The sequence below is a fragment of the Argopecten irradians genome, chromosome 1 (genome assembly GCF_041381155.1).
Source record: "Argopecten irradians isolate NY chromosome 1, Ai_NY, whole genome shotgun sequence".
Lineage (NCBI taxonomy): Eukaryota > Metazoa > Mollusca > Bivalvia > Pectinida > Pectinidae > Argopecten > Argopecten irradians.
This window is the reverse complement of record NC_091134.1, coordinates 74,748,691-74,892,869: the sequence shown is the minus strand read 5'-3', so window position 1 is coordinate 74,892,869 and position 144,179 is coordinate 74,748,691. Positions and strand designations below refer to the sequence as shown.

Sequence of the window (144,179 nt, the reverse complement as noted above, 5' to 3'; positions counted from 1 at the left end):
GCTGACGGTGATATGGGGTAAGGCTGACGGTGATATGGGGTAAGGCTGACGGTGATATGGGGTAAGGCTGACGGTGATATGGGGTAAGGCTGACGGTGATATGGGGTAAGGCTGACGGTGATATGGGGTAAGGCTGACGGTGATATGGGGTAAGGCTGACGGTGATATGGGGTAAGGCTGACGGTGATATGGGGTAAGGCTGACGGTGATATGGGGTAAGGCTGACGGTGATATGGGGTAAGGCTGACGGTGATATGGGGTAAGGCTGACGGTGATATGGGGTAAGGCTGACGGTGATATGGGGTAAGGCTGACGGTGATATGGGGGTAAGGCTGACGGTGATATGGGGTAAGGCTGACGGTGATATGGGGTAAGGCTGACGGTGATATGGGGTAAGGCTGACGGTGATATGGGGTAAGGCTGACGGTGATATGGGGTAAGGCTGACGGTGATATGGGGTAAGGCTGACGGTGATATGGGGTAAGGCTGACGGTGATATGGGGTAAGGCTGACGGTGATATGGGGTAAGGCTGACGGTGATATGGGGTAAGGCTGACGGTGATATGGGGTAAGGCTGACGGTGATATGGGGTAAGGCTGACGGTGATATGGGGTAAGGCTGACGGTGATATGGGGTAAGGCTGACGGTGATATGGGGTAAGGCTGACGGTGATATGGGGTAAGGCTGACGGTGATATGGGGTAAGGCTGACGGTGATATGGGGTAAGGCTGACGGTGATATGGGGTAAGGCTGACGGTGATATGGGGTAAGGCTGACGGTGATATGGGGTAAGGTTGACGGTGATATGGGGTAAGGCTGACGGTGATATGGGGTAAGGCTGACGGTGATATGGGGTAAGGTTGACGGTGATATGGGGTAAGGCTGACGGTGATATGGGGTAAGGTTGACGGTGATATGGGGTAAGGCTGACGGTGATATGGGGTAAGGCTGACGGTGATATGGGGTAAGGCTGACGGTGATATGGGGTAAGGCTGACGGTGATATGGGGTAAGGCTGACGAGGATATGGGGTAAGGCTGACGGTGATATGGGGTAAGGCTGACGGTGATATGGGGTAAGGCTGACGGTGATATGGGGTAAGGCTGACGGTGATATGGGGTAAGGCTGACGGTGATATGGGGTAAGGCTGACGGTGATATGGGGTAAGGCTGACGGTGATATGGGGTAAGGCTGACTGTGATATGGGGTAAGGCTGACGGTGATATGGGGTAAGGCTGACGGTGATATGGGGTAAGGCTGACGGTGATATGGGGTAAGGCTGACGGTGATATGGGGTAAGGCTGACGGTGATATGGGGTAAGGCTGACGGTGATATGGGGTAAGGCTGACGGTGATATGGGGTAAGGCTGACGGTGATATGGGGTAAGGCTGACGGTGATATGGGGTAAGGCTGACGGTGATATGGGGTAAGGCTGACGGTGATATGGGGTAAGGCTGACGGTGATATGGGGTAAGGCTGACGGTGATATGGGGTAAGGCTGACGGTGATATGGGGTAAGGCTGACGGTGATATGGGGTAAGGCTGACGGTGATATGGGGTAAGGCTGACGGTGATATGGGGTAAGACTGACGGTGATATGGGGTAAGGCTGACGGTGATATGGGGTAAGGCTGACGGTGATATGGGGTAAGGCTGACGGTGATATGGGGTAAGGCTGACGGTGATATGGGGTAAGGCTGACGGTGATATGGGGTAAGGCTGACGGTGATATGGGTAAGCTGACGGGTAAGGCTGACGGTGATATGGGGTAAGGCTGACGGTGATATGGGGTAAGGCTGACGGTGATATGGGGTAAGGCTGACGGTGATATGGGGTAAGGCTGACGGTGATATGGGGTAAGGCTGACGGTGATATGGGGTAAGACTGACGGTGATATGGGGTAAGGCTGACGGTGATATGGGGTAAGGCTGACGGTGATATGGGGTAAGGCTGACGGTGATATGGGGTAAGGCTGACGGTGATATGGGGTAAGGCTGACGGTGATATGGGGTAAGGCTGACGGTGATATGGGGTAAGGCTGACGGTGATATGGGGTAAGGCTGACGGTGATAAGGGGTAAGGCTGACGGTGATATGGGGTAAGGCTGACGGTGATATGGGTAAGGCTGACGGTGATATGGGGTAAGGCTGACGGTGATATGGGGTAAGGCTGACGGTGATATGGGGTAAGGCTGACGGTGATATGGGGTAAGGCTGACGGTGATATGGGGTAAGGCTGACGGTGATATGGGGTAAGGCTGACGGTGATATGGGGTAAGGCTGACGGTGATATGGGGTAAGGCTGACGGTGATATGGGGTAAGGCTGACGGTGATATGGGGTAAGGCTGACGGTGATATGGGGTAAGGCTGACGGTGATATGGGGTAAGGCTGACGGTGATATGGGGTAAGGCTGACGGTGATATGGGGTAAGGCTGACGGTGATATGGGGTAAGGCTGACGGTGATATGGGGTAAGGCTGACGGTGATATGGGGTAAGGTTGACGGTGATATGGGGTAAGGCTGACGGTGATATGGGGTAAGGTTGACGGTGATATGGGGTAAGGCTGACGGTGATATGGGGTAAGGCTGACGGTGATATGGGGTAAGGCTGACGGTGATATGGGGTAAGGTTGACGGTGATATGGGGTAAGGCTGACGGTGATATGGGGTAAGGCTGACGGTGATATGGGGTAAGGTTGACGGTGATATGGGGTAAGGCTGACGGTGATATGGGGTAAGGTTGACGGTGATATGGGGTAAGGCTGACGGTGATATGGGGTAAGGCTGACGGTGATATGGGGTAAGGCTGACGGTGATATGGGGTAAGGCTGACGGTGATATGGGGTAAGGCTGACGGTGATATGGGGTAAGGCTGACGGTGATATGGGGTAAGGTTGACGGTGATATGGGGTAAGGCTGACGGTGATATGGGGTAAGGTTGACGGTGATATGGGGTAAGGCTGACGGTGATATGGGGTAAGGCTGACGGTGATATGGGGTAAGGTTTGACGGTGATATGGGGTAAGGCTGACTGTGATATGGGGTAAGGCTGACGGTGATATGGGGTAAGGATGACGGTGATATGGGGTAAGGCTGACGGTGATATGGGGTAAGGCTGACGGTGATATGGGTAAGGCTGACGGTGATATGGGGTAAGGCTGACGTGATATGGGGTAAGGCTGACGGTGATATGGGGTAAGGCTGACGGTGATATGGGGTAAGGCTGACGGTGATATGGGTAAGGCTGACGGTGATATGGGTAAGTGACGGTGATAGGGGTAAGGCTGACGGTGATATGGGGTAAGGCTGACGGTGATATGGGGTAAGGCTGACGGTGATATGGGTAAGGGACGTGATATGGGTAAGTGACGGTGGATGACGTATATGGGGTAAGGCTGACGGTGATATGGGGTAAGGCTGACGGTGATATGGGGTAAGGCTGACGGTGATATGGGGTAAGGCTGACGGTGATAGGGTAAGGCTGACGGTGATATGGGGTAAGGTTGACGGTGATATGGTGTAAGGCTGACGGTGATATGGGGTAAGGTTGACGGTGATATGGGGTAAGGCTGACGGTGATATGGGGTAAGGTTGACGGTGATATGGGGTAAGGCTGACGGTGATATGGGGTAAGGCTGACGGTGATATGGGGTAAGGCTGACGGTGATATGGGTAAGGCTGACGGTGATATGGGGTAAGGTTGACGGTGATATGGGGTAAGGCTGACGGTGATATGGGGTAAGGTTGACGGTGATATGGGGTAAGGCTGACGGTGATATGGGGTAAGGCTGACGGTGATATGGGGTAAGGCTGACGGTGATATGGGGTAAGGGGTATGGATGACGGTGATATGGGGTAAGGCTGACTGTGATATGGGGTAAGACTGACGGTGATATGGGGTAAGGCTGACGAGAATATGGGGTTAGGCTAACGGTGATATGGGGTAAGGTTGACGGTGATATGGGGTAAGGCTGACGGTGATATGGGGTAAGGTTGACGGTGATATGGGGTAAGGCTGACTGTGTTAAGAGGTAAGGCTGACGGTGATATGGGGTAAGGCTGACGGTATATGGGGTAAGGATGACGGTGATATGGGGTAAGACTGACGGTGATATGGGGTAAGGCTGACGGTGATATGGGGTAAGGTTGACGGTGATATGGGGTAAGGCTGACGGTGATATGGGGTAAGGTTGACGGTGATATGGGGTAAGGCTGACGGTGATATGTGGTAAGACTGACGGTGATATGGGGTAAGGTTGACGGTGATATGGGGTAAGGTTGACGGTGATATGGTGTAAGGCTGACGGTGATATGGGGTAAGGCTGACGGTGATATGGGGTAAGGTTGACGGTGATATTGTGTAAGGCTGACGGTGATATGGGGTAAGGTTGACGGTGATATGGGGTAAGGCTGACGGTGATATGGGGTAAGGTTGACGGTGATATGGGGTAAGGCTGACGGTGATATGGGGTAAGGCTGACTGTGATAAGAGGTAAGGCTGACGGTGATATGGGATAAGGCTGACGGTGATATGGGGTAAGGCTGACTGTGATATGGGGTAAGGCTGACGGTGATATGGTGTAAGGCTGACGGTGATATGGGGTAAGGATGACGGTGATATGGGGTAAGGCTGACGGTGATATGGGGTAAGGCTGACGGTGATATGGGGTAAGGCTGACTGTGATATGGGGTAAGGCTGACGGTGATATGGGGTAAGGCTGACGGTGATATGGGGTAAGGCTGACGGTGATATGGGGTAAGGCTGACTGTGATATGGGGTAAGGCTGACGGTGATATGGGGTAAGGCTGACGGTGATATGGGGTAAGGCTGACGGTGATATGGGGTAAGACTGACGGTGATAAGAGGTAAGGCTGACGGTGTAATGGGGTAAGGATGACGGTGATATAGGTAAGACTGACGGTGATATGGGGTAAGACTGACGGTGATATGGGGTAGGCTGACAGTGATATGGGGTAAGGCTGACGGTGATATGGGGTAAGACTGACGGTGATAAGAGGTAAGGCTGACTGTGATATGGGGTAAGGTTGACGGTGATATGGTGTAAGGCTGACGGTGATATGGGGTAAGGTTGACGGTGATATGGGGTAAGGCTGACGGTGATATGGGGTAAGGTTGACGGTGATATGGGGTAAGGCTGACGGTGATATGGGGTAAGGCTGACGGTGATATGGGGTAAGGCTGACGGTGATATGGGGTAAGGCTGACGGTGATATTGGGGTAAGGCTGACGGTGATATGGGGTAAGGCTGACGGTGATATGGGGTAAGGCTGACGGTGATATGGGGTAAGGCTGACTGTGATAAGAGGTAAGGCTGACGGTGATATGGGGTAAGGCTGACGGTAATATGGGGTAAGGATGACGGTGATATGAGGTAAGGTTGACGAGAATATGGGGTTAGGCTAACGGTGATATGGGGTAAGGCTGACGGTGATATGGGGTAAGGCTGACTGTGATATGGGGTAAGACTGACGGTGATATGGGGTAAGGCTGACGAGAATATGGGGTTAGGCTAACGGTGATATGGGGTAAGGCTGACGGTGATATGGGGTAAGGCTGACGAGAATATGGGGTAAGGCTGACGGTGATTAGGGGTCGGCTTTTAGTGTCACAATGGAAACGTTAATTGTGCTTTTACCGGCAAATCGGGTTTAATTGAGTATCCTGTAAAGTTATGTAAGACGTTGACTGATCTTGGTTATAAATACTTCCAGTTCGAAGAGTTGGTTTCCAAAGGATTCGGGCTTAAAGGATTTTAAACTAAATTAAATAATGTGTATTTATTTAGTCATTTATCAATATATATAAGATGGAAACATAGTCCATGTGTATCAAATGATTGGAGAAATAACAAAATACATGTGGATATTTGTAAAGGAATTCTATCAAAACTGCAGCGCCGTCAAGCTCGTGTATGGATATGTATGTCTGTTTTTGTCCCTCCTAAGTAAAGTTAATCATGAATCGGCATTTAAACGTAATGTACATCGTGACTGTGAACCTTACACAAGGGAATATACATAGAGTGTCATTTAGATATATCTCACAGGTACATATGTACATATCTATTGGGCTCCGCTGTTCAATGGGTGGCCAGCTTAATCCTAGTTTCACGTCGTCTGAAGGGAATAATTTAATGGAGTTAATCATAGCTTAACATAGATAACACAATACAGAATCAGAATCCGTTATGTCGAATCAGGATAATTCGACTAATATAACCTTGACAGTAATATTACAAGGGATATATCGATATTTCTCATTCACTTGTATATCAGGATTTCAGATACGTATCTGTACCCCCTCCCCGAGATAAATCAAGATATATAAAGACTTGTTGTAACAGATATATTCACAGTGGTAGTTTGATCACATTTGGTGCTGTATGTCAGACCCTAGGATCACATTTGGTGCTGTATGTCAGACCCTAGGAACAGCGGTAGTTCGATCACATTTGGTGCTGTATGTCAGACCCTAGGATCACATTTGGTGCTGTATGTCAGACCCTAGGAACAGCGGTAGTTTGATCACATTTGGTGCTGTATGTCAGACCCTAGGATCACATTTGGTGCTGTATGTCAGACCCTAGGAACAGCGGTACTTTGATCACATTTGGTGCTGTATGTCAGACCCTAGGATCACATTTGGTGCTGTATGTCAGACCCTAGGATCACATTTGGTGCTGTATGTCAGACCCTAGGATCACATTTGGTGCTGTATGTCAGACCCTAGGATCACATTTGGTGCTGTATGTCGGACCCTAGGATCACATTTGGTGCTGTATGTCGGACCCTAGGATCACATTTGGTGCTGTATGTCGGACCCTAGGATCACATTTGGTGCTGTATGTCGGACCCTAGGATCACATTTGGTGCTGTATGTCGGACCCTAGGATCACATTTGGTGCTGTATGTCAGACCCTAGGATCACATTTGGTGCTGTATGTCAGACCCTAGGATCACATTTGGTGCTGTATGTCAGACCCTAGGATCACATTTGGTGCTGTATGTCAGACCCTAGGATGGCATTTGGTGCTGTATGTCAGACCCTAGGATCACATTTGGTGCTGTATGTCAGACCCTAGGATCACATTTGGTGCTGTATGTCAGACCCTAGGAACACATTTGGTGTTGTATGTCAGACCCTAGGATCACATTTGGTGCTGTATGTCAGACCCTAGGATCACATTTGGTGCTGTATGTCAGACCCTAGGATCACATTTGGTGCTGTATGTCAGACCCTAGGATCACATTTGGTGCTGTATGTCAGACCCTAGGATCACATTTGGTGCTGTATGTCAGACCCTAGGATGACATTTGGTGCTGTATGTCAGACCCTAGGATGACATTTGGTGCTGTATCTCAGACCCTAGGAACACATTTGGTGCTGTATGTCAGACCCTAGGATGACATTTGGTGCTGTATGTCAGACCCTAGGATGACATTTGGTGCTGTATGTCAGACCCTAGGATCACATTTGGTGCTGTATGTCAGACCCTAGGATCACATTTGGTGCTGTATGTCAGACCCTAGGATCACATTTGGTGCTGTATGTCAGACCCTAGGATCACATTTGGTGCTGTATGTCAGACCCTAGGATCACATTTGGTGCTGTATGTCAGACCCTAGGATCACATTTGGTGCTGTATGTCAGACCCTAGGATCACATTTGGTGCTGTATGTCAGACCCTAGGATCACATTTGGTGCTGTATGTCAGACCCTAGGATCACATTTGGTGCTGTATGTCAGACCCTAGGATCACATTTGGTGCTGTATGTCAGACCCTAGGATCACATTTGGTGCTGTATGTCAGACCCTAGGAACACATTTGGTGCTGTATGTCAGACCCTAGGATCACATTTAGTGCTGTATGTCAGACCCTAGGATCACATTTAGTGCTGTATGTCAGACCCTAGGATCACATTTAGTGCTGTATGTCAGACCCTAGGATCACATTTAGTGCTGTATGTCAGACCCTAGGATCACATTTGGTGCTGTATGTCAGACCCTAGGATCACATTTGGTGCTGTATGTCAGACCCTAGGATCACATTTGGTGCTGTATGTCAGACCCTAGGATCACATTTGGTGCTGTATGTCAGACCCTAGGATCACATTTGGTGCTGTATGTCAGACCCTAGGATCACATTTGGTGCTGTATGTCAGACCCTAGGATCACATTTGGTGCTGTATGTCAGACCCTAGGAACTTCAAAATACTGTCACTTACTTTACCCTAATTCTTATGATATGACGTAAAATATATATTTAGTATGTTTATAGTTCATTTGCTGACGTCCTTAAACATTACATAATAAAAACGGACTTTCTCAAAAAGAGGTGATGGGAGTCAATATGTAGCTCCCTCTTATCATATATCTTTTCAGAAAACAGTCACTATTCTTTGAATCTAAGTATTAATAAATATGTATAAACCTATAAAGGTATATTTTTGTGTGTGCAGTATCCATTGGCTATAATCTATGAGGTTTTGAGTTCCTGATTACCGCACCACTGAAGTGTCTATTGTCTATCTATTGTCTGTTAGAAATGAATATATTCGAGCGGTAAAACAGGGTCTTAAATACAGCGGACCGAAAACAATGGTGACCAACCCCACACAACACAAAAAGGACCGACGTCACAGCGATAAAGATCTGGTATGTTTAAAAACAATGCCGGAGAGTCCTATATCCGGAGATCTCCGTACAGTTGACGGTACACTGGAATTAGAAGTGTCGTCTGTCAGCGGAAACGAAACATTTCAAATAAAGACAGCAAACACATACAGGACTGGGTCGAATTAGAGAACTAGAGAACTATTAATTAATTCAGAGGATTGGTGACAAAAATGGAGAAATTCCCTCAATGACAAACAACACAAAGGCCATTATCCTAGACAGTGGACGCGTGGTATTAAACTCATTCTAATTCGACTTATCCACTAAGTACAGAACCGAACGATTACAGAAGATGTTCGAGATAAGATGGAATTCCAGGTACTGTGTAAGGAGCATTCGTACTTTTATATATCCAGTTTGACAACACTTCTGTGACAGAATAAATGTGTAGGTATTAATGATTATATCATTATATCGATTGGATTTGTGACGCCATTTTAACCTCTGAAGATTCCGAGATTACGGAGAAGTTGTACACAGTATTTTATAGATACCAACATCTATATATCGCCGTCTATATCTCGTGGATTATACTTTGGAAGTAAACTATCAATCGATATATATAGAATATATACAAAATATATCTCCATTGAATCTAGTTGCTGTGGAAATGTACATCCAGACTAATTCATTAGTATACAAGCCTACTTATAACATTATTTTGATGTGAGAATACGGTTAGGATGGCTAGCGAGTTTTTCGCCAGGAAGCTTAATTTGGAGTTGGCCTTGAACCCGTTGTTCCATGGCCCGCACGAGGAGTTAATGGAAGAAACCCCAACAGTAAAGGAGGTCAAGGTCATTACAAGGAGAAATTCAAATTCCAGGCCCCGGAGTATCCAAAGCACAGGAGCTCAATCGAGTCTCGTCACCGGAAGTAACATTAATAGTTTTGAGTTTAAACACCGAAACCCAAAGGGTGTTTACGATTTTCTAAAAGTGAAAATGGAACGAGAACATGCCAGGACTAAAATTTCTAGAAGTAGGAAATCCAAAAATGTAGATTCATTAGAAACTGGAAATGGCGGTAAAATGGAGGCAAGTATGTCCTCTGTAATTAAAGAGACGGATTTGATGTCCAAAGACACAGAAAAAAATGGTGCTAAAAACGAAAATACAAACGATGAACAGTCAGGAGCCAATGACCTTACAGAAACCGGAAACAGACAGTCTGCTATTGTACCAGAAATACTGCATTATTCCGACGAGATGACGGAAGGTCCATTGGAAGTGTACGAGCCGATCTTTGTGAGGTTTCCCGTGTGGAAGGTAAACTTGGAATTTTGTGTTGTTTATAAAAATGACAATGACTCTGTTCATTATATTTAGTTATCATGTAATCTGGGTATGAGTAACCAAGTCACCTAATAGTGTACAAGTCTAGTCACGTGTTTTTAGTTAGAATAATACCTTGTTGTGTGGGCATTTATTATATATTATGATAAACTTATGAAAAATTACCTTTTTGCGAAGGAGGACAACCTGTCGCTTGTTAGTATGCTTAACACTGTAAAACTACCGATGCATATTGATTTCACCCGTTTTAAATAGCTCTACAGTTCTGCACTTGTCTACAAACAACAACATAGCTATGTATTTAATTTAACTTCTTTGATAGAAGTTTCATTGTTTCCAATTTCAGCCTGCCAAACTTGACCACAGCTAACAGAAAGCGCCACCAGTTCCATATGCCCTATCCGAGAGATATCCGCTAATGTCCAAGTGCATATTTCCACATGCTATATCAGACTTGACATCAAGAGACTATTAAAGGGTAGCCATGTTATACAGCCTCAGGCGACATGATTGTATTGCATTAGACACAATATGAGAGAACATGTGACTTTATACCGTGGAGTGCGGCGTCCATGCAGCCCATCCGTCAACACTCGACTGCTTCTTCCTTTAAAGATTACAGAGAGCAACGCCCAATTTCAAAGATATTGTCTTATTTTTTTTAGTTATTTTACATTATTTTCAGAAGCTATGCTACAATTCACTATAAAGAATACAAACAACGGGATATTAGTTAGAATTGGTTCTGTGGATTAACAGACGGATTTCTTTGAATACATTTCTGGCGGACTATAATAATTGTAAAATTGTAATAAAACACTGAGACAAAAACGCTTTTTCATACGTGGATATAAAGGATACGGATATTCTACCCTCGGGATCACAACATGTAAAACTCTCGGCAATTATCGGGTTAAGGTTATTGGGTCCACATACAGTACTCTCATATCTACTATAATTTAACGACCAACGATGATATCAAATTCGATCCTTTGGCCTTTGATCTCTAAAACTACCATGAACACAGAACAAGTAGGATATTCTTAAAATCATACAATATATAGCCGCCCCTAAGGTATCTTTGTAGCACATTTTTTTTAACTCGTTATATCTGTGAATGGTTTTTATTTCTACATGTACAACTCGTTATATCTGTGAATGGTTTTTATTTCTACATGTACAACTCGTTATATTTGTGAATGGTTTTCATTTCTACATGCACAACTCGTTATATTTGTGAATGGTTTTTATTTCTACATGTACAACTCGTTATATCTGTGAATGGTTATTATTTTACGACCGTGTTTTATATACACTTCGTCTAATTATGTGCTCTGTTACATTTGTATAATTGGCCATTTACTTGTTTGTTGATTACTTACCAAAAAATTGGCTGAAACATTATTATAACAAATTAAGATGTAGGTCAGACTTTGATCGACATACTATACATAGGCCAGGCTCTCGCCTTTAACATGTTTCAATAGAGCAGGTTTTGACCTTGACATTGTGAATAAAAATAAGCCATGTTATGCTTAGTGAGTTACTACCTTAACATTCATATTGACATCCATATATTTAGTTATGACCTTCACATTCGTTTCATTAGATCTTGTTCTGACCTTCACATTTGCAAAAACAGACCAGGGATTGACCTTCACATTCGTATCATTAGATCTTGTTCTGACCTTCACATTTGCAAAAAACAGACCAGGGAATTACCTTCACATTTGCATAAACAGACCAGGGATTGACCTTCACATTCGTATCATTAGATCTTGTTCTGACCTTCACATTTGCATAAACAGACCAGGGATTGACCTTCACATTTGTATAAACAGACCAGGGATTGACCTTCAGATTCGTATCATTAGATCTTGTTCTGACCTTCACATTTGCATAAGCAGACCAGGTTTTGCCCTTCACATTCATATACTGTAAGTAGACCAGCTTGTGACGATCACATTCGTGTCAATAGATCATGCTTTGACCTTCACAATCATATTAACAGAATAGGTTTTGATAATCACATTTGTAGATGTGACCTTCACATTCGTATCAATAGATCATTCTTTTAACCTTCACAATCATATTAACAGACCAGGGATTGACCTTCACATTTGTATCAATAGATCATACTTTCACCTACACATTCGTATAAACAGATCAGGACTATCACATTCGTATTTATAAACAGACCCAACTTTGACCTTCACATTCGTATATACAGACAAGGGATTGACCTTCACATTCGTATAAACAGACCAGACTTTGACCTTCACACTCGTAAAAATACAGACCAGTGATTGTCTTCATATTCGTATCAATAGATCATGCTTTGACCTTCACATTCGTATAAACAGACCAGACTTTGACCTTCACATTCGTATAAACAGACCAGACTTTGACCTTCACATTCGTATAAACAGACCAGACTTTGACCTTCACATTCGTATAAACAGACCAGTCTTTGACCTTCATATTTGTATAAACAGACCAGACTTTGACCTTCACATTCGTATAAACAGACCAGACTTTGACCTTCACATTCGTATGAACAGACCAGACTTTGACCTTCACATTCGTATATACAGACCAGACTTTGACCTTCACATTCGTATAAACAGACCAGACTTTGACCTTCACATTCGTATAAACAGACCAGACTTTGACCTTCACATTCATATAAACAGACCAGACTTTGACCTTCACATTCGTATAAACAGACCAGACTTTGACCTTCACATTCGTATAAACAGACCAGACTTTGACCTTCACATTCGTATAAACAGACCAGACTTTGACCTTCACATTCGTATAAACAGACCAGACTTTGACCTTCACATTCGTATAAACAGACCAGACTTTGACCTTCACATTCGTATAAACAGACCAGACTTTGACCTTCACATTCGTATAAACAGACCAGACTTTGACCTTCACATTCGTATAAACAGACCAGACTTTGACCTTCACATTCGTATAAACAGACCAGACTTTGACCTTCACATTATATATAAACAGACCAGACTTTGATCTTCACATTCGTATAAACAGACCAGACTTTGACCTTCACATTCGTATAAAAAAGACCAGACTGTGACCTTCACATTCGTATAAACAGACCAGACTGTGACCTTCACATTCGTATAGACAGACCAGACTTTGACCTTCACATTCGTATAAACAGACCCGACCTTGACCTTCACATTCGTATAAACAGACCAGACTTTGACCTTCACATTCGTATAAACAGACCAGACTTTGACCTTCACATTCATATAAACAGACCAGACTTTGACCTTCACATTCGTATAAACAGACCAGACTTTGACCTTCACATTATATATAAACAGACCAGACTTTGACCTTCACATTCATATAAACATACCAGACTTTGATCTTCACATTCGTATAAACAGACCAGACTTTGACCTTCACATTCGTATAAACAGACCAGACTTTGACCTTCACATTCGTATAAAAAAGACCAGACTGTAACCTTCACATTCGTATAAACAGACCAGACTGTGACCTTCACAAGCGTATAGACAGACCAGACTTTGACCTTCACATTCGTATAAACAGACCCGACCTTGACCTTCATATTTGTATAAACAGACCAGACTGTGACCTTCACAATCGTATAGACAGACCAGACTTTGACCTTCACATTCGTATAAACAGACCAGACTGTGACCTTCACATTCGTATAAACAGACCAGACTTTGACCTTCACATTCGTATAAACAGACCAGACTTTGACCTTCACATTCGTATAAACAGACCAGACTTTGACCTTCACATTCGTATAAACAAACCAGACTTTGACCTTCACATTCGTATAAACAGACCAGTCTTTGACCTTCACATTCGTATAAACAGACCCGCCTTTGACCTTCACATTCGTATGAACAGACCCGACTTTGACCTCCACATTCGTATAAAAAAGACCAGACTTTGATCTTCACATTCGTATAAACAGACCAGACTTTGACCTTCACATTCGTATAAAAAAGACCAGACTTTGATCTTCACAATCGTATAAACAGACCAGACTTTGACCTTCACATTCGTATCAACAAACCAGACTGTGACCTTCACATTCGTATAAACAGACCAGACCTTGACCTTCACATTCGTATAAAAAAGACCAGACTTTGACCTTCACATTCATATAAACAGACCAGACTTTGACCTTCACATTCGTATAAACAGACCAGACTTTGACCTTCACATTCATATAAACATACCAGACTTTGATCTTCACATTCGTATAAACAGACCAGACTTTGACCTTCACATTCATATAAACAGACCAGACTTTGACCTTCACATTCGTATCAAAAGACCAGACTTTGACCTTCACATTCGTATAAACAGACCAGACTTTGACCTTCACATTCATATAAACAGACCAGACTGTGACATTCACATTCGTATAAACAGACCAGACTTTGACCTTCACATTCGTATAAACAGACCAGACTTTGATCTTCACACTCGAATAAAAAGACCAGACTTTGACCTTCACATTCGTATAAACAAACCAGACTGTGACCTTCACATTCGTATAAACAGACCAGACTTTGACCTTCACATTCGTATAAACAGACCAGACTTTGACCTTCACATTCGTATAAACAAACCAGACTGTGACCTTCACATTCGTATAAACAGACCAGACTTTGACCTTCACATTCATATAAACAGACCAGACTTTGACCTTCACATTCGTATAAACAGACCAGACCTTGACCTTCACATTCGTATAAAAAAGACCAGACTTTGACCTTCACATTCGTATAAACAGACCAGACTTTGACCTTCACATTCGTATAAACAGACCAGACTTTGACCTTCACATTCGTATAAACAGACAAGACTTTGACCATAACATCCATAACTGAGAAAGATAGTTTGGAATATCACTGCAAGGCAAGGTAATAAATTACTACCTATCATTATAATATTTAATTTAAATAGCCTAAATAAATTGTTCGGAAGTAAATATAACTTTACATAATATTGGTATCCCCACACTCAGTTTCAGACATATTAGTAAAATTGACAATATCTATTTACTTTTTAAGATGTAAACACTGAGTATTGGGTGACATTTTAACGGATTTTAATTTAAGCAGCTAAAACTTCATGTGCAGAAACTAATGTCCTTGTATGTTTAAAGTGTTTTTATAATGTTATATGAATCACTTCTCTCTCTTTTGATTCAAAACTGTTACATGTGAGCTATAAATGTCATCCCACTCCTGTAGAAATTGATTTCATACTCCATATGAAAACAGTGGTAAATGGTAGAACCCCCATGATCAATAATTTCCTGTTCATTTTACGACATGTAGGCTCACCAATATAACGACCTGATCAATACACGGATGTTAGAAATAAAGCACTTTTTATTCTCGTTTGTCAAACCATTGTTTTGGTGAATTGGTCCGCCATAAATAACGGTAAAAGTCTGTACAAAACGTCGGGTGTAAAGTGTCACACAACGTTAACAGACAGACATTCTGTTTATCATTGTGTAATGGTGACCTTATCTATATACAGTGTATGATGTATACTTTTTTCTAAATATTCAGTTTCAATATTTTATTTATGTTTATGTTAATACGCTGTTGTGTATATTTTGTATATCGAAGTTCGCTGTTGACAATAAACAATTGTTTGTATTTATATAGTTAGATGTATATTTCAGCCAACCTACTTAATGTTATGACGTGTTATCACGAGACCAGGTAAGAGCCTATGGGCTATATTCCCCGTCCTATCAGCTCGACAACAATTTTATTATGAACCTTCTGTAACTAGCGTTCAGGTATTCCGAGGAATTTAAACGACAACACTTTATACATCCTAAGTTCGTTACCTTGTATCTGGGTGTTAGGGACTGCGATACGTTTGTATTTTGTATGCTCTATGATAGGATTGACTAAAGTCTGATTGACCCTCGGTCAGCGCTGGACAGGTCAGGCCACACATGTGTGTACGTATTCCACCTGCTATAATCACCTTATTTAGCCCAGGATTGTTCTTAATCCAACTCAATCAGACGCTCTACTTTCACTTCGAGAAACAAAATGGCTACTATAGAATGTTGGCAGCCTTATTCAGGCCTGGGCCAGTTGTTATCCTCCTCACTGGTATTAACAGACGGGGAGGAGGGGGAGCATGTACAGGGGAATGTCCCACGGTCAACAAGGAGAGCCATCAAATTTATACGGAACCAGAAACTCAGACCAAAACCGGGGCTACGACGACGGGAAACCTGGTTAGAGAACCAATTATCACTGTCTTCTGGAGTTGATATATTATATCACGACATGAAAAATAAAACAAAATTACGGAGTCAAGCGTCGTGGCCACCGAGAGTTTCGACAGAAAAGAAAAGACAATGGATTGGTTTGGATTTATTGCTGGATCCAAATGTCAATGGATCTTCTAAACGTCCGACCAAGACATCCGATGAAATCGTTTTGTATAAAAGGAAAAGTTCGGATAAATCTGTATGTTGTGTGAAACAACCATTTGAGCCGATCCCTGTGTATCTTGAATATCCACAATGCAGCACAGCCGATAAAAACAAACGTTTAGAAGACTTCGATAAAAGTGAAACTCCCCGTGAAAGTTCGAATGGAGAGTACAGATCTAGAGGGGAAGTCTCCAAACCCAAAACCTACACTGAGATACTACATTATGTAGATGGTAGCACATCTGTAGGACCAATAGACACGTTCGAACCAATCTACATCATTGGAAGGAAGTCGAAGGTGCGTACATGTAATTTAATCAGTGTGACGTTTTAAAATAAGACAATACCACCACATATAAACTGAGAAACATTTCGGATTGATTTAGAGATTTAGGCATGTTATGATATTCAAAAGATAATTCTAGTTTATTTAATCGAAATATAAGTTTTCTTTATTTCGAAATCATTTGATACCTTTTAGTAAATACATTAGTAAACATATATTTTATAGTTTTACTTTAGAGACAGCAGATGCTGTATGCTTCGTAAACTAGCCGCGCATTCATGTTTTTTTTTTTTTTTTTTTTTGAGTTTGATACAATTAGTAGATGGTATGTGACATCTTTGCGGACATTTTCATTTGCTGTTAGGACATCAACGACAGTTTCTCAGATGTAGAGTCTTTTGGACTTTATTCTAACCAAAGTGACGTCACCGGTCAAGGTTACTAAAGACGGTAAATCTCTCGTAGAGTTCTTTATTTAGATTATATATTTATATTATATACATACTCACATAAGGTAGTGTATTTCGAAGTCGGGATAATTTCTGTATTTTTTATTTACAAAAGATCAATCTCAAACAAACTATCCGTATAGTGTGTGACTGCGTTTCTCATCCTGTGCAACACAAGTTAAAAAGGAATGGGAAAATATCGAGTTATACGACTTCGAAATAACGATATATGCTAATTACAATACTCCTTTGTGTTAGTGTTATTTCGGACTGAAGAAGGCCCTATAGTGGCTGAATATATATTCCATAGAAATGATTTTGATTTTACTTTGAATTTATTTTGGCCATTTATTTCGGATTATTAATATACTAGCTTTATACCGTTTTTCCTCATTATGATACAATATTCCCTTTTCCAGCATTACTGCAATACACATTCTATTTAATCAAATTAGCCAACAAAATTATCTATATACAGGTAGATTTGACAAAAAATGTTGATTTCTGGAATAATGAACTAGATTTTGACAAAAATTGTTGATTTCTGAAATAATAAACTAGATTTTGACAAAAAAAATGATTTCTGGAATAATGAACAATTAGATTTTGACAAAAATAGTTAATTACTGGAATAATGAACAAGATTTTGACAAAAAAATATTCTGAAATAATGACCTTGGTTTTGATAAAAGTTGTTGATTTCTGGAATAATGGACTTGATTTTGACAAAAATGTGGATTTCTGGAATTATGAACTAGATTTTGAAAATAAATTATTGATTTCTGGAATAATGAACTATTAGATTTTGAATAAAAATGTTGATTTCTGGAATAATAACTAGATTTTGACAAATTATATTGTTGATTTCTGGAATAATGAACTATTAAATTTTGACAGAAATGTTGATTTCTGGAATAATGAACTTGATTTTGATAAAAGTTGTAGATTTCTGGAATAACGAAGTAGATTTTGACAAAAAATGTTGATTTCTGGAATAATGAACTATTAGATTTTGTCAAAAATTGTTGATTTCTGGAATAATGAACAATTAGATTTTGTCAAAAATTGTTGATTTCTGGAATAATGAACTTGATTTTGATAAAAATGTAGATTTCTGGAATTATGAACTAGATTTTGTCAAAAATTGTTGATTTCTGGAATAATGAACTTGATTTTGATAAAAATGTGGATTTCTGGAATTATGAACTAGATTTTGTCAAAAATTGTTTATTTCTGGAATAATGAACTTGATTTTGATAATCTTTGCCTTTTTGACAGACACAAACAAGTGAAGTTTACATTAATTCATCAATAATGAACTAAACTTGTGTTCTAAAATCCAGAGAGAATACAAAAACAGTCCTCATTTAATTATACGTGTTAATAGTTTATTTGTTATTTCCGTGATTCATTTATCAATTTAATATTTTCACTTCAATATTTATCACCTTGTTCAGTGTAGAAATAACAAATGTTATTTTTTTCATCTTTCCTTTCTTTCGATATTATACAGCCTAGTTACTATGCTAACAACAGAAGGTAGGTGTGAGCCAGTTTTATGTACCTATAGATGATATATCTGCTTCACAATGTTTGGCCTACTGCGCTTTCTTCTGGTCAGTGTAACCATTAATGCCAAGAGCCTGCTACATTAACTATAAGAATCGATTTGTCCTTTGATTCCATGTGATATAGTTCACTTTGACGTATCGTGATGTTTTGATTTACAACATAGGCTGCACTATTTAAGAAATCATCGCATGTAAAAATATAGAGCTATACAATAAATATTACCGTATTATTACGAAGATATGTAGCTTATTTACCGAAGAACAATGCTGGCCTTCGATCTTATGGATTTACTGCCAAAATTAAGTTACTAAAAAAGGACAAAGTTTATGTGATACGAAATTAAGTTATATGACGAGTTGGAACATTTTATTGTAATCTACTTGTATACAGATATATGCTAAAATATGTTTTAAAATTCAGGAGTGAGACGCATGCTTAAATTGTCATTATGGAGAGACATGGAAACTGTATCAATTATGTATTTAAAGAAACCTTGATTATTCATTCGCTTTGCATTTTTTAAATAGATGATACAATCCGAATATTTTGCACAACAATCGATATATATATATAACACCATAATCTGTAAAATGTCCAAATTAATGTGCCTAAAAATTAAAGTTTGAATATCAATATACGATCGCTCATGTCAGGATGAAGAGATGGGTCAACGGGTTAGCGTGTAAAATCATCACTCGGATTAAATTGGACGAGATATACATATAAAACCTTGAAATTAAGTGTAAATCAATATATTTAACTATGACATTAACGTATATACATAGGTGTAAAATTCTAAAGAATAAAATCAAGAAAACTATGAAAAAATAACTTAAGTATTGAGATATTGGTATCGAGATTTAAGGTTATGACAGTCACATTATATGTACACTTGACTATCTTTGAACATCCGGTTGATTCTCTTGAAGTTATACTTCCTTATTTACTGTTATGACATCTCCATTGGTAACGAGATGATATACTGATAACAGACCCTTGAGTGATAGGTAGAACATAGCTTAGCTCAGTCAATATTATAGTAATACCATCTGTATTAGAGGGTGACTCACAGTCATATAACAATGCCTATTATTATACCTCACTTTCATTTAGAATGTTCTGATTGGATTAAACTTGATCACATGACTTTGAATAAGTTAGATAATTCACCGGAATGGGAAGGCGAGTGAAATAACCCCTTAGAAGCTCCGCACACTAACCGGAAGTTGACGTCATCTGCAACGTCAACTTACAATGGCAACGCTGCTGCTAATTTTTTGCAGCCCGACGAATTTAGCATTAACGTTATTGAGAAATATTTTCATGAGTTCTTTTACCTGATATTTAGGTAGCTTGTCGATGAAACAAAATACATGTATTATGGATTTCTTTTAATTTTGTTCGGTATGATAAAATATTCTTCGTCTCCAGAAATCACTCGTTCCAGGGAGACAATTCTAGAAGTATCTAATCTATTTTAACAATTTAGACTACCTATACCAGGTACCTGGCTCGTTTTTAAAAACTATTTTCGCCTACAGACACTGAGAAACTGGTGACATTTTAAGACCAACCTTAACTCCTCCCGTTAAAATCGCTGCTAGAAGAATACGTCAGATTTCAACTCTGAGCGAGTACTTTACATTTCTTATATATTTTGTATTGCAAAATATCATTAAAAAACGAGCCAGGTACCTGTGTTTTACCAAAAGTCGAAAACTCACCGTCGGCAATAAAATAACATATCAGCTTCCATACTGATGTACTGGCAGGCGACCAGTTCTCGCCGAGTACCAATTCTCGCCATCGCATCTGTATCTGAACGATTTTCACGCAAATTTAGTCAATAAAGCCTTCTTTTGATACAAGACACTACCATGCTGATTTCTCAAAATTCGTCTGTGATCATAAAAGTACATATGCGATGGCGAGAATTGGTACTCGGCGAGAACTGGTCGCTTGCCAGTAGCGCTTATAACAATTGCAATGTAAAAAAGAATACTCACAATAAGCATTCAGAAAGAATATTTTTGTTGTCTTGTCTCATGCATTTGTTAAAATCTTAACGTTTTTGTAGATATCAAAATCTCAATGAATTTTGCTTTCGTCTAGCAACGTCACAAAGACGCTTTTAGTCGACGCATGTCTTCTGTTCACCTAATCACTGACGGGATACTAAAAAGTGACCTGTATACATGTATATATGTAAACGTCACTATATTGTACAATGTATATTACATAACGACTTATTTTTGCGTCTCCTTCCCTCTTTGACTTGATTTTTCTCCCCTTTAATGATGAAAATGATTCACATAATAATGCTTTCTGGGAAAATGTTTTAAAAGACCTACTACCTTTCAGGAGCAAAATTTAAAAGTTTCTTAAAAATATTAATAACATAAGAAAATACATATCGATGACCTAAGATGAGGTAAACATAAGACGGCTCGCGTTATGAAATTAACATTTCATTTATTTCAATTTTTTCAGAAGAGGATGATGAGTATAGTATTAACGGTAAGTTAATAACTTTCGCGACTCTACAAAATTATGGATCTCGTTTTACGTGTCGGAGAGGTAGTGGGCCTCTAACAGAATTGCAGTGTACATAATTATATACATATATTCTTTAATATCAGATACGTTTACGTATTTCAAGATTATGTTCTTTTTCGCAATTTTTACCATTCGCTTCATTTCATTTTTGTTACCATTTTTCGTATCAAATCTAGAGCCACGTATGTCTTAGCAAGTTTACATCAGTCTTTTGTCTCATTTCGAGTACTGTTCGTATATATATATATATATATTCCAGTTACATTATCTGTTTTCGTATTATCGGACCTTCTGACTAACGGGCCTTGTGCGGATCTCCCCGTCATTTTATAGTACAAAGGTGTTAACAAGTGTTCCAATACGGTAGGATTATCGTCAATTAGTCAATGAGAGTTAAATACAAATGTGTATTAGACTATTGGAATATCGTCCATCAATTAATTGATCAATATCAGGTGGTTTTAAACTGCCATTTTACAGCGTGGTGTCGGTTACACGGGTTCACACATGTGTTGGTGTGTGTACACGTGTGTAACTGATGATAAAGTGGGGGTTGTGTTACGTTTAAGTTACCCCCTCTAGGACACCACTAATAAACGGTATACCGTGCCAACTGTCCGGGTGTATAGAGTTTTCATTATTCAGATTTGTCTATGTAACATGTCGCCCCTTCCATTCCATGACACCTATTGTATTCACAGCCTTGAAGCTGTAAGTGCTCTAATTTGGCAAATTAACTATTCTATAGAAATCGCGTGAATTCGGAATTAACTTTGACACTGATTACAATATAGTATAAACCAGGTCTTCCAGCATGGATTATTTAAATGTGTTTACGGTTTCTAAGTACGGGATTACAGACGTTGGATTGTATCAGTCCGAAAGTAATGGTCAGGAGCGCGTGAGCACGGCCTACTATAATAACATTTTCTCTCTCGCGTCCTATATAAGCTTTAACAGTGGACGAGTTCAAGGACGTTGATGCTCTGGGGATGAAACTGTGTGAAGAACTTAAACAATGGGGATTGTTTTTACCCAATCAACCGTACATGTTACCAACCGTACCGAAACGGAAGTCTCGACCTCGAGTCCGCCGGAAACGGAAACCGCCGGAACCTCCACCGGAGAAAGTTACCATCACAGTGAATGATGCAGGCGCACGGTCTGTTGTTGTAAAGCGAGTTGTGTCTAAACGAGAAAAACAAGTTGCAAGAAGACTGAGTGAAGAAGGAGAAAATGATAGCGGAAATCATCGCTCTCAAAACATGTCTACCCAGACTACACTTCACGACCTTGAATTTTTGCTGACTGACCCCCGGATCCAGGAGACCGGGCCCAGAGTGTCGATGTTTCCGGAGGAGGTGACTTACACGCGCCAGGCAATCGGTCATAGGACGTACCGGGCTGGGGACACCACACTGAAAGTAGAACATAGGACTACAGACAATATTATCGTCCAAATAGATACACCTCGTGGACCGAACCATGTCCGAAATAACAGACGAAAGATAGATGGACACTCGGACACCGAATGTGGGTCAGAGGAGGAAAGTGAAATGAGAAAAGATCAAGAAAAAACACATAAAACGTGTAATAAGATAAAAAGAGCAACATTCGCAGAGGAATTGGTCAATTTAACGCCAGAACCAGATAAAGAGAAGCCGGACTCCGTGACCAAGGGTCGCGTACCGAGCAAGGTAAGGAATGACTTTATATATATAGATAGATATATCGATTTAAAGATTATCCTAGATTATATATAATGTATTAAATACCACCATTGTCAGTGACCAAATCTGATCGGTATTACTGATAACAAGCAAGCAGGTAGGCCCATTTGTGTATATAGTGTGATCGTGATCATTGGTGCTCCTAAAAATCTGGCTTAGGAAACTCCTTATCTCGGTGTCATTTAGGATAGTCATCGACCAACGTAACTCAACGGATTAATGCATTAAAATAGTTTCATGTTTTGTATGATATGAGAAATTAGGAGCACCGAAAAATATTTTACTTTCTTTCTTTATATAATGTATTGAATGTTTTAACAAGTACGCGCCAATTCCCAAACTGTCGACTAGTCCTAAAACCTTATGTAAATAAAAATATCGTTATATTCCAGATAGCCAAGGCCTGCGGACACAAGCTGCCCATGGTCCGTGTCGGAGGTGGGTGGATGGAAGTCCCGGATTACCTCAGGTTCCACGTACCAATGCATGTGCACACAGAAACAACAAAGGATGGACAGGAAGGAAACTTGATCATCAGGTCACAGCGACCTAGATCTCAGCTGTTCTCAAAGAAGGGCGAAAGTCCTAGCTGGACGGCGACATTAAGTCGTGGAACTAAAGGTAGTGCCTCGACCACCATGAGGCAAAGACTCGTCTAGGAGAAATGGGAGGCGATGATATAAAGACTTGTAAAGGAGAAATGGGAGGCGATGATATAAGACTCCTCTAGGAGAAATGAGGGGCGATGAGATAAAGACTTGTATAGGGAAAAGCCTATAAGGCGAAGCCGAGCCTGACAGAAATTTATTTTAGACCCAATATTTTCCCGTATTAGGTCACTAACAAACTGTGTAACGAATTTATCACGTCGAAGTCCCTTTCAATGAAGTAACTGCAAAAGCATTATGTACTGAGTATTGTCCAAACCTGATACGATTTCTACTAACCTTATACGACTTTATCTTGGATATCACGTGGCGTCATTTTAACCAATAGGAATACAAGTCTACAATACTTGTCTGAGGCGGGATAAGACTGCACACTTATTAGATACAGACTTTTAACGAAGATGTGATAGATATAAACAACACACGTATTGGATACAGACTTTAAACGAAGATGTGATAGATATAAACAGCACACTTATTAGATACAGACTTTAAACGAAGATGTGATAGATATAAACAGAACACTTATTGGATACAGACTTTTAACGAAGATGTGATAGATATAAACAGCACACTTATTAGATACAGACTTTAAACGAAGATGTGATAGATATAAACAGCACACTTATTAGATACAGACTTTAAACGAAGATGTGATAGATATAAACAGAACACTTATTAGATACAGACTTTAAACGAGGATGTGATAGATATAAACAGCACACTTATTAGATACAGACTTTAAACGAAGATGTAATAGATATAAACAGCACACTTATTAGATACAGACTTTAAACGAAGATGTGATAGATGTAAACAGCACACTTATTAGATACAGACTTTAAACGAAGATGTGATAGATATAAACAGCACACTTATTAGATACAGACTTTAAACGAAGATGTGATAGATATAAACAGAACACTTATTAGATACAGACTTTAAACGAGGATGTGATAGATATAAACAGCACACTTATTAGATACAGACTTTAAACGAAGATGTAATAGATATAAACAGCACACTTATTAGATACAGACTTTAAACGAAGATGTGATAGATGTAAACAGCACACTTATTGGATACAGACTTTAAACGAAGATGTGATAGATGTAAACAGCATACTTATTGGATACAGACTTTTAACGAAGATGTGATAGATGTAAACAGCACACTTATTGGATACAGACTTTAAACGAAGATGTGATAGATATAAACAGAACACTTATTAGATACAGACTTTAAACGAGGATGTGATAGATATAAACAGCACACTTATTAGATACAGACTTTAAACGAAGATGTAATCGATATAAACAGCACACTTATTAGATACAGACTTTAAACGAAGATGTGATAGATGTAAACAGCACACTTATTAGATACAGACTTTAAACGAAGATGTGATAGATATAAACAGCACACTTATTAGATACAGACTTTAAACGAAGATGTGATAGATATAAACAGAACACTTATTAGATACAGACTTTAAACGAGGATGTGATAGATATAAACAGCACACTTATTAGATACAGACTTTAAACGAAGATGTAATAGATATAAACAGCACACTTATTAGATACAGACTTTAAACGAAGATGTGATAGATGTAAACAGCACACTTATTAGATACAGACTTTAAACGAAGATGTGATAGATGTAAACAGCATACTTATTAGATACAGACTTTAAAAGAAGATGTGATAGATGTAAACAGCATACTTATTAGATACAGACTTTTAATGAAGATGTGATAGATATGAACAGCACATTTATTAGATACGGGCATTTAATGAAGATATAAACAATGTATCTTAGGCCAAAAAAATAATATGCCTGTTTAGGGTTACCCGACCGACCCTAATTTTTTACCCCGACCCTAATTTGTTTCCACTTTTCTATGAAAAAAATCAAAAGTCGAGATTTCTATCTCAGACTCCGGTTCCGGCCATTATTTTAGAGTGAAAGACACTAAAAAAATCCTCCCGACCTACCGACCCTATTTTTTGCCAATGTAACCCTAAACAGACATTTTTGTTTGACCTTAGCTATACTACCCGTTCCTTTTTTTATAAACAATAGAGGCAACTCGTCTAAATTGTCTTACTGCCAAAGATTATATCTGCATTGTCATGGGGCTTTATAAAGTCTCCCAGAGCTGATTTATTGTGACCAATATAATACTGTAGAAATAAATTTACTAATCGACGTTTGTTATAGTTGTGTGATAGAACGGGTTTCTATCATTGTTGCATTTATTTGTACAGTATGTATATTTGTTATTGCACTCTTCTAAGTCTTCACTTCAGTGATCTGTTTATGTATCTTTGACCCAAATTCAGGGGAATACCATGAGAACAGGTCTTATCTATGGTGTGTTTGCTGTTTAGCAGTCACATTCATCAACCTAGTTGTCCTCATGATCACCCCGATGATGCTGACCGCTGGCCGGACTACACGTGTGGTACACGTGGGAGGTGTGTATCAGTCAGTTGAGCCTTGTCTGTATTTAAGCGGAAGTTATATTTAGTGTGTAGGTGGGTTGTTGTAGCAACGGTTTCACCTAAATATGGTGCTCTGTCCGGACTTTGACCAATCAGTGGTCACTTTGGGGTACTGGGTTGATGTGTCGTTATAAAAGGGGCTGCTTCTAAGGAAGCTTTGGTCTTGACTAGGGAGTATGGGTTAGGGACAGAACCACGCCGTGCACTGTCAACAGTGCAACACTTGCGGGGTCTCTGAACTACCATTTGGGTTTATACTTAGAGCTACATGACTAACAAGGGTTTGTGTCGTTCTAGGGGATTGTCAGGGGCTTAGGGCTTAGACATCCATAGGAAACCTAGTTCGCACAGTGTAGTAGGGGATCGTCAGGGGCTTAGGGCTTAGACATCCATAGGGAACCTATTTACGCAGTTAGTTATGTCTCTTAGAGTTGGGAACATTTGGTAGGTCGGTTGTCTCCCGTTAGGTGTTGTTGGACTGTGTTTGGGAACACATGGTCTTGTTGTTCTGTAGCTATATAATTAGGGTTTCACTACATATACGACGACTGTATGCTTATTTCTCTTACTGTAAGTTGTCTACATCAGGCACTATTGTAAATATATTCTTTGTCAATTCTGTATTACTTGTCTTTATATAATAAATAGTTATTTGTACCTGTATTTACCTAGTTGAGTTATTGGATTAGTGTCAGTGCTTCCGCTACATCCTAGAGATCGAACCTGTTGAGATACAGGCCTGTAACCTGTGGAGGAAACGGGATCCGGAGAGGATTTGTGACGACTGTGGACTCTGTTGTATACTAAAAATACTATACGATCACGATTTGGGACTTATACATATAACGGGAGCTACAGTCGGATCGCCCCTCCGGGTCTCATGTGGAAAGCACCATTCTATTACAGAATGGTGCGTGTGACCAGGATGTAGTTGTGTAAGTACTGATTACATTATCCAATTTCTCAAAACTTGTGATAACTATATAACTTAGTTGTTTTTGTAACATTTTATTTAGCAAGCGTTTATATAGTATGATTTAAACTTTATTTGTGGTGTTGTAGGTGCTTTATCTCTAGAATATTCAAGACCTCTAGTGATAGACACTCTACTAGTGTTCAGGTTATATGTACGCTGTTTTTAGTATTATTTGGATGTTGTTGGGTGGCATATTGTTTAGGGAACTATTGTTATCATGGAGAAGGGTTTCTTGCATGATCAGGATAGTAATAATGAGGTATCGGGACTGGAAACCAGTTCATATGTACCTCTTGTACCTCCTAGTAGGGTTAGAAGAAAAGAGAGACACCCTGACACATTCGATGGTCAAAGCTGTGATTGGCAGGATTACATCGTTCATTTTGAACAGGTAGCTGCCTGGAACGGGTGGACAGACATAGAAAAGGCCCAACAGTTAAGTATTAGTTTAAAGGGAACAGCCCAGAAATTATTAAGTAACCTTACTGTTGGACAGTTGTCAGATTATCAGTCGATAAAACAATATCTCACCCAAAGGTTCAATCCTAAAGAAAGGAGTGTGGCTCATAGATTTACTTTTAGGGAGCGTAAACAGGGTAAGGACGAAACTGCGTCTGATTTCGGGTATGATTTAAGGAGAACTGCCCTCCTAGCCTACCCTGAAATCCGTACCATTACCTGGAATGTCAGGTGGTAGACCAGTTCGTTAACGGCCTACATAACTTTGAAATTCGAAAGAAAGTAATTTTCAGCCATCCTAGCACTTTGGATGAGGCTATTTCCTCTGCAGTCGAATATGAGGCTGTAACATGTAATTCCACCAAGAAACCTATAGAGTCTGAATCGGTATGTTCTATACAAACAAATAGTACTGTAGAACAAGTTCTTACAATTAACCAAATAAGTAACTTACTAGATAAGAAAATGTCCAGTATGAAGGGTAAGGATAAGATGTTAAAAACCCACGTTAAGAAGTATGGGGACAATAAAGTACAAAAAGGTACCTGTTTATTTTGCAAAGAGGAAGGACATTATGTCCGAGAATGTAAAAGGTTACAAAACCTACAGAAACTAGAAGATAGAATTAGCCAGTTAGAAAAACTAACTAGGGCTGGGATCAGGGCCGAGACGTCAGCCTGTCAAAATACTTTGAATACTATAGGTATTTCTAGGCCAGAGTTGGGAATAGTGGAGAAAGCTGAAAGGAAATTAGAAAGCGAGGGAAAAGTATCGGGCCAAGTTCCATTAGGGTTACAAAATGTACGTTCAGGCATAGTTTGTCTGTATGCAGAGGTGCAAGTACAACAGGTAACATGTGGAATGCTGATAGATACTGGGTCCCCGGTTTCTGTTCTATCCTTTGACGAGTTTATAAAGTTGAGGCTAGATGTAGAGTCGCTACAGAGATTTGATACAAATCTCACCACAGCCGACGGGAACCAACTCGAGGTAAAGGGGTGTATTCCTTTAGTATTTAAAATGGGACAATCTGTGTTCATACAGAACTTTGTAGTTTCAAAAGTTAAGAATTTGTCTGGGATACTGGGAATGGATTTCTTGTCAGCACATTGCAGTTCCATTCAATTAGAAAAGGCCATTTTAGAGACAAATAAGGGGGATATACAGCTAAGCAGACAAAATTTTGAGTGTAATAAACTAATTCTCTCTGTTATGAGTATAGAACAGCAGGTTGAATCTAACGAGAGAGAAAATAAAACAGAGCCTGTAACTACAAGGGTAGTGGGTCAACAATCTACTAGGGTAGATGACGAAATAACGTTTGAACTTCAGGTAGACAATACTGAGAACATTGCTACTGATAAACGGGACAATGAGTTACTAGAAGACTCTATGGATGTTAAAGTATTAAACAAGGATGGAAAAATAGCTAGCCTATCACACAAAGGCGTTACCTTGGTAAAGGTTATGGTTGCCATGGTAGCTTTAGGGTTTATTTTGTTAGCTTTACTTGGAATGATTAGGTCAACTAACTTAAGTCCCATTTGTCCTGAAGATTCTGCTAGTAAACACAAACCAGTCTGTTCAAGACTACTGATGTTACTAGAAAAGGATGGCTTTTGTCAGACTGCTAAAGTAGTTAGAACAAGTAAACCAAAGGTTTGGTATCCTCCGTAACTAGGGTGTATACTTGTAGGTTGTCTCGGAAATTGTACATGTTTAGGGAACGAGATAACTAAATTGTAAATAGTTATGCTGTAAACAATGCCATGCGGGAAGGGGGTACCTACAAGTGTAACAATCAGAGCGACTGCAAACAGTTGTCAGTATTGAATTTAACTTTGTCTTAATTAGATTAATTAATTGTGTGCGTATAATCCAAACTAGTGTTAGGCTAGTGGGGTGAATCAATTATATTATAACTGAACTCCCATAGTATCTCTTAGGAGGGGGTCTATAGAAAGGGGGTCAGACCACTTCAGGGGGAGTGCTGTTATCTGATCGGCCAGGGTCAGATCTAGAGGAACTGGTGTATCGGTACCACGGATATCGGATTACCTGACCGGATCTAACTGACCAGTACTGGAGTTCCCTCCTGTGAGGATGAACACTCGTTTGTCCTGAAGTGACCTCACCACATACTTCAATGTCTAGACACAATGGACCTGCACGAATATTCTGTGAAACGCACATATTTCAACAGACGTTATGGAAATCATCAAACGATGTCAGTTGTACTGACGACACGGAGACGTTACGTACCTCCGTGAGGGAGAAGAGGAACCAAAAGCCGAGTTGATGTTGGACCACATGTGAAATTAGCAATATCCAGTGTTATTGAACTGTGCTAAAAGTAAACTCTGACTGTATTTATTCTTTTTGGATAATGGATTAACTTCGAAACAGAAAAAAACATTGCGAAATTAAAGTGATAATGTGATTTTGTACATCTATTTCTATTGGATCTTACAGTGCCATAATTTTCAGCTATAAATTTTATATCACTTATTTTGCAGGTGTTTGTTTAGTAAACCAAGCTTTGATACTTGTTTAGTAAATCAAGTATTGATACTACTGGTAGGTTTTTAAGAACTTTGGTTAAATTTAGGGTCATGAAAGAGCCAAACTTGACATAGCTCTGGATTTTGTTGATATTTTCGAGCTTAGTTGGTTGTTCATGTTTCTTATACAGTTTAAGTTTATAGTGATTATATACATGTACATTGTTGCTTACATACATTGGCTACATGATGGAGGTCAGTACTGCCTGCTCTATTATGGTACCTGTAAGGATACTGATGTTGAATTAAGGAATGTACATGTAGTATACTCAGTCATTATTGGATACTCAAGCTTATTACAGATAGGTTGTTATCTCTTGTTTAGCTCACTTCTATCATAGTTACAGACTGATTATGTTTAGGTAATGTTGTTACTATGGGTTGTTTGTAGTCGACACCATCCTAATTTTGAACCAATTGGTATGGTAGTGCTATATCTTCGGGCATATGTTTCCTGTGGAATGGTCGTTACTCAGGTCTAAGATTACAGGGGTGTAAGAGTTGACCAGATATCTTGGTGAATCCTAAGTCAGAATAGATGTACGATGCAGGGATGCACATTACCTATAGGGGGTCATGTGGCATTTAAGGTTATTTTAGACAAAGCAAATTTGTTGTCAAATTGTACTTTGATCTTAGGGGGGAGGAGTGTGATAGAACGGGTTTCTATCATTGTTGCATTTATTTGTACAGTATGTATATTTGTTATTGCACTCTTCTAAGTCTTCACTTCAGTGATCTGTTTATGTATCTTTGACCCAAATTCAGGGGAATACCATGAGAACAGGTCTTATCTATGGTGTGTTTGCTGTTTAGCAGTCACATTCATCAACCTAGTTGTCCTCATGATCACCCCGATGATGCTGACCGCTGGCCGGACTACACGTGTGGTACACGTGGGAGGTGTGTATCAGTCAGTTGAGCCTTGTCTGTATTTAAGCGGAAGTTATATTTAGTGTGTAGGTGGGTTGTTGTAGCAACGGTTTCACCTAAATATGGTGCTCTGTCCGGACTTTGACCAATCAGTGGTCACTTTGGGGTACTGGGTTGATGTGTCGTTATAAAAGGGGCTGCTTCTAAGGAAGCTTTGGTCTTGACTAGGGAGTATGGGTTAGGGACAGAACCACGCCGTGCACTGTCAACAGTGCAACACTTGCGGGGTCTCTGAACTACCATTTGGGTTTATACTTAGAGCTACATGACTAACAAGGGTTTGTGTCGTTCTAGGGGATTGTCAGGGGCTTAGGGCTTAGACATCCATAGGAAACCTAGTTCGCACAGTGTAGTAGGGGATCGTCAGGGGCTTAGGGCTTAGACATCCATAGGAAACCTATTTACGCAGTTAGTTATGTCTCTTAGAGTTGGGAACATTTGGTAGGTCGGTTGTCTCCCGTTAGGTGTTGTTGGACTGTGTTTGGGAACACATGGTCTTGTTGTTCTGTAGCTATATAATTAGGGTTTCACTACATATACGACGACTGTATGCTTATTTCTCTTACTGTAAGTTGTCTACATCAGGCACTATTGTAAATATATTCTTTGTCAATTCTGTATTACTTGTCTTTATATAATAAATAGTTATTTGTACCTGTATTTACCTAGTTGAGTTATTGGATTAGTGTCAGTGCTTCCGCTACATCCTAGAGATCGAACCTGTTGAGATACAGGCCTGTAACCTGTGGAGGAAACGGGATCCGGAGAGGATTTGTGACGACTGTGGACTCTGTTGTATACTAAAAATACTATACGATCACGATTTGGGACTTATACATATAACGGGAGCTACAGTCGGATCGCCCCTCCGGGTCTCTTGTGTGGAAAACCCTCCCTATTACAGTTGCAATATGTTTTTCGCAATATATTTGGTCTAAGGGAGCTAATCCCTATAAAAATCTTGACTTGTGTAAACTATTTCAGCTCCATACGAAAGCCGATTGGGTATGTGGTTCTCTAGTGATTTAAATGACTAAATATCATATAGTTAATTACAGTTTTTTTGAAACTCTGATATGCCGCGAGGTTAAGTTTACCAAGACTTGTCTTTGGAATATTATGTGTAAATCTATAGTCTTTTTAAATAACCTTCATATATATAAGCCCTCTATAGACTTTATTTTTAAGAATATATCCCTTTCATTTATCAACTATACATGTATCAAAGTCAGAATACGCGGCATTAGAAAAAGTTGGATTCTCTTCATCATTGAATCCTTCGGTAAACAAAGTATAATCCTACAAACTCTAACGTATGTACAATGACACAGTGAGGACATTTAGCATTAGGATGCTCACACTAATTTTTACTCATTCTTCTGATTCGAGGTTAGTTGCTGACAGTGAAAAACCTATGATCTCAAATAATGACAAACTATGGATGTCAATGACATTTCCGTTATTCACGTTATTTGAACCGTGTGATAACAATATTATTCAGAAATGGATAAAGAATTAACATGACAAGATGCGCATAGGCCTTAACGGTTATCTGACTAGTATATAGTATATAATAAAGGTTAACAATTCAGGCAATACAATGGACTCCTTACTTGAACCTGTAAGTTTCTGATATATATTTTATGACTTTGATCTTAAGTCTCTTCGTTATTGAGAAGAAGTCGTTAAAATAGTTCAGCCTTTTTGACCCTCGTGACTTTGAATGAAGGTCAAGGTCATTCATTTGAACAAATTTGGTAGCACTTCAGCCATGAATGCAAATGCTACAGACTTAATACAAGTCTCTAGGCCTCTTAGTTTTTGACAAGATATTGTTTTTTTGGTTTTAGTCTTTTTGACCCCCGTGACCTTGAATGAAGGCCAAGGTAATTCATTTCAACAATCCCTGTATATTATGACAAAGAAAACTTATCTTATAAAAACCCTGATTATTATGGTATGTAAAACCTGTCTTATACAAACCCTGTCGATAGCGATATTATATCCCCTCCCACACAGTGTTGAACACCCTTTGAAAGGAAGCTGTGGACTATACAGGTAGATATATATTCCGTAAGCTTTAATTAATAATAAGATCATCATCAAATGCGAAATCATATTAAATCATATAAATAGGAAGGCAATAGGAACCGAATACCTATACACATATGTTGAACACTTTAGAATTCATCCAAGTTAAAATGATTTCTGATACCATCCTCGATACAAATATTGTATCTTTTACTTGCTAGCCTGTAATTTGTGTATTAATCTGCCGTATAGTATTACCTGTATATATAACACGCTAGGAAGCCTGTCAATATAACCTTTAGGTATACTTGTGTGTATTTACACGTCTCTCTGTATTCACTGTATAAGCACCCTGTTCTATTTACAAATATTCAATGTGAAATGTTTTATACCCGCGTAGCATATAGAGAAATCTAAACAAAACGCCTACGTATTGTAATAAGTCTTATATTTCAAATGAGTCCCAGTATTGTACTTTACTTTGTAATACCCTGGTATACAGTTCAGTATTGTACTTTACTTTGTAATGCCCTGGTATACAGTTCAGTATTGTACTTTTACTTTGTAATGCCCTGGTATACAGTTCAGTATTGTACTTTACTTTGTAATGCCCTGGTATACAGTTCAGTATTGTACTTTACTTTGTAATGCCCCCTGGTATACAGTTCAGTATTGTACTTTACTTTGTAATGCCCTGGTATACAGTTCAGTATTGTACTTTACTTTGTAATGCCCTGGTATACAGTTCAGTATTGTACTTTACTTTGTAATGCCCTGGTATACAGTTCAGTATTGTACTTTACTTTGTAATGCCCTGGTATACAGTTCAGTATTGTACTTTACTTTGTAATGCCCTGGTATACAGTTCAGTATTGTACTTTACTTTGTAATGCCCTGGTATACAGTTCAGTATTGTACTTTACTTTGTAATGCCCTGGTATACAGTTCAGTATTGTACTTTACTTTGAATGCCCTGGTATACAGTTCAGTATTGTACTTTACTTTGTAATGCCCTGGTATACAGTTCAGTATTGTACTTTACTTTGAATGCCTGGTTACAGTTCAGTATTGTACTTTACTTTGTAATGCCCTGGTATACAGTTCAGTATTGTACTTTACTTTGTAATGCCCTGGTATACAGTTCAGTATTGTACTTTACTTTGTAATGCCCTGGTATACAGTTCAGTATTGTACTTTACTTTGTAATGCCCTGGTATACAGTTCAGTATTGTACTTTACTTTGTAATGCCCCTGGTATACAGTTCAGTATTGTACTTTACTTTGAATGCCCTGGTATACAGTTCAGTATTGTACTTTACTTTGAATGCCCTGGTATACAGTTCAGTATTGTACTTTACTTTGCCCTGGTATACAGTTCAGTATTGTACTTTACTTTGTAATGCCCTGGTATACAGTTCAGTATTGTACTTTACTTTGGAATGCCCTGGTATACAGTTCAGTATTGTACTTTACTTTGGAATGCCCTGGTATACAGTTCAGTATTGTACTTTACTTTAGAATGCCCTGGTATACAGTTCAGTATTGTACTTTACTTTGTAATGCCCTGGTATACAGTTCAGTATTGTACTTTACTTTGTAATGCCCTGGTATACAGTTCAGTATTGTACTTTACTTTGTAATGCCCTGGTATACAGTTCAGTATTGTACTTTATTTTGTAATGCCCTGGTATACAGTTCAGTATTGTACTTTACTTTGTAATGCCCTGGTATACAGTTCAGTATATGTACTTATTTGTAATGCCCTGGTATACAGTTCAGTATTGTACTTTACTTTGTAATGCCCTGGTATACAGTTCAGTATTGTACTTTACTTTGTAATGCCCTGGTATACAGTTCAGTATTGTACTTTACTTTGTAATGCCCTGGTATACAGTTCAGTATTGTACTTTACTTTGTAATGCCCTGGTATACAGTTCAGTATTGTACTTTACTTTGTAATGCCCTGGTATACAGTTCAGTATTGTACTTTACTTGTACATGCCCTGGTATACAGTTCAGTATTGTACTTTACTTTGTAATGCCCTGGTATACAGTTCAGTATTGTACTTTACTTTGTAATGCCCTGGTATACAGTTCAGTATTGTACTTTACTTTGTAATGCCCTGGTATACAGTTCAGTATTGTACTTTACTTTGTAATGCCCTGGTATACAGTTCAGTATTGTACTTTACTTTGTAATGCCCTGGTATACAGTTCAGTATTGTACTTTACTTTGTAATGCCCTGGTATACAGTTCAGTATTGTACTTTACTTTGTAATGCCCTGGTATACAGTTCAGTATTGTACTTTACTTTGTAATGCCCTGGTATACAGTTCAGTATTGTACTTTACTTTGTAATGCCCTGGTATACAGTTCAGTATTGTACTTTACTTTGTAATGCCCTGGTATACAGTTCAGTATTGTACTTTACTTTGTAATGCCCTGGTATACAGTTCAGTATTGTACTTTACTTTGTAATGCCCTGGTATACAGTTCAGTATTGTACTTTACTTTGGAATGCCCTGGTATACAGTTCAGTATTGTACTTTACTTTGTAATGCCCTGGTATACAGTTCAGTATTGTACTTTACTTTGTAATGCCCTGGTATACAGTTCAGTATTGTACTTTACTTTGTAATGCCCTGGTATACAGTTCAGTATTGTACTTTACTTTGTAATGCCCTGGTATACAGTTCAGTATTGTACTTTACTTTGTAATGCCCTGGTATACAGTTCAGTATTGTACTTTACTTTGTAATGCCCTGGTATACAGTTCAGTATTGTACTTTACTTTGTAATGCCCTGGTATACAGTTCAGTATTGTACTTTACTTTGGAATGCCCTGGTATACAGTTCAGTATTGTACTTTACTTTGGAATGCCCTGGTATACAGTTCAGTATTGTACTTTACTTTGAATGCCCTGGTATACAGTTCAGTATTGTACTTTACTTTGTAATGCCCTGGTATACAGCTTCAGTATTGTACTTTACTTTGTAATGCCCTGGTATACAGTTCAGTATTGTACTTTACTTTGTAATGCCCTGTAGTTCAGTATTGTACAGTTCAGTAGTATTGTACTTTACTTTGTAATGCCCTGGTATACAGTTCAGTATTGTACTTTACTTTGTAATGCCCTGGTATACAGTTCAGTATTGTACTTGTAATGCCTGGTATACAGTTCAGTATTGTACTTTACTTTGAATGCCCTGGTATACAGTTCAGTATTGTACTTTACTTTGTAATGCCCTGGTATACAGTTCAGTATTGTACTTTACTTTGTAATGCCCTGGTATACAGTTCAGTATTGTACTTTACTTTGTAATGCCCTGGTATACAGTTCAGTATTGTACTTTACTTTGGAATGCCCTGGTATACAGTTCAGTATTGTACTTTACTTTGGAATGCCCTGGTATACAGTTCAGTATTGTACTTTACTTTGTAATGCCCTGGTATACAGTTCAGTATTGTACTTTACTTTGTAATGCCCTGGTATACAGTTCAGTATTGTACTTTACTTTGGAATGCCCTGGTATACAGTTCAGTATTGTACTTTACTTTGTAATGCCCTGGTATACAGTTCAGTATTGTACTTTACTTTGTAATGCCCTGGTATACAGTTCAGTATTGTACTTTACTTTGTAATGCCCTGGTATACAGTTCAGTATTGTACTTTACTTTGTAATGCCCTGGTATACAGTTCAGTATTGTACTTTACTTTGTAATGCCCTGGTATACAGTTCAGTATTGTACTTTACTTTGAATGCCCTGGTATACAGTTCAGTATTGTACTTTACTTTGTAATGCCCTGGTATACAGTTCAGTATTGTACTTTACTTTGTAATGCCCTGGTATACAGTTCAGTATTGTACTTTACTTTGTAATGCCCTGGTATACAGTTCAGTATTGTACTTTACTTTGTAATGCTGGTATCAGTTCAGTATTGTACTTTACTTTGTAATGCCCTGGTATACAGTTCAGTATTGTACTTTACTTTGTAATGCCCTGGTATACAGTTCAGTATTGTACTTTACTTTGTAATGCCCTGGTATACAGTTCAGTATTGTACTTTACTTTGTAATGCCCTGGTATACAGTTCAGTATTGTACTTTACTTTGGAATGCCCTGGTATACAGTTCAGTATTGTACTTTACTTTGTAATGCCCTGGTATACAGTTCAGTATTGTACTTTACTTTGTAATGCCCTGGTATACAGTTCAGTATTGTACTTTACTTTGTAATGCCCTGGTATACAGTTCAGTATTGTACTTTACTTTGTAATGCCCTGGTATACAGTTCAGTATTGTACTTTACTTTGGAATGCCCTGGTATACAGTTCAGTATTGTACTTTACTTTGTAATGCCCTGGTATACAGTTCAGTATTGTACTTTACTTTGTAATGCCCTGGTATACAGTTCAGTATTGTACTTTACTTTGTAATGCCCTGGTATACAGTTCAGTATTGTACTTTACTTTGTAATGCCCTGGTATACAGTTCAGTATTGTACTTTACTTTGTAATGCCCTGGTATACAGTTCAGTATTGTACTTTACTTTGAATGCCCTGGTATACAGTTCAGTATTGTACTTTACTTTGTAATGCCCTGGTATACAGTTCAGTATTGTACTTTACTTTGTAATGCCCTGGTATACAGTTCAGTATTGTACTTTACTTTGTAATGCCCTGGTATACAGTTCAGTATTGTACTTTACTTTGTAATGCCCTGGTATACAGTTCAGTATTGTACTTTACTTTGTAATGCCCATGGTATTTACTTTGAATGCCTTATCAGTTCAGTATTGTACTTTACTTTGTAATGCCCTGGTATACAGTTCAGTATTGTACTTTACTTTGCCCTGGTATACAGTTCAGTATTGTACTTTACTTTATGCCTGAATGCCTTGAATGCCTGGTATACAGTTCAGTATTGTACTTTACTTTGTAATGCCCTGGTATACAGTTCAGTATTGTACTTTACTTTGGAATGCCCTGGTATACAGTTCAGTATTGTACTTTACTTTGGAATGCCCTGGTATACAGTTCAGTATTGTACTTTACTTTGGAATGCCCTGGTATACAGTTCAGTATTGTACTTTACTTTGGAATGCCCTGGTATACAGTTCAGTATTGTACTTTACTTTGGAATGCCCTGGTATACAGTTCAGTATTGTACTTTACTTTGGAATGCCCTGGTATACAGTTCAGAATGCCCTGGTATACAGTTCAGTATTGTACTTTACTTTGGAATGCCCTGGTATACAGTTCAGTATTGTACTTTACTTTGGAATGCCCTGGTATACAGTTCAGTATTGTACTTTACTTTGGAATGCCCTGGTATACAGTTCAGTATTGTACTTTACTTTGGAATGCCCTGGTATACAGTTCAGTATTGTACTTTACTTTGGAATGCCCTGGTATACAGTTCATATTGTACTTTACTTTGGAATATACAGTTCAGTATTGTACTTTACTTTGGAATGCCCTGGTATACAGTTCAGTATTGTACTTTACTTTGGAATGCCCTGGTATACAGTTCAGTATTGTACTTTACTTTGTAATGCCCTGGTATACAGTTCAGTATTGTACTTTACTTTGGAATGCCCTGGTATACAGTTCAGTATTGTACTTTACTTTGGACTTTGGAATGCCCTGGTATACAGTTCAGTATTGTACTTTACTTTGGAATGCCCTGGTATACAGTTCAGTATTGTACTTTACTTTGGAATGCCCTGGTATACAGTTCAGTATTGTACTTTACTTTGGAATGCCCTGGTATACAGTTCAGTTTGTAATAGTTCAGTATGTACTGTACTTTACTTTGGAATGCCCTGGTATACAGTTCAGTATTGTACTTTACTTTGGAATGCCCTGGTATACAGTTCAGTATTGTACTTTACTTTGGAATGCCCTGGTATACAGTTCAGTATTGTACTTTACTTTGGAATGCCCTGGTATACAGTTCAGTATTGTACTTTACTTTGGAATGCCCTGGTATACAGTTCAATATTGTACTTTACTTTGGGATGCCCTGGTATACAGTTCAGTATGTACTTTACTGTCTATATATTTATCAGGAGGCCCTCGTATACTGCTCAGTATGTACTATTATGTACAGGTTGTCCTCAGAACATCAATACACATGTGAACGTACCGTGTTGATATAACATTAGTTGCGGTCGCTATGTACAGGTTGCTCTCAAACAATCAATACACGTGTGACCGTACCGTGTTGATATAACATTAGTTGCGGTCGCTATGTACAGGTTGGCATCATACAATCGATACAAGTCTGACCGTACCGTGTTGATATAACATTAGCCGTGGTCGCTATGTACAGGTTGTTCTCAAACAGTTGATACAAGTCTGACCGTACATGTTGATATAACATTATCCGTGGTCGCTATGTATAGGTTGGCATCATGAAATCGATATAAGTGTGACCGTACGTGTTGATATAACATTAGCCGTGGTCGCTATGTACAGGTTGTTCTCAAATAGTTGATACACGTGTGACCGTACAGTGTTGATATAATATTAGCCGTGGTCGCTATGTACAGGTTGTCATCATACAATCGATACAAGTCTGACCGTACTTGTTGATATAACATTAGTTTCGGTCGCTATGTACAGGTTGTCATCAAACAATCGATATAAGTGTGACCGTACGTGTTGATATAACATTAACGCCGGTCGTTATGTACAGGTTGTCCTCAAACAATCGATATACTGGTGACCGTACCGCCACATATCAGAGTATGTATTGACCATCAAGGCACGGTCAATATTGATTTAAAAACTAAACGACAGAAACGTGTCTGATCTATAAGTCGACAACAAGTGTGTACCTGTACACATACATATATATCTGGGTACGTGGCATAGGCTTGTGTGGTCGCTAAGCCGTGAGGCTTTGTAAAATCAAGTACTGTCACTAGTGAAGACGAACTAATAGTTGTGTGTCTGTAGATTGTCCAATGGATCTGTGATATCCACCATCATTGTCTCTATAGAACTATCTGAGTGTCCGATTACAAAATCTATAGTGATGTTCAATAGTACTGACACTTAATATATATGAAAGGTCACGTTGCCCGAACGAATCAGACACTGGATTATAAATAATGTCTCTCCGAGACCATCGTTCGTCCTCGCGGAGACGAGAAAAGCGGAGTGTATCAGACGATTCTGACGAAGAAGGTCGTGTTTTAGTGAGACGTCGACCGGCGTCGGCGACGGACATTCGCCTACCAGGTTATCGTCAATACTCAGGCAACGAAAAGGAACAGAAAAAGATTCACCGAAAGGAGAAAAAACTCACTCGGAATACTCGAGAGGAACGAACCCTCGAATATGTAATGAGCAGCGGACAGTATAGGGACGGCCGACCGGCGACGCGGTTAGCCTACCAAAGCGACGGAGAGGAAAACTATGATAGCGAAACCGGAAGTGAAAGTACCATGCGCCGTATGAAGGAAGAAATGCGCTACTACGCAACACAAAATAACCGAGCTGCGTCGGATATTGACCGACGCATTGTGTACTACAATGCACGTAATCATGGTCGCCCGATGTCGGACGTCGGCACACAACTTGTGCAGTACGCCAGACAGGACAGTACGCGAGACCAACGACGCGTCGGCAGGCCTGGGTCGGCATACAGTGAACAGGTGATGCGTACCCGTGATGGAGATCGCCTGGTCGAAGTCGAGACACGAGAAGACGGCAACAAAATTTACATGAATTATCGTCTAAAAGAGGAGGCTAAGCCCCCACCGGCCCCAGTTAGACACCTTCGACACGTAGGGGTACAAATGACCACCAAGTACGTCGCTGAGCAGCCGCCTCCGGTCAAAACTAGGAATTCCGGTACACAAACTCCTGCACCAGCACCACCGCCAAAACCAAAACCTTCACCTCCAATAAAGAGAGAGATTATAATACCAGTAACACCTCCCCCACCCTCACCACCTCCTCCCCTGGAAGTCATGGAGCCTGTACCCGCAGTGGTAAGTACCTCGTAGTTATTTTTATACATTCATCTGCAAAATAAATATTCACTAACATTTTTATAACTCTCTATGATAAAGAACTGTATACTTTGTTGACGGAAGTTTGTAGCCCAGTTCTAATTAGAATGGATTACTGTTAAACTTAAAACGAGGATTTGTGTTTTCCTGACATTATCCGTTTTGATAATCCGGATAAGCTGATAATCCGTGACAATGGCGATAATCACGAATGATTATTTGTGTTGTTTCAGACACCCAAGGCGAAGTCTGTGATGGTCCGTGTAGGGGGAGGCTGGATGAAGGTGGAGCATCACAGGAACCACCATATACCCCTCAAGGTCTACGAACACAAGAGGCGCACCAGCGTGGACGACAACAAATATCTCTTCATCAAGTCCCGCTTCGCTAGGAAGAAGAAACAAGTACCAATAGCTTATAAAATGTATAGAGAAAGATTGGTGCGGACGAACTAGTGCATTTATAGATTAGGCGATTGTTTTCCCAAAGTAGATCCGCAATACCGCTTGACGCCAGCATATAAAGCCCAGTAGATTTAGATATGAATACTCGAAAGTTTCCAATGTAGTCGTCCGTCATTAGTATAGACTAGTTAATGTAAAAGTCTTCACTACATATTACTTACTGACATACAACTAGATTAGAAAAAGGAGAAATATATATTGCATTCCATCTATATTTGTGACATGCTGTTATTATTCATTAAATAGTGTTATGTAATGACATTGTATATGTTATATGGACAATACTGCAGTTCGTCGTAGTATGACAGTCTATCCAATAAAGGTCCACTGATATAGTGGCGTAGTGATCAGAAACCCCCAAACCTGCTATAAAGCTATTTTGAACTGGGCTGTTTCCCATTTCCGTTTTTATCCACTTGATGATAAAAATATCCTTTCTTAGTTTATGTCTAATGAACCTAAATAGGTCCATCTTATTTCCGGATTACTAAACACCGACGTATCAACCTAACAGGTTATGTTTTATTTATTGTGTATACGTCCTCATTAGATTAAATTAGTAATAGTATTCATGTCATTAAATAATGTAAAACTAACGTGTTCGAAAGGAACGCTAGCTTTGTAAAGAGCTTTAACGAAGCGTTGTATTCTTTCTCACTTTTACAGGATGTTTTTCCCACACAAACCCGAGGAGACTCAAGTATACATTATAACGTCGGTGTAGAAAAAGACAAACGAGGTTATGTGATATTTCGTAAAGTGTTATTAGGTCAGTGTTTAATATTTGATATTATTAATTCTTATTATAATGTCTTTATTGGCAACTCATAATCAACGCTATCAAGTAAACAGTTTGAAAAAATCACTACGTTTTTTATTATCATTACTGCATTTGCCAAGCAAGTTTTACTCTTGCTTTTGTTCAATCTTACTAATAAGCCTTAATTTTCACGCCTGCTTTTGTTTTGTGTTCAATGCTAGAAATAAGCCTTAATTTTCACTCCTGCTTTTGTGCTATGTTCTGTATTACAAATAAGCCTTAATTTTCACGCTTGTTCATTATTGTGATCATATTTGTACGGTTTATTTAAACTTTCTTTATTTTGATATATGCATATATTATTCAACGAATATAAAATCAATTGGAAATAGGAACAAGTGTCACAGACACTTATGTTAACCTATCACCATGTAATTTACAGCAATTAATATATTAATATTTGTATGATTCTACAACGCTACAACATTATAGCAATATATTCGCTAGCTTAATTGATACAACACATGTATATAACATTGATTATCATTTTTAATGACATAATGAAACAGAAAGTCGGCAGTTAACAATTATATAGGCAGTTTCTTGAGATGAGAAATTTGCCAAATTCACGGAATGGCGCTGAGAAAATAACCATATCAGATCATGATTGTCATATATCCAAGCAAAATAACCAACATATATTCTATATGTTAAATTGATATTGACAATTTGTAACAAAACTTAGGTTATATGCGATATCCATGAATCCATAAGCGTTCTACAATAATAAAACCTAAGTATTCAGCCAATAGCTTTTCTTTACTTTACATGATGAAACTAAAATAACACGTGGAGTGTATTGACTGTTATGAAATAATACAACTGTTGGTCTTAACCATACCCAGCAGATTACATGTCGGGCCTGTGGGTGATATCATTTCCAGAGACCGATATTGAGTTATAACTTCTATGGGGATTAGATCTGTGGATGACGTAACACAGATATATTCCAACTTATAATTACCATATCAAAGGGTCTGAACGACATGGCTTGCGGGTGCGCACGATGGCTGTTGCCATAGCGACACATATCACTCCAACTGTCATCAAATAGCAATGTATTTGTCACATTTCTAAAAGGACATTTAAAAGGCTATGAACAAGAATAGATGGCTCGAGTAAAAATCCTGTTATACAGGTTTTTCAACGCTCGCCAAAATATTCTTAATCAACAATATGACTTTCAATGGTTGGGAATTTTGAATAAGGAAATATGTTTACAATGTTCAAATACCAATGGTGCGTTTTCCCTGAGTAATTCACCTAGCGCGATATTACAATATGGTAAAGGATATTCAGCTTAGTACACATACTACATACCGCCCATATCTTAACACCACTTTCCATATACAATATCAAGGGCATTGTCGGCTACTTATACTATATAATTAGTTGTATACATAACAATATACACTTTCGGATATCACCGGGCTGTTTCCATTGACAGTAATCCAAATTTATCCTCAACCGTTATGGCTTAAGACGAGAAAGTATTGTGTATAACCCGGGTACCAGAGCCGTACGGCACTCTGATCGATCTGGTGGCACACAAACACACCACTAGTGAAGAACGCGAAAATACTTAACCAAATATTGAACATTTCTCGGCTGAAATACACAGGTCAACAGTGGTAATAGGCCATACCTTAGTGACAGCCGACGGATATTAAAGCTGTGGATCGTACCAACAGGCAGCTAGTGGATAGGTGTGGTAACAATGTAAATCGTCAAGACACTTTCTGGAATTTGTTTGGTGATTAGTGAAAACAGACAATATGTCTCGAAGTGGACAACGACGGACTTCTAGGCAAAATAGTGTCCGGTCACAAAACCGGAACTATTACTACTCGGACGGATTTACGGACGATGAACGCCGTTACGTCATTCGTGATGACGTTCTGACCGATAAAGAGGCTTGGGTTGAGGATTACGTGTATGGACGGTCACGTGAAAGTACGCGCAGACCACAATCTGCCTTGGTCAAGTCCGGAGGGTATCATACCCAATCTCCAGGGCTTGTTGAGGTGGGACGGTATGAAAAGGACGGAAAGATTTTCTGTGATTATCGAATGTCGGACGAAAATTATTCTGAGCCAGTTATTGTGAGGCGAAAACCCGTTCCACCTCCACCTAAGAAGGTCCGACATGTTGGGGTACAGATGACGACAAATTACACAGCCCCACCCCCAAGGAAGATTCCGACTAGGGATGCGTATACACAAACCAGAGTACCCACGCGTCAAGCCTACACTCAGAGTAGACCCCAGAAGACTCCGAAACCCAAGGAACCGTCCCCTATCGTGGTGATTCCTCCTCCATCTCCACCACGGACACCAACACCCCCATCCCCAAAAATAGAGGTACGTATATACCGCGCGTCCACCAGGGGACCCAACACCCCCATCCCCAAAATAGAGGTACGTATATACCGCGCGTCCACCAGGGGACCCAACACCCCCACGCACAAAAATAGAGATATGTATACACCGCCCGTCCACCAGGGGACCCAACACCCTCACCCCCGAAAATAGAGGTACGTACACGTATACACCGCGCGTCCACCAGGGGACCCAACACCCCAACCTCCAAAAATAGAGGTACGTATATACCGCCCGTCCACCAGGGGACACCAACACCCCCACGCCAAAAATAGCGATACGTATATACTGATCGTCTACCAGGGGACCAAACACCCCCACCCCCAAAATAGAGGTACGTATATACCGCCCGTGCACTAGGGGACCAAATACCCCACCCCAAAAATCAGAGGTACGTATATACCGCCCGTCCACTAGGGGACCCAATACCCCAACCCAAAAATCAGAGGTACGTATATACCGCCCGTCCACTAGGGGACCCAATACCCCAACCCAAAAATCAGAGGTACGTATATACCGCCCGTCCACTAGGGGACCCAATACCCCAACCCAAAAATCAGAGGTACGTATATACCGACCGCCCGTCCACTAGGGGACCCAATACCCCAACCCAAAAATCAGAGGTACGTATATACCGCCCGTCCACTAGGGGACCCAATACCCCAACCCAAAAATCAGAGGTACGTATATACCGCCCGTCCACTAGGGGACCCAATACCCCAACCCAAAAATCAGAGGTACGTATACACTGCTTGTCTGCTAGGGGATCTAACATACTCATTCCCTTAAAAAGGTTTACGACGTAAATATTCCTTTACCGTAAAACCGGAACTCGTAATTCTTTCAAATCCGATCTTGCTAGAATTCAATCGACAATATTGACAATGCTTGAAACCATACTGGTTGAAAAGTTAAAAGCATTTTGTTATATTTTACTTACGTCTATATATTGGTACCGTGTATGGAGAAATACAGGTTAATGTATGGAAATGTATGAAATTCTTTGCAAGCTCTATGTAATTCGTTACAACAAATGATACAGGATCTATTTAGTTGTCAGGTAGAATTGATACCTGTAACCATGTGTAAAATCAGTGATCCATGCCGTTACGCTTGTACGCATATACTTATATCGATCCGTGTATAAACAAAGCATGACGGTTGTTGTTGGAGCGGAAAGTGTAGAAATATCTGTCAACAAGTTGTCAATCAATACAACGACCTCTGTACATACCTAACAAACGGCTAATGATGTGAACGTGTTATTATGCATGTGATCACACAAAGCATATATGATACGGAGATTGGCACCTCTGCTGCGTACACATTCAATTGTCATAGGTCATTCCATTACTACCAAATGTCCAGTTTAACATCTGACTGGCCACCAGATGTTTCCCTTAAAGTTATATGTGCCGTAACTGGACAAAATTTTTGACATGTTATTTTTTCTTCATTAATCTATTGAAAACCACAAGGTTTGATGAATTAAGCTGTGAGTGTCATTCAAATGACTTCAGATGCATTATAAATATTAGCTACAACACATACATTATATACTGTAAAGTTGTATTTTATGCGTTATGTTTAAAATAAATGTTTATGCGTTTACAATTACTAATAACTCTGTAAAAATGTGAAATGAAATTGTAGACCACAATTTGGCTTCATGGTCTGACTGTATGTACTCATTTCAATTCACTATAGATGTAAATATCATGATTTTTGGCAGTACTGCCAAAAATCATTTTCAGCTCTTATATGTGCTTGTAAAATAAAAACCTATGGATTGAAAGTAGTGTAATTCTCAAAATGATGATTATTTTCGGTAATGAATAACATATTAAAAGCTCATATTGATTCGTGAGTATGAAAAATACGGCACAAATAACTTTAACATTAATTAAACAATATACAGAGACTACATTAGTACATACGACTGGTTATTTACTTTTGTGTGTGACCCTGAAGATCACCGTCCACGAAACGTAATGTATTCTCTACGATGATACCCGCTGTGCTATAGCTTCGTCAAACATTCATTGAGCTATTTTTCACTATTTGACCTCCAAATATACTTTTTCAATGCCCGACCACTTGTAACTTAATGTGCTGTATTTTATCCCTTTTTAATGGTTGCTAGATTTCTATTTTTGCTTTTACTGACCTTATGCATATCAAGTTATGGTGAAGACATAGTATAAAGATAAAAAGTCTAACAGGTTCTCATATTTCTTCTCCTTGGATTTCCGTGACATTGTTGACTAAAGCTGGACGAAAATAGTTTTCTTTATTGAATACATGAAAAGATTCCCGTTTGGATCTATTGAATGTAACACTAAAAGATCACGTCTGTTTAAGCCACTGAAACCCGATACGTTCACCGACTGGTTAGCTTTACTTCACTATAATGATCAAACAGAAGTCATTAACGACTTTTTATAATTCCTTTATAGTCTTACACCCCACAACACTAACATTGTCTTAAACATGGTATATACAAGAAACTCGTTTTACCAATTAATTTTATAAACGAAATGCGTGTATTTATTCTTAGAGACGGTCATTACTCTATTTCAGTTTGAAAGAAGTTTAAAATTCCATCTCATAGCCTTCGTCATCATGTTTAACAAAGGGCTGAACATTGCAAACTCGCAGAAAATAATTATTCTCCGTGATTCAGCTACTTGTTCTATGTTATCATAATGAAGGCTATGGACTTTAAAACCAATATTACTTTCAACCTACTTAACTGACTATAGTCTATAAAAGTGGAATGTTCCCGCTTAGCACTCATCATATAGAGTGTGGGACGACTGGTTTGCCCGTGGTAAGTATAATGTGACGTGAACGTGTGTTTGGTAATGTTGATGGCAAAGGGAGAGTGTCCCACCAACGGGTTACTACAAAGAAACACAACACGATCATACAGCAAAATGTCATACATGCAACACATTGTAAACGTACATGGGAGGTCGTCCTTACATTACCCTACATTGTAAACGTACATGGGAGGTCGTCCTTACATTACCCTACATTGTAAACGTACATGAGAGGTCGTCCTTACATTACCCTACATTGTAAACGTACATGTGAGGTCGTCCTTACATTACCTTACATTGTAAACGTACATGGGAGGTCGTCCTTACATTACCCTACATTGTAAACGTACATGGGAGGTCGTCCTTACATTACTCTACATTGTAAACGTACATGGGAGGTCGTCCTTACATTACTCTACATTGTAAACGTACATGGGAGGTCGTCCTTACATTACCCTACATTGTAAACGTACATGGGAGGTCGTCCTTACATTACCTTACATTGTAAACGTACATGGGAGGTCGTCCTTACATTACTCTACATTGTAAACGTACATGGGAGGTCGTCCTTACATTACCCTACATTGTAAACGTACATGGGAGGTCGTCCTTACATTACCCTACATTGTAAACGTACATGGGAGGTCGTCCTTACATTACCCTACATTGTAAACGTACATGGGAGGTCGTCCTTACATTACCCTACATTGTAAACGTACATGGAGGTCGTCCTTACATTACCTACATTGTAAACGTACATGAGAGGTCGTCCTTACATTACCCTACATTGTAAACTACATGTATCCTACATTACATACCCTACATTGTAAACGTACATGAGGTCGTCTACATTCCTACATGATAAACGTACATGGGAGGTCGTCCTTACATTACCCTACATTGTAAAACGTACCTCATGTAAACGTACAGGAGGTCGTCCTTACATTACCCTACATTGTAAACGTACATGGAGGTCGTCCTTACATTACCCTACATTGTAAACGTACATGAGGGTCTCCTACATTACCTACATGTAAACGTACATGGAGGTCGTCCTTACATTACCCTACATTGTAAACGTACATGAGAGGTCGTCCTTACATTACCCTACATTGTAAACGTACATGAGAGGTCGTCCTTACATTACCCTACATTGTAAACGTACATGGGAGGTCGTCCTTACATTACCCTACATTGTAAACGTACATGAGAGGTCGTCCTTACATTACCCTACATTGTATACATGAGAGGTCGTCCTTACATTACCCTACATTGTAAACGTACATGAGAGGTCGTCCTTACATTACCCTACATTGTAAACGTACATGAGAGGTCGTCCTTACATTACCCTACATTGTAAACGTACATGAGAGGTCGTCCTTACATTACCCTACATTGTAAACGTACATGAGAGGTCGTCCTTACATTACCCTACATTGTAAACGTACATGGGAGGTCGTCCTTACATTACCCTACATTGTAAACGTACATGAGAGGTCGTCCTTACATTACCCTACATTAGATAATAGGACGGTAAGCCTTATGAATCATGTATCATATCACCTGGTCAGTGTTAAGTGGCCGCAATTACTGACCCCCTATAAAGGCATAGAGGGTCAGTAAGATTTATAGGGGGCGAGGGCGAATGCAGAGATGATCAAGGAGATTGTGCTTAAAATGTTGGATGGATGTTTGTGTCACTTTTGTTAGTGATGCTTTCAATATACAGACGGTCTGGTGTCGTATTGAGGTTACATATATTTTTGTAGGCCTACTGTGCACATAGGAATGTCAAAATTATTGTTGATTTATGAATTATTCAGTATTATTCTGTTGGTTCCTTATACAGTATATTTGCAGATTACGGAAAGAAATACATAAATAATATGTAGCCTAGGCCAATTATTTTAAAAGCGACGATTGTTTGTTAATTGTTATCATTCGCCAGCATGGTTCAAGTTTGATTTCAGATTTTTTACCAAACAAATAGGAAACAAAGAACTAATGAAACAAATAAATGGTCCTCGATGCGATAAATTCGTTATATAGTCAGTTACTGACCCCCTATAAAGGCATAGAGGGTCAGTAAGAAGTATAGGAGGCTCGGGCTACGCCCTCGCCCCCTATAAATCTTACTGACCCTCTATGCCTTTATAGGGGGTCAGTAACTGACTATATAACTAATAATGTTAAACACAAAACAAATTAATTTAGGTTGGGTATGCTATCAACCTTAACTTTGGCTATGGGTTGAAAAATAACTACCTTCAACTGAAAATAGGCCACTTGCATTTCAATTCGTAGATTGGCACCTATTATTTAGTATCCAAATACATTATTACTACGGCTTCCAAATAGTGAATAGATTTTAGAATGACTGATATTTCCTACGTGATGTTCATTGCGAATTCAATACAAATCATATTAGTTTTAGATAATACCGATATATTGTTGCTTCATAAAAGTATTTTGTGTATATATTGAATGTCAATATCTGGGTTATAGGTTTACATAATTAGAGTAAATAATGTGTATTCGTCGATTCGCCAGTGATATACTTATAACGAATAGTCGTCTATATAACCAAACAAATATACCTTTATCGAGCACGTTTAACTGTGATCGACATTATCCAGTGAACTTCCGGTTTCTATAAAAGTTTTATTTCACTATACTTTTGATTTATATGGATTCCTTAAAAAAAACCTCCTTATCATTATGATGGCTGTTTATAGTAAGAGTCTAAGAATGATGTACCACTTCCTATGGTCGATGCACACAAGTCTTACTGATACAGACGTTTAAGTGTGTATACAAGCTGCCTGAACGAGATTGTTGAAAAAGGCATCTTTCCGAGTAATTCTCCCCGTCGGCAGACCCTTCAACAATTAGCACTACGGTCAAGTATAGTGTTGGTGTTGCAATGTTGATCTCTGTTTCAGGAGCCGCAGTACATATACGTCCCCAAAGCCCGCCCTAAACCGATCGTCGTCCACACAGAACCGACCGGGCGTCCGGGATACCTGGTGTCCGAGGGAGGGAGATCACTGACCAGGAACTTACCCCTCAGGGTCATCGAGTACGACAATAGAAGAAGTCTGAAAGACAAGTATATTTACGTACGACCAAGGAGTGCGATCGGACGCAGTAAACCCGTTTTTGTACCGATGGGGTACGAAATGTATATGGAACGGCCTTATAAGATACCCGATTATCCAAGATGAACTTTTCATAAATTATTAGTTATTAACCTTTTTTGCTGATAACGGGACGTAGTGTGCGAGGGATGTTTAGTGGAATATCTATTTATAGAATCATTGTGATGGCAGCCTTAAAACTTTCGTTCACATCATTCGATCATTGACAACATAGCTGAGGTGACTTAGTAGAACATAAGAAGATGGTTTAAGGCTGTTTACTGGCATCACATTGTGGGAACTGACTTGTGTATAGATGTAGGTAATGTGTATTTGTATTGCATACATAGATGTGCCTTAAACAACGATAGTTTATCCAAGCTGATCAGCTGTGATACTGTCAATGAGAATTAGTCTCTCATTAACAACTCTGTGGATGTCTACCAAATATCGAACACGATAAGTAAGAAAGAAGATTTAAGCTCAAACTCTTCTGATCCTCCGGATACTGAGGTGGAGCACATACGTTATAGTAGGAAGAGTCTAGTAATGATGAAGTATAACAACTTTATATAAATGTTGTATATTCTGTTTAGCTGAAGTGCTAGAATAAATGTTTGTCCATCAGTATTAATTCGTACATAATAAGTTCTACATTGTATATCAATTATATTTCACTTTAAAATTTGTGTTATTATTTTTATGAATGTACAATGAGGAGGGATTTTGATTTTACAAACCATTCAATAGCGCAATATAGAAACGATAATTACGTATACAACGACATCCACATCCTCTACGAGAATGACTATGTATTTGAAGTTTATAAAAAATGTATTTTGGTAGAAGCCAATTACAAAATGTGCCGACAAGTGACCTGGAACTTAACCTAACAACCCTAACACTAATATCCAAAAACCAAACATCGGTGAAATATGATATATTTTTTACTAATATTGACATTTGTAGTATACCTTTGACTCTAAATTTAATCCCACACGTACTATCTCATAGGCTACAATTTTTATGAAAAGCCAGTCTTTAGAAACAAGATATCCGAGGATCTTGACACCCACGAAAGAACGATCTATGTCTGACAATGGGAAGAGGTATCTTTTCCCTGTTTTTCAAACTCCAACTATCAAAATACAAGATGGCAGCCTGTCAGCCCCTGAAGGCCATATGCACAACTAAGGCCTATGTTGAGCATATAAATATGAAATTTGAGACCAATCTCTTCAATACATTCTGTGAAATAGCGGTAACAAAACTTCAACTATCAAAATCTCTAATTGACTCAAAATGCAATATGCGTAGTCCCCTACCTACATATGAAATTTGAGACAGATCCCACCTGTACGTTCTGAGAAATAGCGGTTACAATCTTTAACTATCAAAATAAAAGATGGCGGCCTGTGGGCCATCTTGTTAATGTTATAAAACCCTCCCTCGGCAAGCCTCAGGGTTAACTACATTTTGTGATCCTCGGGTAGAATATCCCTATCCTTCATATCCATATATGAAAGAGACTTATAATATCCATTTTTTCTCAATGCTAAAAAGAAATCCGAAAATGGATGAAAGAAGGACATACAAGAGTAACGATGAACTCAATCTGATTAAAATACAGATCCTTATTATCACTACGTTTGATAAGAGGATCTGAGAAAATCCCATTAAGGGTCATGTCCAGGTGACCTTTGGAAATGGCCAATCAAATTGCTACTTGCAAAATTTTGACAGTGAATTTCTGGGGACGAAATAGTTTGAAAAAACTATTAGACTTATTTTGGTTTACGTAGTCATCTCGCCCAAAGAGCACAACAAAGCTAATTGTATATGTATACTGGGACGAAATATCGTTTCCAATTGATGTGACAAGTGTAGACAATGTATCTGATATGAAGACCACGTGGTATAAAGGTCATCTGGACGTGACCCACTATGGGATATTGTCAGATCCTTTATTTAACGGAGTGGTTATAAGGATCTGTATTTTAATCAGATTGCGATGAACCTTATGTAATACAGAACTAAAATAATAAAAACAAAGCGATACATCTGAATAATCAGGGGAGTGAAAACGAAACCTTTGGCAGATAACATGAATACAGGACCTGTCAAACTAATACCAAGATGTAACTATTTCTGATGGGGTTACGATGTCCATCATACAACAATAGTCAATGGCGATACTATAATAAAACTCTCTGTAGCCAAATTGTAAATGTAGACTATTCTGAGACCTTGTCACAAGAATATTTGATAACCATTTTGATAAACATTTTCGGCTTCATCCGCCGTACAACAAATCTAGTGTATCATCTCCTCCATCTGAGGGCAATGGTGGAGCCACGAGGTATTTTGAGTAGTAAAGTTATCTACTAAGGGACAACCGCAGCTACAACGAGGTAAAACAATAAAAAAGCACCACCACAAGCACTTTGATACGAAGTTCAGCCAATGTTCAGTCAAAGTTCATTTTCAGATATGTTGAACAAGTGTACAGACTGCAAAAAATAAGTGATATGTGAACGGCATTAAGCCACGAACAAATACTGTTAATTCTTAATTGAATTATTAAATAATCAAATAAAAAATATTCACGCGAACAAATACTGAAAATTTTAGGTTTGAAGTATTACTCACGAGAACAAATACTGATAATTCTAGGTTTGAAGTATTACTCACGCGAACAAATACTGATAATTCTAGGTTTGAAGTATTACTCACGCGAACAAATAATGATAATTCTATGTTTGAAGTATTACTCACGCGAACAAATACTGATAGTTCTAGGTTTGAAGTATTACTCACGCGAACAAATACTGATAATTCTAGGTTTGAAGTATTACTCACGCGAACAAATAATGATAATTCTAGGTTTGAAGTATTACTCACGCGAACAAATACTGATAATTCTAGGTTTGAAGTATTACTCACGCGAACAAATAATGATAATTCTAGGTTTGAAGTATATCTCACGCGAACAAATACTGATAATTCTAGGTTTGAAGTATTACTCACGCGAACAAATACTGATAATTCTAGGTTTGAAGTATATCTCACGCGATCAAATACTGATATTTCTAGGTTTGAAGTATTACTCACGCGAACAAATAATGATAATTCTAGGTCTAGGTTTGAAATATTACTCACGCGAACAAATAATGATAATTCTAGGTTTGAAGTATTACTCACGCGAACAAATACTGATAATTCTAGGTTTGAAGTATATCTCACGCGATCAAATACTGATATTTCTAGGTTTGAAGTATTACTCACGCGAACAAATAATGATAATTCTAGGTCTAGGTTTGAAGTATTACTCACGCGAACAAATAATGATAATTCTAGGTTTGAAGTATTACTCACGCGAACAAATACTGATAAGTCTATGTCTGAAGTATTACTCACCCGAACAGATACTGATAATACAGGTTTTAAGTATTTTTCAACAATCATAATTATAACATTCTACCTCAGTGAAGGCGTTGCTTGAAATTAAGCTCATAAAACAAGTCTTAATAATTTAAAATCCTGTTTTAAACATGGGAAAATAACATTTGCTTAGTGGACAGATGATACCATTCATTTGAATATGACCTAATTTATGCACGTGACCTAGCCAGTGTGACCCTAGTATGTAATCATCTTTAGCAGGTTATGTCAAGATCCTTGTGCAGTACTAAAACTCGATTTCAAGCTATCAACTCTTTGAAAAATCCTAGTTTTCAGCAAAAATATTAAAGTTTTTAATGCTAAAATAGAATAAATGCTTAACTAGGTCACTAAGACCTACTTTTTTTCATCAGTTTTCTGAACTGAACTTCACAAATCCAATATTTACACGCAAAATCTGCAAAAAATGATATCTCAATTCTAATATTTTATCAATTAGGACTAAAACAATGAAAATGTGAATTTTCGCCCTTTGACCTTTGACCTCTGAAATTACCATGAGCGCAGAAAAATCGGATATTCTGAATAGCATACAATATGCAGCTGACCCTAATGTATCTTCATGCATAATATTTTGCTTATCACTGAGTGGCCGTAAAATGGCCCAGAGTGATACTCCTGCCTTGTTGTATTCTCATTATAGTTGGTATAAAGGTATTAACTTCCATTTGTTTAATATTACCTTTTAGTGGCTATCAATAATGTTAGTTGTTACGCCTACCCAACAATGATTACAATTTACAGTAATGTATAACCATACCTATCAAGGTCTAAATTCTAGCAAATTATAAATGAGCCATTTTCTTCATTTTCAAACCGGAGGTTACATGCGACAACCATTAAAATCAGCACAGAATTATATAATTGGTAAAAATATATACAATAGAAATAAATAATCACTGTATTGCTTAGCCACAATTAACATCTATATATCGTTTTCCTTTTCATGAAAAACAGCTGTTAAAATAATCAAACAAATGCATGCACTTCTCCAATAATCTTTAAAAAATCATTACGAGGTATCAATTAAAAATGACTTGAAATATCAAACATAATTAAAAAGAAAGTGATTTATAAAAGTGGAAATTTATAAAATATATTTCCATTTTCATTTCATTTTAAGAAACCATTATTTACCAGTTTTACCTTTTATTGTCTATATTAAAAAACAAATCTTAAATTTATTTCATCTCGTACACGTAAAAGTTATGTCATTATTTAATATTTAAAAATGATGAAAAAAAGTTATTTTAAAATTTAATATTTTCCCAAATAATGATATGTATATCTATTCTGTTTTACATTGATTTGATATTTATTATGGCAAAGTATCATTTTTTACTTTTTAACTTATTTTATTTTCAACAATAGCCCCATTTGTACTTATAAACTCTACAATTATAGAGATGTTTTCTTGCAGAGCACTCGATTTCTCAGTCCAAATATCTTGATAGGAAATTTAAATCACTGATTAAGCGTAAGTTTACAGTTTCTGTATTACTATCATCCATTGTGATGAAAATTAATAGTTTTGATGCATAAAACATGCGTGTGCTTGACTCAGTCGACAGACAAAATATCGTGGCCATTTCCCTCATTTTTTTTCTATTGGACACTTTGATATCTACATGTATTTACAATAGGATGAATATTTCTATAACTGTAAATATTTGATATTGGTAAAATATAGTTCTATTTAATCAGATACGGTCGTAGAATATTACGTTGATCAAGGATCTTTGTCCTTATGCTGAATAATCTTCTGAGCTGTTAGCTGACATTTTGTAAAACTGTCGCGCATGCCTGAAGCAGAATCTTTATATTCTATCAATATTTGTTTGAATACCGGCGATTAAATATCCCATAATTACAGAGATTGCCGATAGGATTACCAAAGTATAGGGTTCCGGTGATCATGAGAACCAAGGTAATTGTATGATGGAAGGCGTGTATACACATCTGGAATCTAGATTATGCATTGTCAAAGCTGTTGGGATGGGGCGTCGTCGCTTGGTAGCCATTCGTCCAAGCATGTCACAGGCCCAATATCAGGTCTCTAGGCCTCTTACTTATTTACAAGAAGTCTTTTAAATATTTTGGCCTATTTGACCCCTGTGACCTTGAATGAAGGTCAAGGTCATTCATTTGATATTGGTAGCCCTTCATCCCAGCATGGTACATGCCAAATATCAGTACCCTGGGCCTTCTGGTTCTTGGGAAGAAGTCGTTTGAAGACTTTAGCCTTTTTGACCCATGTGACCTTGAATGAATGAAGCATTCCAGCATGCTGTAGGCCCAATATGAGGTCTCTAGGCCTATTAGTTATTCATAATAAGTTGTTTTAAAGATTTTAGCCTATTTAATCCCTGTGACATTGAATGAAGATCAATGTCATTCATTAGAACAAACTTGGTAGCCATTCATCCCAACATGCCACAGGCTTAATATCAGAACCCTGAGCCTTCAGGTTTTTGAGAAGAAGTTGTTTAAAGTTTTTGCCTATTTCACCCGGTGACCTTGAACGAAGATCTGTTTTTGAGAAGAAGTCGTTTGAATGAAAAATTTACGCACGGCAGATGGCGCACGACGACGGACGGTGCATGATGACAATAGGTCATCCTGACCCTTCGGGTCAAATGACCTAAAAATTCATCAGAAAGGGAGAATTATAATAAGATCGTGTCCTAATAGATGATATGGACCATGTAGCTACGTTCATTACGCCTCATAATGTGAGGACAAGATGAATCGAACAATCAGGCCTCGATCTCTCGAAACGAAATGCTAACTTAAGCCTAAACTTCAGTCGATCTTTTGTTTGTTTTTTCTTCGGTTAATCTCGACAAATCGGGGCAGAAATCACAAAAGTATAAAAACATTATCTACTCACCTGTGATATCCGATATCCATTGAAAATTCTATATCAATGCTGTCCTTTACAGAAGACTTCAGTCGATGTTAAGGAATCATGTCCTCTATCCACATCGGATAACTGACTAGGTCTTCCCATTGTCCTCTTGCCAGTTTGTTCCAGTCCTCTGATGAGTTGAGTCCTACCGTAAAAATCTTTGTAAGGACCCATGCAGGCTAGTGGCATCCCATCAACAAAAACACCATTCAGGCAAGCTTTTCGTATTTATTAAAAGTAGGTGGGCTCTTCGTAGCCGGCTGTACTGTAGGTCTGTTGTAATGTGTTTAGGCATCGTAATTAAGACTGATGGCAAAAGTGTGTTCAGGGTCCACAGCAGCTGTCTGCTCGAGGTTGAAGAACACGTTGTCTCCAGGACCGACGTATGATCAAGGGGGAAGATCACACAGTCTCTGTGACCGAGTTATGTTCACGGGTGAAGATAAATACCGTCTCCATGACCGAGGTATGTTCAAGGATGAAGATTTTACTGTCTCCGTGACTGTGGTATGTTCATGGGTGAAGATCACACAGTCTCTATGACCGAGGTATGTTAAGGGTTGAAGATTGTACTGTCTACATGACCGAGGTATGTTCAGGGTTGAAGATTATACCGTCTCCATGACCGAGGTATGTTCAGGAATGAAGATTATACTGTCTCCATGATCGAGGTATGTTCAGGGCTGAAGATTATACCGTCTCCATGACCGAGGTTTGTTCAGGGGTGAAGATTGTACCGTCTCTATGACCGAGGTTTGTTCAGGGGTGAAGATTATATCGTCTCCATGACCGAGGTATGTTCAGTGTGAAGATTGTACCGTCTCTATGTCCGGGGTATGTTCATGGATGAAGATTGTACCGTCTCTATGACCGAGGTATGTTCAGGGTTGAACATTTATACTGTCTCCATGATCGAGGTATGTTCAGGGATGAAAATTATACCGAATCCTTGTCCGAGATATATTCAGGGGTGAAGAGTATACCGTCTCTATGTTCAGGGATGAAAATTACACCGTCTCACTGACCGATATATGTTCAGGGGTGAAGATTATACCGTTTCCGTGACCGAGATATGTTCAAGGATGAAGATTATACCGTCTCTATGTCCGAGGTATGTTCAGGGATGAAGATTGTTCTGTCTCCATGACCGAGGTATGTTCAGGGATGAAGATGATACCGTCTCCATGACATAGGTATGTTAAGATAAAGATTGCACTGTCTCCATGACCGAGATATGTTCAGGGATGAAGATTGTACTGTCTCCATGACCGAGGTATGTTCAGGGATGAAGATGATACCGTCTCCATGACATAGGTATGTTAAAGGATAAAGATTGCACTGTCTCCATGACCGAGATATGTTCAGGGATGAAGATTATACCGTCTCTATGTCCGAGGTATGTTCAGGGATGAAGATTGTTCTGTCTCCATGACCGAGGTATGTTCAGGGATGAAGATGATACCGTCTCCATGACATAGGTATGTTAAAGGATAAAGATTGCACTGTCTCCATGACCGAGGTATGTTCAGGGATGAAGATTATACCGTCTCCATGACCGAGGTATGTTCAGGGATGAAGATTATACCGTCTCCATGACCAAGGTATGTTCAGGGATGAAGGTTATACCGACTCCAGGAACGAGGTTTGTTCGGGGATGAAGTTTATACCGTCTTCATGACCGAGGGTTGTTCAGGGATGAAGATTGCACTGTCTCCATGTCTGAGGTTTGTTCAGGGATGAAGATTATACTGTCTCCATGTGTGAGTTTTGTTCAGGGATGAAGATTATTCCGTCTCCATGACCGAGGTTTGTTCAGGGATGAAGATTATACCGTCTTCATGATGATGCAAAGGAATGTTCAGTCAATATATCAGTCGATGTTAAGGAATCATGTCCTCTAGATATATCCATATCGGTTAACTGACTTCAGTCTTCCCATTGTCCTCTTGCCAGTTTGTTCCAGTGGTCCAACGAGTTGAGTCCTACCATAAATATCTTCATAAGGATGCCCTTGTAGTGGTCCTTGTAGTAGTGAAGGTTACTTTTTATTTGCTACAAATCTGGTGCATCATCACTCAAACCAATACATTATTCATCAGCTTGGCTCGTCTGTTTTACAGCCATTGCAATGTTCACCTGACAGTTCACTATGAAGCTCTTTATCTAGTCTTCTACATCCTGTATATTCTATTTCATTTCTTTCTGATAATCAAGGTCCCATATAAAGTCACTACTATTCAGTGGAGTGCAGAATAAAACACAAAGAGGAGCAAAAGATACAAAGATAATTTACTTATAACACATATGAATGAAAACAAAGCACTGATCCAAGTTATAACATGATTATCCTCATCTAAATATGGAGGACTAAGGGCTTAAACATATGTCGCCCTGGGCAAAATGTGTTCAGTCTGTGTTTGGAGGGCATAATCATATATCGCCCTGGGCTTAACCAATGTCGCCCCACAGAAAGGCTACACACCCATACAACCATCATAATCAACAGCACTCAAAGTGGTATTTACATATTCATGACTCTTGGTCAGCGGTTTTAATGACCAACAAGTATCACCTTGGAGAGACTACAACAATTAGGTTGATATTCTAAGGAAACAATATGTCCTGCATATACAATCATGATATTTCTTCCCTGGATAAATCTACAAATTAATAGTGATGAATATTGATAATCTCCAAGACGAAGTCATATTTGTACGATAAAATTGACACAAAAGTTTCAGTTCAATATCAAAGTAATTTGATAGACAGTGCTACTAACTCTTTATATTTCTGTGTATGCAGATAAATATGTTGTCAGGTTTGTGCACGCGTAATGTGTGCAGGAAGTTCTCAATACCCATTACCTTATAAAATGATACAATTTCAGTTTAACTTCTCCAATAGATACAACTGCCATTTTTGGCGGTAAAGCCACCTTTGGTTCCTAATATCAATTATCTTACACTCCAAAATGTCTGATATCCATTGTCTTGTGACAAACTTTCAGCATCATGATCGACTCTGCTTACGACCTATTACAAAACATATATGCTATAATAATATGCTATCATATCTGTCCTACTAAAGAGATAACACAATTGTTTGATTTTCAAACATGACAAGAATTCTAAGAAATGGAATATTCCAAACCATTCAACACATATCACATAAAAAATGCAGAACTTCAAACTTGATACAAATGAATGTTAACGATTGATGAACCATACATTGCATTATTCAGAAAAAATATCTTAGCAAACATTGCAATTGACCAGAAATGCTAATTCACTTTAAAATGGTAACATATATTTAAGTTCAAATCAGATTGAGTAACAGCATTTCTCTATAACGAATAGGTATGAGGGAGGAAAAGCAGAATGCAATTGTTTCTAATGTGATAAATACATAACTGAAACCTTTATACAAAAAAAATATTTAAAATTCAAATTGATGAGATTAACATATCATTAAAGGATGATCAACAGTTAGAAAAGCACTTAATTAAAAACTTTTACAGTTACATGAAGTCCAAATTATCATGATCAAACATTAATACAAGAAATGTTAATGGTTAGTGAGAAAAGAATTTCAAATCAATGTGATTCAGTGTAAAGCTTGCTTTTTCAATTTAACTCAAAAAAGTATGTTTTACAAACATGTAGTTAAGGATGACTACTGGCCACATCACACAGGTAAAGGGAGATAATACTCAGTTATAGATACACAACCATGCTCTACATACTGTTATCCTTTCATGATTTATATGTAAACCAACACAAGAATCATTTACATGATTATTTCATCCAACATAGCGTGGTATAAATGGCCTGCTTTCTCCCTTTGTTTCCTCGTCAAATCTTGTGATATCATGGCAATGGAAAACCAAATCTAAAACAGACCTCTAGTGATAAATGTTTCCTACAGTAATTACTTTGTGACAATTAAACTGACATCACAGATCATTAGCTACAATCAAATACAAAAGGTTCAAACTCTTGCAAGTTACTATAAGAGCTATATTTCACAACAATTTGTCATTTACATCTTGCATTAATTGATATGAAAAAATCAGTTTGAAAATGAAAAATTTAAAATTTAGAATAAACAGTTACATAATGAAAACCCTCAGATGAACATTGCTGAATGTTGAGGATTCAGCAATGTACTGATTCTTTAATAAAAACTCACTGAATTATAGCCTCATAAATCCAACAATCCAGCACAAAATGTAACTGAATTCACAGTAAAACATGTTTAATGTAGGCAAGAATGTCCCAACATCTGTGTATATTGTTTAACAATATTTTCCTTTTACCCAGTTGATACAACAGAAAAGTAAAAATGCTTCACACTTGTATCTGCTTTTTCGAGTACTGTACTTTAAACTTCTGCTTTGAAAGCAGTAAAAATGAAAGTGCACACATGGCAGTATTAATCACATCCATCTCTTACAAATCATCACAGAGGTAATCCCCACAGTGGGTGTAGAATGACCATATGTACCACTCATACATACCATTGTGGTCTATCTCTTACAAATCATCACAGAGGTAATCCCCACAGTGGGTGTAGAATGACCATATGTACCACTTATACATACCATTGTGGTCTATCATCGTGTCCACACAAACAGTATTCTATACATTATTACATGGTAATCAAACAGACAGTATTCTATACATTATTACACGGTAACCAAACATAAAGTATTCTACACCCTATTACATGGTAACCAAACATACAGTATTCTACACCCTATTACATGGTAACCAAACGGTGTCATTACATCCTCATATTCTGCCCTACTTTGGAGGTTGTGTAAATAACTTCACTTTATCCTCTACAACAGCTATGAGTTTCTTGTTAAGTAGGCGGTCAAAGTGATCATTAATGCTTGTGTGGTGGTACATCGGGTGTACAAGAGATTCAGTTGGGACCACAGCCAATATCCCAGCAAAGTCGTGGACAAACTGACACCTGTAATACAAAAGGTTATCTCAGTGTTCCGTCTGTTAACATTACAAACAATTACTCTAATATGTGGAAACACACAGAATTGTTAAAGGGACAATTCAGTCTAAGAGAACGTTAAAATTTGTACATATATCGGAAAAAAACAGTTCTAATGGAAATTAGATCAGTCGGTTTTACTGTGATATGCCTGAAAAGCCCATGGTTGTGACACGTGTGTATATGTTTAAACTCGCTCGCTGTCCGCCATTACACATTGTGGTCAAACTTCTTGTATGCCGAACCCTGTCCCTTGCTCGTGGAGTAATGAAACTTTTGTCTAGAACTGCTCAAATCGCTCTGACAGTAGTGTGTTTACCTTATTAGGTGAATTGTCTTACCTAAAAATCATTTAATCACCTTCTCAGTGGTTATGTAGTTTATTTGTTTAACGTGCGTGACTTTGGCTCGGGTATGGGTACAGCGTCCATATTATACCTGCTTAATCTTATTGATCCAACGATTTGATATTTCAACGATATTAATCAAAATATTAAACAATGACGTGGAATTTGTCAATATTTTATGTTATATGTTTCATAAGAAATGTAGAACAATACATTTATGCCATATTTTGCTTCTTGGTTATGTAAAAGAATTAGCCTGAGTGAATTGTCCCTTTAACATCACAAACAATAACTCTAATATGTGGAAACACAGAATTATACCCTGAGTAAGACTGAACATGATCTCCTGAGTAAAAACTGACCATGATCCCCTGAGTAAGACTTAACATGATCCCCTGAGTAAAACTGAACATGATCCCCTGAGTAAGACTGAACATGGTCCCCTGAGTAAAAACTGACCATGATCCCCTGAGTAAGACTGAACATGGTCCCCTGAGTAAAACTGAACATGATCCCCTGAGTAAGACTGAACATGATCTCCTGAGTAAAAACTGACCATGATCCCCTGAGTAAGACTTAACATGATCCCCTGAGTAAAACTGAACATGATCCCCTGAGTAAGACTGAACATGATCTCCTGAGTAAAAACTGACCATGATCCCCTGAGTAAGACTTAACATGATCCCCTGAGTAAAACTGAACATGATCCCCTGAGTAAGACTGAACATGATCCCCTGAGTAAAACTGAACATGATCCCCTGAGTAAGACTTAACATGATCCCCTGAGTAAACATTAACATGATCCCCTGAGTAAGACTGAACATGATCCCCTGAGTAAAATTGACCATGATCCCATGAGTAAGACTGACCATGATCCCCTGAGTAAGACTTAACATGATCCCCTGAGTAAAACTTAACATGATCCCCTGAGTAAACCTAAACATGATCCCCTGAGTAAGACTGACCATGATCCCCTGAGTAAAACTTAACATGATCCCCTGAGTAAGACTGAACATGATCCCCTGAGTAAGACTTAACATGATCCCCTGAGTAAAACTTTACATGATCCCCTGAGTAAAACTTTACATGATCCCCTGAGTAAGACTGAACATGATCCCCTGAGTAAGACTGACCATGATCCCCTGAGTAAGACTGAACATGATCCCCTGAGTAAAACTTAACATGATCCCCTGAGTAAGACTGAACATGATCCCCTGAGTAAAACTTAACATGATCCCCTGAGTAAAACTTTACATGATCCCCTGAGTAAAACTGACATGATCCCCTGAGTAAGACTTAACATGATCCCCAGAGTAAGACTGACCATGATCCCCTGAGTAAAACTTTACATGATCCCCTGAGTAAGACTGAACATGATCCCCTGAGTAAAACTGAACATGATCCCCTGAGTAAAACTGATCATGATCCCATGAGTAAGACTGACCATGATCCCCTGAGTAAGACTTAACATGATCCCCTGAGTAAGACTGACCATGATCCCCCGAGTAAAACTTAACATGATCCCCTGAGTAAGACTGACCATGATCCCCTGAGTAAAACTTTACATGATCCCCTGAGTAAGACTGACCATGATCCCCCGAGTAAGACTGACCATGATCCCCCGAGTAAAACTTTACATGATCCCCTGAGTAAAACTTTACATGATCCCCTGAGTAAGACTTAACATGATCCCCAGAGTAAAACTTAACATGATCCCCTGAGTAAAACTTAACATGATCCCCTGAGTAAAACTTTACATGATCCCCTGAGTAAAACTTAACATGATCCCCTGAGTAAGACTTAACATGATCCCCTGAGTAAAACTTAACATGATCCCCTGAGTAAAACTTTACATGATCCCCTGAGTAAAACTGACCATGATCCCCTGAGTAAGACTGAACATGATCCCCTGAGTAAGACTGAACATGATCCCCTGAGTAAAACTTAACATGATCCCCTGAGTAAGACTGAACATGATCCCCTGAGTAAGACTGACCATGATCCCCTGAGTAAGACTGACCATGATCCCCTGAGTAAAACTTAACATGATCCCCTGAGTAAGACTGAACATGATCCCCTGAGTAAGACTTAACATGATCCCCTGAGTAAGACTGACCATGATCCCCTGAGTAAAACTTAACATGATCCCCTGAGTAAAACTTAACATGATCCCCTGAGTAAAACTTTACATGATCCCCTGAGTAAGACTGACCATGATCCCCTGAGTAAAACTTAACATGATCCCCTGAGTAAAACTTAACATGATCCCCTGAGTAAAACTTTACATGATCCCCTGAGTAAAACTTTACATGATCCCCTGAGTAAAACTTTACATGATCCCCTGAGTAAGACTTAACATGATCCCCTGAGTAAAACTTTACATGATCCCCTGAGTAAAACTTTACATGATCCCCTGAGTAAGACTGAACATGATCCCCTGAGTAAGACTGAACATGATCCCCTGAGTAAAACTGAACATGATCCCCTGAGTAAAACTTTACATGATCCCCTGAGTAAGACTGAACATGATCCCCTGAGTAAGACTGAACATGATCCCCTGTGACCATGATCCCCTGAGTAAGACTTAACATGATCCCCTGAGTAAAACTTTACATGATCCCCTGAGTAAAACTGACCATGATCCCCTGAGTAAGACTGACCATGATCCCCTGAGTAAGACTGATCATGAGTACAACTGAACATGATCCCCAGAGTAAGACTGACCATGATCCCCTGAGTAAAACTTAACATGATTCCCTGAGTAAGACTGACCATGGTCCCCTGAGTAAGACTTAACATGATCCCCTGAGTAAGACTGACCATGATCCCCTGAGTAAAACTTTACATGATCTCCTGAGTAAAACTTAACATGATCCCCTGAGTAAACATGAACATGATCTCCTGAGTAAGACTGATCATGAGTACAACTGAACATGATCCCCAGAGTAAGACTGACCATGATCCCCTGAGTAAAACTTAACATGATCCCCTGAGTAAACCTAAACATGATCCCCTGAGTAAGACTGACCATGATCCCCTGAGTAAGACTGACCATGATCCCCTGAGTAAGACTGACCATGATCCCCTGAGTAAAACTTTACATGATCCCCTGAGTAAAACTTTACATGATCCCCTGAATAAGACTGACCATGATCCCCCGAGTAAGACTGAACATGGTCCCCTGAGTAAACCTAAACATGATCCCCTGAGTAAGACTTAACATGATCCCCTGAGTAAGACTGACTATGATCCCCTGAGTAAAACTTTACATGATCCCCTGAGTAAAACTTAACATGATCCCCTGAGTAAACATGAACATGATCTCCTGAGTAAGACTGATCATGAGTACAACTGAACATGATCCCCAGAGTAAGACTGACCATGATCCCCTGAGTAAAACTTAACATGATCCCCTGAGTAAACCTAAACATGATCCCCTGAGTAAGACTGACCATGATCCCCTGAGTAAGACTGACCATGATCCCCTGAGTAAGACTGACCATGATCCCCTGAGTAAAACTTTACATGATCCCCTGAGTAAAACTTTACATGATCCCCTGAGTAAAACTTTACATGATCCCCTGAATAAGACTGACCATGATCCCCCGAGTAAGACTGAACATGGTCCCCTGAGTAAACCTAAACATGATCCCCTGAGTAAGACTGACCATGATCCCCTGAGTAAGACTGAACATGATCCCCTGAGTAAAACTTTACATGATCCCCTGAGTAAGACTGACCATGATCCCCTGAGTAAGACTGACCATGATCCCCTGAGTAAAACTGATCATGATCCCATAAGTAAGACTGACCATGATCCCCTGAGTAAAACTTAACATGATCCCCTGAGTAAACCTAAACATGATCCCCCGAGTAAAACTTAACATGATTCCCTGAGTAAGACTGAACATGATCCCCTGAGTAAGACTGACCATGGTCCCCTGAGTAAGACTTAACATGATCCCCTGAGTAAGACTGACCATGATCCCCTGAGTAAACTTTACATGATCCCCTGAGTAAAACTTAACATGATCCCCTGAGTAAAACTTTACATGATCCCCTGAGTAAGACTGACCATGAGTACAACTGAACATGATCCCCTGAGTAAAACTGAACATGATCCCCAGAGTAAGACTGACCATGAGTACAACTGAACATGATCCCCTGAGTAAAACTGAACATGATCCCCAGAGTAAACCTAAACATGATCCCCTAAGTAAGACTGACCATGATCCCCTGAGTAAGACTGACCATGATCCCCTGAGTAAGACTGAACATGATCCCCTGAGTAAGACTGACCATGATCCCCTGAGTAAGACTGAACATGATCCCCTGAGTAAGACTGAACATGATCCCCCGAGTAAGACTGACCATGATCCCCTGAGTAAGACTGACCATGATCCCCAGAGTAAGACTTAACATGATCCCCAGAGTAAGACTGACCATGATCCCCTGAGTAAGACTGAACATGATCCCCTGAGTAAGACTGAACATGATCCCCTGAGTAAGACTGACCATGATCCCCTGAGTAAGACTGAACATGATCCCCTGAGTAAGACTGAACATGATCCCCTGAGTAAGACTGACCATGATCCCCTGAGTAAGACTGACCATGATCCCCAGAGTAAGACTTAACATGATCCCCTGAGTAAAACTTAACATGATCCCCTGAGTAAAACTTTACATGATCCCCTGAGTAAGACTGACCATGATCCCCCGAGTAAGACTGACCATGATCCCCTGAGTAAGACTGACCATGATCCCCTGAGTAAGACTTAACATGATCCCCTGAGTAAGACTGAACATGATCCCCTGAGTAAAACTGAACATGATCCCCTGAGTAAGACTGACCATGATCCCCTGAGTAAGACTGAACATGATCCCCCGAGTAAAACTTAACATGATCCCCTGAGTAAGACTTAACATGATCCCCTGAGTAAAACTTAACATGATCCCCTGAGTAAGACTGAACATGATCCCCTGAGTAAGACTGACCATGGTCCCCTGAGTAAGACTTAACAGATCCCCAGAGTAAGACTGAACATGATCCCCAGGGTAAAACTTAACATGATCCCCAGAGTAAGACTGAACATGATCCCCAAAGTAAGACTCCATTATGGTACTCACCATGTACTTTGTAGCTGGTTGTCGAGGTCGAGAGGAGATGTCTTGGTGTATAAAGTTTCACCTCGGTTTAAAAGACTGCTGATCACAGAACTGCCAAACTACAACACAAAAGTCACTGCTGTAAGTTTGTTAAATATCATAGTCTACAGAATACAAATCTAAAGGATCTTAACTTTTGTCCAAAATTGTGTTCCCAAGGAACATCAACATTAAAGTCAGTGAAGTTAATTTTATTTACTCATCTATGATCATCCTTTATATATATTAAATTTGTTGTTACTTACTTTGTTTTGAATGGCTACAGCTACAGATTTAGACTGGTTACTTACTTTGTTTTGAATGGCTACAGCTACAGATTTGGACTGGTTACTTACTTTGTTTTGAATGGCTACAGCTACAGATTTGGAATGGTTATTCACTTTGTTTTGAATGGCTACAGCTACAGATTTGGACTGGTTACTTACTTTGTTTTGAATGGCTACAGCTACAGATTTAGACTGGTTACTTACTTTGTTTTGAATGGCTACAGCTACAGATTTGGACTGGTTACTTACTTTGTTTTGAATGGCTACAGCTACAGATTTGGACTGGTTACTTACTTTGTTTTGAATGGCTACAGCTACAGATTTGGACTGGTTACTTACTTTGTTTTGAATGGCTACAGCTACAGATTTGGACTGGTTACTTACTTTGTTTTGAATGGTTACAGCTACAGATTTGGACTGGTTACTTACTTTGTTTTGAATGGCTACAGCTACAGATTTGGACTGGTTACTTACTTTGTTTTGAATGGTTACAGCTACAGATTTGGACTGGTTACTTACTTTGTTTTGAATGGCTACAGCTACAGATTTGGACTGGTTACTTACTTTGTTTTGAATGGCTACAGCTACAGATTTGGACTGGTTACTTACTTTGTTTTGAATGGCTACAGCTACAGATTTGGACTGGTTACTTACTTTGTTTTGAATGGCTACAGCTACAGATTTGGACTGGTTACTTACTTTGTTTTGAATGGTTACAGCTACAGATTTGGAATGGTTATTTACTTTGTTTTGAATGGCTACAGCTACAGATTTGGAATGGTTATTTACTTTGTTTTGAATGGCTACAGCTACAGATTTGGACTGGTTACTTACTTTGTTTTGAATGGTTACAGCTACAGATTTGGACTGGTTACTTACTTTGTTTTGAATGGTTACAGCTACAGATTTGGAATGGTTATTCACTTTGTTTTGAATGGCTACAGCTACAGATTTGGACTGGTTACTTACTTTGTTTTGAATGGTTACAGCTACAGATTTGGAATGGTTATTTACTTTGTTTTGAATGGCTACAGCTACAGATTTGGACTGATTACTTACTTTGTTTTGAATGGCTACAGCTACAGATTTGGACTGGTTACTTACTTTGTTTTGAATGGTTACAGCTACAGATTTGGACTGGTTACTTACTTTGTTTTGAATGGTTACAGCTACAGATTTGGAATGGTTATTTACTTTGTTTTGAATGGCTACAGCTACAGATTTAGACTGGTTACTTACTTTGTTTTGAATGGCTACAGCTACAGATTTGGACTGGTTACTTACTTTGATTTGAATGGTTACAGCTACAGATTTGGACTGGTTACTTACTTTGTTGTTTTGAATGGCTACAGCTACAGATTTGGACTGGTTACTGACTTTGTTTTGAATGGATACAGCTACAGATTTGGACTGGTTACTTACTTTGTTTTGAATGGCTACAGCTACAGATTTGGACTGGTTACTTACTTTATTTTGAATGGCTACAGCTACAGATTTGGACTGGTTACTAACTTTGTTTTGAATGGCTACAGCTACAGATTTGGACTGGTTACTTACTTTGTTTTGAATGGCTACAGCTACAGATTTAGACTGGTTACTTACTTTGTTTTGAATGGTTACAGCTACAGATTTAGACTGGTTACTTACTTTGTTTTAAATGGCTACAGCTACAGATTTGGACTGGTTACTTACTTTGTTTTGAATGGCTACAGCTACAGATTTGGACTGGTTACTTACTTTGTTTTGAATGGCTACAGCTACAGATTTTGACTGGTTACTGACTTTGTTTTGAATGGCTACAGCTACAGATTTGGACTGGTTACTTACTTTGTTTTGAATGGCTACAGCTACAGATTTGGACTGGTTACTTACTTTGTTTTGAATGGTTACAGCTACAGATTTGGACTGGTTATTTACTTTGTTTTGAATGGCTACAGCTACAGATTTGGACTGGTTACTTACTTTGTTTTGAATGGCTACAGCTACAGATTTGGACTGGTTACTTACTTTGTTTTGAATGGTTACAGCTACAGATTTGGAATGGTTATTTACTTTGTTTTGAATGGTTACAGCTACAGATTTGGACTGATTACTTACTTTGTTTTGAATGGTTACAGCTACAGATTTGGACTGATTACTGACTTTGTTTTGAATGGCTACAGCTACAGATTTGGCCTGGTTACTGACTTTGTTTTGAATGGTTACAGCTACAGATTTGGACTGGTTACTGACTTTGTTTTGAATGGTTACAGCTACAGATTTGGACTGGTTACTTACTTTGTTTTGAATGGCTACAGCTACAGATTTGGACTGGTTACTTACTTTGTTTTGAATGGCTACAGCTACAGATTTTGACTGGTTACTTACTTTGTTTTGAATGGTTACAACTACAGATTTGGACTGGTTACTTACTTTGTTTTGAATGGCTACAGCTACAGATTTGGACTGGTTACTTACTTTGTTTTGAATGGTTACAGCTACAGATTTGGACTGATTACTTACTTTGTTTTGAATGGCTACAGCTACAGATTTGGACTGGTTATTTACTTTGTTTTGAATGGTTACAGCTTCAGATTTGGACTGGTTACTTACTTTGTTTTGAATGGCTAAAGCTACAGATTTAGACTGGTTACTTACTTTGTTTTGAATGGTTACAGCTACAGATTTGGACTGGTTACTTACTTTGTTTTGAATGGCTACAGCTACAGATTTGGACTGGTTACTTACTTTGTTTTGAATGGCTACAGCTACAGATTTGGACTGGTTACTTACTTTGTTTTGAATGGCTACAGCTACAGATTTGGACTGGTTACTTACTTTGTTTTGAATGGCTACAGCTACAGATTTTGACTGGTTACTTACTTTGTTCTGAATGGTTACAGATACAGATTTGGACTGGTTACTTACTTTGTTGTTTTGAATGGCTACAGCTACAGATTTGGACTGGTTACTTACTTTGTTTTGAATGGCTACAGCTACAGATTTGGACTGGTTACTTGAGGACTCAAGCTGCAGTTCTCCAGAGAACTTGACCAGAGAGTCAAGGTCACAGGTGTCGAGTACTTGTGTGACAGGATTATGTAGTAACATGAGGCCCTGAGGAAACATACCCATCATGTTACTAACATTGCATATTTATCTTTCTGAAAGATACATCATTTTCACAACAGAAGATTACAAACATGGCCATTTTCATTATATGATATTCAGATGTACCTTGAAATGCTTCCAAAACCTTCAATCTGCAGGTCTGTAAGCTTTTATACATGAGATACTTATAAACCTATTTAATTTGGCGCAATCAAGTTTTAGCACAAAATTGATTGTGAACAAGTTTGCACAAAGATGAATTCACACATTTACATTTATTGCTTTAAAAAAGACTTCAATTAGCACATTTTCTATGGGGAAATGTGTAAAATATGATTTCTGAATCATTGTTCCACATAGCAAAATATGCCCTAGAACTCCAACAATGATATATTTATAAGCCATATCTTCCAAAGGATTTATTAAGCTATGATTAGAACAAGCCGATATCATACCTCCTCCTACTGATAAAGTATTTATTAAGCTATAATTAGAATAAGCCGATATCTTAACTTCATCCTACTGATAAAGTATTTATTAAGCTGTAATTAGAACAAGCCGATATCTTACGTCCTCCTACTGATATAGTATTTATTAAGCTGTAATTAGAACAAGCCGATATCTTACATCCACCTACTGATAAAGTATTTATTAAGCTGTAATTAGAACAAGCCGATATTACTCCTCTACTGATAAAGTATTTATTAAGCTGTAATTAGAACAAGCCGATATCTTACGTCCTCCTACTGATAAAGTATTTATTATAAGCTGTAATTAGAACAAGCCGATATCTTACGTCCTCCTACTGATAAAGTATTTAATAAGCTGTAATTAGAACAAGCCGATATCTTACATCCACCTACTGATAAAGTATTTATTAAGCTGTAATTAGAACAAGCCGATATCTTACGTCCTCCTACTGATAAAGTATTTATTAAGCTATAATTAGAACAAGCCGATATCTTACTTCCTCCTACTGATAAAGTATTTATTAAGCTGTAATTAGAACAAGCCGATATCTTACGTCCTCCTACTGATAAAGTATTTATTAAGCTGTAATTAGAACAAGCCGATATCTTACTTCCTCCTACTGATAAAGTATTTATTAAGCTATAATTAGAACAAGCCGATATCCTACCTCCTCCTACTGATATAGTATTTATTAAGCTATAATTAGAACAAGCCGATATCTTACCTCTTCCTTCTGATCTCTCTTGATGAGTGCTTGAAGATTTCTCAACACAAATGATATCACACTTTCTGATAATTCCTGTAAATCAACAAGACTGTTAGTGAAACATCCTCATACAGAGCTCTAGTAAGAACAGTCAGCTCTGCTTAACATATAAATGATGTAATTATGTGGATTAACATTAACAATACATGTTCTGACAATCCTGATGGAATTACATGAAATGCAGAGAACTTATCTGGAAGAAGCTAAATAATTCACAAGACAAAATTTCACATTCCATTTTAATGATTCCGATACGATGAAGGATTGATGGAAAGATCACATAGTAGAGTCGAGTTATTCCACCAATATAGAGCAGAAACAGGTCTTACCTTATCAAGCAAAGGGATCACGCGAGCTACCAGCTTTCTGCCCTTCCTTAATGACATCACAGATAAGAAGTGCTCCGAGCTGTTTTCATGAGTTAGGTAGGTATGGAGACTATGGAGAAGTTCTAGCCTTTCTGTGGCCAGCGGAATTCTTCAATACAAAAGATTTTACACATTTAACCACAGGAATAGATGTTACATTACAATACAGATCCACAGGTATAGATTTTACAATACAATACAGATCCACAGGAATAGATGTTACATTACAATACAGATCCACAGGTATAGATTTTACAATACAATACAGATCCACAGAAATAGATTTTACATTACAATACAGATCCACAGGTATAGATTTTACAATACAATACAGATCCACAGGAATAGATGTTACATTACAATACAGATCCACAGGTATAGATTTTACATTACAATACAGATCCACAGGTATAGATTTTACAATACAATACAGATCCACAGGAATAGATTTTACATTACAATACAGATCCACAGGAATAGATTTTACAATACAAATCCATTTTATACAGATCCACAGGAATAGATTTTACATTACAATACAGATCCACAGGTATAGATTTTACAATACAATACAGATCCACAGGAATAGATTTTACATTACAATACAGATCCACAGGTATAGATTTTACAATACAATACAGATCCACAGGAATAGATGTTACATTACAATACAGATCCACAGGAATAGATTTTACATTACAATACAGATCCACAGGTATAGATTTTACAATACAATACAGATCCACAGAAATAGATTTTACATTACAATACAGATCCACAGGAATAGATGTTACATTACAATACAGATCCACAGGTATAGATTTTACAATACAATACAGATCCACAGAAATAGATTTTACATTACAATACAGATCCACAGGAACAGATTTTACATTACAATACAGATCCACAGGAATAGATTTTACATTACAATACAGATCCACAGGAACAGATTTTACATTACAATACAGATCCACTGGAATAGATTTTACATTACAATACAGATCCACTGGAATAGATTTTACATTACAATACAGATCCACAGGAACAGATTTTACATTACAATACAGATCCACTGGAATAGATTTTACATTACAATACAGATCCACAGGAATAGATTTTACATTACAATACAGATCCACAGGAATAGATTTTACATTACAATACAGATCCACAGGAATAGATTTTACATTACAATACAGATCCACAGGAATAGATTTTACATTACAATACAGATCTGCAGGAATAGATTTTACATTACAATACAGATCCACAGGAATAGATTTTACATTACAATACAGATCCACAGGTATAGATTTTACAATACAATACAGATCCACAGAAATAGATTTTACATTACAATACAGATCCACAGGAACAGATTTTACATTACAATACAGATCCACAGGTATAGATTTTACAATACAATACAGATCCACAGAAATAGATTTTACATTACAATACAGATCCACATTACAATACAGATCCACAGGAATAGATTTTACATTACAATACAGATCCACAGGAATAGATTTTACATTACAATACAGATCCACAGGAATAGATTTTACATTACAATACAGATCCACAGGAATAGATTTTACATTACAATACAGATCCACAGGAATAGATTTTACATTACAATACAGATCCACAGGAATAGATTTTACATTACAATACAGATCCACAGGAATAGATTTTACATTACAATACAGATCCACAGAAATAGATTTTACATTACAATACAGATCCACAGGAATAGATTTTACATTACAATACAGATCCACAGGTATAGATTTTACAATACAATACAGATCCACAGAAATAGATTTTACATTACAATACAGATCCACAGGAATAGATTTTACATTACAATACAGATCTGCAGGAATAGATTTTACATTACAATACAGTTCCACTGGAATAGATTTTACATTACATTACAGATCCACAGGAATAGATTTTACATTACAGATCCACAGGAATGAGAGTTTAATAACCACTGGGTACCTACCTTGATTCCTCTGGTAATGCTAATATCCTCTTCTCTATATCATCCACCTCCAGCAACAAGTCATAGCCCTAAACATAATTGAAATACAAATAGAGGACATTACAATATATATTTCATCAATCTATTATACTGCAAATGACATTGGTACTGATATTTAACATCAAGTCTTACCTACTTTTGTATCCACCTTTTCTCTCTCCCTTACTTTTGTATCCACCTTTTCTCTCTCCCCTACTTTTGTATCCACCTTTTCTATCTCCCCTACTTTATATCCACCTTTTCTATCTCCCCTACTTTTGTATCCACCTTTTCTCTCTCCCCTACTTTTGTATCCACCTTTTCTCTCTCCCCTACTTTTGTATCCACCTTTTCTATCTCCCCTACTTTTGTATCCACCTTTTCTCTCTCTACTTTTGTATCCATCTTTTCTATCTCCCCTACTTTTGTATCCACCTTTTCTATCTCCCCTACTTCTGTATCCACCTTTTCTATCTCCCCTACTTTTGTATCCACCTTTTCTCTCTCCTCTACTTTTGTATCCACCTTTTCTATCTCCTCTACTTTTGTATCCACCTTTTCTATCTCCCCTACTTTTGTATCCACCTTTTCTCTCTCCCCTACTTTTTTTACCCACCTTTTCTATCTCCATCAACAGCTGTCGAGATCTACGCAGCTCCTTACTGGTATTCTTGCCATCAGAGTCATCAGACTGTTGAACATGGGACCTCACATCAATTATCTGTCGAGGATTATGAACACTCGATGTGGTAAGACGACCTAGAGAACCTTCAAATTGGGCTGAAACAGATAACATTTGTAAAATAACAAGTTAATTAAACAAATATAGGTCAATGCCTCAAAGTAATGGAGAGAGAAAGACCATTACTTTTCGAAATTGAGAACAAAGATAGGTTGCAGTGATCTGATTCTGGTAAGAAGACTTCACCTAGGTGGACAAACATGCAAAACACATGATAAAGTTACAGTACCGTATAATTAGATAAATATATTCTGGTCAAAGGTAAACGGTCAGAGAGATGTACGTGCTATATACCTGGTTTGTAGGCCTAGGTCTCAGGTTAACTGTCAGACGTGTTATATACCTGGTTTGTAGGCCTAGGTCTCCGGTTAACAGTCAGGCGTGTTATATACCTGGTTTGTAGGCCTAGGTCTCAGGTTAACTGTCAGACGTGTTATATACCTGGTTTGTAGGCCTAGGTCTCAGGTTACCTGTCAGACGTGTTATATACCTGGTTTGTAGGCCTAGGTCTCAGGTTAACAGTTAGACATGTTATATACCTGGTTTGTAGGCCTAGGTCTCAGGTTAACAGTCAGATGTGTAATATACCTGGTTTGTAGGCCTAGGTCTCAGGTTAACTGTCAGACAAATAGGTGTTATATACCTGGTTTGTATGCCTAGGTCTCAGGTTAACTGTCAGACAAATAGGTGTTATATACCTGGTTTGTAGGCCTAGGTCTCAGGTTAACTGTCAGACGTGTTATATACCTGATTTGTAGGCCTAGGTCTCAGGTTAACTGTCAGACAAATAGGTGTTATATACCTGGTTTGTAGGCCTAGGTCTCAGGTTAACAGTCAGACGTGTAATATACCTGGTTTGCAGGCCTAGGTCTCAGGTTAACAGTCAGGCGTGTTATATACCTGGTTTGTAGGCCTAGGTCTCAGGTTAACTGTCAGACGTGTTATATACCTGGTTTGTAGGCCTAGGTCTCAGGTTAACAGTCAGACATGTGATATACCTGGTTTGTAGGCCTAGGTCTCAGGTTAACTGTCAGATGTGTTATATACCTGGTTTGTAGGCCTAGGTCTCAGGTTAACTGTCAGATGTGTTATATACCTGGTTTGTAGGCCTAGGTCTCAGGTTAACAGTCAGATGTGTTATATACCTGGTTTGCAGGCCTAGGTCTCAGGTTTACTGTCAGACGTGTTATATACCTGGTTTGTAGGCCTAGGTCTCAGGTTAACAGTCAGACGTGTAATATACCTGGTTTGTAGGCCTATGTCTCAGGTTAACAGTCAGACGTGTAATATACCTGGTTTGTAGGCCAAGGTCTCAGGTTAACTGTCAGACAAATAGGTGTTATATACCTGGTTTGTAGGCCTAGGTCTCAGGTTAACAGTCAGACGTGTTATATACCTGGTTTGTAGGACTAGGTCTCAGGTTAACTGTCAGACGTGTTATATACCTGGTTTGTAGGCCTAGGTCTCAGGTTAACAGTCAGATATGTTATATACCTGGTTTGTAGGCCTAGGTCTCAGGTTAACTGTCAGACGTGTTATATACCTGGTTTGCAGGCCTAGGTCTCAGGTTAACAGTCAGACGTGTAATATACCTGGTTTGTAGGCCTAGGTCTCAGGTTAACAGTTAGACATGTTATATACCTGGTTTGTAGGCCTAGGTCTCAGGTTAACAGTCAGACGTTTTATATACCTGGTTTGTAGGCCTATGTCTCAGGTTAACAAACAGTCAGACGTGTAATATACCTGGTTTGTAGGCCTAAGTCTCAGGTTAACTGTCAGACAAATAGGTGTTATATACCTGGTTTGTAGGCCTAGGTCTCAAGTTAACAGTCAGACGTGTTATATACCTGGTTTGTAGGCCTAGGTCTCAGGTTAACAGTTAGACATGTTAAATACCTGGTTTGTAGGCCTAGGTCTCAGGTTAACTGTCAGACGTGTTATATACCTGATTGTAGGCCTAGGTCTCAGGTTAACAGTTAGACATGTTATATACCTGGTTTGTAGGCCTAGGTCTCAGGTTAACAGTCAGACGTGTTTTATACCTGGTTTGTAGGCCTAGGTCTCAGGTTAACTGTCAGACGTGTTATATACCTGGTTTGTAGGCCTAGGTCTCAGGTTAACTGTCAGATGTGTTATATACCTGGTTTGTAGGCACGTGTCTCCAACTTGCCAAGAGAGGGGATTATCAGCTTGGGATCATCTTCACTGTTGCTAATGCCATTCTGTGTCATTTTCTGCCTCTCCAACATTTTCTTCTTCAACATGTAAGTCTGAATGGAGAAAAACAGCATTGAGTTATAATATTATCATGCTTCCCCTAGAAATAGCACAATATTTTGTTTATGTCATGTGGGGCTGAAATCCATTATCATATGTATACATATTTGGATGAATATGTTGACCACAATTTTTTGAAATATTTCCTTTTCCCGTAAGAATTTCAATTTATCTGGGTTCAACTGTAATTTGGTTTCAATAGTTTAAACAATTTTGGGTGGATAAATGTTCTGTAGTATTTATGAAGTGCAATAAGTTGTAAGAAGGGTAAGGAGGAGTAGCATCCCACATACTGTGTAGTAGAAGTCATCTAGATAAGGGTTGTCCGTCTGAAGCTGCATCAACTGTATTTTTATGATCCAGTCTTTTTCCTTTTTTGTCATCAGACCTGCATACTCGTCTGATGGGCGATTCTCTTGATCATTCTGGTAAGAGTAGTAGCGCCGATGGTTGTTATAGTAAACACAATTCATATCTGTTGTTCGTAGGTTGTTAAAACACAGGCATATCTGTTGTCATAGTAAACACAATCATATCTGTTGTCACGGTAATTTCTGTAACAATCAAAAGAAAAGATTAAAGGTAAACACAGTCTGTTGTCATAGTAAACACAATCATATCTGTTGTCATGGTAAACACAGGCATATCTGTTGTCATGGTAAACACAGGCATATTTGTTGTCACGGTAAACACAAGCATATCTGTTGTCATGGTAAACACAGGCATATCTGTTGTCACGGTACTTTCTGTAGCAATCAAAAGTAAAGATTAAAGGTAAACACATTCTGTTGTCATAGTAAACACAATCATATCTGTTGTCATGGTAAACACAGGCATATCTGTTGTTACGGTAAACACAGTCATATCTGTTGTCATAGTAAACACAATCATATTTGTTGTCATGGTAAACACAGGCATATATGTTGTCATGGTAAACACAGGCATATCTGTTGTCATAGTAAACACAATCATATCTGTTGTCATGGTAAACACAATCATATCTGTTGTCATAGTAAACACAGTCATATCTGTTGTCATGGTAAACACAGGCATATCTGTTGTTCCGGTAAACACAGGCATATCTGTTGTCATGGTAAACACAGGCATATCTGTTGTCACGGTACTTTCTGTAGCAATCAAAAGTAAAGATTAAAGGTAAACACATTCTGTTGTCATTAAACACAATCATATCTGTTGTCATGGTAAACACAGGCATATCTGTTGTTACGGTAAACACAGGCATATCTGTTGTCACGGTAAACACAGGCATATCTGTTGTCATGGTAAACACAGGCATATCTGTTGTTACGGTAAACACAGGCATATCTGTTGTCATGGTAAACACAGGCATATCTATTGTCACGGTACTTTCTGTAGCAATCAAAAGTAAAGATTAAAAGTAAACACATTCTGTTGTCATAGTAAACACAATCATATCTGTTGTCATGGTAAACACAGGCATATCTGTTGCTACGGTAAACACAGTCATATCTGTTGTCATAGTAAACACAGGCATATCTGTTGTCACGGTAAACACAGGCATATCTGTTGTTACAGTAAACACAATCATATCTGTTGTCATGGTAAACACAGGCATATCTGTTGTCATAGTAAACACAATCATATCTGTTGTCATAGTAAACACAATCATATCTGTTGTCATGGTAAACACAGTCATATCTGTTGTCATAGTAAACACAATCATATCTGTTGTCATGGTAAACACAGGCATATCTGTTGTCATGGTAAACACAATCATATCTGTTGTCATAGTAAACACAATCATATCTGTTGTCATAGTAAACACAATCATATCTGTTGTCATGGTAAACACAGTCATATCTGTTGTCATAGTAAACACAATCATATCTGTTGTCATGGTAAACACAGGCATATCTGTTGTCATGGTAAACACAATCATATCTGTTGTCATGGTAAACAGGCATATCTGTTGTCATAGTAAACACAGTCATATCTGTTGTCATAGTAAACACAGGCATATCTGTTGTCACGGTACACACAGGCATATCTGTTGTTACAGTAAACACAATCATATCTGTTGTCACGGTAAACACAGGCATATCTGTTGTCACGGTAAACACAGGCATATCTGTTGTTACAGTAAACACAGGCATATCTGTTGTCACAGTAAACACAGGCATATCTGTTGTCACGGTAAACACAGGCATATCTGTTGTTACAGTAAACACAGGCATATCTGTTGTTACAGTAAACACAGTCATATCTGTTGTCATGGTAAACACAGGCATATCTGTTGTTACAGTAAACACAGGCATATCTGTTGTTACAGTAAACACAGGCATATCTGTTGTCACAGTAAACACAGGCATATCTGTTGTTACAGTAAACACAGGCATATCTGTTGTTACAGTAAACACAGGCATATCTGTTGTTACAGTAAACACAGGCATATCTGTTGTCACAGTAAACACAGTCATATCTGTTGTTACAGTAAACACAGGCATATCTGTTGTTACAGTAAACACAGGCATATCTGTTGTCACGGTAAACACAGGCATATCTGTTGTCACGGTAAACACAGGCATATCTGTTGTTACAGTAAACACAGGCATATCTGTTGTCACAGTAAACACAGTCATATCTGTTGTCACGGTAAACACAGGCATATCTGTTGTTACAGTAAACACAGGCATATCTGTTGTCACGGTAAACACAGGCATATCTGTTGTTACAGTAAACACAGTCATATCTGTTGTCATACAAAACACAGTCATATCTGTTGTAGTAAACACAGTCATATCTGTTGTTACAGTAAACACAGCAAGCAGGCATATCTGTTGTTACAGTAAACACAGGCATATCTGTTGTTACAGTAAACACAGGCATATCTGTTGTTACAGTAAACACAGGCATATCTGTTGTTCCGGTAAACACAGGCATATCTGTTGTCACAGTAAACACAGGCATATCTGTTGTTACAGTAAACACAGGCATATCTGTTGTTACAGTAAACACAGTCATATCTGTTGTCATGGTAAACACAGGCATATCTGTTGTTACAGTAAACACAGGCATATCTGTTGTTACAGTAAACACAGGCATATCTGTTGTCACAGTAAACACAGGCATATCTGTTGTCACAGTAAACACAGGCATATCTGTTGTTACAGTAAACACAGGCATATCTGTTGTTACAGTAAACACAGGCATATCTGTTGTTCCGGTAAACACAGGCATATCTGTTGTCACGGTAAACACAGGCATATCTGTTGTTCCGATAAACTCAGGCATATCTGTTGTCATAGTAAACACAGGCATATCTGTTGTCACGGTACACACAGGCATATCTGTTGTTATAGTAAACACAATCATATCTGTTGTCACGGTAAACACAGGCATATCTGTTGTTACAGTAAACACAGGCATATCTGTTGTTACGGTAAACACAGGCATATCTGTTGTCACAGTAAACACAGGCATATCTGTTGTTACAGTAAACACAGGCATATCTGTTGTTACAGTAAACACAGTCATATCTGTTGTCACAGTAAACACAGGCATATCTGTTGTTACAGTAAACACAGGCATATCTGTTGTCACGGTAAACACAGGCATATCTGTTGTTCCGGTAAACACAGGCATATCTGTTGTCACAGTAAACACAGGCATATCTGTTGTCACAGTAAACACAGGCATATCTGTTGTCATAGTAAACACAGGCATATCTGTTGTCACGGTAAACACAGGCATATCTGTTGTTACAGTAAACACAGGCATATCTGTTGTCACGGTAAACACAGGCATATCTGTTGTTACAGTAAACACAGTCATATCTGTTGTCACAGTAAACACAGGCATATCTGTTGTTACAGTAAACACAGGCATATCTGTTGTTACAGTAAACACAGGCATATCTGTTGTCACAGTAAACACAGGCATATCTGTTGTTACAGTAAACACAATCATATCTGTTGTTACAGTAAACACAGGCATATCTGTTGTTACAGTAAACACAGGCATATCTGTTGTTACAGTAAACACAGGCATATCTGTTGTCATGGTAAACACAGTCATATATGTTGTCACGGTAGACACAGGCATATCTGTTGTTACAGTAAACACAGGCATATCTGTTGTCACGGTAAACACAGTCATATCTGTTGTCACGGTAAACACAGGCATATCTGTTGACATGGTATTTTTCTGTAGCAACACAATCAAACGTTCAGATTAAAGGTAAACACAGGCATATCTGTTGTCATAGTAAACACAGTCATATCTGTTGTCATGGTAAACACAGTCATATCTGTTGTCATAGTAAACACAATCATATCTGTTGTCATGGTAAACACAGGCATATCTGTTGTCATAGTAAACACAGTCATATCTGTTGTCATAGTAAACACAATCATATCTGTTGTCATGGTAAACACAGGCATATCTGTTGTCATAGTAAACACAATCATATCTGTTGTCATAGTAAACACAGGCATATCTGTTGTCACAGTAAACACAATCATATCTGTTGTCATGGTAAACACAATCATATCTGTTGTCATGGTAAACAGGCATATCTGTTGTCATAGTAAACACAGTCATATCTGTTGTCATGGTAAACACAGGCATATCTGTTGTTACAGTAAACACAGGCATATCTGTTGTCACGGTAAACACAGGCATATCTGTTGTTACAGTAAACACAGGCATATCTGTTGTTACAGTAAACACAGGCATATCTGTTGTTACGGTAAACACAGGCATATCTGTTGTTACAGTAAACACAGGCATATCTGTTGTTACAGTAAACACAGGCATATCTGTTGTCACAGTAAACACAGGCATATCTGTTGTTCCGATAAACTCAGGCATATCTGTTGTCATAGTAAACACAGGCATATCTGTTGTCACGGTACACACAGGCATATCTGTTGTTACAGTAAACACAGGCATATCTGTTGTCACGGTAAACACAGGCATATCTGTTGTTACAGTAAACACAGGCATATCTGTTGTTACAGTAAACACAGGCATATCTGTTGTCACAGTAAACACAGGCATATCTGTTGTTACAGTAAACACAGTCATATCTGTTGTCATGGTAAACACAGTCATATCTGTTGTTACAGTAAACACAGGCATATCTGTTGTTACAGTAAACACAGGCATATCTGTTGTTACAGTAAACACAGGCATATCTGTTGTTACAGTAAACACAGGCATATCTGTTGTCACGGTAAACACAGTCATATATGTTGTCACGGTAACACAGGCATATCTGTTGTTACAGTAAACACAGGCATATCTGTTGTTACAGTAAACACAGTCATATCTGTTGTCACGGTAAACACAGGCATATCTGTTGTCACAGTAAACACAGTCATATCTGTTGTCACAGTAAACACAGGCATATCTGTTGTCATATCTGTTGTCACGGTAAACACAGGCATATCTGTTGTCATAGTAAACACAGTCATATCTGTTGTCATGTAAAAATCATTGTTCTGAAACACAGTCATATCTGTTGTCATAGTAAACACAGGCATATCTGTTGTCACGTAAACACAGCATATCTGTTGTCATGTAAACACAGGCATATCTGTTGTTAGAAACACATCTGTTTTAGTAAACACAGGCATATCTGTTGTTACAGGTAAACACAGGCATATCTGTTGTTCCGGTAAACACAGGCATATCTGTTGTCACAGTAAACACAGGCATATCTGTTGTTACAGTAAACACAGGCATATCTGTTGTCATGGTAAACACAGTCATATCTGTTGTCACAGTAAACACAGGCATATCTGTTGTTACAGTAAACACAGGCATATCTGTTGTCACGGTAAACACAGGCATATCTGTTGTTACAGTAAACACAGGCATATCTGTTGTCACGGTAAAACACAGGCATATCTGTTGTCACAGTAAACACAGGCATATCTGTTGTCACAGTAAACACAGGCATATCTGTTGTCACGGTAAACACAAGGCATATCTGTTGTCACAGTAAACACAGGCATATCTGTTGTTACATGTAAACACAGTCATATACTGTTGTTACAGTAAACACAGGCATATCTGTTGTTACAGTAAACACAGGCATATCTGTTGTTACAGTAAACACAGGCATATCTGTTGTTACAGTAAACACAGGCATATCTGTTGTCACGGTAAACACAGGCATATCTGTTGTCACGGTAAACACAGGCATATCTGTTGTACGTAAACAGCATATCTGTTGTCACAGTAAACACAGGCATATCTGTTGTTACAGTAAACACAGGCATATCTGTTGTCACGGTAAACACAGGCATATCTGTTGTCACGGTAAACACAGGCATATCTGTTGTCATAGTAAACACAGGCATATCTGTTGTCACGGTAAACACAGGCATATCTGTTGTTATAGTAAACACAATCATATCTGTTGTCATGGTAAACACAGGCATATCTGTTGTTACGGTGTAAACACAGTCATATCTGTTGTACGGTAAACACAATCATATCTGTTGTCACAGTAAACACAGGCATATCTGTTGTCATAGTAAACACAGGCATATCTGTTGTTACAGTAAACACAGGCATATCTGTTGTCACGGTAAACACAGGCATATCTGTTGTTACAGTAAACACAGGCATATCTGTTGTCACGGTAAACACAGGCATATCTGTTGTTACAGTAAACACAGGCATATCTGTTGTTACAGTAAACACAGGCATATCTGTTGTTACAGTAAACACAGGCATATCTGTTGTCACAGTAAACACAGGCATATCTGTTGTCATAGTAAACACAGGCATATCTGTTGTTACAGTAAACACAATCATATCTGTTGTTACAGTAAACACAGGCATATCTGTTGTTACAGTAAACACAGGCATATCTGTTGTCACAGTAAACACAGGCATATCTGTTGTTACAGTAAACACAGGCATATCTGTTGTTTCTGTACAGTAAACACAGGCATATCTGTTGTCTACAGTAAACACAGGCATATCTGTTGTTACAGTAAACACAGGCATATCTGTTGTCACAGTAAACACAGGCATATCTGTTGTTACAGTAAACACAGTCATATCTGTTGTCATGGTAAGTCATATCTGTTGTTACAGTAAACACAGGCATATCTGTTGTCATGGTAAACACAGTCATATCTGTTGTCACGGTAAACACAGGCATATCTGTTGTTACAGTAAACACAGGCATATCTGTTGTTACAGTAAACACAGGCATATCTGTTGTCACGGTAAACACAGGCATATCTGTTGTTACAGTAAACACAGGCATATCTGTTGTTACAGTAAACACAGGCATATCTGTTGTCACAGTAAACACAGGCATATCTGTTTGTTACAGTAAACACAGGCATATCTGTTGTTACAGTAAACACAGGCATATCTGTTGTCACAGGTAAACACAGGCATATCTGTTGTTACAGTAAACACAGGCATATCTGTTGTCACAGGTAAACACAGGCATATCTGTTGTCACAGTAAACACAGGCATATCTGTTGTTACAGTAAACACAGGCATATCTGTTGTTACAGTAAACACAGGCATATCTGTTGTCACGGTAAACACAGGCATATCTGTTGTTACAGTAAACACAGGCATATCTGTTGTTACAGTAAACACAGGCATATCTGTTGTTACAGTAAACACAGGCATATCTGTTGTTACAGTAAAACACAGGCATATCTGTTGTTACAGTAAACACAGGCATATCTGTTTGTTACAGTAAACACAGGCATATCTGTTGTTACAGTAAACACAGGCATATCTGTTGTCACAGTAAACACAGGCATATCTGTTGTTACAGTAAACACAGGCATATCTGTTGTAAACACATATCTGTTGTAAACACAGGCATATCTGTTGTCACAGTAAACACAGGCATAACAGTAAACACAGGCATATCTGTTGTCAGTAAAACACGGCATATCTGTTGTTACAGTAAACACAGGCATATCTGTTGTCATACGTAAACACAGGCATATCTGTTGTCACGGTAAACACAGGCATATCTGTTGTTCCGATAAACACAGGCATATCTGTTGTCATAGTAAACACAGGCATATCTGTTGTCACGGTAAACACAGGCATATCTGTTGTTACAGTAAACACAGGCATATCTGTTGTCACGGTAAACACAGGCATATCTGTTGTTACAGTAAACACAGGCATATCTGTTGTTACAGTAAACACAGGCATATCTGTTGTTACAGTAAACACAATCATATCTGTTGTCACGGTAAACACAGGCATATCTGTTGTTACAGTAAACACAATCATATCTGTTGTTACAGTAAACACAGGCATATCTGTTGTTACAGTAAACACAGGCATATCTGTTGTTACAGTAAACACAGGCATATCTGTTGTTACAGTAAACACAGGCATATCTGTTGTCACAGTAAACACAGGCATATCTGTTGTTACAGTAAACACAGGCATATCTGTTGTCACGGTAAACACAGGCATATCTGTTGTCACAGTAAACACAGGCATATCTGTTGTTACAGTAAACACAGGCATATCTGTTGTTACAGTAAACACAGGCATATCTGTTGTCACAGTAAACAATCATATCTGTTGTCATAGTAAACACAGGCATATCTGTTGTCACAATAAACACAGGCATATCTGTTGTTACAGTAAACACAGGCATATCTGTTGTCATAGTAAACACAGGCATATCTGTTGTCACGGTAAACACAGGCATATCTGTTGTTACAGTAAACACAATCATATCTGTTGTCACAGTAAACACAGGCATATCTGTTGTTACAGTAAACACAGGCATATCTGTTGTCACAGGTAAACACAGGCATATCTGTTGTCATGGTAAACACAGGCATATCTGTTGTTACAGTAAACACAGGCATATCTGTTGTTACAGTAAACACAGGCATATCTGTTGTTACAGTAAACACAGGCATATCTGTTGTTGTAAACACAGGCATATCTGTTGTCACAGTAAACACAGGCATATCTGTTGTCACAAGATACAGTAAACACAGTCATATCTGTTGTCATGGTAAACACAGGCATATCTGTTGTTACAGTAAACACAGGCATATCTGTTGTCACAGTAAACACAGGCATATCTGTTGTTACAGTAAACACAGGCATATCTGTTGTTACAGTAAACACAGGCATATCTGTTGTTACAGGTAAACACAGGCATATCTGTTGTCACAGTAAACACAGGCATATCTGTTTTGTCAGTAAACACAGGCATATCTGTTGTTTCACAGTAAACACAGGCATATCTGTTGTCACGGTAAACACAGGCATATCTTGTTGTTACAGTAAACACAGGCATATCTGTTGTCACAGTAAACACAGGCATATCTGTTGTCACAGTAAACACAGGCATATCTGTTGTTACAGTAAACACAGGCATATCTGTTGTCACGGTAAACACAGGCATATCTGTTGTCACGGTAAACACAGGCATATCTGTTGTTACAGTAAACACAGGCATATCTGTTGTCACAGTAAACACAGGCATATCTGTTGTCACAGTAAACACAGGCATATCTGTTGTTACAGTAAACACAGGCATATCTGTTGTCACAGTAAACACAGGCATATCTGTTGTCACAGTAAACACAGGCATATCTGTTGTTACAGTAAACACAGGCATATCTGTTGTCACGGTAAACACAGGCATATCTGTTGTTACATGTAAACACAGGCATATCTGTTGTTACAGTAAACACAGGCATATCTGTTGTTACAGTAAACACAGGCATATCTGTTGTCAGTAAACACAGGCATATCTGTTGTTACAGTAAACACAGGCATATCTGTTGTTACAGTAAACACAGGCATATCTGTTGTCACGGTAAACACAGGCATATCTGTTGTTACAGTAAACACAGGCATATCTGTTGTTACAGTAAACACAGGCATATCTGTTGTTACAGTAAACACAGGCATATCTGTTGTTACAGTAAACACAGGCATATCTGTTGTTACAGGTAAACACAGTCATATCTGTTGTCACAGTAAACACAGGCATATCTGTTGTTACAGTAAACACAGGCATATCTGTTGTTACAGTAAACACAATCATATCTGTTGTACAGTAAACACAGGCATATCTGTTGTTACAGTAAACACAGGCATATCTGTTGTTACAGTAAACACAGGCATATCTGTTGTCACAGTAAACAGGCATATCTGTTGTCATAAACACATCATATCTTGTTGTCACGTAAACACAGGCATATCTGTTGTCACAGTAAACACAGGCATATCTGTTGTCACAGGTAAACACAGTCATATCTGTTGTCACGGTAAACACAGGCATATCTGTTGTTACATGGTAAACACAGGCATATCTGTTGTTACAGTAAACACAGGCATATCTGTTGTCACAGGTAAACACAGTCATATCTGTTGTCATAGTAAACACAGGCATATCTGTTGTCACAGTAAACACAGGCATATCTGTTGTCATGTGTAAACACAGGCATATCTGTTGTCATAGTAAACACAGGCATATCTGTTGTCATAGTAAACACAGCATATCTGTTGTCAGTAAACACAGTCATATCTGTTGTCTAAACACAGCATATCTGTTGTTACAGTAAACACAGGCATATCTGTTGTTACAGTAAACACAGGCATATCTGTTGTTACAGTAAACACAGGCATATCTGTTGTTACAGTAAACACAGTCATATCTGTTGTCACGGTAAACACAGGCATATCTGTTGTTACAGTAAACACAGGCATATCTGTTGTTACAGTAAACACAGGCATATCTGTTGTTACAGTAAACACAGGCATATCTGTTGTTACAGTAAACACAGGCATATCTGTTACAGTAAACACAGGCATATCTGTTGTTACAGTAAACACAGGCATATCTGTTGTTCCGGTAAACACAGGCATATCTGTTGTCACGGTAAACACAGGCATATCTGTTGTTACAGTAAACACAGGCATATCTGTTGTCAGTAAACACAGTCATATCTGTTGTCACGGTAAACACAGGCATATCTGTTGTTACAGTAAACACAGGCATATCTGTTGTTACAGTAAACACAGGCATATCTGTTGTTACAGTAAACACAGGCATATCTGTTGTCATGGTAAACACAGGCATATCTGTTGTCACAGTAAACACAATCATATCTGTTGTCACAGTAAACACAGGCATATCTGTTGTTCCGGTAAACACAGGCATATCTGTTGTCACGGTAAACACAGGCATATCTGTTGTCACGGTAAACACAGGCATATCTGTTGTTACAGTAAACACAGGCATATCTGTTGTTACAGTAAACACAATCATATCTGTTGTTACAGTAAACACAGGCATATCTGTTGTCACAGTAAACACAGGCATATCTGTTGTTACAGTAAACACAGTCATATCTGTTGTCACAGTAAACACAGGCATATCTGTTGTTACAGTAAACACAGGCATATCTGTTGTCACGGTAAACACAGGCATATCTGTTGTTACAGTAAACACAGGCATATCTGTTGTTACAGTAAACACAGGCATATCTGTTGTCACAGTAAACACAGGCATATCTGTTGTCACGGTAAACACAGGCATATCTGTTGTTACAGTAAACACAGGCATATCTGTTGTTACAGTAAACACAGTCATATCTGTTGTCATGGTAAACACAGGCATATCTGTTGTTACAGTAAACACAGGCATATCTGTTGTTACAGTAAACACAGGCATATCTGTTGTTACAGTAAACACAGGCATATCTGTTGTTACAGTAAACACAGGCATATCTGTTGTCATGGTAAACACAGTCATATCTGTTGTCACGGTAAACACAGGCATATCTGTTGTTCAGTAAACACAGGCATATCTGTTGTCATGGTAAACACAGGCATATCTGTTGTCATGGTAAACACAGTCATATCTGTTGTTAAGGTAAACACAATCATATCTGTTGTCATAGTAAACACAGGCATATCTGTTGTCATGGTAAAACACAGGCATATCTGTTGTCACGGTAAACACAGGCATATCTGTTGTCATGGTAAACACAGGCATATCTGTTGTCACAGTAAACACATCATATCTGTTGTCATAGTAAACACAGGCATATCTGTTGTCATGTAAACACAGTCATATCTGTTGTCACAGTAAACACAGGCATATCTGTTGTTCCGGTAAACACAGGCATATCTGTTGTCACGGTAAACACAGGCATATCTGTTGTTACAGTAAACACAGTCATATCTGTTGTCAAGTAAAACACAGGCATATCTGTTGTTACAGTAAACACAGGCATATCTGTTGTCACGGTAAACACAGGCATATCTGTTGTTACAGTAAACACAGTAAAAAACACAGCATATCTGTTGTCACAGTAAACACAGGCATATCTGTTGTCACAGTAAACACAGGCATATCTGTTGTTACAGTAAACACAGGCATATCTGTTGTCACAGTAAACACAGGCATATCTGTTGTTACAGTAAACACAGGCATATCTGTTGTCACAGTAAACACAGGCATATCTGTTGTTACAGTAAACACAGGCATATCTGTTGTTACAGTAAACACAGGCATATCTGTTGTTACAGTAAACACAGGCATATCTGTTGTTACAGTAAACACAGGCATATCTGTTGTCACAGTAAACACAGGCATATCTGTTGTTACAGTAAACACAGGCATATCTGTTGTCACAGTAAACACAGGCATATCTGTTGTTACAGTAAACACAGGCATATCTGTTGTTACAGTAAACACAGGCATATCTGTTGTCACGGTAAACACAGTCATATATGTTGTCACGGTAGACACAGGCATATCTGTTGTTACAGTAAACACAGGCATATCTGTTGTCACAGTAAACACAGGCATATCTGTTGTCACGGTAAACACAGGCATATCTGTTGTTACAGTAAACACAGGCATATCTGTTGTTACAGTAAACACAGGCATATCTGTTGTTAGTAAACACAGGCATATCTGTTGTTACAGTAAACACAGGCATATCTGTTGTTCAGTAAACACAGCATATCTGTTGTTACAGTAAAACACAGGCATATCTGTTGTTACAGTAAACACAGGCATATCTGTTGTTACAGTAAACACAGGCATATCTGTTGTTACAGTAAAACACAGGCATATCTGTTGTCACAGGTAAACACAGGCATATCTGTTGTTACAGTAAACACAGGCATATCTGTTGTCACAGTAAACACAGGCATATCTGTTGTTACAGTAAACACAGGCATATCTGTTGTCACAGTAAACACAGGCATATCTGTTGTTCCGATAAACACAGGCATATCTGTTGTCATAGTAAACACAGGCATATCTGTTGTCACGGTACACACAGGCATATCTGTTGTTATAGTAAACACAGGCATATCTGTTGTCACGGTAAACACAGGCATATCTGTTGTTACAGTAAACACAGGCATATCTGTTGTTACAGTAAACACAGGCATATCTGTTGTTACAGTAAACACAGGCATATCTGTTGTTACAGTAAACACAGGCATATCTGTTGTTACGGTAAACACAGGCATATCTGTTGTTGTCACAGTAAACACAGGCATATCTGTTGTTACAGTAAACACAGGCATATCTGTTGTTACAGTAAACACAGGCATATCTGTTGTCACAGTAAACACAGGCATATCTGTTGTCACGGTAAACACAGGCATATCTGTTGTTACAGTAAACACAGGCATATCTGTTGTCACGGTAAACACAGGCATATCTGTTGTTACAGTAAACACAGGCATATCTGTTGTTGTTACAGTAAACACAGGCATATCTGTTGTTACGGTAAACACAGGCATATCTGTTGTCACGGTAAACACAGGCATATCTGTTGTCACGGTAAACACAGGCATATCTGTTGTTACAGTAAACACAGGCATATCTGTTGTCACAGTAAACACAGGCATATCTGTTGTCACAGTAAACACAGGCATATCTGTTGTTACAGTAAACACAGGCATATCTGTTGTGTCACAGTAAACACAGGCATATCTGTTGTCACAGTAAACACAAGGCATATCTGTTGTTACAGTAAACACAGGCATATCTGTTGTTACAGTAAACACAGGCATATCTGTTGTCACAGTAAACACAGGCATATCTGTTGTTACAGTAAACACAGGCATATCTGTTGTTACAGTAAACACAGGCATATCTGTTGTTACAGTAAACACAGATATCTGTTGTACAGTAAACACAGGCATATCTGTTGTTACAGTAGTAACAATCAGGCATATCTGTTGTTAAGTCACGTTGTCAGTAAACACAGGCATATCTGTTGTTACAGTAAACACAATCATATCTGTTGTTACAGTAAACACAGGCATATCTGTTGTTACAGTAAACACAGGCATATCTGTTGTTCATGGTAAACACAGTCATATTGTTGTCACGTAAACACAGGCATATCTGTTGTACAGTAAACACAATCATATCTGTTGTCACGGTAAACACAGGCATATCTGTTGTTACAGTAAACACAATCATATCTGTTGTTACAGTAAACACAGGCATATCTGTTGTTACAGTAAACACATGCATATCTGTTGTCATGGTAAACACAGTCATATATGTTGTCACGGTAAACACAGGCATATCTGTTGTTACGGTAAACACAGGCATATCTGTTGTCACGGTAAACACAGGCATATCTGTTGTCATAGTAAACACAGGCATATCTGTTGTCATGGTAAACACAGGCATATCTGTTGTCATAGTAAACACAGTCATATCTGTTGTCATGGTAAACACAGGCATATCTGTTGTCACGGTAAACACAGGCATATCTGTTGTTACAGTAAACACAATCATATCTGTTGTCACGGTAAACACAGGCATATCTGTTGTTACAGTAAACACAATCATATCTGTTGTTACAGTAAACACAGGCATATCTGTTGTTACAGTAAACACAATCATATCTGTTGTCATAGTAAACACAGGCATATCTGTTGTCACGGTGTTGTCACGGTAAACACAGGCATATCTGTTGTCACGGTAAACACAGGCATATCTGTTGTTACAGTAAACACAGGCATATCTGTTGTCACAGTAAACACAGGCATATCTGTTGTCATGGTAATTTCTGTAGCAATCAAAAGTAAAGATTAAAGGTAAACACAGTCATATCTGTTGCGATGGTAAACAAAGGCATATCTGTTGTCATGGTAAACACAGGCATATCTGTTGTCACGGTAAACACAGGCATATCTGTTGTTAATGGTATTTTCTGTAGCAATCAAACGTTCAGATTAAAGGTAAACACAGGCATATCTGTTGTCATGGTAAACACAGGCATATCTGTTGTCATGGTAAACACAGGCATATCTGTTGTCATGGTAAACACAGGCATATCTGTTGTAATGGTATTTTCTGTAGCAATCAAACGTTCAGATTAAAGGTAAATACAGGCACATCTGTTGTCATGGTAAACACAGGCATATCTGTTGTCATGGTAAACACAGGCATATCTGTTGTCATGGTAATTTGTCATTTACCTGTTGTTATTATTGTGATAACCTCGTTGTATTCCTCGCCCTCGATGGAACCTCTCCCCCTGGGGGGTATATCGATCCCCTCTTTGATGATATCCTCTGTCGCGCCCCCTATCACCCTGTGGGGTGTACCGATCGCCCTGGGGGTGAGGCCCTCTGTCTCCATGTGAATGATAAGACCCTCTGGAAAAATATTAAAATAATTTTTTTTTGACACTTTAGACAAATTAAGAAATCCTGAAAATCATTAGAAGCATACCAAAGCAAAACTTTAAAGCAACTTAGTTAAAGTACAGTGTAACTTCCCAAAACCGATCCTTCTCAAAACCGATCCCCTCTTAAAACCGAGCACGAATTAATTCCTCTTTATTTATAGTAATCAAAATTTCCCAAAACCGATCCCTCCCAATTCTGAAAACTGGACCAATTTAGATATCGGGATAGTCAAATTAACTAAATCAAAGTACTCAAAGTACTGCAAATACAACGCAGCAGTTACAGAAAAATTAGAATGAAATCAAATGAATTTCCAAAATCAAAATATATAAACCATATTATAAAGACTTTAATATCAATTATTTCAAGAACATTAAACTGATCACAGAAAATACATATGTTTTGTTTGACATTTTTCTTAATTAAAGTTCCTACATAAAAATTACAAAGAAAACAAAAGTCTTCATTAAAATGAGTTTTTATCCTTATACTCTTGTTTCTTATGTTGCACATACACTTATTTTGGTAAAACTATGCACAAATGAGGGCAGCCTTATAAGTTATATTGCCTTTACCTCAGATCTGTGTTTAACATTCATTTAAAAACATTATTTTAAGGTACACAGAAAGGGCATCTGATTAATTCACTTTAAAGCTCTTATGTCTATAAGCCTTAGATAGTAAGTCCAATTTGAATTATCTTTAACAGAGATTATGTAAGTTGGACAGAGGAGTCACCAGCAGGCAACATTTGACCTAGATGGGCTGTGTATTATATAACACTCTGTGTATTCTATACACACTCTGTGTATTCTATAAATCAGAAGGCAGTCTTTCCATGACTACTGATTGGTCCAAAGGAATATTATTCAATGAATAGGGAATTTATGAATGGAAGTTTATGAATGAAATGGTTCAAGAGGTCACCACTAGATGTCATTGTAGGGCAAGTCCTACAAATCATAGTAAACCGGATAGCAATAATACAAACACTAGTCGCGTTGTATTAAAAAACCACTTCTGAAAAACGGCCTTACCTGAGCAGCCCCGATGGCATGAGGTCTGATCAATCGATCAATCGACTGTGAAATACATATACACATCGGTCTCTATAGACTAGTTAGCGCATGCCATGCCCTGAGGTGTGTACACGGGTGTGACGGCTATAGAGGTGATGTAATTAATTAATCACGTCAATTGTTTCGATATTTAACGAATCGAAGAATGGGACTGTAGCCTACCATGCCGTTTGTTTAATGTTCGACAACAAGTACAGATATAGTTTCGTATTATATTTTGAGACCTCACATAGGTTGTTTTCAGTTGTTGTAAAATCGTACATTCCCTGTATGAAGAAGCCGAAGCCATATATTGTTTTAGAAAATGACCATGTCACATTAGACCGGCATTGACAGTATCGTGTACCCGTTATGGGCCCGTATGTCCTACTGTATGAAGGTCAGTGCAGATGAGCATCCCCAAGAACATTCTTGCAATTAATAACGTTTATGAGAGGTAAAAAAGTCAAGACGTTGCTTTTTATTCTTTTTCAACATTTAATTCTCTCTTTTGTTGTAACGTTCACATTAACAATAATATTGATTGGTTATTACAAACACAAGGCACGTGTATGGTTATAGTCAAGTATAGAAAAAGAGTTCCGGTCAATCAAATCCGGATGGTGATGATCGATATTCCGTTCACTTCTCCAAATGAAACCTTCTCTAAACCGGCCGAAATTCTATGCACCGACCATGATCGGTTTAGTGAAGTTCCACTGTAGTTCTTACCATAATGACGGACTAAATGGAGCTATTATCAGTTGTATCATTGTTATATTAATTTGATTTCAGAAGGAATTAAGAAAACATTTTTAAGAATATCAATGTGAATAACTGATACTACCTATGATTTATGAGAAATATTACGTATAAAAATTACCTCTGTTACCGGTACTAAATTTTGTCCTCGGGTTTACAAATTTTAGTACCCTACTCGTACCCAACTTTATGAGATCATGGTTCATTTAACGATGTTGTTTGAGGCAATCTTCAGTTGGAGCAAAATTCAAATCATAATATATGTGAGAGAAGTATCTTCAATGTGATAAACAATATTGTTGTATCCATTTTTAAATATTATATCGGTAATTTGGTAACTAATCGTAATGTAACAAGCACATCCGTGGTAGATGTAGTTTTCCAGCACTTGCGCAACCATTCATGATTAGTTCTCTGATCAAATTACGGTCATGGGAAATAAATGTCGTAAGCAGATAAAGTGTCATCCTTTGTGAGTAAAACAGAACAAATGAGTGAATTTTTGTACTACTTATAATTGAATTTTACATATGCACAGACATATATCAGAATGTTTCCTATTTTGAAAGGTACCTGGGTACACATTTTCAATGTGAGACTTTGCCTTGTTCCTTACCTTGGGCCTGCAGGACTGTGGTTAGGGCCTGGACTAGGGTACGGTCCACTTGGAGAAGATCCGGAGGGATAATGGCCGCCAGGGCTATTATTATAAGGACTCTGATTGGATGGTGGACGCTGCTGCAGCTGTTGTCGTGGGATACCAATTGGTTGTGATGGTAACCTGTTTCCTGTAAAGTGATGATAGTTCTAAGCTTTGTTGAATTGTGACGGTCACAGAGAAATGTTTTTATAATAAATCACACAATTAATGTTCAGTGTTTTCTCCAAGTCAGTAAAACAATCACATCAAAACATTTAGATACTATGCAGATTAACTTTTATCAGCAATATTTAATTGGCAATTGCAATTCAAAATCAGTAAACATCACAATGAAATCTTCAACCCTTAAAATAATAAATAGCACCTGCTTAAATATTTGTCTTAATCTATCTATTTTGATGAAAGTCAAAAATAAGTGGCCCTCCCCCCTTTTCAGTATACTGTAAAAATAACATTTAAAGTATTGTTCAAAATGATCTATAACACAAATGTAGACACTGTCCACGCTGCCACCATCGCTGAAGGCGAGACAAAAACAAAATACATCTTGCAATTAATGATACATAAATGTACATACAAACACATAAACAAAGTGCAAGAAAGAAGCAAGGAAAAGTGCAATACATGAGGTTAAGAATCAGTCAGAATAAGTTCCTAACAGTAGATCGGATGTGATTTAACATCTATTCAGTAATCCTGCACAAGATACAATTCTCCAGATAATACAAAACAAGAAATTTGTAAAGAAGTGAGTGAATTGTTCCAAAATAGTAGGTAGCAAATTAACCAATCATAAAAATTCCCAATTAACCAATCATAAAAACAAGACATAAAAATTCCCAATTAACCAATCATAAAAACAAGACATAAATATTCCCAATTAACCAATCATAAAAACAAGACATAAAAATTCCCAATTAACCAATCATAAAAACAAGACAAAAATTCCCAATCATATTGATTTGTTTTAACCAATCATAAAAATTCCCAATTAACCAATCATAAAAACAAGACATAAATATTCCCAATTAACCAATCATAAAAACAAGACATAAAAATTCTCAATTAACCAATCATAAAAACAAGACATAAAAATTCCCAATTAACCAATCATAAAAACAAGACAAAAATTCCCAATCATATTGATTTGTTTTAATAAACTTGTTGCCACTGATGAAGAACACAATATTGAAACTTTATCATATTTTACAAGAGGCCCAAGAGGCCTTGATGGTCACCTGAGTGCTGATACAGAAAGAGCATTGCAAAGTTGGTTCAAATCTGTAAAAAGTATTTACGAATTTAAAGAACTTTAAAGTTGAACATTTGTATTAGAATTTTTATTTTTTGTTTTTCATTTTGATAGTTAGTGTATTATGTTACCAAACCCTTATGCTTAAAACTAGAAGTCAGTCAGTGTCAGTGATTTTATAAATTTCAGTTTTTAATCTATGAAGATTATTTGGTTCCACCAAACCTGTGAATTCAGAAGAAGATTTTTGAAATTTTAGCCATTTTGACCCATTTTGGCCCCACCCCTCTGGCCCCTAAGGGTCGGCCAGGACCAATATGGATATGATCTTAAAATGCTTTCTCAGGCTAATAATTCTAACCCAGTTTCACTAATTTCCTATGAAAACAAAGCAAATAATGTTCATAAATTTGTTTTTCCTATATAAACTATAATAGTAAAATTGACCCCCTCCGCATGGGAAAATCTGAGATCCTAGGGCTATGAAATTCACAATTTTTGTAAAGGGCCTTAAGACCTTCCAATCTATGAAGAGTATCTGGTTCCATCAAATCTGTGAATTCAGAAGAATATTTTTAAAGTTTTAGCCTATTTGACCCCTTTTGGCCCCGCCCCTAAGGCCCCTGGAGGACGGCCAGGACCAATATGGATATGACGATAAAATGCTATCTCAGGCTAAAAATTCTTACCCAGTTTAACTAATTTCCTATGAAAAATAAGCAAATAACGTTCATTAATGTAAATTGTTTATGAACACACGACGGACAAGGGACGACGGACAAAAGGCGATTAGAATAGGTCACTTGAGACTTCGTCTTAGGTGACCTAATTAATATACCAGACATCTGAAGTAGGTAAACAATTATCCTATTCAGGAGCTTTTAACTTATACATACCCATCGGACTCATGATAGCCCCTCGTGCCAATGGGGACATCATTCGCGCCTGAACAGGTGACTGAAATAGGTTGGGTATTCCTGCCCCAGGGGGAGGTGATGGGGTCAACCGCGTAATGGGAGAAACTCCTGAAACGAATTCACATTAGCTTCTGAACAAGTATAACGTCTTGTTCTGGGAATGCTGCAGTCTTCTATTAAGTATTCCTAGCAATCTGGTACTTAAATGGTGATGTTCACAGAGAAGGCATCCTCTATATACTCCAGAGGTTACTATCATTGTATCCAAAGTCAAGAGTTCATTCCAATATCCACAGATTCAGGTTAAAATCTATTCCGATATTCAGAGATCATTCAAATTTCTATAGATTAAGGTAGAGTATTTTTAATTAAAGCACATGGGAGATTTGAATAGATATACAATTGAAAGTGACAACAGATAATGCACCATAGAAAAAGAGCATGACAGTTATTTGGTTCTCCAATTTTTGAGGTTACCCATGTTTACATGACTACAATACCACATATTATCCTCTGTAGAAATAGTGTAAACAAATACAGTGGAACTCGGTTAAAACGAACTGAAAGGGACCGAGATAAAACTTTGAGTTATCCGAGTGTTTGAATTAAGCGAGTTCTCAATTAAGTCTACCGACGATCTCTTTACATGGTAATAGATCTACTTGTTCTGTGTCGTAAAACGCGTGAGCAAGAAAGATATAAAAATCGCCGATGGTGGTTGCAAAATTATAACAATAAAACCGAAATAAATTCAAAATATCAATTTACAACTGCAGTCACAAAATGTTTTTCACACACATAGAAATAACAGACATAACTTACTTAACTGACACACATTGTTCATATAGGGATTGGATTTCGTTTTTATGTTAACCATGCTTGTATGGAGCAATTCCTCTAAGAATATATTCTATGGAGCGCGTTAGCGCCCCATATTGAATATATTCTTAGAGGAATTGCTCCATACAAGCATGGTTAACATAAAAACGAAATCCAATCCCTATATTTACACTCGCACGACTTTTCATTTATATTTTATGCAATAAAATCGTCATTTGAAAGTGGCGTAATTATTCAATAAAAGTCGGTCAAAAGTGGGAGGAGCTTACTCAATTGAACAGCGAATGATGACGCTGCACGTAAGGTAGAATTATTCATCCGCGACGACAAAAAAGTTCAATATTTTAGTGTAAAATAAACATAATTTTATTTAATCAGATCAGAACTTTAAGTAGGTATTAAATTTTGCAAAAAGTTCATATATAGCGTAATAACATAAAGTATTTGTTCTCGGCCACATGTGTGAACTCGGTGACCGTTATTGTGCAGTGAGGCGAGGCTGACGCACGCTTACACAGTGGAGTTTTCCGAAGTTGTCAAAACACCAGTATTCAAGTAGCTAAATTTGTTTGAGATTGTCGTCTGACTTGACGATATAACATCCTTCGGAGCCATGTGATTATATAATCTACGCTTATATCCATCGCCATCTAGGCTATAGATGGAACAACTTCAATTGTGTTCGATGGATACAATGTATTTGTGGTGACGCGTAACTGTCAACACATGGATTACTAGCGGTGCATGTTTTATAATACACATGATTAAATTCTCAAAGAACAAAGACAAGAGGATATGTTTATAACTGACCTCTATCAGAAGGTCTCACGCCTGTCCACCCAAAAGACTCGATCGTATTACGAACACAGACACAGAGGTAATGTTTACATTTGACACCCATCATTTTTAACAAAAATGAAAGCACGTCGCCCCGGTCGGGATATTTTTCCGATTCTTTATACAATTGTTAATTTAAAAATTGTTTGAATCATATATAAATATAAAACATGTATTTGTTTACATTTTTCCAAAATTCTATGAAAAACAACAATATCCACGTAATGTTGCATCAAAATGTAAACAAAGCCATGTGTTTGTTTAAAAAAAGTAGTCCTTTTACGTTGCATAGAACATTTTCTTACGCAAGTTCAAAGTTCAATGTTACCATGCAGTTATGGTAAACAAAATCAGCTAGTATTAGCGTATAGTGACCAAGCATAGCAAGTGTAAATATAGGAAGTTATGTAGAAAGTAATTCTACGCATGTCAACTCATGATCAAACGATGGGGACTGGTGAACGATGTAAAGTCTATTTTGCCGATTAAAAATTTCAAAGCACTAACATTATTCACATCTAAATAATTGTAGCATCGCTCTATAAAAACAGTGATCGTGTACGCTCCAAGTTGTGATTGCATTTGAAACACAGTGCCAGGTGGCTGGAGATTAATTCCGCCCGAGTGACCACACCATACATGTGACTGGTGGCCGAGAGCACCTGTTTTTTATGATGGGGTAATCTTTATGTAAGTAATGATCATGTACTGCAACTTTACAATTGATTATATAATTATCGCTGCTGATTGTTGATACAATATAACTTAGATTCATTGCTAAACATTAAACAGTTTTTCCATGTTTTTGTAGTTGTAAGCGGGTTTTCAAATGCCGTTTTACAGAAAAATTTTGAAAAAGATATCGGCATTTTGGCGATCTCGGTGTCCAAAAAATCTCAATTCATTTTATACGAATATTTAATGAATGATTTTTTTCATTCGGACCAAGAATTTACTTCGTATCATCAGACTTTTTCGAGTTTTCCTAATTCTAATTTTCCGAGTTTGTTAAACAAAGATAGAGAAGGAATTCGGCGGGGACCGGCAAAGTACTTCATATTAAAGCGGGTCGACGAATTATCCAAGTTCGTATCAAGCAAGTTCCACTGTATCAATTTCCAATTCTCTACAACAACAGAACCCTTAATTGTTTTGGTATTTTCACATTTTTATTTTCAATATAAATTGAATTCAAAACTTGAAATTTAGATAAATATCATTCCAACCACTCTTAAGGATGGAGCAACACAATGTTGAATTTTGTTCTGGAGGAATTAATTCAGATATGATACCAAGCATTGAATTTCAATGTCAAATTTTGAGTCTTGTCAACAGAAAAACCAGAAATTGGAAAAACCAAACAGTCCCACAGCTAGTGAAATGGACTTACCCGTTATCTGTGGTGACCCTCGGTGTTGACCCATGACCCCTGGTGACCCTACAGCAGGTGGAGTGGCCCCCATCAGAGGTGACCGCCTCCCCTCTAACAGGTGTTGTGCTTGTATAGGGCTGAATCCTGGTGGTACTCTCTACAAGCAGACCAGACATTCAATTATTCATTGTGTTGAAACCAGTAAAAGTACTTTTTGCCAATAACACTTCCTCCTTTGAATCGTACACCTGAAGGGCTCGATTTTCAGACTGTTTAATTACTTATTTTTTGCAAGTAGATATACCAGAATAGCAAGTGGAAAAAACATGCACTTGCTTATTTTAGCAAGTGTTTTTTATCAGCGCCAACTGTAACAAGAGGCCCATGTGCCTTAATGGTCACCTAATATTTGATACAAATTAATTTTGTAATTTCAGCAGCTGATGTCTTTTGTTCTCAAAATAGGAACATACATCTAATAGGTCTACATACAAAGTTTCATAAAGCTTGGTGCATATTTACTCACATTACCATATTCACAAGATTTAATATTTATAATTGCAAATGGCAATAACTCCGTAAATAAGTTAAAGTTGAATAAAGCTTATTTTAAAACCTGTTTGAGATATTTCCAATGTTAGTCTATATGCAAAGTTACAGTATTAAAGCTCAGATCATATGTTATTCAAGTTATCATAGTTCATAAGATTCAATAATTATAATTGCAGAGGGAAATTAACTCCATAAGTTACAATTGAATTCAAGCTGATTTTTAAAACTCGTCCAAGATCTTTCCAACGTTAGTCTACATACAAAGTTTCATTAAGCTTGGTGCATATGTACTCAAGTTATCATGTTTATAAGATTCAATAATTATAATTTCAAAGGGCAATAACTCTCTAAGTTATGATCTAATCAGGTCGATTTTCGAAATTTCCAAGATCATTCCAATTTTGGTCTAAATACAAAATTTCATGAAGCTGAGTGCATATTTATTCAAATTATTTGAATACAGTTATTTAATTATAAGTAAAAAAAATATTTATGTCAACTTTAGGGCACATTTTAGCAAGTGAGAAAAAAGTAAAATTTGAGCCTTGCAGTCACTGTATACTCTGAGAAATCTATAAGATTACTGTATGCATCAATGTCCTCTGAGAAAGCTATCAGATCACTGTATACTCTGAGAAATCTATAAGATTACTGTATCCTCTGAGAAAGCTATAAGATTACTGTATCCTCTGAGAAAGCTATAAGATTACTGTATCCTCTGAGAAAGCTATAAGATTACTGTATCCTCTGAGAAAGCTATAAGATTACTGTATCCTCTGAGAAAGCTATAAGATTACTGTATCCTCTGAGAAAGCTATAAGATTACTGTATCCTCTGAGAAAGCTATAAGATCACTGTATCCTCTGTATCCTCTAAGATTACTGTATCCTCTGAAAAGCTATAAGATTACTGTATCCTCTGAGAAAGCTATAAGATTACTGTATCCTCTGAGAAAGCTATAAGATTACTGTATCCTCTGAGAAAGCTATAAGATTACTGTATCCTCTGAGAAAGCTATAAGATTACTGTATCCTCTGAGAAATAAGCTATAAGATTACAAAGTTTCATAAAGCTTGGTGCATATTTACTCACATTACCATATTCACAAGATTTAATATTTATAATTGCAAATGGCAATAACTCCGTAAATAAGTTAAAGTTGAATAAAGCTTATTTTAAAACCTGTTTGAGATATTTCCAATGTTAGTCTCTATGCAAAGTTACAGTATTAAAGCTCAGATCATATTTATTCAAGTTATCATGTTCATAAGATTCAATAATTATAATTGCAGAGGGAAATAACTCCATAAGTTACAATTGAATCAAGCTGATTTTTAAACTCGTCCAAGATCTTTCCAACGTTAGTCTACATACAAAGTTTCATTAAGCTTGGTGCATATGTACTCAAGTTATCATGTTTATAAGATTCAATAATTATAATTTCAAAGGGCAATAACTCTCTAAGTTATGATCTAATCAGGTCGATTTTCGAAATTTCCAAGATCATTCCAATTTTGGTCTAAATACAAAATTTCATGAAGCTGAGTGCATATTTATTCAAATTATTTGAATACAGTTATTTAATTATAAGTAAAAAAAATATTTTAGCATGTACAACTTTAGGGCACATTTTAGCAAGTGAGAAAAAAAGTAAAATTTGAGCCTTGCACAAATGTCCTCTGAGAAAGCTATCAGATCACTGTATACTCTGAGAAATCTATAAGATTACTGTATCCTCTGAGAAAGCTATAAGATTACTGTATCCTCTGAGAAAGCTATAAGATCACTGTATTGTATCCTCTGAGAAAGCTATAAGATTACTGTATCCTCTGAGAAAGCTATAAGATTACTGTATTGTATCCTCTGAGAAAGCTATAAGATTACTGTATCCTCTGAGAAAGCTATAAGATTACTGTATCCTCTGAGAAAGCTATAAGATTACTGTATCCTCTGAGAAAGCTATAAGATTACTGTATCCTCTGAGAAAGCTATAAGATCACTGTATCCTCTGAGAAAGCTATAAGATTACTGTATCCTCTGAGAAAGCTATAAGATTACTGTATTCTCTGAGAAAGCTATAAGATTACTGTATCCTCTGAGAAAGCTATAAGATTACTGTATCCTCTGAGAAAGCTATAAGATTACTGTATCCTCTGAGAAAGCTATAAGATTACTGCATCCTCTGAGAAAGCTATAAGATTACTGTATCCTCTGAGAAAGCTATAAGATTACTGTATCCTCTGAGAAAGCTATAAGATTACTTTATCCTCTGAGATATCTATAAGATCACTGTATCCTCTGAGAAAGCTATATGATTACTTTATCCTCTGAGAAAGCTATAAGATTACTGTATCCTCTGAGAAAGCTATAAGATTACTGTATCCTCTGAGAAAGCTATAAGATTACTGTATCCTCTGAGAAAGCTATAAGATTACTGTATCCTCTGAGAAAGCTATAAGATTACTGTATCCTCTGAGAAAGCTATAAGATTACTGTATCCTCTGAGAAAGCTATAAGATTACTGTATCCTCTGAGAAAGCTATAAGATTACTGTATCCTCTGAGAAAGCTATAAGATTACTGTATCCTCTGAGAAAGCTATAAGATTACTGTATCCTCTGAGAAAGCTATAAGATTACTGTATCCTCTGAGAAAGCTATAAGATTACTGTATCCTCTGAGAAAGCTATAAGATTACTGTATCCTCTGAGAAAGCTATAAGATTACTGTATCCTCTGAGAAAGCTATAAGATCACTGTATCCTCTGAGAAAGCTATAAGATTACTGTATCCTCTGAGAAAGCTATAAGATTACTGTATCCTCTGAGAAAGCTATAAGATTACTGTATCCTCTGAGAAAGCTATAAGATTACTGTATCCTCTGAGAAAGCTATAAGATTACTGTATCCTCTGAGAAAGCTATAAGATTACTGTATCCTCTGAGAAAGCTATAAGATTACTGTATCCTCTGAGAAAGCTATAAGATTACTGTATCCTCTGAGAAAGCTATAAGATTACTGTATCCTCTGAGAAAGCTATAAGATTACTGTATCCTCTGAGAAAGCTATAAGATCACTGTATCCTCTGAGAAAGCTATAAGATTACTGTATCCTCTGAGAAAGCTATAAGATTACTGTATCCTCTGAGAAAGCTATAAGATTACTGTATCCACTGAGAAACTATAAGATTACTGTATCCTCTGAGAAAGCTATAAGATTACTGTATCCTCTGAGAAAGCTATAAGATTACTGTATCCTCTGAGAAAGCTATAAGATTACTGTATCCTCTGAGAAAGCTATAAGATTACTGTATCCTCTGAGAAATCTATAAGATTACTGTATCCTCTGAGAAAGCTATAAGATTACTGTATCCTCTGAGAAAAGCTATAAGATTACTGTATTACTCTGAGAAAGCTATAAGATTACTGTATCCTCTGAGAAAGCTATAAGATTACTGTATCCTCTGAGAAAGCTATAAGACATTACTGTATCCTCTGAGAAAGCTATAAGATTACTGTATCCTCTGAGAAAGCTATAAGATTACTGTATCCTCTGAGAAAAGCTATAAGATTACTGTATCCTCTGAGAAAGCTATAATCTATCCTCTGAAAAGCTATAAGATTACTGTATCCTCTGAGAAAGCTATAAGATTACTGTATCCTCTGAGAAAGCTATAAGATTACTGTATCCTCTGAGAAAGCTATAAGATTACTGTATCCTCTGAGAAAGCTATAAGATTACTGTATCCTCTGAGAAAGCTATAAGATTACTGTATCCTCTGAGAAAGCTATAAGATTACTGTATCCTCTGAGAAAGCTATAAGATTACTGTATCCTCTGAGAAAGCTATAAGATTACTGTATCCTCTGAGAAAGCTATAAGATTACTGTATCCTCTGAGAAAGCTATAAGATTACTGTATCCTCTGAGAAAGCTATAAGATTACTGTATCCTCTGAGAAAGCTATAAGATTACTGTATCCTCTGAGAAAGCTATAAGATTACTGTATCCTCTGAGAAAGCTATAAGATTACTGTATCCTCTGAGAAAGCTATAAGATTACTGTATCCTCTGAGAAAGCTATAAGATTACTTTATCCTCTGAGAAAGCTATAAGATTACTGTATCCTCTGAGAAAGCTATAAGATTACTGTATCCTCTGAGAAAGCTATAAGATTACTGTATCCTCTGAGAAAGCTATAAGATTACTGTATCCTCTGAGAAAGCTATAAGATTACTGTATCCTCTGAGAAAGCTATAAGATTACTTTATCCTCTGAGAAATCTATAAGATTACTGTATCCTCTGAGAAAGCTATAAGATTACTGTATCCTCTGAGAAAGCTATAAGATTACTGTATCCTCTGAGAAAGCTATAAGATTACATGTTATCCTCTGAGAAAGCTATAAGATTACTGTATCCTCTGAGAAAGCTATAAGATTACTGTATCCTCTGAGAAAGCTATAAGATCACTGTATCCTCTGAGAAAGCTATAAGATTACTGTATCCTCTGAGAAAGCTATAAGATTACTGTATCCTCTGAGAAAGCTATAAGATTACTGTATCCTCTGAGAAAGCTATAAGATTACTGTATCCTCTGAGAAAGCTATAAGATTACTGTATCCTCTGAGAAAGCTATAAGATTACTGTATCCTCTGAGAAAGCTATAAGATTACTGTATCCTCTGAGAAAGCTATAAGATTACTTTATCCTATAAGATTACTGTATCTGAGAAAGCTATAAGATTACTGTATCCTCTGAGAAAGCTATAAGATTACTGTATCCTCTGAGAAAGCTATAAGATTACTGTATCCTCTGAGAAAGCTATAAGATTACTGTATCCTCTGAGAAAGCTATAAGATTACTGTATCCTCTGAGAAAGCTATAAGATTACTGTATCCTCTGAGAAAGCTATAAGATTACTGTATCCTCTGAGAAAGCTATAAGATTACTGTATCCTCTGAGAAAGCTATAAGATTACTGTATCCTCTGAGAAAGCTATAAGATCACTGTATCCTCTGAGAAAGCTATAAGATTACTGTATCCTCTGAGAAAGCTATAAGATTACTGTATCCTCTGAGAAAGCTATAAGATTACTGTATCCTCTGAGAAAGCTATAAGATTACTTTATCCTCTGAGAAAGCTATAAGATTACTGTATCCTCTGAGAAAGCTATAAGATTACTTTATCCTCTGAGAAAGCTATAAGATTACTGTATCCTCTGAGAAAGCTATAAGATTACTGTATCCTCTGAGAAAGCTATAAGATTACTGTATCCTCTAAGAAAGCTATAAGATCACTGTATCCTCTGAGAAATCTATAAGATTACTGTATCCTCTGAGAAAGCTATAAGATTACTCTATCCTCTGAGAAAGCTATAAGATTACTGTATCCTCTGAGAAAGCTATAAGATTACTTTATCCTCTGAGAAGAGCTATATAGATTACTGTATCCTCTGAGAAAAGCTATAAGATTACTGTATCCTCTGAGAAAGCTATAAGATTACTGTATCCTCTGAGAAAGCTATAAGATTACTGTATCCTCTGAGAAAGCTATAAGATTACTGTATCCTCTGAGAAAGCTATAAGATTACTGTATCCTCTGAGAAAGCTATAAGATTACTGTATCCAGTGAGAAAGCTATAAGATTACTGTATCCTCTGAGAAAGCTATAAGATTACTTTATCCTCTGAGAAAGCTATAAGATTACTTTTATCCTCTGAGAAATCTATAAGATTACTTTATCCTCTGAGAAAGCTATAAGATTACTGTATCCTCTGAGAAAGCTATAAGATTACTGTATCCTCTGAGAAAGCTATAAGATTACTGTATCCTCTGAGAAAGCTATAAGATTACTGTATCCTCTGAGAAATCTATAAGATTACTGTATCCTCTGAGAAAGCTATAAGATCACTGTATCCTCTGAGAAAGCTATAAGATTACTGTATCCTCTGAGAAAGCTATAAGATTACTGTATCCTCTGAGAAATCTATAAGATCACTGTATCCTCTGAGAAAGCTATAAGATCACTGTATCCTCTGAGAAAGCTATAAGATTACTGTATCCTCTGAGAAATCTATAAGATTACTTTATCCTCTGAGAAAGCTATAAGATTACTGTATCCTCTGACAAAGCTATAAGATCACTGTATCCTCTGAGAAAGCTATAAGATTACTTTATCCTCTGAGAAAGCTATAAGATTACTGTATCCTCTGAGAAATCTATAAGATTACTGTATCCTCTGAGAAAGCTATAAGATCACTGTATCCTCTGAGAAAGCTATAAGATTACTTTATCCTCTGAGAAAGCTATAAGATTACTGTATCCTCTGAGAAAGCTATAAGATCACTTTATCCTCTGAGAAAGCTATAAGATTACTGTATCCTCTGAGAAATCTATAAGATTACTGTATCCTCTGAGAAAGCTATAAGATCACTGTATTGTATCCTCTGAGAAAGCTATAAGATTACTGTATCCTCTGAGAAAGCTATAAGATTACTGTATCCTCTGAGAAAGCTATAAGATTACTGTATCCTCTGAGAAAGCTATAAGATTACTGTATCCAGTGAGAAAGCTATAAGATTACTGTATCCTCTGAGAAAGCTATAAGATCAATGTATCATCTGAGAAAGCTATAAGATTACTTTTCCTCTGAGAAAGCTATAAGATTACTGTATCCTCCGAGAAAGCTATAAGATTACTGTATTATCTGAGAATTACGGCTGATTACTGTATCATCTGAGAATTACGGCTGATTACTGTATCATCTGAGAATTACGGCTGTAACTTAGCTTACAGCAGAGAGAGCTGAAGTCAGTTACCTGATGAAACCTTGGTGGTCCCTGTCCGGCAGGTGATCCTATGTAAGCAGGAGAGCCTGGTAAGGGCGGAGGCATGTGTGGAGGCACAGAATAAGGACTTCTGGGATGGTGAATAGGCATCTGAGGCACCTGCTGGTCCATAACCTCTCCACGCATTTCCCTCTCCAGTTCCTCCGCCGTCATAGGCTTCTTTATGGAGCGTGACTGGGACATCATCTGATGTTCAATTTCCTCCAAGGTGGCACTTTGTCCCCCAGATATTCTCGGTGTTACTGACTTCCGGTCAGGTGTAGACATTACTGGTGCTTCCTGTGGGCAAATTACCATTACGAAACATCAATCATTTTTGCTTAATTTTCTGAGCAATACTGAGCAATAGTATCCTAAATAGTGCATATTAAAACCCTACCAGAAGTTTTTACAACAAAATATGTAGAGTTCTAAAATCCAAATATTGTTGCCTTTTGTATAAAGGTAAGTAAATACATTTTTAATTATCAGAATAATTGTTGATAATGTCCAAGCACCATGGTCAGTCTTGGCTGTTAAGTCAAACAGAGATTGTAGATTGTTGTTAATTACCTGACTAGGAGTACCATGACCAGTCTTGGCTGTTAAGTCAAACAGAGACTGTAGATTGTTGTTAATTACCTGACTAGAGTACCATGGCCAGTCTTGGCTGTTAAGTCAAACAGAGACTGTAGATTGTTGTTAATTACCTGACTAGGAGTACCATGGCCAGTCTTGGCTGTTAAGTCAAACAGAGACTGTAGATTGTTGTTAATTACCTGACTAGAGTACCATGGCCAGTCTTGGCTGTTAAGTTAAACAGAGACTGTAGATTGTTGTTAATTACCTGACTAGGAGTACCATGGCCAGTCTTGGCTGTTAAGTCAAACAGAGACTGTAGATTGTTGTTAATTACCTGACTAGGAGTACCATGGTCAGTCTTGGCTGTTAAGTCAAACAGAGACTGTAGATTGTTGTTAATTACCTGACTAGAGTACCATGGCCAGTCTAGGCTGTTAAGTCAAACAGAGACTGTAGATTGTTGTTAATTACCTGACTAGAGTACCATGGCCAGTCTTGGCCTGACTAGAGTACCATGGCCAGTCTTGGCTGTTAAGTCAAACAGAGACTGTAGATTGTTGTTAATTACCTGACTAGAGTACCATGGCCAGTCTTGGCTGTTAAGTTAAACAGAGACTGTAGATTGTTGTTAATTACCTGACTAGGAGTACCATGGCCAGTCTTGGCTGTTAAGTCAAACAGAGACTGTAGATTGTTGTTAATTACCTGACTAGAGTACCATGGCCAGTCTTGGCTGTTAAGTCAAACAGAGACTGTAGATTGTTGTTAATTACCTGACTAGAGTACCATGGCCAGTCTTGGCTGTTAAGTCAAACAGAGACTGTAGATTGTTGTTAATTACCTGACTAGGAGTACCATGGCCAGTCTTGGCTGTTGTTAAGTTAAACAGAGACTGTAGATTGTTGTTAATTACCTGACTAGAGTACCATGGGCAGTCTTGGCTGTTAAGTCAAACAGAGACTGTAGATTGTTGTTAATTACCTGACTAGAGTACCATGGCCAGTCTTGGCTGTTAAGTCAAACAGAGACTGTAGATTGTTGTTAATTACAGTCAAACCTCGATGTATCGAAGTTCCAGGGACCGTCAGAAAAACTTCGATACATCGAGACTTCGAATTATTCGTGGTTGAAATTAGACCGATGTTTTTTTTAACCTGACCAACTGTTGTAGTTGTGTACATGTCGTCTCTGTTCCGTAAACTTTATAATCATTGTACCACAAGCAAAACAAAATTAAAACGAAGTATGCAATTAATCACGTGTATTGCTATCGTTAGCAATACATACGTATATTATAAACAAGACTTACGTGTACTAGGCCTAACCCATGTACAAGTGTTCGTTTGGTGACTATTTAAGCGATGGTTAATATTACGGAATGAATATAAAACAAAAACACGTTGTAAAAACGAAACTAAAAAGGAGGAACCGAAAGCGCTACAACACCTACAAAATACTTCGATTTAGAATGATCGATTTGCTCCAGTATTTATGCCAAAGTTGTGCAATGTAACAGTTTTGAGTATGAGTTGCTAATAATGTGGCTCGCTATTTACCGTTCCGTAAATTCTACAAACCGCTATCAATGGCGGCGGCGAACATCAAAAACGACTAACTGGATCTTTGCCGCGCTAATGATTTAATAACGCAGCTTGTAAAAACAAAGCACCGGGTATCGGCCTGATTAGTGATATTAATCATCTTGATGATATCAAGCTAGCAACACAAGCTGTCATATGTCCGGCGAAGGGCCGTCGCGAGACAGCTAGGTGTGACGGCATGCCGCGGGGTATCGGCGAACACCTGATTTGTACAGGTAAATTTTTATTCGAATCATCGAGTGTCAGTTACCTATGATTCTATAACAAATGGTCCATGAAAAAAGTTCGACACATCGAGAACTTCGATTCATAAAACTTCGATTCATACATGGGTTAGTTAGTAATGTTATATAGTGAAGAAATTCGGGACCAGACAAAAAGTTCGATACAGCGAGAAATTTGATTCATGTTAATTACCTGACTAGAGTACCATGGCCAGTCTTGGCTGTTAAGTCAAACAGAGACTGTAGATTGTTGTTAATTACCTGACTAGGAGTACCATGGCCTGTCTTGGCTGTTAAGTCAAACAGAGACTGTAGATTGTTGTTAATTACCTGACTAGGAGTACAATGGTCAGTCTTGGCTGTTAAGTCAAACAGAGACTGTAGATTGTTGTTAATTACCTGACTAGAGTACCATGGCCAGTCTTGGCTGTTAAGTCAAACAGAGACTGTAGATTGTTGTTAATTACCTGACTAGGAGTACCATGGCCAGTCTTGGCTGTTAAGTCAAACAGAGACTGTAGATTGTTGTTAATTACCTGACTAGGAGTACAATGGTCAGTCTTGGCTGTTAAGTCAAACAGAGATTGTAGATTGTTGTTAATTACCTGACTAGGAGTACCATGGCCAGTCTTGGCTGTTAAGTTAAACAGAGACTGTAGATTGTTGTTAATTACCTGACTAGGAGTACAATGGCCAGTTTTGGCTGCGAAGTCAAACAGAGACTGTAGATTGTTGATAGTAGATGGCATGTTGCTGTCCTTTACTGGGGAGCCCCATATGTTTTTACTGGAGGGGGACACCTTTCAATAAAAATGTGTACCAGTTTTTTAGAATTCAAAAATCAAAATTAGGTAAGATATAATTTAGTATCAAATACATTTAATATTTTGTTCTTGTTTATATATGATTCTTATTTACTTTTTGCCACAATGGTGGGGATTAAATAGTGATTAAAGATCTTACAAAGTACTCAGATGTGATCACAATGTACATCTACCAATTTACAACTTACCAAATATTCTTATCAAATATTAACCAAATGTTCTGTATCAAAGGTTCTAGTTACCAAATGTTTTGTATCAAAGATTCTTGTTACCAAATGTTCTGTATCAAAGATTCTAGTTACCAAATGTTCTGTATCAAAGATTCTAGTTACCAGTTACCAAATGTTCTGTATCAAAGATTCTAGTTACCAAATGTTCTGTATCAAAAATTCTAGTTACCAGTTACCAAATGTTCTGTATCAAAGATTCTAGTTACCAAACGTTCTGTATCAAAGATTCTAGTTACCAAATGTTCTATATCAAAGGTTCTAGTTACCAAACGTTCTGTATCAATGATTCTAGTTACAAAACGTTCTGTATCAAAGATTCTAGTAACCAAATGTTCTGTATCAAAGGTTCTAGTTACCAAATCTTCTTATCAAAGACTCTAGTTACCAAATGTTCTGTGTCAAGATATCCAGGGGGAGATGCTGGACCAAAGATCTCATCTAGGTTCTGATGTTTCTATAAAATAATAAAATGTTGACCAATAAGGTTCTGGATAAAAAAATTCACCAAACGAGAATAAAAAATTCAGCATACATAGAACTTAAATTGTTATTGAAGGTACACACTTTACCTTATGTGGTATGGATTGACAGTTTACCTTATGTGGTATGGGTTGACACTTTACCTTATGTGGTATGGGTTGACACCTTACCTTATGTGGTATGGGTTGGCACTTTACCTTATGTGGTATGGGTTGACACTTTACCTTATGTGGTGTGGGTTGACACTTTACCTTATGTGGTATGGGTTGACACTTTACCTTATGTGGTATGGGTTGACACGTTACCTTATGTGGTGTGGGTTGACACTTTACCTTATATGATGTGGGTTGACACTTTACCTTATGTGGTATGGGTTGACACTTTACCTTATGTGGTATGGGTTGACACTTTACCTTATGTGGTGTGGGTTGACACTTTACCTTATATGATGTGGGTTGACACTTTACCTTATGTGGTATGGATTGACACTTTACCTTATGTGGTATGGGTTGACACTTTACCTTATGTGGTATGGGTTGACACTTTACCTTATGTGGTGTGGGTTGACACTTTACCTTATGTGGTATGGGTTGACACTTTACCTTATGTGGTATGGGTTGACACTTACCTTATGTGGTGGGTTGACACTTTACCTTATGTGGTATGGGTATGACACTTTACCTTATGTGGTATGGGTTGACACTTTACCTTATGTGGTATGGGTTGACACTTTACCTTATGTGGTATGGGTTGACACTTTACCTTATGTGGTATGGGTTGACACTTTACCTTATGTGGTATGGGTTGACACTTTACCTTATGTGGTATGGGTTGACACTTTACCTTATGTGGTATGGGTTGACACTTTACCTTATGTGGTATGGGTTGACACTTTACCTTATGTGGTATGGGTTGACACTTTACCTTATGTGGTATGGGTTGACACTTTACCTTATGTGGTATGGGTTGACACCTTACCTTATGTGGTATGGGTTGACACTTTACCTTATATGATGTGGGTTGACACTTTACCTTATGTGGTATGGGTTGACACTTTACCTTATGTGGTATGGGTTGACACTTTACCTTATGTGGTGTGGGTTGACACTTTACCTTATGTGGTATGGGTTGACACTTTACCTTATGTGGTATGGGTTGACACTTTACCTTATGTGGTATGGGTTGACACTTTACCTTATGTGGTGTGGGTTGACACTTTACCTTATATGTGTGGGTTGACACTTTACCTTACGTGGTATGGGTTGACACTTACCTTATGTGGTATGGGTTGACACTTTACCTTATGTGGTATGGGTTGACACTTTACCTTATGTGGTGTGGGTTGACACTTTACCTTATGTGGTATGGGTTGACACTTTACCTTATGTGGTATGGGTTGACACTTTACCTTATGTGGTGTGGGTTGACACTTTACCTTATGTGGTATGGGTTGACACTTTACCTTATGTGGTATGGGTTGACACTTTACCTTATGTGGTGTGGGTTGACACTTTACCTTATGTGATGTGGGTTGACACTTTACCTTATGTGGTATGGGTTGACACTTTACCTTATGTGTTGTGGGTTGACACTTTACCTTATATGATGTGGGTTGACACTTTACCTTATGTGGTATGGGTTGACACTTTACCTTATGTGGTATGGGTTGACACTTTACCTTATGTGGTATGGGTTGACACTTTACCTTATATGGTGTGGGTTGACACTTTACCTTATGTGGTATGGGTTGACACTTTATTATGTGGTATGGTTTGACACTTTACTTATTGGTTGGGTTGACACTACCTTATATGGTGTGGGTTGACACTTTACCTTATGTGGTATGGGTTGACACTTTACCTTATGTGGTATGGGTTGACACTTTACCTTATGTGGTATGGGTTGACACTTAAGTGTTGGGTTGACACTTTACCTTATGTGGTATGGGTTGACACCCTTATGTGGTATGGGTTGACACTTTACCTTATGTGGTATGGGTTGACACTTTACCTTATGTGGTATGGGTTGACACTTTACCTTATGTGGTGTGGGTTGACACTTTACCTTATGTGGTATGGGTTGACACTTTACCTTATGTGGTATGGGTTGACACTTTACCTTATATGGTATGGGTTGACACTTTACCTTATATGGTATGGGTTGACACCTTACCTTATGTGGTATGGGTTGACACTTTACCTTATGTGGTATGGGTTGACACTTTACCTTATGTGGTGTGGGTTGACACTTTACCTTATGTGGTATGGGTTGACACTTTACCTTATGTGGTATGGGTTGACACTTTACCTTATGTGGTGTGGGTTGACACTTTACCTTATGTGGTATGGGTTGACACTTTACCTTATGTGGTATGGGTTGACACTTTACCTTATGTGGTGTGGGTTGACACCTTTACTTATGTGGTGTGGGTTGACACTTTACCTTATGTGGTTGGGTTGACACTTTACCTTATGTGGTATGGGTTGACACTTTACCTTATGTGGTATGGGTTGACACTTTACCTTATGTGGTGTGGGTTGACACTTTACCTTATGTGGTATGGGTTGACACTTTACTTATGTGGTATGGGTGACACTTACCTTATGTGGTATGGGTTGACACTTTACCTTATGTGGTATGGGTTGACACTTTACCTTATGTGGTATGGGTTGACACTTTACCTTATGTGGTATGGGTTGACACTGGGTTGACCTTACCTTATGTGGTATGGGTTGACACTTTACCTTATGTGGTATGGGGTTGACACTTTACCTTATGTGGTATGGGTTGACACTTTACCTTATGTGTATGGGTTGACACTTTACCTTATGGGTTGGTTGACACTTTACCTTATGTGGTATGGGTTGACACTTTACCTTATGTGGTATGGGTTGACACTTTACCTTATGTGGTATGGGTTGACACTTTACCTTATGTGGTATGGGTTGACACTTTACCTTATGTGGTATGGGTTGACACTTTACCTTATGTGGTATGGGTTGACACTTTACCTTATGTGGTATGGGTTGACACTTTACCTTATGTGGTATGGGTTGACACTTTACCTTATGTGGTATGGGTTGACACTTTACCTTATGTGGTATGGGTTGACACTTTACCTTATGTGGTATGGGTTGACACTTTACCTTATGTGGTATGGGTTGACACTTTACCTTATGTGGTATGGGTTGACACTTACTTGGTATGGGTTGACACTTTACCTTATGTGGTATGGGTTGACACTTTACCTTATGTGGTATGGGTTGACACTTTACCTTATGTGGTGTATATTGGGTTGACACTTTACCTTATGTGGTATGGGTTGACACTTTACCTTATGTGGTATGGGTTGACACTTTACCTTATGTGGTATGGGTTGACACCTTATGTGGTATGGGTTGACACCTTATATGGTATGGGTTGACACTTTACCTTATGTGGTATGGGTTGACACTTTACCTTATGTGGTATGGGTTGACACTTTACCTTATGTGGTATGGGTTGACACTTTACCTTATGTGGTTACACTTATAGTGTGGGTTGACACTTTACCTTATGTGGTATGGGTTGACACTTTACCTTATGTGGTATGGGTTGACACCTTATGGGTTGGTTGACACTTTACCTTATGTGGTATGGGTTGACACTTTACCTTATGTGGTATGGGTTGACACTTTACTTATGTGTATGGTATTTACACCTTTACACTTTACCTTATGTGGTATGGGTTGACACTTTACCTTATGTGGTATGGGTTGACACTTTACCTTATGTGGTATGGGTTGACACTTTACCTTATGTGGTATGGGTTGACACTTTACCTTATGTGGTATGGGTTGACACTTTACCTTATGTGGTATGGGTTGACACTTTACCTTATGTGGTATGGGTTGACACTTTACCTTATGTGGTATGGGTTGACACTTTACCTTATGTGGTATGGGTTGACACTTTACCTTATGTGGTATGGGTTGACACTTTACCTTATGTGGTATGGGTTGACACTTTACCTTATGTGGTATGGTAGGTTGACACTTTACCTTATGTGGTATGGGTTGACACTTTACCTTATGTGGTATGGGTTGACACTTTACCTTATGTGGTATGGGTTGACACTTTACCTTATGTGGTATGGGTTGACACTTTACCTTATGTGGTATGGGTTGACACTTTACCTTATGTGGTATGGGTTGACACTTTACCTTATGTGGTATGGTTGACACTTAGGGTATGGGTTGACTTTACCTTATGTGGTATGGGTTGACACTACAGTGGTATGGTTACACTTTACCTGTGGTATGGGTTGACACTTTACCTTATGTGGTATGGGTTGACACTTTACCTTATGTGGTATGGGTTGACACTTTACCTTATGTGGTATGGGTTGACTTACCTTATGTGGTATGGGTTGACACCTTATGTGGTATGGGTTGACACCTTATATGGTATGGGTTGACACTTTACCTTATTTGGTATGGGTTGACACTTTACCTGATGTGGTATGGGTTGACACCTTATATGGTGAGGGTTGACACTTTACCTTATATGATGTGGGTTGACACTTTACCTTATGTGGTGTGGATTGACACTTTATCTTATGTGGTATGGGTTGACACTATACCTTATGTGGTATGGGTTGACACTTTACCTTATGTGGTATGGGTTGACACTTTACCTTATGTGGTATGGGTTGACACTTTACCTTATGTGGTATGGGTTGACACTTTACCTTATGTGGTATGGGTTGACACTTTACCTTATATGGTGTGGGTTGACACTTTACCTTATGTGGTATGGGTTGTCACTATATATGGTATGGGTTGACACTTTACCTTATTGGTATGGTTGACACTTTACCTTATGTGGTATGGGTTGACACTTTACCTTATGTGGTATGGGTTGACACTTTACCTTATGTGGTATGGGTTGACACTTTACCTTATGTGGTGTGGGTTGACACTTTACCTTATGTGGTATGGGTTGACACTTTACCTTATGTGGTATGGGTTGACACTTTACCTTATGTGGTATGGGTTGACACTTTACCTTATGTGGTATGGGTTGACACTTTACCTTATGTGGTATGGGTTGACACTTTACCTTATGTGGTGTGGGTTGACACTTTACCTTATGTGGTATGGGTTGACACTTTACCTTATGTGGTATGGGTTGACACTTTACCTTATGTGGTATGGGTTGACACTTTACCTTATGTGGTATGGGTTGACACTTTACTTATGTGGTATGGGTTGACACTTACCTGTGGGTATGACACTTATATGGGTATGGGTTGACACTTTACCTTATGTGGTATGGGTTGACACTTTACCTTATGTGGTATGGGTTGACACTTTACCTTATGTGGTATGGGTTGACACTTTACCTTATGTGGTATGGGTTGACACTTTACCTTATGTGGTATGGGTTGACACTTTACCTTATGTGGTATGGTGACATTATTGACACTTTACCTTATGTGGTATGGGTTGACACTTTACCTTATGTGGTATGGGTTGACACTTTACCTTATGTGGTATGGGTTGACACTTTACCTTATGTGGTATGGGTTGACACTTTACCTTATGTGGTATGGGTTGACACTTTACCTTATGTGGTATGGGTTGACACTTTACCTTATGTGGTATGGGTTGACACTTTACCTTATGTGGTATGGGTTGACACTTTACCTTATGTGGTTGGGTTGACACTTTACCTTATGTGGTATGGGTTGACACTTTACCTTATGTGGTATGGGTTGACACTTTACCTTATGTGGTATGGGTTGACACCTTATATGGTATGGGTTGACACTTTACCTTATGTGGTATGGGTTGACACTTTACCTTATGTGGTATGGGTTGACACTTTACCTTATGTGGTATGGGTTGACACTTTACCGTATGTGGTATGGGTTGACTCTTTACCTTATGTGGTATGGGTTGACTCTTTACCTTATGTGGTATGGGTTGACACTTTACCTTATGTGGTATGGGTTGACACTTTACCCTTATGTGGTATGGGTTGACACTTTACCTTATGTGGTATGGGTTGACACTTTACCTTATGTGGTATGGGTTGACACCTTATGTGGTATGGGTTGACACTTTACCTTATGTGGTATGGGTTGACACTTTACCTTATATGGTATGGGTTGACACCTTACGTGGTATGGGTTGACACTTTACCTTATGTGGTATGGGTTGACACTTTACCTTATGTGGTATGGGTTGACACTTTACCTTATATGGTATGGGTTGACACTTTACCTTATGTGGTATGGGTTGACTCTTTACCTTATGTGGTATGGGTTGACACTTTACCTTATGTGGTATGGGTTGACACTTTACCTTATGTGGTATGGGTTGACACTTTACCTTATGTTTGGGTTGACACTTTACCTTATGTGGTATGGGTTGACACTTTACCTTATGTGGTATGGGTTGACACTTTACCTTATGGTATGGTATGGGGTTGACACTTTACCTTATATGTGTATGGGTTGACACTTTACCTTATTGGTATGGGTTGACACTTTACCTATTGGTATGGTACGGTATGGGTTGACACTTTACCTTTACCTTTACTTTGTGGTGGGTTGACACTTTACCTTATGTGGTATGGGTTGACACTTTACCTTATGTGGTATGGGTTGACACTTTACCTTATATGGTATGGGTTGACACTTTACCTTATATGGTATGGGTTGACACCTTACCTTATGTGGTATGGGTTGACTCTTGCTGGCATTGAGGATTGCAGGATCATCAATGTCATCTTCATCATCCACAACCAGTTGAGATAAGTTGTGTTCTAGGTATTCCTGAAACGATTTCATATTTTAAATGTCAAAATTATAATAAATATAAATCATGCAATTGATTGATTCAGTTATCAAGACAACGACTTGCTGTGTTTTTTATCCTCCAGCCAATGTTCAACTATGATTATAACTTAATTGGTAGCTTTTTTCCCTCACCATATTATATAAAGACTGAACTCACCTCTCGGGACTGGTAACTTTTTTCCACCGTATCATAACCCGAGTCTTTGGTTTTATTGGGGAGTGAATGTGATTGGATGGTGCCCTCCAACTCCCCAGCAAATTTCTCTGTCTGCTCTTCCCAATCAAATCCAACATCTAAAGTAGACGATTAAAGAACATAGTATTAGTAAGATGTAATTAGATAAATAAGTCTAGGAATAGATTCATGTATTTTAATGATTGATACTATTACACAGCCAGGGACCATTCTAATGTTTCAATAGCTAATACGATGTGTACACTATCATCTTCGTCACACAACCAGGGACCTTTCTAATGTTTCACACAACCAGGGATCATTCTAATATTTCAATAGCTAATACGATGTGTAAACTATCACCTTCATCACACAACCAGGGACCATTCTAATGTTTCAATAGCTAATACGATGTGTACACTATCACCTTCATCACACATCCAGGGACCATTCTAATGTTTCAATAGCTAATACGATGTGTACACTATCACCTTCATCACACAACCAGGGACCATTCTAATGTTTCAATAGCTAATACGATGTGTACACTATCACCTTCATCACACAACCAGGGACCATTCTAATGTTTCAATAGCTAATACGATGTGTACACTATCACCTTCATCACACAACCAGGGACCATTCTAATGTTTCAATAGCTAATACGTTGTATACACTATCACCTTCATCACACATCCAGGGACCATTCTAATGTTTCAATAGCTAATACGTTGTATACACTATCATCTTCATCACACAACCAGGGACCATTCTAATGTTTCAATAGCTAATACGATGTGTACACTATCACCTTCATCACACATCCAGGGACCATTCTAATGTTTCAATAGCTAATACGTTGTATACACTATCATCTTCATCACACAACCAGGGACCATTCTAATGTTTCAATAGCTAATACGATGTGTACACTATCACCTTCATCACACAACCAGGGACCATTCTAATGTTTCAATAGCTAATACGATGTGTACACTATCACCTTCATCACACATCCAGGGACCATTCTAATGTTTCAATAGCTAATACGATGTGTAAACTATCATCTTCATCACACAACCAGGGACCATTCTAATGTTTCAATAGCTAATACCATGTGTAAACTATCATCTTCGTCACACATCCAGGGACCATTCTAATGTTTCAATAGCTAATACGTTGTATACACTATCATCTTCATCACACAACCAGGGACCATTCTAATGTTTCAATAGCTAATACGATGTGTAAACTATCATCTTCATCACACAACCAGGGTCCATTCTAAACTATCATCTTCATCACACAACCAGGGACCATTCTAATGGTTCAATAGCTAATACGATGTGTAAACTATCACCTTCATCACACAACCAGGGACCATTCTAATGTTTCAATAGCTAATACGATGTGAACACTATCACCTTCATCACACAACCAGGGACCATTCTAATGTTTCACACAACCAGGGACCTTTCTAATGTTTCACACAACCAGGGACCATTCTAATGTTTCAAAAGCTAATACGATGTAATGTTTCACACAACCAGGGACCATTCTAATGTTTCAATAACTAATACGATGTGTAAACTATCATCTTCATCACACAACCAGGGACCATTCTAATGTTTCAATAGCTAATACGATGTGTACACTATCACCTTCATCACACATCCAGGGACCATTCTAATGTTTCAATAGCTAATATGTTGTATACACTATCATCTTCATCACACAACCAGGGACCATTTTAATGTTTCAATAGCTAATACGATGTGTACACTATCACCTTCATCACACAACCAGGGACCATTCTAATATTTCAATAGCTAATACGATGTGTACACTATCACCTTCATCACACATCCAGGGACCATTCTAATGTTTCAATAGCTAATACGATGTGTACACTATCACCTTCATCACACAACCAGGGACCATTCTAATATTTCAATAGCTAATACGATGTGTACACTATCACCTTCATCCCAGACACAGAGTTTGCGCTGGTTTGCATATAGATGGGGTCCTTCTCAAATAAAATGAGTCTTTGTAATTGGAATTGGTTTTCAAAACAAAGTGGGGTCCTTTTCATTTTCTTTGCTTAAAAAATATATGGGAGCAGCTTCAACACAAACCTTGCCTTCACAAACATAAATGAAGGTTATTCAATATACCTGTAAGATAAAGCTTTCAGTTGTAAAGTTGTTAAACTTAAAATGCATGCAATGACTACATAATTGTTCATTTGTATAAAGATGAAAGTTTTTGAGTAAAACTCTTGGCATGATGAAGACAAAGTTAGTGCATTCCGTAATTGATCATGAAATGTCCAATTACCATCAATATCTCCACCGAAGGTTTCATCATTCATCAAATCAAAATCATCTTCATTCTCTGTTGCATGCATCAGCTCATTGCCATAAGCTCCTGATTTCCCCACTCCAAGAGCCTTGAGAAAAAAATATGAAAGTAGAATTTATTGATAATTGATAGTCAGAACAAGATGTGTTAAAAACAATTGAGTGATTAACATACCTATATATAGTTATTAATCCTGATTTTCCACAAGAAGAAGTATACTCAGTCAAGAATTAACCTTAGCTATTAGAATTGTGAACTGACCATCCATGTGTACCTGCTTAATCAAATGCTCCAGATAATGTTATTTGGGTATTTGTACTCGTACTTTTGAAAAGTGAAGGGTACAACTCATGACAGACATCGCAAAATTTGCCGGCGAGACGGACATGTCCAGCAAAATTAGACTTGGACCGCCTATTTTAAAATCCGGTCCGGACTGACGGTCCAGCAATTATTGAGTACCAGATGTTGGAAGAAATGGCATCTCTGAAGTATTATGCAGGTGCCGAACATGGCAAAAATGTAAACTGCATACGATAATCATGAAAGAAGCTGCCTGGATACTAATAGCAATCTTGTTCGGTCCGGCTTTCTCAGTGCTTGCCAGTCCAAATGTCCGGCCATTTTTTTCAACTTTCGCGATGTCTGTCATGAATTCTTGTGTGAAACCAAAACTTAACAGATATGTTGGAAAATATATGGTTACAGTGTGAAGTAAATGATGATAATAAATAAGCTATTGCAGAAATAATTTTGCAATAATCTAGGCTATCTGAAATACTGTTGTTAAAGGCTCTTGACCATGTCTTGGAATTATTCTGATTTTACTGTATACTGAATATATATAAGTGGAGCTGGAGCAAAAAACTGTGTAGCAGGACCAGTGCTCAAATTGGGGAACACTAGACGGACACTCTTTATTGAGGTACTGCCTGGTCGCCGTGAACCCATTCTAGAACTGTTGAAACCAAACCAATTTAAGTTACACTGAATGTAATATTTTCTATATACATACCTTGTAATTTAATTTGGAATCAATAGTATTCTTCACTGACTATTCATCATAATAACCACACATTGTATGTAACTAAAGAAATTTGAGAGCATGTTTCATAACTCAATGCTCAGAAGTATCATAGATACCTCTAGGTCCTAATCCATTATCATAACTTTAAAGACTGTTGTTATTTTATGTTATATAATTGATGAAAGGCGATTAAAATAACTTTTCAAATTTTAACAACCCTATTAACTTACCACTGTAGGGTATCGAAATATTGACTCAACCTTAGAATTAGTTATATGACATTGCACTAAAATGTGGATTTTGTCACAGAAAAAGAGCATGTTAATCTGAAAATTAGGATGTTTCATACACTATGTAATAAAAATACCAAAAATAATGTAAGTAAGCAGCAAAATTTAGTTACATACGGAGAAATCAGTTTTAAACCGCTGGTGGTAGGATTCGTCCATTCTCATGCCATTTTCACTTTTGAGTTCCCACAATAACCTCAAATCTCACATTTCACAAAAAACAATTATTAAAAATATCAGTATTTGCTCTACATTGAATATACCATAATAAAATGTTTTTATTTCTTTAATGGTTTAATTTCAGTATTGTTATGGTTTAGATTTAAATAAATTATATGTTATTTTCGGGTTAGAGATTATGAACATCGGAGCAAGGACCGATTTCCGTCCAAAACCATTCTAAATATGTACGAGCTTCTGATTGGCTGATATGACCATACAGAAGAACGCAATATTTTCCGCCATCTTTCGTCAAACAACGGAAATTTCCGACAGAAGATGAAGAAAATAGATTTACAAGAAAATTACAGACGGAATATGATAACTGGACACGATTTTGAGTTACTTGTGTAAGAAATTGCAAGCATGAGCAGTTTGAATGTAGCACGTACGTGAACAAATGTGTAATTTGCGATAATCGGTCTCCGAGGTGTTTCCGACATGTCTGAAGTCGACATTGCCGAAGATCTACCGAATGGTGACGATTCGGCTTTCGCGGAGGACCAACACGATGGAAGCGGCGATGCTTCAAACTCTGTAGTTCAGGCATTAGATACAGAAAACGAAAGCCATAGCACAATTAGTGCTGAACATGTTTTTGTTGCAACCTCTCAAGGTCTTCTAACCGCAGCCGAACACTTTCAAGAAGCAAATGGCCTGAAAACAACGCACATTGTCATTCATGACCAAACTCTGACAGTTGATTCTAGTGGTCTGAAGACTCCAACTACCCCCATACCCCCTCCTACCCCCGCAACGCCTCTAAGTCGGGAGAAGGGATTGAAATACCAATGGGACGATTCGGTACACATGACAATTTTGCCAGTGCGTTGTAAACATACGAATGGAGAGCTGCATAAAGCTAAATTTGGTTCAGGTATGAACAGCATATTTAGCAGACGACGCAAGTTTTTTTCTGTTATTTTTTATCTTCTGTTGTTTCTCCTCAATCTAATATTTTGGTTCTTAACTAAAAAATAAATAACAAGAGCAACAAAATTTCCACTTCTTTAATCCTTTCCTCACCCACCCTAAACTTTAGAAGTAAAGAGTTGTGTCCCTTATGTGAAATATAAATTTCATAGTGCTGTTTTTTAAGCTGGTTGATATATTTACAAAATTAATCCGGTAGGGTTATTGCTGTTAAGGCTGTTATATCAAGCAGACTAGAAACCAAGTTCTCTGAACAACGTGATATTAATAACCTTTTCTTTCAAATTCGGAAGAGTTATCCCCCCTTAACATAAAATATTATGAAAATAGCGGGGGGGGGGGGGGGAAATTGTGCCGATTTTTTTTTTATTGTTACATATCTGGTACATCTTTTTATTTCTATTCTGATACTATCAATTATTTAAAAAATATACTGCATTATATTACAAAACTATTGAGTACATTATATGACAATCATTGATAAATGAAAAATACTGGAATTTATGTGTCGGACTCCGACAGGACAACCTGAACTGATCACACAACTATGATGAAGTTTTAAACTGTGTATATCAGTATTGATATTATCTTGTTTCATTCTTTCTGCTTGAATAGGCGGAAGAGGTCGCTGCATCCGAGCCTTTGATGACGAGTGGTTTACTCCTAATGAATTTGAGTCCAAGAGTGGACGTGCTAGTAGCAAGGATTGGAAGCGAAGTATTCGCTACGGTGGCAGAACTTTACAGTGTCTGATTGAAGATGGAATCCTCCAGCCCCATGCCACTTCTTGTACATGTGCAGCATGCTGTGATGATGAATCTGTGGTATGTATACAGTAATTGTAATAAATGATGCATCAAATGCCATGATTTTTATATGTTGAGGAGAAGCAAGATATCCATTACATAAAGGAAGTACAGACAGTCTGATACATCTGAAATTCGAACGCACCCATGCATCAATGTCATTGAAACGTTTCTATAATGTTTTTATACATGCATTCAAAACACTTTCACGACCACGATTAGAGCATCATATATGGTTTCAATGCAAATGCCGGCTGTCAAGCTGTCGCTGAATCGAATGTAAAAAACTCTGCATAAAATACAGCAAAGGAAATAGACCAAGCCATTGATACCAAACATATATATAATTACTGAAAAATGAATCTGTCTCATTCCCAAATAGTCTGAGGTTTACGTATATTGCACAGTATGCAATAAACAGGTACTAATATTTCTTAAAACACGTATATTGCACAGTATGCAATAAACAGGTACTAATATTTCTTAAACACCTCAATGAAATTATTCTGTGTGAATGCAAAAGGACCAACGATGAGAGAAATTAAGCCTAGACCGTTAAACATTTTAGTTTGTTTATATACTGTATTGACAATTAACAAAATGATATATTATTAATAATTACCAATATTATTTTTGATATCTTCAGTGATCATTCTCTAAGTTTCTGAAATAAAATTATCCATTTATGGATACAGAATTTCCAGTTTTCTCTATGTTGGATTTGGAACATTTCTGAAAATGACTCATAATCAAGCTAAAAGCAATGAGTTGTGTTTTAACAGACTGGACCAATCCGATTGTTTGTGCCATACAAAAGGAGGAAGAAAGACAGTGACAGTGAGGCGTCCTCTCCAACACGGATAGAAACCATTCCTGTTAACATTTCTAACAAAAAGCCAAGGATGAATTCCACAAAATCACCAGGACCAGCGGTCACTCCAGTCTCTCTATCTAATGCGATCACCCTCGGAAACCAAGTCCCTGTGTCTATGAAAGACCATGGTAAAAATAAAAACCTTTTAATATATGTAAGATGTACTTGCCCAATTGTTGTTAGTTTCTATTCATTTAACCCTGGTGTTTACTGTTGTTCATTGTTATATTAGGCAAAAAAAATATGTCTGTTTAGGGTAACATTGACAAAAACAATAGTGTCGGTAGGTCGGCATGTTTTTTTTTTGTTTTTTTTTTGTAGTGTCTTTCACTCTAAAATTATGGCCGGAACTGGAGATCGAAATCGCGATTTTGAATATATTTTTTTCGTAGAAAAGTGGGGAAAAAATAGGGTCAGTCAGGTAACCCTAAACAGACATATTTTTTGTTTGGCCTTAATAACACTACATAATAAAAACTTGAGTCAATCTGTCAACAATAATAGACACATCTCAATGTGGAGCTGATGTTTTAGGTATGATGGTCTCCATTGGTAATAACATCAACACTCACGCACAGGGGCCTCAGCCAATCAAGATGACCAGTGCCGATGGAGAGACAGTACAGATATTTACAACCGATGCAGCGGGAAATATCATCACAGGGGGTAAGCAGCATCCTTCTATTTATTCTGTAAGTCATGTTGCAGTTTGATTATGTTGGAAATACTCTCAATGCTGACAGGTGTCCTAGTGAAGAGCCTAAAAAATGCTGTGTGATGCGTCGACATTACATGGGCATTTTGGCTGCTTAGTCCATCAACTGTCTTTTGTGGCTTTGTGGATTAGTGTTGGTATATATTTACCATAGTCAAATGCAGCCTGCTCTTTGATGGATGACCGCTCCATTACATCGGACCCCGGTTAGACTGAGTTGTTGCTGTCTAGTTATAACCCCCCAACATGACTCTTTGAAAAGTGAGAAAAAAATGTTTATCCTGGTTGACGCTATTATACAAATATTGACTTTTTGTAGGTTAATACGAGGAAGTGTTAAACATGAGAAAGTTGATATTCCCCGAGGCAGAAGGCCGAAGGAAATATCACTTTCAAAGGTTTAACAATTCCTCATATTAACCTACAAAAAATCAATAATTGTTTTGTTATATGAAACGATACAATGATACAAGTTTTGCTACTAAGAATAATTTTGAAGCAAGGACATCCTCGATACTCCAGGGGTTCCGATCACTTACGATCTCTACACCCCTGGACTATCTCATAGTAAAACTGGAGGCAACAGAATAGAACAGGTAATTTAGTCATTTGATGTACATCAAAAGAGCCGTATAACGGTACACTGTGGTTGACTGTGTCGCTTTGATGTTAGGCGTCGCTCTCTCTGTAGTCTTCAAAGGAAATTTTTGCTAGCCTGTGATTGGTCAAATATTTTCAGCTGAGCTGCCCTCAATTTCACTATGAGATAGTCCAGGGGTGTAGAGATCGTAAGTGATCGGAACCCCTGGAGTATCGAGGATGAAGCAAGGACAGCGCAATGACTAATTAAACAAAAAAATCAAGAAAATCTTCATCCATGTATCCTCAGTAGGTATTTTTAGTACTTCAGCTGTACTTGTTCACATTATAACTTTCGAACATATAGCTACATTCAAAATGTGTTTAAACATCTTTCCTAATCCTACCTCACTGTTGTCTGCCATGTTGGATTTGGCTATTTCCCGATGATCGGCAATGCTCTATTTTGATTGGTCAAAAATGTGAAAGAGACAGGGAATTCCCTGTGTCTATTTATAGGCAGGTTACCGGATTTGCAATGCAGTGTTTTTCCTGGGTATTTTGGGAAATTGCCACCTGGTGAAAATTGGGAATTTTTGTGCGATAAAAGTAGGAAATTGGAAAAAAAATTAAGTGTTTATGGAAATTTTGGAAAATGTAGAAATAAACAATTAATGAATTATATGCTTCTCTAAGAATCATTGTAAGAATGTATACTAAAATACGATGTTCAGACTTGGAATTTCCAGATTTTTTTTTGTTTCGTCACACATAATACACTTCAACTCACTGATTTGGGAAATTTAGACATAGATTTGGGAAAAAATAACAAGAAATGTAATTGGGAATGGGGCCGAATTTCGGCCCCAAATATATAGGCTGGAAAAACACTGCAATGTCAACCTCTGAACAGGTGTTCATCAGTCTCAGGTTGACATTGCATTTTGTCAAGACCTGTTCGAGCGGTCTAGACCAATCAGAAAACAGCAAAACTCACAGTCATATAACAAAGGCATTTGTCATAGCAATGCTGTGTGTCTATATTAGCGCAGTTGATCTTTCTATGAATAGCCATACATCCCAAACACTGCACTAACCAAGATTATAGATGGATGATAATGCAATTATATTATAAGCGTGTTGGTAGTTAAAAATTGTTGTGTTTCCAATCGTTCCGAAGGAACAATAACTATGTTATCACACCTTAAGTCTCTCATTTCATACCTTATTAGTTGCATGTTTTGGCTAGGACGTAGGTACAGGGTACATATTGTACCTGCTTAATCACATTTCTATACAATTCAAAATTTCAACGATAATTCAGGGGTGTAAAAATCCACTAGCCCGACGCCCGGGGCTACCAAATTTTCAGCTTGGGCTAGTGGAAATTTTAGCCATACTAGCCCGGGGCTAGTGACTTTTTTCAAAGATATTTCAAAACGAAAAACATCAATATTAAGTCATAATAACACTTTAAAATTAAAACATTGCAATTCTATGTAATATTCGTATCTAACTTTAAATCTTAATCTGGAGTCATGTTGTCTAATTTATTTACGACTGTAGACAGGTACAGTAGACTTCCCGATCACCACAGTGAATAGCGATTCATAGCATTTCATGTGAAAGTTACGTAATTTGCAACACAAGTTCTAGAAAAACAATATACAAACCATCAAATAAGTCATTTAAATAGTTACAAAAACGATGTTAAAGAACTGGAATCTATTCCTCAAAAAGTCGGCAGCAAAGCCATGCCTGTAGCAGGCAGCCATATTTGTTATGGTTATTCTAATATCCGGGTTAAAGGTCAGGAATCCAGAATCCGGTTTCAGAATTTAAAAAAATCTAAAAATTGTGTTCTAGAATAACAATGTAATTCTGTAACAATGGAAATTTTCAAAAATCGATTTTAGGCATCAATTTGACTTCTAGTCAGATTCAATTGAATGGATATTGATGTCGGTGATACACCACTATGTATAACCAGACTGATTTTTGTGTGTAGATGCCGTGGTGATGACGCCCCTACCAGTTACCCCTAAACCTCCCCAGACAACCGTCATGACTGTACCCGATGTGTCCGAACAAAGGCAGTGGTGGCAACTCGAGGAGGTCAGTTTTAATGGACTATTCCTGCTGTAATGTGCATAAGGTTCATGTAAGCATGTAAACAGATAAAAATCTGTTTGCACATAACTGCAGTGATTGGAAAGTTTTGGAAACTTCTTAGGCCTTAGGTTTGTTTGTTTGAGTTTTATGGCCCATCTATAACTAGGGTCATTTACAAACTACAAGTCATATGCATTAGTTTTAAAAGTCACCAATATCATTATTTTCATTAATTTGGGTTCTAGGAAGTTTTCTGATAAAGTATACGTATAAGAGCCAGATCAGCCAAAAACTGTGCCAAAAATAGAATATAAATGAATAATAGGTAACTTACTATTTTCCTTTAAAACTGTTGAATTTTGGACCTTGAAAACTTTTAAATATAAACAGCCTTAACGTGTCATTTAGCTCACCTGGTCCAAAGGACCAAGGTGAGCTTATGCAATACCGCGAGGTCCGTCATCTTTCCGTCAACAATCGACTTCTTCTCCATAACGGCTGGCCGGAATTTAACAAAATTTGACCGGTAACATCCTTATGGACTACTGACTAAGAATTGTACAAATAGTTGGTATGAGCCCTGAGGGGCGGGGTCAAAAGTGGTCAATTTGGCTATTTTCATATAAACGACTTTTTCTGCGAAACTAAGCATGTGATAGCACTCATTATGCAATGGTAGCATCCTTATAGGGTAGGCATTTAAAATTGTACAAATGATGGGGCTGACCGGGGGCTAGAGGGACGGGACCAAAAGGGGTCAAATTGGCTATTTTCATACAAACGACTTCTACTTTGAAACTAAGCATGTGATAGCACTCATAATGCAATGGTAGCATCCTTATAGGGTAGGGAGTAAAAATTGTACAAATGATGGGGCTGACCCCTCGGGGGGCCGGAGGGGCGAGGCCAAAAGGGGTCAAATTGGCTATTTTCATACAAACGACTTCTTCTCTGAAACTAAGCATGGGATAGCAATCTTAATGCAATGGAAGCATCCTTATAGGGTAGGGGATTCAAAATTGTGCAAATGATGGGGCTGACCCCCCGGGGGCCTTGGGGCGGGGCCAAAAATGTCAATTTGACTGTTTTCATATAAACGACTTCTTCTCTAAAACAAAGCATGGGATAATACTTATAATGCAATGGTGATATCATTATAGGGTGGGGATTCAACATTATTCAAATAATGGGGCCTGAGGCATGGGGCCAAAAGGGTTAATTAGGCTACTATTTTCATATATTTTACTTCCTCTCTGAAACTATGTATTGGATAGCACTGATAGTTGTATGGTATCTACATAATCGTTTTATGGTTGGGATTCAAAATTAAACAAAATCGTGGGGTCCGTAGTCATGCGCCATCCGCCGTGCGTAAACTTTTAGTGGAGACTGTAATATATTTATCTACTTTAATTTCCTTATATGCAATGTTATATCGTATTCCTACAGCTTGTTAATGGAGTGCTAAGCCAAGCCCAGCAGATAAAAGGTCTTATAGAACAAGCTAAACAACAAAGTCAAATGTCTCGTGATGCTGCCATTCATCAACTGAAGATGCAGATGGAAAAGGAAAAACAAGATGTAAGCAAATGCATATAAAAGATAAACTCTTTGATTTTAAGTTGTTCTGGCTATGAGCCAGCGGCGACTTAACAATTCAACACTCGAGTAGACAGTGTTGGACCCATTTACTCTTGATGAGCATATACATACATGGAGACTCTCTTACACTACCAAAATTATCAGTATTGAACACAGAACAGACCTTGTGGCAAACCTCCTGAATTTTATATTTAGGCCACAAAAAAATAATTACTTTGTTCTCATACCCAATGTCAGGTAAGTTAAACAAATACAATACATAGCCACCAAGGAGTCAATAAATTGTTTTCAGACAAGATCATGGCCCTAATAAGGTTAACACATTACTGTAAAAGCGATTTGAGTAGTTCTAGACAAAAGTTGCTTTATTCCACGGACGCGGCCAGGGTTCAGCCTAAAAGACATCCGACCACAATGAGTAATAGCAAGTGAGTTCGAACATTTCACATTAATTTAACTACAGTGGACTTTTCTGGCATTTCACAGTAATACCAACTACTCTAACTTCCATGAGAACTGGTTTGTTTCAGATGTTATTACTGATTTAAAGGATTTGTGCAGTCAAAAATGATAATTTCAGTGTATGCTGGAAATGGCTTTAAAAGACCATGTAGAAACCTCTCCGTGCCACGCGCGACCGGAATAACCTGTAAACCGCCGATATCGAGGTCAAATTTTCTGACCACCCGATTATGCATATTTTCTAGCTCTAAACCGTGTGACGTCACAATAGTCCATGGCTTATAGCTGTACTACAACTGATGTGCTATCACTTACGTCGACGGTCACAGGAAAAGCCGATCAAAGATTTTTTAATGATTACTTTTGAGTGAAGTTAATCGTACAATAACTTTGGCTCGAATTTTTATAACTAAATAAGTGAAATTCGATGTTTCAAATACTCTAATTTATGCTCTAATAGCAAGTATCTTCGTGTAATTATGAAAGAAAATCCACACAGAAATAAAAGTTTCAGATTTTTTTGTCGAGGAGTTCAGCAACGAATAGGCTTTATTTAGATAATATTTTCCTGTAGTCTGTATCTTTGATACATTGTGAATTGCAAAGTTTGTGACAGTAAAATGAAATTTTACTTAACAATTTAAGAAATCCTTGATTAAAGCATCAAAGATATGATGCTTGACATACGTACACACCGATGATTGATCATTACAAACATTGTATTGTGTGTAACCGAATAAATCGAGATACATTTATTTCAATACCGTAAAACGTTTCAACATGTGGTAGAAAGAATTTACTTTTGATATTATAAAAGATCAAATAATTAACTAACCATTATCTTTGTGTGTTCAGGTAGCCGTCATCCTTTGAGTAAAGAACAGACTTTATAAGAAGGAAAGTGTTGAATTATCATTTATGACGGCTACTGGAGACGAACTTGTTTCCTGTCTGTGATTATACCTCGTCATTCCCACGCTACACGATGCCAAGATTTCAGTGCCCCGTCGAAGGTTGTGCATGGTCTTCTCAAGATCTGGGAGAGGAATTCGCAGCGGCACTCACGACGGCCCTTCAGATCCACGACAGAACTGCCCATGCTACTCCGGCCAATCCAACTCCACCGAAACTAAAACTGGACCCACCACGTGTTTCCGCAGGATGCGATCCTGATCAATGGTCGGCGTTCATTAGACAGTGGGACATGTATAAAGTCGGAATGGCAGTAACTGACACCGTATTGCCAACTGCTTTTTTCTACTGTTGCGATACTGATCTTCGGACGGACGTTCTCCGTGATCTTCAATGTGACGTAGCTAACATGGCAGAGGTCGACCTCCTGGCGGCTATAAAAAGACTAGCCGTTAAAGATGAAAGCGTTCTCGTTCACCGGATCAGCAGGATGACACAGTCCCCTGGCACCGGTATTAGAACATTCCTCACAAGTCTCCGTGGTCAGGCCGCACTGTGTCAGTATAGGTCTACGTGCAAGGTAGCACATTGTACTCACGTGTTCGACTACAGTGACGAAATCATCAAAGACAATCTTGTGCGTGGTATTTCTGACCCGGAAATTTTGTCAGATCTGCTCGGCGATTCGAAACGGACCGAACACTGGACGAAACGGTGTCCTTCATTGCCCAAAAGGAACAGGGCAAAGCGACAAAATGTGCAGTAGGAGATTCCGCAGGCGCCATGAGTTCCACTCGGAAACAGCTCGGAGACTCTAAACAACAATCGCCGTCATCAGGATCAAAATGTTGGGCATGTGGTGGAGCGTCTCACGGTTCAAGGAACGACCAGAAGACCCGTTCTCAACATTGTGAAGCATGGACATTCACTTGTGGCAAGTGTTCAGGAAAAGGCCACTTCACATCATCGTGCAGTAAATGTACAACTTGTGGAAGTTGGGGTCATCGCGATGCGTCGTCGAGAGCTTGTCCGCAATCACAAACAATTCGCAAGAACTCCAAAAGTCGTGCATCAGGAACATCTTCGCAGGATGTCAACACGGACAAAGCCACTTATGTCTACGATCAACTGTGTAGAACTACCGAGGACAGTGAATCAAACACAAACACTTGCTCGCAAGACGGTCCTAAACGTGGTCATGAGACTCAACGTCAGGCCCCAAGGCTTGACCATCATGTGTTCGACGGACAATGGATTTCCCGTCCATCCAAACCACATCCAATGATATCGGTTCAGATGACACCCTCACCGGACGATCACGCGGCGTTTGGACATCCCATGAAAGACAAATCTGACCTTAAAACAGTGACAATGTCGATGGTGGCTGACACAGGGTGTCAAAGTTCTATTATACCCCTCAAATCTGCCAACATGATGGGGGTACGGAAACGTGACCTGCTTCCAGTTAAGTTAATCATGCGAGGAGCCATAAAAGAAGATCTTGGCGTGATAGGAGCAGTCGCAGTTGACATTTCTACAAGAGACACTGACGGATCTGAACAATTGACCCGTCTTTTCTGCTATGTATCTGACACCATGGAAAAAGCTTTCCTGTGCAGAGAGGCGTTGGTCTCCCTTGGGGCCATTCCTGAAGAGTTCCCAAAGACTGCACAGTCACGAGATGCAACTGCTTCAGCGGCTGACACAGCGGAAGAAATGTGTTCGTGCCCCAGACGTCGTAGTGAACCTCCTCCACTTCCCACTTCGCTACCGCCAGGGATCCAGGCAACAGAGGATAATGTCGAGAGCCTTAAAGAATGGCTTCTTGACTACTACGGGTCTACAACCTTCAACGTATGCGAGCACCAGCCACTACCTCTGATGAAGGGTGAGCCATTACAACTCCATGTCGACCCTGATGCAACGCCAGTCGCGACCCATAAACCAGCCATCGTTCCGATTCACTGGCAGGATAAAGTGTATGCCGATCTACAACGTGACGTCCACATTGGTGTATTGGAACGTGTCAGCGCCAACACACCTACAACATGGTGTTCTAGGATGGTCGTCACTGGTAAGGCCGACGGAACCCCACGACGTACCGTAGACTTACAGCCTCAGAATCGACACTCCGTCCGCCACACCCATCATTTCACCTGGCAGACCGCATTCCACAAGGTACCAAGAAAACGGTTACAGATGCCTGGAATGGGTACCACTCGGTGCCCATCCGAGAGGAAGACAGACACTTCACGACCTTCATCACACCATGGGGACGCTATAGATACAAGGTGGCTCCGCAAGGATTTCTCGCGAGTGGTGATGCGTACAATCAACGCTTCGATGCCATAATCTCAGACTTCCCGAATAAGGTCAAATGCGTCGATGACACGTGCATGTGGGAAGACTCCATTGAAGCGGCATTCTTTCAGGCGTGCGAATGGCTCGACTTATGTGCTCGCAACGGCATCACACTCAATCCCAAGAAATTCCAGTTCGCCCAGGATACCGTTGACTTCGCGGGATTGACGGTCACACCAACGAACATTCGACCAAGTGCCAAGTTCTTAGACTCCATCAGGAACTTCCCTACACCGACAGACATCACAGGCGCCAGAGCTTGGTTCGGACTCATAAACCAGGGTGCATATGCCTTCGCTATGACAAAACAGATGAAACCATTCCGAGCTTTATTGAAACTGTCCACAAAGTTTGTCTGGACAGATGAGCTGGATCAACTGTTCCGTCGGTCAAAAGAAGTCATCACTCAGGAAATGAAAGAAGGTGTGCGTCTGTTTGACCCTAACCGACCTACCTGCTTGGCCACCGACTGGTCTGTTGACGGGATAGGCTTCCTCCTGATGCAGAAGTACTGCTCGTGCACGAAAAGGACTCCCGCCTGCTGCCCCGACGGTTGGAAACTGTGTCTAGTTGGCAGCAGATTCACACACCCTGCAGAAAGCCGCTACGCCCCAATTGAAGGTTAAGCATTGGCTGTTGTTTACGCACTACACCAGACTCGGTACTACGTCCTGGGATGCAAAGACCTCCTCGTAGCAACCGATCACAAGCCGCTCCTCCAAATACTGAATGATCGATCACTCGCGGATATCTCTAACAGACGCCTCCTCAACCTCAAGGAAAAAACGCTCGGGTACAGGTTCACAGTGGTGCATGTCTCTGGAAAGAAGAATCAAGGTCCCGATGCCGCCTCTAGACACCCTGTTTGCAAAGCGGATCAGTTACACCTGCCTGGTGAACCGGAAGATCTGGATTTGGAGATCGAGCCATTTGTTCCTCTACACGACACTCTCCATAGCCTTTGTCAACAAAGTGAGGATGTAGATCTGGCTGATGACTCGCTCACCGTTGCTGCCGCCACTACTGCTTTGTCCTCCGCCGGTACAGTGGTCACGTGGGACATGGTTCGGGAGGCAACTGCCTCAGACACCACATTCGCCGACCTCATCCATTACGTAAAAACTGGGTTCCCCGACGAATGCAGAAAGATGCCGATGGCACTACGACCATACCATCGTTTCTCGTCTAGTCTGTGTGTTGTGGATGGTGTTATTCTTATGGGCCAGCGCGTGCTTATCCCGACGGTACTACGAAAACCTATACTCGAGGCTCTCCATGCAGCCCATCAGGGTGTTAGTGCTATGCGTGCGCGTGCAGTTGACTCTGTGTATTGGCCGGACATCACGATCGACATTGCCAAAGTTAGGGATCAATGTTCTCACTGCCATCAGATGGCCAAGTCCAACCCAATGCAACCGCCAGCTGAAATAACGCCCCTGGACTACCCATTTCAGAAAATCTGTAGTGATTACTTCACATACAATGGCAAGGACTTTGTAGTGATTGTTGACAGATACTCTAATTGGCCGATGATGTTTAGATCGGAGTCCGGTGCAGATGGTCTGGTTAAGCGGCTGCGTGAGACATTTGTAACATTTGGCATCCCCGAGGAATTAACGTCTGATGGTGGTCCACAGTTCACTGCAGGAAAAACTCAGGTGTTTCTTAAAGACTGGGGTGTCCGACACAGGATTTCTTCGGTGGCGAATCCTCATGCCAATTGCAGGGCTGAACTGGCTGTTAAGACGATCAAACGGATGCTCATGGACAATATCAACGCATCCGGATCCCTTGACATGGACAAGTTTCAGAGGGCTCTGTTGATTTACAGGAACTCCATTGACCCCGAAACGAAGGCATCTCCAGCGTTGATATTGTTTGGTCGACCCATTAGTGATGCCATCCCAATACCAATGGGTCGATACTCTCCCCATGAGACCTGGACGGAATTAATGTCCCATCGGGAGAAGGCTCTCGCGCACCGCCACACCAGAGAACACGAACGGTGGAAAGAGCATACTCACCAGCTTCCACCCCTCAAAGTCGGAGACAACGTGTACCTACAAAATCTTGTTGGGAACCACCCTCGCCGATGGGAGCGAACAGGAGTTGTTGTAGAAGTACGTCAGTTTCACCAATACGTGGTTCGAGTGGATGGCACCGGTAGAGTGACATTACGAAATCGTCAGCATCTCCGCAAGTTCACTCCCTTCAACACCACCTCGCCTTATGCCGCAGTTTCGCCACCCATATCAGACGTACGGCCATCTAAGGTGATGTTGCCTTCCGATGAAATTCCGTCTGCAGCTGCAGCCCCACGACGACAAGGTGACCAATCGCCGCCTCCACGGACGACACAGGCCACGGCTCCTGTATCACCACCGGCCCCACTCCCCCAACTGTCACCACATGTGCGCGGGACACCGGCTCCTATGAGTAGCATGACAACACCGTCACAGGGGGCCACTCTCACACCAACACCACGTCTGTTAAACTTTAATACAACAGGTGACCATGACAACATCCCTCAGCAAATTGAGCCAGTTGTAACGCGAGTACCACGAGCTCTCTCTCGACTTCAGCCACACAACAAGCCAGGTATAAAGGAACTGGAACTACACGGACCTCATTATAGTGCAGGAGTTGTACCAAATGATTCATCGTCGTGATATTAACTCTCATACATGTGCATGTGGACTTCAGGACAAGACTATTATTTCAGTTTTATATGTCCCATAAAAACTTGCCCTTGGGGGAGGAGATAACTAACCATTATCTTTGTGTGTTCAGGTAGCCGTCATCCTTTTCCATATTCCTTCAGTATCATCCATGTATTGAATTTTTCAGCTGGGGGGAGGGATGTACTTTTTGTAATCTGCAACTTGTTTAAATCATTGTTTTATAATTATGTTGTTTCATAAGTTGATTTATGTTGTAATTAATATGTTATTTTCTGAATACCTGTAAAATATACATGCATGTTCACTGTATATGTCATGATGGAAAAGTATTTCATCCTTTGAGTAAAGAACAGACTTTATAAGAAGGAAAGTGTTGAATTATCATTTAATAATCGAGATATTAAGCAAAACAAACTATTTTTTCAGACCGTGCGGTCGCTTTCAATTTTTAATCGATATACGAGTAGAATCACCGATATTATAGATATATAATTAGCCATGCCTTTGGTTTGATGGTTATGTAATACCTTGACCAGGATGTTGTTTACCTGTACACAACACCATTCATCGAACTCACCTGTAATTATCTGGCCGCGGGCAATTTGCTATTCGGTTGACTATATCGGGTATTTGCTATTGTCTTACTGTCAATCAGGTTAGGACATCCGTTAATTGGATTGTGATTTGAATTATGGAAAAGTGGAAGTAAAATATACCTGATCATACCTAGGAGTATATATTACATACACATATATATATGTCGTACACAGGTAAAACAAAAATAAAAGGTGACTTATTCAGAAACAAAAATGGTTCTAAGAACTATTTCAACTAAAGGTTTAACCTTAAAAATCATTCCAGTCTAGAACTGTAATGTACATGTATAGTCATACAAGAAAGGTTACAACATTATCACACTAAATATGCTTATTTAAATATCACTTAGTATATTTTTAAAAAGGTACAAGATATTATATCTATTTATAATGCCTGTATACAAGTAATTTCAATTTTCATTTGAACACTTTATGTGGTTACTTTTTGGATTATACGATAAATGTTCATATATCATACTATTAAATCTCGGTGTGATATACAAAACGGTCGACAATGAATATACTATTTTAAGGATTCAGTTTAATTTTGAAATAATGAACTTAAATCTACACTTAAACTGTGATTTAGGAACATATATCAGAAATACCATTGACATATTTCTGCTCTTTAGTAAGCGTTATGGATAAAGTTTCAAAGGCAACAATATAGATATACATATTATTTTCGGTATAAGTTCGGTACTGTTACTCCAATATCACATAACTGATAACCGTCCACATTTTATTTTTACTTAAAAACTGTGCTGTGTTTGCATCGTTATAGAAGAAGTTTGAAATAAAAACACGGATTCTAGATATATTCATGCTAAACTTTGTTTCAGTCCAGACTGATCCGAACATCATTTTGATATCACTATCGAACTGGACTGATTATCTAATCTAAAGTTAGATATATGCTTGTCTGAATTTTTTAAGTGGTGTAAATGGAATGTTTTGAAACTGTAAATATCTACATCATAAAGCTAGAATAACCATTTACTCGAAAAACTCAAATTGTAGATCTAACGTATACGTATACATGTATAGTACTAGGCTTACCTTGTGTAGCCGCGGACTACTCTGACATCACAAGACCACGTGACCACCTAGCTCATTATCTCTGAACCGTGGTCGACACTACCCGTAAATCACGACCAAAACCAACCGATAGCGCTAAAAGATAGGCGATTCGTTGGGTGGGACTTAATTTTTCATTCATCCAAAGCAATATCCTGACGTAAAAAAAAAAAAAATTGGCTGCACAAATCCTTTAAGTGAGCTCGTAGACTGGCACAAGGTCCTAATAATACCTTACAAAAAACTTCATCAAATATAGAGCACTTATATATAATATGAAAACAGAATTTTAATACAATTTTCTTTATTCAATAATTTTGAACACAAATTAAATTGAGTTTGAAAATCATTTTGCATTCAAAGAAGACTTTCATGTCATACTGACAAAATTCTAGTATTCAAAAAGTTTAAATAAATTATAACGTATAAGGCCCAAAAAAATGTCTGTTTAGCGTTACATTGGCAAAAAAATAGGGTAGGTAGGTCGGGGATTTTTTTGGTGCTAGCGTACTCTGGCACTATTTTTCTTGTCGGATGTGGAGTCTGTGTACATCCGCTATGTGCAGATTCAAACTGTGCATGGCATACTGGAAGTCAGTGTCTTTTACCGTTTAATAGATTTCGCCGTGATTAAGTGACACCAACCTTTCAAAAACATATACCAAGACATACTTGTCAGCAATGTTCTACTATGAATTAACAACCGTGACATTACACAGTGCTAAACACATTAGTTTTGTGTAAACTTCAAGCGGTGTATCATACAAACTCTTGCATCAATATTCTAAGCATCTGACCGACTTTGGGAACTTCAGGAACAATACGATGCAAATCAGGTGTATAAAGTCAGTAAAAGAAAGTGATGAGAACTTTTAGTACTGACCAAAGACATTATTTCATACTGGAAATTAAGGTTAGGAAGTAGTTAGCCAGCACTTAATGTCTAACAGACATATTCAGACATATTTCTAGTTTTTCAATGTCTTCCATTTTAAAGTAATGGTCGGAACCGGTGTCTGTGATCGAAAATCCCCACTATCAATCCCGACTTTCAAAAAAAAAAATTGTAGAAAAACGGGGGAAAAATTAGGGTCCGTCGGGTAACCCTGAACAGACATATTTTTTTTACCTAAGATGATTAAGCGATGTGAATAATGATTCTTAAGTCTGATTTAATTGAAAATATTGTTTAGTCTGACATAAAGGTTTTAATGAAGGAACTGTTTGCTTAGAAGTAATTTTAGATCCAGTTGTTATGGAAACTTGGTGTGCTTTCTGTCATTGATATTGATGATTAATTGCAATTACACTTTAAGGCACTGAATGCAGCGCGGATTGAGGCCCAGATGAGCATACAACGTGCAGTGATGGAGGAGCGTGCACAAAAAGACATTGCAGTGCAGCAGGCACTGGCCACAGCTCGTGCAGAGTTACAGGAGAAATTGGACTCAGTAACCGTGGTTACATGTGACAAAGTACCGTACAATGACTCGTGGACCCACCAAAGTAATCAAAATAATATAGAGAGCATCATGGTCACAGAAGTAGAGGATGATTCTGACAAAGAGAAAGAATGAATTGTGTAGAACTGACTTAGCATTGATTAGCAATCGCTTCATTCAAGGATCACCTGATTGTACATAAGCAATCAAAATCGTCAGATCACAAATTTTACAGTACAAAACATCTGAAGTAGCCTAATCAAGGAAAACATTTTTAATTTGTTGCTGAGGCTGATTGACCTACATCTTCATTGTTCATGAAGAAATACAGCTTCCTCTTGTTCCATGTAGATACCAGATTAATTGTAAACTTATGTGTATAAGGCTGGGGAGATGTTTACCAAGTCACAAATTATAAAAAAAAAAACTTGGCATTTTCCAAGAAAAAGGAGAAGATAATATTAAAGAATAGCTCTTCCAGATTTTACTGAATATGTTCACCATGGCAAGATGCGATCAAAGATCTTTCGTTTTATATTCTATGAGGAAATTATTCGCACTAAAATTAAAAATAAAGTCTAAAGCTTTAGGCATTACAGCCATTAATGATCTGACACTAATTCCTTGTAATATTCTTCTGTAACCCCCATCTCCTTACCTCCGGACCAGTGTTGACTCCACACCGGTGGATTGTTACATGATCCTGGAGCCAGATAACAAGTAACTAGATAAGTGTGCCTTAGTGAAAGACACGATCAATTCCACTTGTAATTACCATGATATACTTATTGTTTTATATTTGTTATAAAACAAAATATCAGTAAGAACTAGTCAATTCAAATATATCCCTACCTATGTACTCTAAATATCTCAGTTTTGTATAACTACGTTGAAGGATTCCTTTACTAGCACTTCCGCATAAGTGTTTGAAATTTCTGGAGTAGCCCTGAGGATAAGAAAGCTCTGCACTAAAAATGATATTGATAAAGTGATTGTGTTCACTTGGTACAGTAATTGAGGTGACGTCAAGGTACTGTGATTGAGTTGACATGAAGGTACGGTGATTGAGTTAACGTGAGTTGACATGAAGGTGTGGTGATTGAGTTGACGTCAAGGTACGGTGTTTGAGTTGACGTCAAGGTACGGTGTTTGAGTTGACGTGAAGGTGTGGTGATTGAGTTGACATCAAGTTACAGTGATTGAGTTGACGTCAAGGTACGGTGTTTGAGTTGACGTGAAGGTGTGGTGATTGAGTTGACATCAAGTTACGGTGATTGAGTTGACGTCAAGGTACGGTGATTGAGTTGACGTCAAGGTGTGGTGATTGAGTTGACATCAAGTTACGGTGATTGAGTTGACGTCAAAGTACGGTGTTTGAGTTGACGTGAAGGTGTGGTGATTGAGTTGACATCAAGTTACGGTGATTGAGTTGACGTCAAGGTACGGTGATTGAGTTGACGTGAAGGTGTGGTGATTGAGTTGACATCAAGTTACGGTGATTGAGTTGACGTCAAGGTACGGTGATTGAGTTGACGTGAGTTGACGTGGAGGTGTGGTGATTGAGTTGACATCAAGTTACGGTGATTGAGTTGACGTGAAGATATGGTGATTGAGTTGATGTCATTGTACAGTGATTAAGCCTTGTTATCCAGGTTGAAAGGACTACCAATAATGTAAACAGTACAGTGCTGTTGATACTCTGCCATTTCACCTCATAGATTGTCTATGTGAGCTGTTGTTGATATGAGCACGTACTTAACTAGCATCACATGAAGTCATTATCATGATAAAAAAAGGGTAAAACACATGGTCAAGTCTTCAAGATATTGATGAGAAAGTTTTATGTTGTGTTCATTGAAACTCATTTTCATCCTTGTTGCTTTAGAAACCTAGTCTAGCTCATCATTCTAAATGATTGAATCTGTGAAGAGCATTCTGATTTATCATAGTTACCCTGGTAGCTTCCTTTGTTTGAATTTGTGAAATAAAGTAAGAGAAACAAAGGAAGCACCTCTCATCAGAATGAGTGAAGCAATAGGCAAACCTGTTTCTTATTCTTAAGTTTCAAAGATTTGTTTGTTATAATGATATGTATTTTATTGTATCCAGTAATTTGAGATGTGTTGTTGTACAGACTGTCCAAGGCTCACATCCATTAAAGAGGAGCTGTTGTACATAAACATTTATAATATATAATAAGTGTTTTGGATTTATTTGTAATATAACAAATGTGTCAAAGTGCTATACATGTATTTTAATGAAGTCAATTTAATATTTTTAAGTCTTATCTGATTTTCAGAATTATTGATTTTGATATAAAAAGTTGGAAAATATTTTTAAAAAGGTGGATACTCTAAACAAACTGTTTGTATGATGTTGTAATATAAATCTGGTTAAGATTTTTAGGTCATCTGACCCAAAGGGTCATCATGCATCGTTCGTCATCATTCGTCATGCGTAAACTTCTCATTCAAATGACTTCTTTTCAATAACCTAAATGCCCAGGGTACTGATATTTGGCCTGTAGCATGCTGGGATGAAGGGCTACCAAGTTTGTTCAAATGAATGACCTTGACCTTCATTGAAGGTCACAGGGGTCAAATAGGCTAAAATCCTTTAAACAACTCCTTATGAATAATTAAAAAGCCTTGAGACATGATATTGAGCCTGTTGCATTCTGGAATGAAGGGCTACCAAGTTTGTTCAAGTGAATGACCTTGACCTTCATTCAAGGTCACAGGGGTCAATAAGCTAAAATCTTTATTTTTTTCTTATGAATTAGTAAGAGGCCTAGAGCCCTTATATTGAGCCTGTGACATGCTGGGATAAAGTGCTTCCAAGTTTGTTCACATGAATGACCTTGACCATCATTCGAGGTCACAGTAATCAAATAGGCTAAAATATTCTCAAAAAGCAAAAGGCCCAGGGTACTCATATTGGGCTTGCTGCATGCTGGGATGAAGGCCTACCAAATTTGTTTAAAGTAATGATTTTGATCTTCATTCAAGGTCACAGGGTCAAATAGGCTGAGAACATTAAATGATTTCTTTTATACTATACAACTAAGACCCTTGGTACTAATAGTCAGCCTGTAGCATGCTTGAATAAAGGGTTTCAAGTTTGTTCCAATGAATGACCTTGACATTCATTCAAGGTCACAGGGGGTAAAATATGTTACAATCGTTAAACATACAACTTAATGTATTTCAGTTCTAATATATATTGTATTAATACTCAGATGACTGTAAAGGTCCATTGGGCCTCTTTTTTATTTTGAAGCACAATGTCCGGATTAATATCTTAAATGTGATATACATGTCCAGTTACAAGTGGTCAGTCCCTTGTGTGTTCAAATCAGTAGGTGTCTGACGTAAGTTTGGAGAGGAGTGGAACAAGTGATGGAGTACAGAGAAATAAATACTTGATTATATTTTGATGTTTTTGGTTGTTGTTTAAACAGAAATTCCTGTTGTGACAAATCTTGCGAAATAGTCGGTTAGTCGGTGTGTGTAGTGAATGGTCATAGCAATAACATCATCCATCCATCACCTCTTTATTAGGTCATCTGATCTGACATGTTGGGATGAAGTGCTACCAAGTTTGTTCAAATGAATAACCTTGATCTTCATTCA

At 38.3% G+C, this 144,179-nt stretch overlaps 6 protein-coding genes across 13 annotated transcripts; 5 read left to right on the top strand and 1 right to left on the bottom strand.

The window, feature by feature from the left end:
* The first annotated feature begins 8,456 nt into the window (after positions 1-8,456).
* On the top strand, positions 8,457-15,633 carry LOC138308036 (uncharacterized). Its single transcript, XM_069248989.1, has 2 exons — positions 8,457-9,966; positions 10,340-15,633. Exons 1-2 carry the CDS (start codon positions 9,382-9,384, stop codon positions 10,361-10,363), a joined length of 609 nt encoding a protein of 202 aa, XP_069105090.1. The 5' UTR covers positions 8,457-9,381; the 3' UTR covers positions 10,364-15,633.
* A 172-nt stretch (positions 15,634-15,805) lies between these two features.
* Positions 15,806-51,549, top strand: LOC138307994 (uncharacterized). 7 transcript variants are annotated; one of them, XR_011206079.1, is made up of 5 exons: positions 15,806-16,784; positions 17,137-17,222; positions 18,735-18,760; positions 21,284-21,310; positions 50,668-51,549. XR_011206079.1 is itself a non-coding variant. In XM_069248971.1 (4 exons), exons 1-2 carry the CDS (start codon positions 16,095-16,097, stop codon positions 17,215-17,217), a joined length of 771 nt encoding a protein of 256 aa, XP_069105072.1. In that variant the 5' UTR covers positions 15,806-16,094; the 3' UTR covers positions 17,218-17,222; positions 21,284-21,310; positions 50,668-51,549. The 7 variants fall into 7 exon arrangements, 6 of the variants coding, with proteins under 6 accessions (XP_069105072.1, XP_069105064.1, XP_069105074.1 ...); XM_069248971.1 differs by lacking the exon at positions 18,735-18,760; XM_069248963.1 differs by lacking the exon at positions 21,284-21,310.
* LOC138307984 (uncharacterized) lies at positions 21,355-25,958 on the top strand. The gene is made up of 2 exons (XM_069248936.1): positions 21,355-23,046; positions 23,472-25,958. The coding sequence occupies exons 1-2, from the start codon at positions 22,342-22,344 to the stop codon at positions 23,736-23,738; spliced, it is 972 nt and encodes a 323-aa protein (XP_069105037.1). The 5' UTR covers positions 21,355-22,341; the 3' UTR covers positions 23,739-25,958.
* On the top strand, positions 39,157-42,570 carry LOC138307973 (serine/arginine repetitive matrix protein 1-like). The gene is made up of 2 exons (XM_069248927.1): positions 39,157-41,220; positions 41,475-42,570. The coding sequence occupies exons 1-2, from the start codon at positions 40,336-40,338 to the stop codon at positions 41,694-41,696; spliced, it is 1,107 nt and encodes a 368-aa protein (XP_069105028.1). The 5' UTR covers positions 39,157-40,335; the 3' UTR covers positions 41,697-42,570.
* A 7,955-nt stretch (positions 51,550-59,504) lies between the features above and the next one.
* LOC138314310 (protein PAT1 homolog 1-like) lies at positions 59,505-123,378 on the bottom strand. The gene is made up of 21 exons (XM_069254596.1): positions 123,294-123,378; positions 121,836-121,947; positions 119,478-119,614; positions 119,192-119,296; positions 112,382-112,450; positions 111,617-111,742; positions 108,527-108,835; positions 101,182-101,320; positions 98,094-98,222; positions 95,901-96,072; positions 93,252-93,431; positions 78,296-78,321; positions 78,061-78,242; positions 77,631-77,760; positions 75,365-75,528; positions 74,731-74,798; positions 72,678-72,825; positions 72,307-72,381; positions 70,977-71,117; positions 67,717-67,814; positions 59,505-62,209 (listed from the first exon to the last, which is right to left on the bottom strand). Exons 1-21 carry the CDS (start codon positions 123,339-123,341, stop codon positions 62,035-62,037), a joined length of 2,733 nt encoding a protein of 910 aa, XP_069110697.1. The 5' UTR covers positions 123,342-123,378; the 3' UTR covers positions 59,505-62,034.
* Positions 123,379-123,604: 226 nt separating this feature from the next.
* Positions 123,605-143,977, top strand: LOC138307962 (deformed epidermal autoregulatory factor 1 homolog). 2 transcript variants are annotated; one of them, XR_011206072.1, is made up of 8 exons: positions 123,605-124,272; positions 124,944-125,152; positions 125,917-126,136; positions 126,543-126,674; positions 129,311-129,417; positions 130,864-130,995; positions 140,422-142,062; positions 142,098-143,977. XR_011206072.1 is itself a non-coding variant. In XM_069248915.1 (7 exons), exons 1-7 carry the CDS (start codon positions 123,837-123,839, stop codon positions 140,680-140,682), a joined length of 1,497 nt encoding a protein of 498 aa, XP_069105016.1. In that variant the 5' UTR covers positions 123,605-123,836; the 3' UTR covers positions 140,683-143,977. The 2 variants fall into 2 exon arrangements, 1 of the variants encoding a protein (XP_069105016.1); XM_069248915.1 differs by having other exon boundaries at positions 140,422-143,977.
* The last annotated feature ends 202 nt before the right edge of the window (positions 143,978-144,179 follow it).

What these genes read in the sequence shown, in the direction of transcription:
- LOC138314310 (XM_069254596.1), bottom strand. Translation starts at nt 123,341, where the DNA reads ATGAGAATGGACGAATCCTACCACCAGCGGTTTAAAACTGATTTCTCC. An exon ending in GACCACCAAGGTTTCATCAG is followed by an intron (nt 101,321 to 108,526) that starts GTAACTGACTTC and finishes GTCTGCTTGTAG; the next exon opens with AGAGTACCACCAGGATTCAG. An exon ending in TAGATGACTTCTACTACACA is followed by an intron (nt 77,761 to 78,060) that starts GTATGTGGGATG and finishes TTCTCCATTCAG; the next exon opens with ACTTACATGTTGAAGAAGAA.
- LOC138307962 (XM_069248915.1), top strand. Translation starts at nt 123,837, where the DNA reads ATGTCTGAAGTCGACATTGCCGAAGATCTACCGAATGGTGACGATTCG. An exon ending in GGGAAATATCATCACAGGGG is followed by an intron (nt 126,675 to 129,310) that starts GTAAGCAGCATC and finishes TTTTGTGTGTAG; the next exon opens with ATGCCGTGGTGATGACGCCC. An exon ending in TGGAAAAGGAAAAACAAGAT is followed by an intron (nt 130,996 to 140,421) that starts GTAAGCAAATGC and finishes TTACACTTTAAG; the next exon opens with GCACTGAATGCAGCGCGGAT.
- LOC138307984 (XM_069248936.1), top strand. Translation starts at nt 22,342, where the DNA reads ATGAAACTGTGTGAAGAACTTAAACAATGGGGATTGTTTTTACCCAAT. An exon ending in AGGGTCGCGTACCGAGCAAG is followed by an intron (nt 23,047 to 23,471) that starts GTAAGGAATGAC and finishes GTTATATTCCAG; the next exon opens with ATAGCCAAGGCCTGCGGACA.
- LOC138307994 (XM_069248949.1), top strand. Translation starts at nt 44,301, where the DNA reads ATGTCTCGAAGTGGACAACGACGGACTTCTAGGCAAAATAGTGTCCGG. An exon ending in CCCCATCCCCAAAAATAGAG is followed by an intron (nt 44,886 to 50,667) that starts GTACGTATATAC and finishes TCTCTGTTTCAG; the next exon opens with GAGCCGCAGTACATATACGT.
- LOC138307973 (XM_069248927.1), top strand. Translation starts at nt 40,336, where the DNA reads ATGTCTCTCCGAGACCATCGTTCGTCCTCGCGGAGACGAGAAAAGCGG. An exon ending in TGGAGCCTGTACCCGCAGTG is followed by an intron (nt 41,221 to 41,474) that starts GTAAGTACCTCG and finishes GTGTTGTTTCAG; the next exon opens with ACACCCAAGGCGAAGTCTGT.
- LOC138308036 (XM_069248989.1), top strand. Translation starts at nt 9,382, where the DNA reads ATGGCTAGCGAGTTTTTCGCCAGGAAGCTTAATTTGGAGTTGGCCTTG. An exon ending in TGAGGTTTCCCGTGTGGAAG is followed by an intron (nt 9,967 to 10,339) that starts GTAAACTTGGAA and finishes TTCCAATTTCAG; the next exon opens with CCTGCCAAACTTGACCACAG.